General features: G+C 45.4%; 3 protein-coding genes and 1 pseudogene across 3 annotated transcripts; 1 reads left to right on the forward strand and 3 right to left on the reverse strand.

The window, feature by feature from the left end:
* Positions 1-17,687: 17,687 nt before the first annotated feature.
* On the reverse strand, positions 17,688-24,246 carry ITPRIPL2 (ITPRIP like 2). The gene has a single exon (XM_060031826.1). It carries the CDS (start codon positions 23,903-23,905, stop codon positions 22,307-22,309), a length of 1,599 nt encoding a protein of 532 aa, XP_059887809.1. The 5' UTR covers positions 23,906-24,246; the 3' UTR covers positions 17,688-22,306.
* A 26,590-nt stretch (positions 24,247-50,836) lies between these two features.
* On the reverse strand, positions 50,837-60,682 carry COQ7 (coenzyme Q7, hydroxylase). Its single transcript, XM_060033054.1, has 6 exons — positions 60,561-60,682; positions 54,440-54,618; positions 53,169-53,283; positions 52,162-52,301; positions 51,454-51,522; positions 50,837-51,020 (listed from the first exon to the last, which is right to left on the reverse strand). Exons 1-6 carry the CDS (start codon positions 60,631-60,633, stop codon positions 50,943-50,945), a joined length of 654 nt encoding a protein of 217 aa, XP_059889037.1. The 5' UTR covers positions 60,634-60,682; the 3' UTR covers positions 50,837-50,942.
* Positions 60,683-64,107: 3,425 nt separating this feature from the next.
* Positions 64,108-116,695, reverse strand: TMC7 (transmembrane channel like 7). The gene is made up of 17 exons (XM_060033055.1): positions 116,569-116,695; positions 102,510-102,753; positions 101,508-101,656; positions 97,619-97,786; positions 93,955-94,037; positions 90,225-90,370; positions 86,416-86,563; positions 85,093-85,266; positions 83,692-83,849; positions 79,752-79,869; positions 79,350-79,447; positions 77,508-77,694; positions 75,451-75,581; positions 71,876-72,031; positions 69,271-69,349; positions 68,269-68,413; positions 64,108-64,197 (listed from the first exon to the last, which is right to left on the reverse strand). The coding sequence occupies exons 1-16, from the start codon at positions 116,633-116,635 to the stop codon at positions 68,339-68,341; spliced, it is 2,181 nt and encodes a 726-aa protein (XP_059889038.1). The 5' UTR covers positions 116,636-116,695; the 3' UTR covers positions 64,108-64,197; positions 68,269-68,338.
* On the forward strand, positions 81,644-82,320 carry LOC132438782 (mitochondrial fission factor pseudogene; annotated as a pseudogene).
* Positions 116,696-124,586: the final 7,891 nt, after the last annotated feature.

Genomic DNA, 124,586 nt, shown 5'->3' on the forward strand with positions numbered 1-124,586 from the left:
CCACTGAGATTCGGGGATTCACTTATCACCACTACATAACGTAGCCTCACCTGACTAATCTAAAATCTAAACATTTAAACCAGTTACACTGGTGGTGATGGACCTGGGGAGAACAGTAATATACCTCATTTATTTGGTAAATGTTTACAGAGCACAGACTATATGCCATATACAGTGTTGTGGTTCCAAAAATGAGGAAAGGATTGTCTCTGTCCTCATGGAGCTCATGATTTGATCATAATCATAACATTACAGTGTCTGACACATAGTAACTGCTCAGCAAATAATATTACTACTCTAACTGAAGCTCAGATATTCACACCTGCAGTGCGTTCCCAGCAAGATTATTATTCCCCAGAATTCAATCTTTGTGTATAGGTAAAATTCCAAATGGTAGTTCGCACAAAGCTTTAGTAGACCACTTAATGGGTTCTGACAAAGGCACACAGCTTCGCAATCCAAACCCCTATCAAGATACAGAACATCTCCATCACCCCAGAAAGTGCTCTCATGTTCCTGCTTTTCTCATCCATGCTGATCTTCACCTCTGTAAAGATATCTAAAAGGGTAAAATTAAAGGCAAACACACATAATTCTAAAAGAGCAACTCAAAGTTCTGCAAGCCATGGATGGCAAACCAGGGCGGGGGGTGCCACTTACGGAGCACCTTCTGTGACCGAGGCACTGCAGATGCAGCAGTGAACTAAACAGCCCCCCAAATCCCTGCCCTCACTGTGTTTCTATACTGGTGTGGGGAGTGGATGGCAATAAACACAGAAACAAGCAAATATATGGATTTCCAGATAGTGATAAGTGCTACAGAGAAAAATGAAGCAGAAAAGGAAACTAGTGGGTATGAGGCACGGGGACGTGGGGTTGCGATTTTAAAGAGGGTGGTTAGGAAACCTCACTGGGTGACAGTTAAGCAAATACCTGCAAATGGCAAGATGTATAGGAAAGTGTGATGAAGGAATACATGAGCGTATTAGTCTGCCAGGGCTGCCATAACAAAATAACACAGACTGGCGGTCTTAAACAACAAACATTTTTTTCTGAAAAGTTCTGGAAGTCCCAGATCACGGTGTCAGCAGGTTTCTCCTAAGGCCTCTCTCCTTGGCTTGCAGATGGCCACCTTCTCCCTGTGTCCTCACATGGTCGCCTCTCCATTTACGTGTTGTCTGTGTCCTAATCTCTCCCTCTAAGGACACCAGTCATATTGGATGAGGGCCCACCCATCTGACCTCATTTTACATTAATTATCTCTTCAAAGGTCCTATCTCCAAATACAGTCACATTCTGATGTACTGGGCATTAGGACTTGGACACAATGAATTTTGAGGGGAACACAATTCAGTCCATAACAGTGAGTGAATGAATGAATGAACAGATGAACCAGTCTGCTGCTTTGCTTCTGGGTGAGAAAGTGAAGGTAGCCAGAGAAACATGAAGAGAAACAAAGGACAAGGAACAAGCAGCTACATCAGGAGAAAAGCTGAGGATTTGACACGTGTTGTTTTTCAAATCCCTCTTGGCCAGTTCAAAATGTGCTTTTTTCTGGCTCTGGCTCTCAACTATTTCCAGAAGTGGTTTTATTAACTGATGGCTTGCAGCAGGAAGTCGTAGAGGAAAACCCTGATCTTGGAACCAGAAGAGCTGGGTTCTGTATCTACTCTGCTGAGTGACTTTGAAGAAGTCACTTAACCTCTCTGCTTCATCTATAAAATGGAGATGAGAATCCTGCCCCTTCACAGATCTGGAAGAGAAGTGAAGTGAGGTAATCGGCAGGCAGATGAGGGCGTGTAGCAACAGGGCTTAGTAAACAGGGAAATGTAATATAAATAAAAGCGGAAGGTATTACTGTGAAGCTTGCAGTGAAAACTACTGCAGACAGCTCATAGCTGGGGCCTTCCGGCCACTTCAAAGGGAGTTTATTAAACTCTAGTCCCTGTCCTGCTTGTTTCCCCTCAATCCCCAGGGCCATCAGAGAGCTGGGAAGGTGCAGGCTGGGGAGAAGAAAGGCTTATAAAAATGGGAGGAGCGGTTGACACCATCTCAGGCGCAGAACTGGCCATTCCTGCCTCACCAAGGATCCTTTATACACACACATACATATATAAAGCTGTAGATGTTTAATGCATACAACCTGATGTGTTTGGAGATAAGTATATACCCGTGAAACCAACATGACTGTCGATGCCATAAACTTATTCATCACCTTCAAAAGTTCCTCCTGCCCCCTTTGTTTTTGTTTTTTTTCTCTTTTGTGGTAAGAGCACTTAACATAAGATCTATCCTCTTAGTGAATTTTGAAGTCTATAATACAGCACTGTTAGTCATGAGCTCTATGTCATACAGTAGATCTCCAGAGCTTTATTTTGTATGACTGAAACCCTTGGACCACCAGCCCCCAGGCCCTGGCAACCACCATTCTACTCTCTGCTTCTGTGAATTTGATTATGTCTGAGTCCACATATGAGTGAGATCATGCTGTATGTGACTTTCTGTGGTCTGATTTATTACTTAGCATAACGTCCTCCAGGTCCATCCATGTTGCTGCAAGTGGCGGGATTTCCTACTTTTTAAGGCTGAATAATATCCCATCATATGTATATACCACATTTTCTTTATCATCAAGGACTCTTGGTATCGAAAGCTGACAATAATGGGCCCCCTCCTTGCCAGATTTGGTACTAAGCCCTCCCCAGGCATCAATTCACTGAATCCCGACAATACCCTCTGAGTCTGGAGCTATTATCTACCCATTTTTTAGATGAAGAAACTGAGGCTCAATGGAGTTAAATAATTGCCCAGAGTCATGTGGCTATTAAGAGACAGAATTGAGCCCAAATCAGCTTCCACCTACACCCTTTCATAATTACACAAAATGCGCTAAGGTGTGTCTGGCACTAAGCAGGTGCTAAAGCTATTTAAGGCGTCTCAATTCTGTTTGAATCCCCGCTCTGACACTTCCTAGCTGTGTGACTTTGGACACGTTATTTACCTTCTCAGAGGACTACCCTGCCCGCCTGTCACCTCCAGTACTGGCCAAGTGTGAGCTGGGGGTTGTTCTTTAGCCTCTTTGAGCCTCAGTTCCCTTAGCTGTACAATGGAGACAATAACAGCCCATATCCCGAGTGAAAAGCACTTACCCCAGGACCTGGCATCTGTCATTTTGTGACAGCAACAACAGGGCATCTACACCGCACGGGGGCAAGGAAGAAGAGCAGAGATGGAAACACAAACAGAAAGAATAAATTTAAATTTTGTACATTTTGCCCTTTCAGAGCTTAGGATCAAAAAATAATTATCTCAGCTAAAGATGTGTCATTATCCTTTGATTAGAAAACAAGAAACGGTGTGATGTGTTGTGTTTCCCTTTTTGCTTTGGCTACCAGAAAGCTCACAGCTAAATTCCATTCTTATTCATAGTAACTGGATAGAACAGAGTCTAGGCTTAGTCTTCCTTTATGCTATATGCATTTTAAAATTTCTGTTCTATTGACTTTATTGTCCTGTAACATTTAGAGTTAACATAAAAAAATTATTAATCCAGCCTCTTGAAAAGTAGGTAAAAATAGTCAAGACATATTATGTAGTTATATGTCAACTATATATAGGCTAAAGCAGTACATTTGAAATCAAAACATTACCTGTTACTTGAATTTTAGACAAAGATAAAAGGCACTGAGATTACTTTCAAAGTGGATTAGTTCAGATGAAATATTTAGGGGGAAAAAAATGTAAGTGATTCCCAGTGCAGGTCAATCCTACTTGCAGGCAGAGAGGAGGATCAGTTCTGGGCCCCCAGGGTCCACTGGGCTGGCCCTCAGCTTTTCCAGGTCCCAGCTCTAGGAGGAGCAGAGGCCTGCACCGTTTCCCATGCCTTCAGGGGTTTCCTGTTTATCTTTCCAGATCGTGTGTCCACTTGCACAAAGATGTGAATCCGTGGCAGAAGCCAAGATGACAGGAGCTATTTCTGTAAGTCAGTTTGATGTTAAACATGCTGGAGGAAGGAAATTTACATTTAAATTAAATTTTGGTTATATTCCCATTGTACAGAGTCTCCAGAAAGAGTAACTGTGTGTGTGAGAGAGAGTATGTGTGTTTATATCCAAATATGATATTCTCTCAAATTGATGGTTACAAGGGTTCTCATTCTGGTGCTAGTATAATGGCCAAAAGACTGGAAACAATATAAAATTAATCAATGGGACCTGGTAGGATGATATGCCCACAGAATGGAAGAGGACGCAAGGGTTAATAAAGAACGAGGACCCAGCCACTTTGGGAACTAGTCTGGTTAAGATGAACTCACACGTAACCCAGGATTTCCTCAGCCTCCGTCACTCTCAGAAAAAAATCCAAATTCCTCAGCCTGGCCTACACCAGCCTTTCTCACCGTGGGCACTGTTGACGCTTGGGGCCGGATAGTCTATGTAGTGGGGGGCTGTCTCGTGAGTTGTAGGATATGTATGGACGTCCCGGGGTGCCACCCATAAATGCCAGTTGCACCCCTGCCCCCTAAAGTTGTGACAACCAAAACTGTCTCCAGACATTGCCAAAATATTGCTTCATGCAACAGCATGGATAAATCTCACAAACATAAAAACACACACACAAAAAGAGTACATATTGGGAATCCCCTGGCAGTCCGCGCTTCCATTGCAGGGGGCATGGGTTCGATCCCTGGTTGAGCAACAAAGATCCCCCGTGCCGTGGGGCATGGCCAAAAAAACAAAAGAGTACATATTATTTATAAACCCATTTTGTTGGGAGAAAGAAGGCACAGGCAAGGGGCTTCTGGGATGAAAGTAACGGTCTGTTTCCAGATTGAAGTACTGATTACTCAGGTGTTTTTCACTCTGAAAATTCATCCTGTTGTGCACTTTTCCATAATTATGTTATAATTCAGTAAAAATGGTTTTTAAAAAATGAGGCGTATCTACATGGCTTGATATGGAAAAATCTCCAATACACACGGTAAGTGGGGAAAAAAGCAAGCTGAAGAACACAAATGCTGTAAGTCCATTTATAAGGTATTTCCGGAAGCACAGGGGGCGGGGGGGAGGGAAGCACACACACTACTGATGGGAGTGTGAACTGTTAATCACCGCACAGCGTCCTCACTAAAAATGCCAAGGTGGCCCACACCCCACGACTCAGCACCTCTGGACCTCAGGAATGTGCTCTCGAGAAACTCCTGCCCACTGCTCAAGGAGACTCAGACAAGGAATGTTCACCACAATGATGACTGAGGCTCAGAGGAGTTAAGTAACTTGCTGAAGATCACACAGCCTGTGAATCAGAAAGCCAGGATCTGATCTCAGGAGGTTGAGGGCTGCTAGGGGCTCTAACTCTCCAGCACTTCTGCTGGTACTGCATGTGGGTGGAGTGTCCTGTCACAGCTGGCTAAGAGTCCTCCGGCGGAGCTGCAGGTGTTCACAGGACGCAGGCTTCACAGTGTGGAGGTGAGTGCAGCCTCCCTACACATGCTGCCAGCCCATCCCCCCTAGACCTCAGTGTCTCCTTCCCAGCCTTGGGTTACACCACAAAATGCCCCCGTTTTATTGCCTCCTCCTTGGGAGGTACCAGCCTCAGGGAAAAGAGGACACAAAGGAAAAGTCCCTCTCTCCTCTCTACTGTAGGTTAACCTGGAATGGCCCTTCCTCAGAGGGCCTGGCAGCCCTGCCCGTTGCCCCAGCCCAACAGAGGAGTGATGACAGATTAGACCCCACCGCCTTGTGGCAGGAAGCCAAGGGTGGCTCTTGCCTTTGGGAAGGGCAAAGCTGTGAGCTGACTGAAGAGATCAAAGGCAGCTCCATCCTTTTCAGATGAAATGAGCTGCTAACACTTTTAAAGAAAGAGAATAAGTAAACACTGAAACTATCTCAGGGCCGAAAAGAAAAGTAGTCACATCCTAGAAACTCTTGCTAGACTCTGAGCTATTCTGCTTTCTCTTCTTCTGATTTGGGATTATCCACCAAAACGTCCAATTCTTTCCCATATTGATGGTGATGATGGTGACAGTAACAATACCAGAGACTCTCACCACTGAGGCTTGTGTAAGGACTTTACATCTAGTAACTCATCTACTCCTCCCGGTTCGCAAAGAGCCTAAGAAGGAGGTTCAGCTGGTAGCCCAGGCTTGCCACTGAGAAAACTGAGGCCTTGATCAGAGGCAAGTCTCAGCTCCAGGCCAAACCCTTTCCAACTCCGCTGAGGTCAGAATTCTAAGTTGGAAGTCCACATCCTGCCATTGTCCCCGATACGCTGGCCTCAAGGCAGGAGATGATGTCATGGGAACTGATGTTTTTGTCGGAAGGGATGGCAAGGCTGGGGGGAGGGGCGTTCGGAGGGCAGCCCTTCTCTCCCACTCCGGGTCGCTCACAGGGGTGTCCAAAGATCTTTACTTCTTTCTCACATGCTTCTGTGATATTTGCAATTTTTACAGCGAGCATAGATTATTTCTATGATCAAAAACAAACAAGAAAGCTATTTTCATTTTGAAAAAACAATCCAGGGCCAGTTTGCACTTTTCTAGATTCCCAGGGTCAGTTTCCGGCCTATCTGGGTCACTTGCTCCTTGGCCTGGCTCTCTGTGAAAATAACCTAACAGACCGGGAGTCTCTCTCCGGTTCCTTCAAATTCAGACTGCTCTCTCAGGCTCGAAGGGGTCATAGCTGAGGGTTATTCAGCACAGAGCCAAGCACCTAATGAGCACCAACACATGACCCCTCTGTTGTTATTCATGAGTCTTAATTACGTTCTGTGCCGAATACCGCGCTTGCATGCTTGGTTGAGAGAGAGGTTCCCATTTTACGGATGAGGAAAATGAGATTCAGAGAGGCAAAGGGACTTCCCCAAGGATCTAAAGTCAAACCACATTGCATCTTCTGCCTGGCACGTCTTTCCCTCAAGTCTGAATTCAGTCCAATGTCACCTCCCTGCGTGGTCCCTCTCTGAGCTGATTCTCACTTACCTTGCCGAGGGCTCTTTGCCCCTGCCTTCACGTTTGAATCATATGGGGAACGTTAAAAAATCCTGTTTCCTGGCTGCTTCTGTATCAATGACATCAGAATCTCCGAGGGTGTAATAGTAACTTGGGGGTAGGATGGAGGATAATACTGGAGGCCCGGCAACAGTATTTATTAACACTCCCCAGGCGATTTCAACGTGCAGCTAAGATTGAGGTCTGCCTTCACTTTCTCGTAAGAAGGACCAAAGTAGGGTAAATAACTGTCCAGTTTGCCCAGGACCGAGGGTGTTCCAGGGACATGGGACTTTCAGTGATAAAACTTTGAAAGCCCTGGGCAAACTGAGATGTGTTGGTTACCTTGGCCGAAGCCAGGTCCCACTGGCGGCAAAACCAAATGTCTCCAGGTATCAAGCCAGTACCTAAATGTCTGAAGTTGCCCACAATGGGCAGTAGGGGATGGTGTTTGAGAGCAGACAGATGAAGAGAGCGTGTCCCACCTGGGGGTCCAGGTGAAATAAACGTAACAAGCAGTGCTGCACTATCGGACCAGAGCCACTTGTTTTAAACTTCCAACGGGCAACCTTCAACTCCTACTCTAGAGCCACCAGAACAATTGTCTACCTACAGCAGAGTCCAGTGGACCCATCGTTCTCAAGCTTACACTGCAATTACCTGGGGAGCTTTAACAAAATCCTGATACTCAGGCCCGGCCCACAACAATTGACTCATAGTCTCTGAGGGTGGGACTCAGCAGTGGCTATATTTTTTAATCTCCACAGGTTGCTGTAATGTCTGGCTAGGGCTGAAGACAGATGCAGTGGGCGACGAGATGAAGGAGGAAAGGGGGACATTTGTTCTCCAGATCTGGTGTGTCTCTAAAGCAGCCTTGGTGTCTGACTTATAAGCTTTGAAGAGCACTTCTGGTCTACCTGCTCTTTACAGCCACTAATAAAAATCAATTCTAAAGCAACAAAGATGTCCTGCAGTAGTTGGATGAACTGTGGTACATCCAGATGACAGAATATTTTTCAGCACTAAAAAGAAATGAGCTGCCAAGCCATGAAAAGACACGGAGGAACCTTAACTGCGTGTTATTAAGTAAAAGAAGCCAATCGGAAAAAAGGCTACATACTATATGATTCCAACTGTAGGACATTCTGGAAAAGGCAAAACTATGGAGACAGTAAAAAGATCGGGGGGTGGGGGGAGGGGAGAGTGATGAATAGTAGAGCACAGAGGACTTTTAGGGCAGTGGACATACTCTGTATGATACGAGAACGGTGGGTACATGTCACTAGACATTTGTCCTAATCCAAAGAATGTACAACCCAAGAGTGAACCCTGATGTAAACTTTGGGTGATAATGATGTGTCAGTGTAAGTCCATCAGTTGTAACAAATGTACCATCTGGTGAGGGATGTTGATAAGGAGGGAGTGGGGACAGTGGGTACGTGGGAATCTCTATACCTTCCAGTCAATTTCGTTGTGAATCTATAACTGCCTCTAGAAGAATGGAGTCTTTTTGTTGTTTTTTTTAATCAAGACTGAAGAAGTGCTTCCAACTCATTCATTCATCAGGCACCACTGAGCACCCAGTGCCTGACCCAGCTGCATGCTGGGAGATCAGGGTGTGCTGCAGGGGGATGGCTTCTGCTGTGTGACACTGGGCAATACACTTAGCCTTCCTGTGTCTCAGTGATTTCCTCCATGTCAACATCAGCCTGAGGTGCCTGGGTCTCAAGTCCTATGGACATTCCAAGTGGGGCTGGGGATCCAGGGTCCTGGACCCATAGGCCTTGCTGTGGTAGAGAGAGATTTTGCACAATGGTGCTAAGGCAGCAGGGTTTTCTGGCATTAGAACAATACCCTGTGCAAAAGAGGGAGGAAAAGGTCTTCTGAGCCATGGAAATTACTATGGTCAGTGGAGAGGGAGGAAACAGTGTGGGCATATGTGTGTACATGCATGTGAATAGGTGTGATTACATATCTGGGGGGGGTGTCTGTGAGGGCATATATACCAGGAGTGTGTGTATGCGGTGGAGTGTGTATGTGTGAATGCCTGTGTGCGAATATGAATGTGTGTATATATGAATCTGCAGGAGGATTTTGTGTCTATATGAGGACGTAGGTGTACGTATATATGTGAATTGTGGACATACGTGATGGATATATATGTGTAACGGTAATGTGTGACTATGAATGCACAGGCATATTTGTGTGAGTGAGTGTGTATGAGGGTGTGTGCCTGAGGGTGAACTAGGTGCTGGTGGGCAAGTTGTTTAACCTTGCTGTGTCTCAGTTTCCTTATGTCTAAAATGAAGACAAGTACTTACCGTGGTAGGTTAAAAGTGGTCACAAGCTCTTTATACCCCTGCCACTGATAGGTGGAGTCCATGTCGCTTCCTCTTTAACCTGCGCTAGACCTGTGGTTTGTTCTGACCAACAGAATCTGGGCCTTACAAGACCTGCAGTTCTGCATTTGCACACGTGGAACACCTCCCCTGGAAGAGTCCAGTGGCCGAGCCATGAGAAGCTAGAGCCAAACGGTGAGGCCACATGGAGGGAAACTGAGGCACACCAGTCCAGCACCAGCTGAGTTCATAGCCCACAGGACCACCAACTGCCCACTACAGGAGTGAGCCCTCCCGGACAGGCCTGTGGTCCCAGTTGGCATCACAAGGAGCAGAACTGAAACTGAGAAGGACCCTCAGGGCCCTCCTGAGTACAAGCCCCTCGACGTCCCCACTTCTTGTTTGTAGAAAAAGCTTTAGTCTCCTAGGTCTTCCCTGAGTTCCAAAGAGTAGGCTCAACAGTTAATGACCGGAGAAATGAGAACAATAAGGTCACAGGACTCCTGGTTTCCTCCTGAAGGGGTACAGATAACAACCTGATGCACATCTTTGAGTTGTTCTGCAAAAACTAAGACACCCCCCACCAACCGGGTAGAGGATGGTGATACATGCTGACCACAAGCATGTGGACCCAAGACTGGTTGGAACCAGAAGGCTGATGACTGAGATTCCTGAAACACCCCCGTTACCTCCCTACCAACCAATCAGGAGAAAGTCCACAAGCTGATCACACACCCTGCAACCCTCACCCCTAACGTTGTCTTTAAAAACCCTCACCTAGGGGCTTCCCTGGTGGCGCAGTGGCTGAGAGTCTGCCTGCCGATGCAGGGGACATGGGTTCGTGCCCCAGTTTGGGAGGATCCCACATGCCGCAGAGCGACTGGGCCCGTGAGCCATGGCCGCTGAGCCTGTGCATCTGGGGCCTGTGCTCCGCAACAGGAGAGGCCACAACAGTGAGAGGCCCGTGTACCGCAAAACAAAAACAAAAACAAAAACAAAAAAAACCAAAAAACCCTCACCTAAAAGCTATCAGGAAGTTTGGGTCTTTGAGCACAAGCTGCCCATTCTCCTTGCTCGCTGCCCTGCAATAAACACTGCACTTTCCTTCACTGCAAGCTGGTATCAGTCGATTGGCTTTGCTGTGCTGTGGACCTGAGTTCAGTTCCACAGCAGAACTGCCAGCAGAGCTCATTAACACACAGACTCATGAGAGATAATAATGGTGGTGGTTATTTTTGAGCCACTAAATTTTAGGGTGGTTTATGCAGCAATAGATAACTGATACTATATAGAGTTTTTAAGCACTTAGAACATGGGGTCAGCAAAGTTTTCCTGTGAAGGGCCAGATAGTAAATACTTTAGGTTTGGGGGCCATATGGTCACTGTTGAAACTACTTAGTGCTGCCTTTGCGGTGCAAAAGCAGCTAAGACAGTGCATTAATGATGAGGGTGACTGTGTTCCAATAAAACTTTATTTACACAAACAGGCAGCCGCTGGATTTGGCCCACAGGCAGTTGTTGGCCCAGACCTAGAAAACTGCCTGGGACACAGTACATGCTATAGAAGTGTTAGCTATGGGTGCACATGTGTGAGTTCAAGAATGTGTACGTCTGTGAGTCCATCATGTACACACGTGTCTGCATGTGACTGGATGAGTGGAAACGTGTGTGGAATCTGTTTAGTCCTTCTGTAAAAACACAGCAACTAGCCCGTACCAGCTGACGTTTCAAAGCACCTCCGCCCGGGGTTCCTGCTTCTATTCTGAGGAGAAAGCAAAGCATCAGAGAAAATCAAGAGAGGAGAGAGCTGGCCTGTCCCATGGTTTGCATCTGGGCTACTGTAGCGTGACACCCACGCCTTCCTGTCTGCTGGAAGGACGGTGAAGTCAGCTCTCTGGTTGGAGGGGGAGGGGAGGCCATAAAAATGAAAAAGGAACTCTAGAGCTTTTAAGGAGGGGCTTGGGGGGAGGCTCCTGTGTGTGGAGGGGGTGGCGGGGGGTGGCTTTTCTAGGCAACCTGTAAACATCTGCCTGCTGGTTTCGTTTTGTTCTCCCACTGTGGGACTCCAGAGGGGCTACTTCCTGCATGACTAACCGTCTTGGGTCAGTTTGCAGGGGCCAGAAATGCATCAAGTGTTAGCTTGGGAGCCAGTAGATGTGGGTTCGAATCCCTGTCCACACTTGCTTACTAAGTGGCATTGGGCATTCAGCCTCATCTTGCTGAGCCTCAGTTTCCTTACCTGTATCATGGGGATGATATTAGCGCCACCTCCTAGGACTGTTACAACAATCAGATGAAGATACTGTGCATCAAGCCTTTGGTAAGGAGCTTTGCACACAGTAAATGCTCTGCAAGGGGACACTCTGACACAGACCCCGTGGGTTCCTGCGCTGGGCTCCAAGATTTCCAGGAAGTCTTCCCTAACCCCCCGGGGCTGCCTTAAACTCCTTAAACTCCTTGGATTTACAGTGTCATAGAAACCTGTTTCTTTCCTTCAAAGCTTCTACCTCTATTTGTTATTCAGCATTCGTTGGCAGGCTTAAGCCTCTGCCTCCTCCAGCAGATTGAAAGCTGCAGCCAAATGAGATGGTGTCTGTTTTGCTAACCACTCCGTCCCCAGGGCCAGCACAGGGCCTGGCACTCAATGATGAGTTACCGAATGAGTGTGAATGGAGATGGAAAACTTCATAATCTGGACGTTTCTGGGGCTCTAGGGAAGAACATCTCCTCATTTTTAATCAACACATGAATTTGAGAGGCTTCCGATAGGGTCTTCCAAAACAGGGTTAGGATAGGAGCCCTCTTCCGCAGCCTCTTGTATTAGTTAGGTTAGGCTGGGCTACGCTGCTGAAACAAAGAACCCTGACATTTCGTTTCAGAGGCCTAACAGCACACAGGTGGATTTCTAACTCAATCAAAGGCCAGTATGAATCGGGTGACTGGCAAGGGCAGCTCTTCTCGGTTCCATCTTGTGCTGCTGGCATCTTCGTGTGTGGCCTTTACTGCCTCTGCAGGATCATAACCAGTCCCTTCTGCTCCCTGCCTACTGGTCAGACCAGTCAGTCAGCCCTATCAAACTGCAGGGGTGCTGGGAGACAGTGGGTTCCTCGGGGCTACTCGGCAAGTAGCCGAAGAGTCTCTGCCACGTGTAGGAAGGGCTCAGACTTCTTGGCTGGCCACTCACAGGTCTCCCAGGCCCTGGTGTGAGGACTACCAAATGCATTTTGAAGGCTTGGAAAGTGGAGATTCCTACTAATTAGACTGTTCTTTGAAAATCAGGTATTTATCAGAGGAAAAATAACCGATCATCACAAATCCTTTGCCTAAAATACGGAGCAGTGTTTTCAGTGCAGTTTCTTGCCATGCAAGACCCTGAGGGCCCCCCATCTCCAAATGTCAAAAGCATTTTTCTCCATAGTTGAAATACGTTTTAATGGTTTTACTTTGATAAGGATCGACAGCCGCCCATCAGAGGCTGAGCTCCTAATTCAAGGAGACCAATGATTAAATAAACGATAAAGATAAAAATCTTTTGATGACATAAGGTCCTTAAAAGCTCTTGGTTGAGTCTGGCACACAGTGGGATGCCTAGTATTTTTTTTCCTGGTTTCATTGGAAGGTGACCTGATGGACTGTAATTTTTCTTAAGTGCTGGCTTAAAGTCACTGCATCTAAGATGGCAGTGGGGGGAGGGGAGACACTGAGACAAAGCGTGGGAGAAACCACTGAATATTCATGAAAAGCGCCAGCATTTTGTGAACTTAGGCTGTATATGATGTATGTCCTCTCCAGGCTAGATGACAAAAAGAATGAGGGAACTATCACTTCTGTTATAGAGGCTTTTCTTTGCTGAGAAGTTTCAGGGTGACTCTGATGACATTTTTTTAAATTCAAAATTTAAAAAAAAAATGTTTTCATATCCCTGGGGTTGTAGAAAAAGGGAACTGCTAGTGGGATTAAATCCTGCGTCTGCTTAGCAATATTTTGCCTCGTATGCCCCAGCTGAAGAGTTCTGTCCTAGGGTTTTATTCCTACACCACCAACGCCAACCCTTCAGCTGCCTGTCTCTGTCCCAAAGCAAACCTTACACACACCAGCTGGTGGTTCCACAGCACCTGGTGGGGAGATCCCAGTCTCTCTGCTGAAAGGTTCCAGAGAGGCCATCTGACCTAAGTCAGTGGTTCACAACACTGGCTGCATTCTAGAATCGTCCACAGAGCTGTAGCCATGCCTGGGCTGCACCTGGAGAGTTTCTGACATCACTGGGCCAGGGTAGAGTCCTGAGCATGGATAATTTTACAAAGCCCCTTGTATAGCCAGGGCCAGGACTGACAGCTACTAGCCTGAGCTTTCCACCAGGACTCAAATACCATTTGAGAAATGAAGTGGGGAGAAGTCTTAGAAGATGACACAATTCAAAAGAAAGAAAGAGACATAAGGGTGGTCGTTTCTCTCATCGGATGTCCTCCCTCCTGGGAACATGAACAACAAATATTCATAAGTGCAAACTCACTCACAGTCCTGTGGGAAAGGAAGTTTGGTGATGGGCAGGCTCTGAGCAGAGTGCCTGAGGGTGACCCCTACCCCTTAAGATACGGATTCACCTTCCTGTTGTTCCAAAGATGCTGGGGCACCACTCCTAAGATATGGCAACTAACGTTTGGTAGTGCTTCTCAATCCCATGTGCATTACTCTTTGATTCTCCCGATTAGCCTATAGAAGGAGGGATTATCAACCCCATTTTGCAAATGAGGAAACTGATGTCCAGAAGACTTAACGGACTTGCCTAAAAGATTACAGCCAGGGAATGGTAGAGCTGGGACTTCAGTCCTAACATTTATGGAGCATTTACTATATGCTAGGACTCAGGATGGGTATAAATTATATAACTATGCAATTATAAATTCCCCAATTACTTCTCACTTCAGTGACATAATCTTCTGCTATTTGTTTCTAGCATTTCTGTGGCAGAATCTTATTTACTCACTAATACCCATTCTTTTTTCATATTTTGCTCAGGGCTGCTGTGTGCCATGTGCCAGGCTCTCTTTCCAGCTTCCCTTGCAGCTAGGAGTGGTCACGTGACACCATTCTGGCCAATGAGATGTAAGGGAAGTCTACTGCATTCCTTAATCCAGTTTCTCTTCTCCATGGCTGTAGTAGCCATTGTGGGATCTTGATAGGACAAGCATGAAGATAAAGGTGAAAATACCCAGAATGACAGAGCAAAGAGATGCCTGGATCCCTGATTCATCCCTAAACTGCTGGATGCCTACCTCCAGGCTTCCGGATGATGAGAAAAAAGAATTTGTCACTATAGATTAGGTTTTCACAATTTGTGGCCAAATGTCTTCCTAAGTGATACAGTTTCCCACATGCCCTTTATCATTGCTGCTCTTCTCCTTCACAGCTGAACACGCCACCCACCAGCTGAACACCAGCCAGTACCTGACTGAAGCTGAATCTTAGCCAAGAGGGGACACTGAATCAGTGTCTCAACTGTATTACCTTTGAGACCTATGGCATGTTGTCACCTGAATCAGCACTTTCATTTTCCAGCTTCCACTTGCTTTTATGAGATCAGGGCAAATGCAGGAACACAAACAGCCGTGTAAACACGCCCCCCAAAAGATGGCAACACGGCCACAACTCAGCCAACACTGTGCTTCAGCAGATGAGGGAAACCTGGATTCACTGCAGGAAGGTGGGTTGCATCAAAGTCTGGCTGTCTGAACGTCAAATGCACAGAAGTCGAGACTGCCTGTATTTACTCCACCGGCAGCCTCTCCAGATTTCTTCTTTTTTTTTTAAGTTTCCAAATCATTTAGCTACAGCTGAGGTACAAACTACCACTAACTCAGTGGCTTAAAACAATGTGTTCATTTTTGCTTGGAGTCTGTGGGCCAGCTGGGTGGGTCTGCTGATCTGGGCCAGGCTCGGCTGGTCTTGGCCAGGCTCGTTCGAGGGTTTCAATCATTCTGTTGTCTGGTCAGTTGCGGGGGAGAAGGGGAAACGGAGCTGGTCTGGGATGGTCTCGGTCATGTGTCAAAGGCGGCTGTCAGCTCTGGCGACAGGATCACGTGGTCCCTCATCCTCCAGCAAGGCCAGTTATTCACGTGGGGGCAGCAGGCTTCCAAGAGAACAATCAGAGGCAGACAGGCCTAGGCCGGGAACTAGCACAATGCCCCTCCCGCCACAGTCTACTGACTAAAGAAAGTCACAAAGCCATTCCAATTTCAACGTGTAGGTAAAAAGGCTTCCTTCGTGACGGGAGAGACTGCAAAGTCACTTCGCCAGGGGCAGAGGTATAGGAAGCTTTGGAGAACAGGGGCGGCTACTTTTGTAATCAGGCTACACGGTACCCAGAGTAAGAGCTTTTCCTACAGGGGAACACCATGGGCATCAAGGAGCAAGATAAACAAAATCTGGGTAGCAGAGAGATGGTTGGGTGGACAAAAGGGAAACGCACCCTGCAGAGGAGGAAGAATGAGCCCAAAGGGAGCAGAGGAAGAGGTTGGAGACACTGACTAAATGAAAATTCCACCCCGAAAACTGCTTCCACACTGACGCACACTGCGTGCCTAATGTGCGGCAAGTCCTTTGCAGGCACAATCAACTTAATCTCACTCACTCCTATGAGGGAGGTCCTATTATTAATCCCATTTTATAGATGAGGGAATTGAGGTCCAGACAGGATTGGGTAACTTGCAGAGAGACACACAGATGAGAAGCGCAGGATGCAAGACTTGAAGACAGGCCTCTTGGTGTTAAGGTGCTGGCCCTAACATGACACTGGTCTGTCTCCAGAGTAACTTGTGTCTCTGTCCCCACTCCCCTGCCTGGGCCCGGACCACTGCAGCATCTGATGATTTCCAGTCTGATTAAGTCCAGCCAACTTTTCTGTAAAAGGCCAGATAGTAATTCTTTTCAGTGTTGTTTTGCAATTACTCAACCCTGCTAATGGAGAGAGAAAGCAGCCAGAGCAGTATGTAAATGAATGTGTGTGGCTGTGTTCCCATAAAACTTTATTTACAAAAATAGATGAATTGCCACCCCCTGCTCAACCCATTCTCCACCTTGCAGCCAGAGTGGGCCAAACTCAAATGTGACCTTGTCATTCCTTCCTAAGGTGGACTGCCAGTATCTTGGGGACCAGTCCAGACTTTCAGCGTGGTTTACGAACTTGTGATCAAAGAGTGGCCCCTGCATCAGATAATTGCCATTATCTATTAGGAAGGCAGGCTCTCAGGTCACATCCAGACCTGCGGAATCAGAACTTGCATTCGGACGAGACGCCCAAGTGGTTTGCACATTCGAGTTTGAGAAGCTTTGGCTTCCAGAACCCCTGTGCCCTGGTGCCTTCCTACCTCTCCCACCTCATCCTTTGCCCCCGGAGCCTCCTCGCTCCCGCCCACCCCCACTTTCCAGCCAACCTGACTGCTCCTGTCACCTCTGTGTCTGATGCATTCCTCTCCAGCCCAGCTCCCTTCACGCAGCAAACTCCTATCTATCTCTGGATCTCAACTGCGACACTTCTTCCGAGCAGCCCTCCTCCCTGAAACCCCCGACTGCATGAGGTGCCCCTCTTCTGCGCTTCCAGACCCCTCCCCCACCTAGCACCCACCACACTGCACAGAAATGACTTCTTCAACTGCCTGCCCTCTCACAGCAGTTTGTGAGCTCATGAGAGGCCGTATCTGTGGTTGCCTCTGTGTGTCCTCAATGCCTGGGGACAGTAGCCACTCAAGAACTAATTGTTGAAAACTAAACAAAACACAGCCCGCCACACCTTTCCCCTGGGAGAGTGCTCTCCACAGCAGTTTAGCCAGCCAGTGGCTGCAGGTTTCCCCAAACCTCCACCTGGCTCCAAGGCTTTGAAGAGTCCTACGTGGCCTCCAAGATTCCATCTCTCATGAAGCCTGGTGGGTTTTCGTATTAGCAAATGTTTACCATTTGGAGAGGACCTGGGGGCCTAAGAGATTTCTGGGCAGAATTCTTGAGCTATAAATTAGCCACAGGCCAAGACTTGAGTTGTGTTTGGGCTGGTGTGTGAGACCCGAGGGTGGAGGGGGTGGAGGTGGGTGACAGAGGAAGGGCAGGGCCAGAATGTTCTCCATCAGAAAAAGACTTGAAGGCAGGCCCCCGGGTGCCTACAGAGCCATGAACTGGCATCCTTTCCCACCTGTGTACGGTGCCAATTCTGTACAATGATCCCAGCTTTGCTGTGTGGGAAAAAGTCCCATACACCCACTCACTGAAAGCAGGTGGGCCTGTGTAAGGGCTCACAAGCCAGTGTAGCCACAGGCTGCTCTCCAGGAAGACGACAACCCTCCCCAAATCTGACGTTCAGGTCACAGGTTTCTACAAGTTCCTTTATTAATAAAGCAAAGTATGAAAGAACAAGGTCCCCAAATGACCCATACGATTAAAAGTGCAAATTTACTCCAACCTGAAATAGAAAACAAATGGCCGGCCTCGACTATTGGGCCGTGGAAATCTGGTGTGATTAGAAGGCCTTTTAATCACACAACTGTAGCAGCTGAACCATACTTGATTACCTCTTTGGTCTCTGTTATTGGAACAAAACATACACTATGACCACAGCCAACAGACTGCATCATAATACACAGTTTGGGGTCAAAATCCACACTAAAAATAACAGTAAAATAAGAGGAATGTTTTAAAGTCAAGTGACTGAATCAAGGCACTTTTTTTTTAAGCAAAGGGTGCTAAAAATATTCCTGAATATCTGATACTTCAAAAACCAGATTACATATAATTTAGCTGCATGTTTTAGTCTGTTCTCTCTGTACTGATGTTCACATACATCTTCGTCCTCTCCCAGCTTATACTTGCTTCATCCCCACCAAATCATGTGCTATGTAGGTACAGAAAAAATAAACAGTAGTGTCTAAGAAACAGACATGCAATTTTTTATAAAAACTAACAAACGCCACAATGATAACACTGAACTTTTTTCCTTCCCAAGGGATACTGGGAATGTTCACCAGGTTCATTTTTCCCACCACTGGGGAGGGAGGTAATAACCTTCCTCCACGTGGATACGATAAGTCATCGTCACGGTCAAAAGCCACATTTTACGGAAAAGGTGACTTACTCCATGAGGTTAAAGGAGACACTTTGGAAGGCTATTAGATTCATTCCTTCAGAAGGCTAGGATGTCAGTTTTGGTGGGAGCCACGGAGTCAGAAAGGGATAGAAACATATGATCAGAACAGTTCTCTTGGCACTGGGGCTGGTAACAAGCCTAAGAAGCTTGGCTGGGAGACCCAGCACTACTTTGCTGGTGTTCACGGCCACCAACCATCACTGCAAAGGCTAGGAAACTACTAAAAAAAATAATAATTAATTTAAAAATAAAAATAAAATACAAATAAAGAAGAAAACAAGTTATTCTGCAATCCTTCCTGATTACTCACCTGCAGACTCTGACAGTGCCAAGGAATTTGGCCCCAACTCACCAGGAAGGAAATGCCAAGAGCTGGCCCCTAGTGGTCTGATGTCCCACCTGACTCCTACGGGTCCAGGGTGGAGAATCCTTCCGGGAATTGAGAGTTAAGTGTTATCTGTGGCCGTGTTAATTTGGGGGGGTTTGTTTCTACAATAAAGCTTAGCTCTGAGCGATAAAGCAGACTTGAAATATCATGCCCCCCACCATGTATAACAACATCATATCCATAACAATAAATATAACCTTATACATACTTGAGGGGTTACCGTCTAAGGCAGGGGTCGCAAACTGGTGGCCCCCAGGCTCAAGCAAACGTGTTTTTTGGCCCACTTGTGTTTTGGATATTTTTTAATTATGTTGTTTAAAAATCAGAAAGTTTCTTTTTTTTTTTTTTCTATTTCCAGCCCCACCCTACCCTTTTCCCCGCATGGAGCTGAGCCACGTGGCCCCTGAAGACGGCACAGCCCCCCATCACCACCCAACCCTTCTCTTATTTACCTCCCTAACTTGCTTCTGCAGGCTGCTGAGTTTGCGACCCCTGGCTTGAAGTAGCACATATCTAGAAAATGTGTTTCCTAACCCAGATCTCTCTCGCACCCTCATGTGATTTCCACCCCATCTCCCCTTCTGCCCAGCTCTTCGTTTCACGTCCATCTTAAGTCCTCCTTCCTGAAATCTTCGGATTTCTCTTGGTTTGCTCACATTTTCCCTTTTAGCTTCTGTTTCGTTTTGCAAAAACACAGTCTCCTCCTCTCAGCCCACGAGCATTCCGGGATGACTCCCAAGACTGGTCAGTGGGAGTTACTGAAGGGTGTCTTAAGGCAAAATAGCTGAGTCATCTCCCCAAACACTTTCTTCGGACACTGGCTGGACAGTTAATCTTTTCTTAAAAGCACGAACAATTCTGAGCTTTCTTGTATGAGAACATTTGCAATACATGAACCTCCAGTACCAAGTATACACCAAAAATGTATATATTTCAGATCAAGGACATGATGGAGCCCTAATAAAATACAGAATCGAGCTTAATTTAAGTGCCTTGGGCAACCATCACACCTGACTAATATGCCGTATTATTTTCTTTGTACACAGTACATGTTTTGGATTACTAAACATTGATCAAAATTGATCGAAATCTCTACGTTTTTGGTTACCATGTACAGAGAACAATTGCTCAGCATGGCATTTAAATAAAACATTAATATTTTAAAAATTCACAAACACAATGCCCCATTCATTAAAAAAAATAAAATTTAAAAATCTTGAGGATGGATGAGGCTTTGGGTAATTAACCTGAAAAAAAAAAACCCACAAAGAAACTACAAGAACTGTATGTTGTTACCAGATTCAAACTTCAAAATGCTATTCAGATAAAAGAGGAACCTATCCACTCAGCTAGAAATATTTGGAAAATTCAGCTTTTAAAGCTTTATAAACCCTCTAATAGCCTCGCTTTCCCCCACTCCAACTACTGGGGAAATTGTAGCTGAGTATGGAAACATTATAAATATATAGATTTATATAAAGATCTACCTACTCTTGGAATTTATTTTAAAAATAATTTTAAAAAACACTGTGCAGTTTATATCTTCGCAGGAAGTTGGTAGACTGATTCCTGTGCTAAATGCAGTACCTTATGACCTAACACTGACCTCAAAAGCTAGGAATGACTTTGTGGTATCAAGGGGACATGTCCCCAAACAACCTCAAAGACACAGCACAACATTTGCAACTGTTTCTCTTACAGCCCAAGGTTGCAAAGGACATAAGAAATCTCTGTAGCTCTGATGAGAAGGATTCCCTATAAATCATTTATTCACAACGATTTCCCCACAGTGGCCAAGCAGGTCCCCTAAAGAAAGAAAGTTTAAAGAGTTCCCTCAAAATAGCTCAGAAATTAAACAATGGCCCAATTCATGTGGCTACTTCTGTCTTCCAAGTTTTACCTTTAAGAGTCTCTGTTAAAAAAAAAAAAAATCCCAAAGTATATCACTGGGATTGGCTGCATTTTCTATTCAGCAGATGATGGACCATTCTAAACTTCAACTGAGTTTTATGTCGACTGATGCAACTGAGAGCTGTTAGAAATTTGGGAGGACGGTGAGGGATTTCAGAATGCGCTAGTTGCAAAACACGCCCAGCCTGGTGATATTTATGCCCAGAGAGAAGAAAGAACAGACAGCTGACAAAGGATGTCTCCCTCCATCTCCCCCTAACTTGCCCTCCTCTGCTGTCTTTCTCCTCTGTCAGCTGATTGGGAAATAACTGATCTTCAAGCACAGAGCCCAAGATACCGAACCCTAAGTGAAATGCATTGCAAGACCTGTGCTGAATCAACCCCTCCTCAAAGGTGGGCTTCGGGCCAATTAAAGGCCGCTTGGGCAATGAGAGCAAAACTTCCCAAGTACGGAGGATCACTGAGCATTGGCTGAAAGCAGGCATTGCCTCTTCATTATCTCATTAAACTCGGAAAGAAATCTCCATGCAAAGGGGTTTGCCAAAAAGACTTAAAACAAACAAAAAAGGTTTCTGTCTCCAGCCAGCAGCAAGCCCTGCTGAGACATCTTGCTAGGCAAAGAGTGAAATATCAATACATCTTTTTCGAGACCCAACATGTTTCATGCCCTCACCGGTGTTGTCAGAAGCACGTATCCTGTTGCCACTCTGCACTGTGACTGGCTCACAGCAGACGCTCAATGAATCAGCGCTGACTGGTGCACATCCCAGCGCGTGCCTAGAGGGACGTTGAGCAAGCCTGCTCCTCAAGACTGCACCTTTCTTAATAGTCGATGTAACTGGCCTCCCTTTCAGATGCCACACTTGGCACTAGCGATTACCACAAAATGAAAGAACTGATCAAAATAAAGTGCTATTTGCTCTGGAAGTTTCACTAACCAACTCCCGACTGCCTTTCAACACCTGTGACTTAATTCTTCATAATCCTGTCAAACACCTGTGATGGGCCTTTAACAAATACATTAATACCAATTTGAACAGTGGAAGCTACGTTCTTCAGAACATAAGCCTCTAGAATAGAACTACAATTCCAGTTGTAGATCAAGATTCAGATTTTTAAAAAGACAATCAGGAACCCAGGACCTACCAAGTAGTTGTGTCAAAAAACATTAGCTTCTTTAAATTTGGGGGCCAGAGAGATCTGTCTAAACAACCCACAATCCCTTCCTTTCCTGATCCTCCCTAAAAGCTGGATCCTTCTACAGAATCATTCCACACAAACCAACATTTGGACCAACTCTTAGCTGCTAACGTTGAACGTCTTTCCGTAGCTTGCCCAGGACACTCTGGTGGGCGTGAAAAAGATGCCACAGCTATCTGGATTGTGGAGCCAGGGGGTGATGCCGAAGCCACCAAATGTCATCCTCTGAACGTTCCAACACCTTCTGCAGGTCATCTTCCTTGCCTTAAACTGGCTTCACTGCCATCCCCACCCCCACCTGGTGGGTGGGGCTTCAGGAGCACCAGGCCAGGCTGGGGCTCTGGCAGGGTTTATGGTTCATCTTCAGGGAACCCCTGGGGGCGCTGATTCCGGGGTGGGGGACACCTGGCAAGGTAGCGGGGACCCCCATAGGCCCGGAGAAGCTGGGGCAGCCTTCGCCACGTGGACAGCAACCGTGCCGCTGCGAGTTCCCGGGCCTGCCTGTCGAAAGTGGCCAGGAGGTCAACCGGGGTGGCTTCACGCAGTACCTTGGGCAGTGGGCCCACCTCGGCGGCCGCCCCTCCAGGGCCCAGGAGGCAGTGGAAGAGTGTACGGCGTCGCAGCAGGCAATCCCTGAGGAACTGTACTAGCTCTTCCAAGCGCTCGCCCAGGTGCGCCTCGTCCCAGCCTTGTGCGGGAGCCCCCTGGCGTAGCAGCGCCGCCAGCAGCACTGTCTTGAGCACGTATGAGGATAGGATGCGTCCCCACTGGGTGGCGGCCGTCGGGTCCAGCCCGCGGGCGCCCAGGTCTCGCAGAGCTTTAAGCAACTGCAGGCACTTGAGGTAGCAGGCACCTGGAGGGGCCCTTTCCTGCAGCCAGCTCAGCAGCTTCTGCTCCTGGCGCGCCGTGTTCACACCCCACAGTGCGTCGGCGCGCAGGCCTCCCGGGAGCTCCGACAGGGGCCCGACGGGTGAGGGTGGCAGTGGTGGGGCCACCAGGAAGACGCTGTCGCCCAAGTGGACGGCAGGGATGAGACGCACGGCCATGGAAAGGCGGCAGCAGCCGTAATCGGTGCGGCAGGGGAGGACGTGTAGGGTAGGGGGCTGCTCCAGGCCGCCTGGGGTCAGGCTGACCCGACAACGCCCCTCCAGGCTGTAGCGCACGGTGGCCAGGGAGCGCTGCAGGTGCGACTGAAACCAGCGCAGTACCAGCGTAGCCGAGAGATGGCGCCGCCCGCGCACATCCACGCAGAAGCCGTCGGCGAAGGCTTTGCAGTCCCGGAGCCAGTGGCCCCCGGAAGCCCCTGGCGGCGCCTTCAGTGCGCACACGAAGCAGCCGTGGAAGGCTGGGGCCAGCGCGGGCTCCGCGCCCAGGCTCCGCGGCTCCAGCGCCACCAGGGGAGGGAGGCGCAGCGGCACCAACACGTCGAAGCCGTCGGGCCGGCGGATTTTATGCTGCTCGTAGGCACTGCCTACCTGGATGAAATCTCCGCGAAAGGCCAAGGCCAGCGCTCCCCCGGGGATGGGGCCTGGGGACCCTCGGGCGCGGCCAGCCCGCACCAGCTCGCCCACGATCCGGCTCACGTGTGCTTTGCTGTGGCCCAGCACGTGCGGCGACAGGCGCACCTCGTGCTCGTAATAACTCTCCAGCAAGATGTCGAGGCTGGGCTCTCCTAAGTGTCTAGGAGATAAGGCGGAGTGGCCCCCCAGGCGGGGAGACCCCGGCAGGAAGCGCTGCCGGACAGCGTGGCGACAGCGCAGGAGGATGTAGCCGAGGAGCAGCAGGACGGCCACCTTGAGCAGCGGGAAGCCGCCGTCCGCGCCTTCGGGGGGCTCGGTCCGGGCGTCCCCGCTTCCCCGCAGGACATGGTAGAGGCACACGAGGGCGGTGCACAGGCCAGTCACCAGGGGCCAGAAGACGCGCAGATTCAGGGTGTAGTGCACCGACATGCCGGGCGCCCGGGGCAGCGGCGGCCGAACAGCCCAGGGCGCGAGCCCCGGCGGCGTCCCAGGCCCAGCATGCGCGCAGCGCCCGGGCAGCCCCGCTGTCCCGGTTCCCTTCGCCTCCGCGGCGGCGACCCCGTCGCAGGGCCGGGGAAAGCAGCCCTCCAGCTCGGCCTCCTCTCCCAGCTCAAGCGCTCCTTCCAGCAGCGGCCCGCCCTGCACGCTCCAGCTCCCAGCCGCGCCCCGTGCCGACTGCGCGCTGCGTCCGGCCCGCCGGCCCTCCCCGCCCCGCTCCCCGGCGCGCCGCCTTCGGCCAGCTTCTGGTCCCGCTGCGCTCGCCTCCTACCTCGGGCCGCCCTCCCGGCGCCGTGGGTCCCCGGAGTCCCCCGCTGCTCCCCTCCGCTCTTGTTCCCGTTACTCTGCCACGGGAGTTTCCTCTTCCGAGGGGAGGCGAGGCCGCGCCAGCTAGCGGGGAGGAAATGCCGAAGTCTGGAGCCGCGAGGCGAGCGGGCGGGCGGGGTCGACCCCCTCCCGGGCCTCCGCCTTAAAGCGACGCGAGGCGGCGGGAGGGACTTCAGGACGCGCTGGCAACTGGCCTCCCGCGGGCCACCCCTATCCTCCCTCCCCGAAGGCAGAACCAGGAAGGCTCTGATTGCGGGGCGGTAGCCTTGTCCAGGGAGCTTCTGCAGTTGTACTCACACAAAGTTACACTGGGAAGTTGAAAGGAGGGAAAAAGAGCGCACGACGGAACCGTCCATCCCCCGCCCCCCCCCCCCCCCCCCAGCAAGTCGTGGTGGCGTGGTGTTGGTGGCGTGGCAGGCCCTGGAACGGAAGCTGCCCTTGCCAGTGTGCCGCTGTCCTTCATTCAAACCAGTATCTACTGAGTACCTACTATGTGCCAGGCGGGAGACCAGGTGCTGGCGAAATAGCAGTTGACAAAATAGACAAGGCTTCTGCCCTCCATAAAGCTTACTGCCTTTTGAGAAAAGGAAACCGAAAGACAAGGGATCCACAGCAGAAAATGCTCTGAAAGAAGCAAAACTGTGTGAGGGAGTGTGAAGGTAGGGGCTGCCCTGTGGAAGCCTGAGGCTCTCTGTGGGTCTGAGACCTGGATGAGGAGGATCCAGCCTTGAAGTAATAATCACAGCCTTTACAAAGGTCATACTGTGTGCCCGTACTGTGCTGATCACCTTACACATTCGCTCCCCGGTTCATCCTATGAAAGGGACACTATTACTTTCCCCATTTTTCAGATGAGGAAACTGAGGTGCAGGCAGGTTCACCCCTTGCCCAAAGTCACACAGCTTTTAGCAGAGCTGTGCCTTGAACACCTGTCTCCAGAGAAGCTGGGAGGCAGGACTCAGGGAAGGGGACTGGGGAGTCCCTTCCTCAACTGCTGAGAAGTGTCCTTTGTCAGGACCTACCCTGGGACCTCAGTCCAGGAAGCTTTGTTTTGTTTCATAACAGGGAGAGCTCCCTGAAATGATCGGCATTTATTTAATTATCCGAATTTATTTAAACAATTAATTGTACTTATTTACACTTCTTGCACCTTCCTTGCTCCCGGAGAGCAAGGGTAAATAGATTAAAAATGTCAGAACCCACATGCCATCTGGGAATCAGGACTCAGGATGCTCCTGGCTTAAGCACCAAGATGACTCCCAGGAAAGCCTCTCAGAGCTGAGCAGAAATGCTTTCAGATCCGCATTCCCACTACTATTAGCTGTGAGATCACGGTCTATTAGTCAGGATTCTTTGGGTTGCAGGTGACAGAAACACAGCTTAGAAAGCATTTTATTGTCGTATTAACTGAGACGTCCATGGGGCTCCTGCTTCAGTATGGCTGGATCTAGGTACGCTCAATCCACTTCTTAGCTCTGCTTTCTTCTCAGTGGGCTGCACTCTCTGCGAGCCTCTCTCCATAGGCCCCTGGCTGCTCTAGCCTTATGTTTTCCTCAATGAAGAAGAAAAGAGAGCTTCGGTTGCCTGAGAGTTGTAGCAAATGTCATGCCTAGGGATAACGTTGGGTCCTACTCTAAAAGTGACCAAGTAAGAGAATGCACTGATTAGCCTGGCCTAGGGTGGTGTGTGGACTGAAATGTGTCCCCTCAAAATTCATATGTTGAAGCCCTTTTTTTCCCCAAATTAAGTTCATATTCACAGGTTTCAGGGGTTAGGATGTGGGCAAATATTTTTGGGGAGCCACCCTCAGTAAATGATGTACTGTATTACCGTTACTATCTTTTCTGCCTGTAATCAGTTTCCGTAGCTCATTTCCTCCAGAGAGTTCAAGGTACAGACCTCAGAACTTTGCTCTTGGAAAAATCTACTGTATGTTTCAGAGCAAGAACAAATTCATTTATTCATTAATTTATTACCCAACATACCATGTGCCAGGCAGAGGGGGATGTGACGGAAAAGAGGGGGCTCTACACTTATGGACTAAAACGCCACACAGGGTGGATGGAGTCAGAAAACTGCCACTGTTTCATTGACTTTTGATCATTATTTCATTAAAAATCTCCTTTAATGTTTAATAGTTGACAAAGGCCACTCCTGGGTTTTTTTTAACAGCTCAGCAAATATATATACACACCCCTCCCAACATTTCTGATATCCCGGAGGTGTGTCCTGCGGAGGAAGAATGGCAACATTGATGAGGGGAAAAGGGAACGAGGTGGTGACATTTCCCATGGGAGGCCCACGGAAGGCTCCTGGGAGGGAACATCTGATCAGGCTTTGAAGGATGGGAAGGGACAGTGTGTTTGATAGCATGTCTGGTATTTCCACTGCAAACATTTTCATCACATAACTAATTGGCCTTAAGGCAATGTTGCTGTAAAAGATAAAATAATGAAAACCAAAAGAGGGGCATTAAAAAGGACATAATGAAACATGAGAAATGAATAACAAAATTAAAAAGACTTTATTGCAAAATGCAAAAATATCGAGTACATTTAAAATGTGTGTCAATTTGTGGCAACACTGCACAGATAATTGATTTTGTTCTGTAAGTTGTACCTACAATTGCCTTTCAAGTCTTTTGTTTATAGTATTTTAGAGAGATTTTGCTTTTGACTCATCTCCCCATTCAGCTTTGCACTTTTTCTCTAAAATTTCTTCCATCCTTAAGAGGGGCATCAGCTTCCAAATACCAGGATGCATATTTGCACCTGAGCTTTGTATCGAGTTGGGAAAACTGTTTGTTTTTGGCAGGTTGTCACATGTCTACTGATAGACGTTCCAAAGTTCTATGAAAGGTGTAGGTTCAACTCTGTGCCTTCAAATCACTGAAGGATCTGCAAACTGATATGTTATCGTTTTCTGGTTCAGTATGTGCTCTGGCATACTGTCTTACTTCGCACTTCCAGTAACTTTTATCACCATATTTTCTATCAAGTTCACGTATGTAGTTGTTATCCTCCTCTATTTTAAGACCACCACGTCTACTCATCACTGTACAAACCATCATGAGGGCTGAGATTGATGGAATATTAAAATGAGAGTTCTATGTCAGTGGAGAAATAAAACCAAACAGTCAACCAATTGAAAGCAAACTGTCAAACCAAACTGTCATCCAGTTATTTTATCTTTTACAGCAAAATTGCCTCATGACCAATTAGTTACGCAGTGAAAATGCTTGTGGAAATGTCTGTGCAAAGATGCTTGAGGCGTGAGTCCCGGGAGCCCTTTGAGAAATACCGTGTGCCTCCTGGACGCAGCTCTTCCCCTGTGGTGGCTCCTGAAATGCTCAGAACCAGGCCAGTGAGGGAGGTGCTGCCATCAATGCCATTCTACATACGGGCAAAGTGAGGCAGAGAGAGAGCAAGAAACTTACTCAGAGTCACACAGCTGGCAAGGCTGGCTCCGGGGCTGGACTCTGAACCCCTCTGCCTCACTCCCTTTCACACTGTAAAGGGTTTTACAGGCGCATCTCGTTTTACAGCACTTCGCTTTGCTGTGCTTCATGGATGTTGCATTTATAACAAGCAAGGTTTGCGGTCACCCTGTGAGCAAGTCTGTCGGCACCATTTTTTCCAACAGCATTTGCTCACTTCGTGCCTCTGTCACATTTTGGTAATTATCACAATATTTCACGTTTTTTAAAGTTTATTTATTTATTTCTGGCTGTGTTGGGTCTTCATTGCTGTGCGCGGGCTTTCGCTAGTGGTGGTGAGCAGGGGCCACTCTTCGTTGCCGTGCACGGGCTTCATTGTGGTGGCTTCTCTTGTTGTGGAGCACGGGCTCTAGGAGCATGGGCTTCAGTAATTGTGGCTCATGGGCTCTAGGGCACAGGCTTAGTAGTTGTGGCACATGGGCTTAGTTTCTCTGCATCATTTGAGATCTTCCCAGACTAGGGCTTGAACCCATGTTCCCCTGTGTTGGCAGGCGGATTCTTAACAACTGTGCCACCAGGGAAGTCCCTAAACCTTTATTATTATTATTATATTTGTTATGGTGATCTGTGATCTTTTTTTTTTTTTGGCGCGGTACGTGGGCCTCTCACTGTTGTGGCCTGTCCCGCTGCGGAGCACAGGCTCAGCGGCCATGGCTCACGGGCCCAGCCGCTCCGCGGCATGTGGGATCTTCCCGGACCGGGGCACGAACCCGTGTCCCTTGCAACAGCAGGCAGACTCTCAACCACTGCGCCACCAGGGAAGCCCTGATCCGTGATCTTTGATGTTACTTCTTTGACTCACTGAAGGCTCAGATGATGATTAGCATTTCTTAGCAATAAAATATTTTTAAATTAAGGTATGTACATTGTTTTTTTAGACATAATGACGTTGCATACTTAATAGACTACAGTATCATGTAAACATAATGTCTATATGCACTGGGAGATAAAAAAAAATATTCGTGTGACTCACTTTATTGCGATATTCACTTTATTGCAGTGTTCTGGAACTGAACCTGCGGTCTCTCTGGGGTGTGCCCGTATAGGACAGAAAGAGCGCATTCTGGGAAGGCAGGTTAATTTATGTTTGTCTCTAGCTCCCTAACCAAGTGATGAGATTCTTGGGGGCAGGGACATATTCATCTTGGTATCCCCATCAGCCAACATCATGCCCGCTACTTTATAGAGCTGTATGGGAGGAAGGAAGGAAGGAAGGAAGGAAGGAAGGAAGGCAGGAAGGAAGGAAGGGAGGAGGGAAGGGAGGAGGGAAGGGAGGAGATTTTGGCAGGAAGGAAGGAAGGCAGGAAGGAAGGAAGGGAGGAAGGAAGGGAGGAGGGAAGGGAGGAGATTTTGACCAGCAGAAATTCAGGGAGGCCATTCCAGGTAATGGAAACAAAATGTGCAAATGCTCGAGGAGCATGTGACAGCTGGGTGAACAGGATGTCAGTGTTGTTACGAAGTCTGGTGTTTGTGAATGGACACTGTGGCATTCACTGGCCAGCCATTCCAGCCTTCTTCCAACAAGCCTTCCACAGGCAGCAGTGGGGCCAGAGGCAGCAGCTCCCTTGGTGACCCAGTTCTGCTGTGTGGCTTAGGAATCTTTTCTGGAAGTTGGGCTCAGAGCCCTTTCCTGCAGTTTTCCCGGTGGTTCTGAAAGTATCTGTGATAAATGATCTGTTGCCGTTTTTTTAAACTTTCCTGTGTGTTCTACTGTGTTTGGCTACTGCACAGCCAAACTCAGAACACCCACACGGGTCTATCCTCTCTTCAGAGAGATGTGCCCATCAGTCACTTTGGTGAATGCCAAGGCAAGGCCAAGTTGATGCAGATGTGCCTGAACACTTCCTATCAAGTGACTGGATCAGGGCGGCCAGTAACGAGGGGGCCTGACACCCAGCTTTGCCAACAGTGCCATCCAGTACTTGACGGTGACCAAGTGACTCAAACCTATCTTCTGTCTTGGAAAGTCTGAATGGGACACAGAAGCCGTGAGGAAGCAGGGTTCAGAATTAAGCTGAAGCCATATATAAGCAGAAGGATGGAATAGGCGGAGGCCTTGAGGAAACAGAAACCATTGGAGGTCAGGGGAGGGTAGGAAGAAGCCAGGAGAGTAAGCAGCTCACCTGAGAATGGTGAGTGTCAGAGTTGATATTGGGGCACTACAGCTGCCGGTGCCCAGAGAAAATTCCAGGCCCCCTCCTGTTTGATGAGCAGCTGCCTCAGTTCCTGTGGAACCTGATAATAATCCCCACTGGGCTCTGAGATCATATGAATGTGTCTCTTCCCTGCAACCCAGACTCAGGGTTGGGGAGGATTTTTAGCCCGGTTCCCTGGAAAACAGAATCTAAGAGTACAGCTTGTGTATGAATGTGTTATTGGGGGTGCAAGCCCAAGGCAGCAAGAGTGAGAGCAGAGGGGGAGTGAAGCAGGGAAGGAAGGGGAACACATACAATATGTTGCACACAGAGCTGGCCACGCATTGCTGCAAACACAACTGGTTCCCCAGTCACCCAACAGGCTGCACAGAGCCTCTTTATCTCTAAATAGTTAGGGAGGAAAAGGGCAGACAATTGAAGGGATGTCTCCTTCCCATCTCCTGTCCCTCATCTGTCAAAGTATGCCCACGGGGCACTAACTGACCACACTTCCCCACTGTGTCATGGGGCGGCTAGAGCAGCCAGGGTCTCTGTGGGTGTAGCCCAGTCTGAGCACCTGCGGGCAGTCTCTCCTTCTCAGTAGGCACCATGCAAAGGAAGTCCCTGGTCAGTGGCTGTGACAGGAACCGGCTCTTTCCAGCTGTGAGAATGGAGTGAGTGGTGGCTAGGGCCGCTCTGGGCAAGAAGCAAGGCCGAGGCCCGCATATGCAGATGAGGCTGAATGGATCTGGGGAAACTGGGTCTGGTAAGAAGGTTCCCTGGGGGAAGTGTCTGCTGAGCTGATTTTGGAGGATGAATTGATTATTGCCTGATAAAGGGATTGAGAAAGCCGACTGTGCAGAAGTCCCTTCATGTTTGGAATCCTGGAGAAGTGAAAGCATGGTTTCGATTCCAGTAAGTCTGAAGTTTGGGGCTTAGGAGAAAAATGTTGAGAGATGAGACTGGAGAGCTGGTCACAGCCTCGTGCACCAGGCTGTCTGGTTAAAATGCTCTTGGTTATGGTTCATAGAAGACCCCCCAGTTCAGCTGATTCAATTGACAAGGACATGTTACAACCTCACAAACTGAAAGTCTGGAGGTGAGTGGCTCCAGGCTTGCTTAGTTTAATGACTCAACCATGCCATCAGATTCCTTCCATCTTTCTGCTCTACCATCTACAGACTAGCTCTCCTCCTGGTTACAGAATGACTGCCACAGTTCCAAGCATCACATTCAGATACATCCATCAGAAGATGGACCTAACACCCTGCCTGGTACTTTGTAGAGGTGGTTATCTCCCTGGGATCTCTATTTTAGAACAAGGAAATAGTTCACAGAAATTCCCCAGCAGAACTTTTGGCAATTTTCATGGCCTAGAATTGCATCTTGTCTAGGCCCAAACCGGTCACTGGCAAGAGAAATGGATTGCCCTGACTGGTTTATATTAATGAGGATTTACCTCTGAGCTAGAGGTACAGTCACCTTTGTTAAGAGTTGATACTTGAATAAATTTGGGGTTCTTTTAATAAGGAAGGTGGGGACTAGGTGATGGGTAGATGTGTTAATTAGGATAGCAGTCCTGCTGTTGTTACAGAAACCTGACATTATAGCACCTGAAACAAAAGAGCAGTTTTTCTCTCATGAAACAGTCACAGAGTCAGGAGCCCAGGCTCCCTCCAACTCGATCCACTATGCCTAGGTGGTGCCCTGACATTGATACTGCAAGATGGTACACCAGCCCCTGCCTTCCAGCCCACGGGAAGGAGTAAAAGGACAAAGAAAAGGCGTTCTCTTCCTTTTAAGAGTACCACATAAAATTGCACATTCTGCTTCTGCACATTACATTGGCCAGGACTTAGTCGCATGTGTGATATTGTGACTTATAATAAAAAATATATATTTGGTCTTCATCCCTGTTCCTGGCACAGAGCTCCTAAAACCCTTGGAATTTCCTAAGTGATGAGAGCAGCAAAGGTGTCTTGTTTTGTTAGGGAGGTGACTTTTGGAAGCACCTGAGGGTGGGAGCTTGTTGCTAGAACCAACCTCATGATTAGACGGTTGGAACTTTCAGTCCCACCCCCCGACCTCCAGGGAGAGGAGACGGGCTGGGGATTGAGTTCGACCACCAATGGCCAATGATTTAATCAATCGTGTCTATGTATGTAATGAGGTCTCCATAAAAACCCAAAATGATGGGGTTTGGAGAATTTCCAGTTGATGAACCCATGGAGATGCAGAGAGCATGGAGCTCTTGGAGAGGGCATGGAAGCTCCGTGCTCTGTCCCACACACGTTGCCCTGTGCATCCCTTCCATCTGGCGGTCCCTGAGTTATAGCCTTTTATAGTAAACTGATTCTAGCGAGTAAAATGTTTCTCTGAGTTCTGTGAGTCGCTCTAGCAAATTAATTGAACCCAAGGTGGGGATGGGGGGTGTTGGAACCTCTGATCTATAGCTGGTTAGTCAGAAGCACAGGTGACAACCTGGACTTGCAATTGGCATCTGAATGCGGGGCGTGGTGAGGAAACTGAGTCCTTAACCTGTGGGATACGGCACTATCTCCAGGCAGATAATGTCAGAATTGAGTTGAATTGTAGGACACCCGGCTGGTGCCTGAAAATTGCTTGGAGGTGTGGGAAGAAAACTCTCCACACATTGAAATTGGTTCCAGCATTGTACATGGCCACATATAACAGCAAAGGAGGCTGGGAAATGTAGTCGTTATCCTAGATAGCAAGCATCCTGCTAAAAACAAGTGTTTTATTACTGTGGAAAAGAAAGAGAATAAGTGTTAGGAGGCAGTCATCAGCCTTTGGCATAGCAGGCAAACAACATTATCTGCTCTATGGGCTCCATCCTAATTGTGAGGCATTATTCATGTGATTACTAATTACATGTTTGTATTTCTAAATATATCCTGAGGTTTTTTTTGTGAGCAGGTGCTACATCTGTCCAGCGCATGCTCAGTGCTAATTGTTAAATGACTGCCTGAGTAAAGAAACTGAATCTATTTCAGGAGTCCAGCATAGTAGTCCCATGCTGATAAAGAGCGTTTCACTAGAAAATGTTCTTTCCTGATCTCCATTTTCAAAGCCACTGTTTATAAAAGAGTCATGAATAATGAAACCGACATCCGTCAAAGGGAAGCTTCCGTCTGGCAGAGACGAAGGGCTAGGAGAGAGCTAATGGGTCTGTAATGCAATTTGGTGCCAATAAAATGGTGCGATATTAAATTCAAGGCCGTGGGATTTACGTTATAAATCCAACACAATTAGAGAGTAAGAACCCTATCTCCCACGTGCTCAGTTCCTCTGGTTTGAGTCATTTTATGGACACAGACTTCCCACAGACATTGCCTGGTGATGTCATGGTGAGAATTTTGACAGTCATTACATTTCTGGCTGGAGGGCCAGCGGGGCCAAAGAGACTCAGAACTGAGTGGAACATAAAATCACCGGCTTCAGGAGGCACAAAGTTAATGTGCCCCTCATCCCCGCCTCCTGCTGTGAGAGCTGGTGCTAAGGTCAGCCTCTCCTGAGTGTTCCCCACTTAGCAGGCAATGTTCTACTCAGGCACTTTACATGATGTAACCCATTCAGCCCTCACCACACAGAGCAACCTCATGAGGGAGGCCTATCTTTACCCATTGTGTAGCTGGGGAAACTGAGGCCTAGACGCAGGATACATACTTTGCGTGAGGTCAGAGTGCCAGAAAGTGGCAGAGCTGGGATTCAAACCCACGCTTCCTGTACTGATATTTTTAACCACCGCACAAACTGCCTGTAGTCAGTTCTTTCCAAATGGGCATCTGGTGATGTTTTCCGGGGTCTGGGGCAACAGAGCAAAATAAGACACGTGAAAGGCATTTTTCATAAAGCTCAGTTCCCAGGGGGAGTCTCGTCTCGCAGGGTAGGGACATTTCAAAGTCAGCACATAGCAAAACAACATCTAATTTAGTGCAAATTACCCATGATAGAGCGGCTTAGGGGTTCGGATCACACATTTGTCAAAACGCATTGAGCGGTGCACTCCAAACTCAGGCATTTCACCGTATCTAAATTTTCCCTCAAAAAAATTACAAACACATATTGGATTCTAATGAGTGATATGCATGCTGAAGTGTACGGCCTCAGCAGTTGCCTTTGAAATGTATCAGAAAATAAGATGGACTGATTGATGGGTGGAGAGAGGGATGGATGAACAGACAGACAAGAGAGAAAGCAGTCAAGTTAAACATTCATGGTAGAGTTTAAGAGGTGGGTATATCGATGTTCTCAGTACAATTCTTTCGGTTTCTCTGTATATTTGAAAAACGTTTTTAATATAATGTTGAGAGAAAAAAAATACATTTGAAAATCTTTTAGGAAGTTGCTATTGTGGAAACTGATATTCTGTCTCCCATTGGCCATCACAGTCAGAGTTTTCTCCAGCATTGAAACCAAAGTTTCAGCAGCTGAGCCCCTGATGAAGGAGTTGGTTTGAGTTCATGGGCCAAATTGTAGGAATAATATATATCTTTAGCCACCCAGCTTGAAGTAAAGTGATGAACGAGGTTGTCCATGCTATTTAAAGAACTCTCTCCCACACCCCAAAGCATGTTTATGTAGCTGTGAACTAAAATTCATATTTTATGGCAAGACAAGAAAAATTTAAACATAAAACCTTTTTCTCTGCCCTTTTGGCCTCCTCTCTCCCCTCTGCGGTGGTTGTTTATCTGCATTAGGCATCAACCAAACCTCCCCATTGGTAGAAATACCTGTTCAGCCATACAGAGCAGCATTCTCCCAGCATCAACAAGACAATTCCTTAGGAGATAACATTCCTTCTTAATCTTGTAAGGGGTCATGATGACCCAAGACCCACTATTCTGCTACTGCTAAATTGTGAAACTGTCAATAATATGCCATTTAAGGTACAGCGCTCTGTCTCAAAAACTTATATAATTGTGCTTTGACCTCTAACCAAGGGAACAGTTCTCAGCTTTTTGAGAGGCTGTTCCCGGCTTACAGTCCTCAATTTGGATCAAATAAAATTTTCCATTTCTTTCTTAGAACGACTGATTAAATTTTTTCATCAACAACTTAAACTTACATATGATGTGGTTCTAATATAGTCATTTTAAAAGTTTGTCCGTTAAAAGCACATCCTTCCACTCTGTTGCATGTTAAAGTAACCATTTTCTTCTAAGGAGAAATTGATAGTAATGATATTCATGGGATGGTGGTTTCTTTCTTCTTATAAATTTATTTATTTTTGGCTGTGTTGGGTCTTCGTTGCTGCACATGGGCTTTCTCTGGTTGCAGTTAGCGGGGGCTACTCTTTGTTGTGGTGCACGGACTTCTCACTGCGGTGGCTTCTTTTGTTGTGGAGCACGGGATTCAGTAGTTGTGGCACACGGGCTCAGTAGTTGTGACGCACAGGCTTTGTTGCTCCACGGCATGTGGGATCTTCCCAGACCAGGGCTCGAACCCATGTCCCCTGCATTGGAAGGACAGATCCCTAACCACTGCGCCACCAGGGAAGCCCATGGTTTCTTTCTTTAAATGCTAACAGAAAAATGAAAAGTTGGCAATCCTGGGCCACTCGAATGTGGGCAGGGCTTTTATCTGTCTCATGCCCCATTATTTCCCCAATGCCTGGCACTAGAGTCACTCACTGAATAAATATTTGTTGAATTAATTTTACAGGCCTGTGAAATCTGAAGGGTTGGGGAGAAGAAAAGCCTGCACCAAGATGCAAGCAGTCATTACTGAACGCATGGGCTGCTCTGTGGTCGGCCCCGGAGAGACGTCCTGTGATCATCTGTTTGAGGACATAGTCGTCAAGGCATTCCAACCGGCAAGAGCAGAATGGCAGCCTGGCCAGGATGCCCAGTGCAACACACACTCCGTACATTTCACTTGGGATGTCTTTCCCACAAGGAGAGAAAGCATTGCTCTGTGTTGCGCCTCAAAAGCCAAGAGGACCCTGTGTGTTTTGACACCCAAAGGAGGGTCACTGGTGATTTGCATCTCTGTTAGATGAGGAGTAAAAGAGACTCCGAAAAGAAACACAGCAGAGAGGAGCCCGGGACTGCCAAGACTGCAGGGATTTTCAGAAAAGATGCTAAAAGTGTTGTAACATACGAATGTAATGATGAGCGGATCTGGTGGAAACATCTGACCTGGAAAAGGTGCCTGGTTTTGAATATTTGTCACTTTTTTGGTGGTATCTTAATCTCTTCATGGGGATCCAAACCTCTACCATTTACAGTTTTCCTATGAGTCGAACAGAGAAGCCCCATCCCTAAACCGAACCCCACAATGTTTAAAATTTGGCCATTTGTACCTCTAAGGTGGTTCAAAAGAAAGTATTGGGTTGGCCCAAGAATTTGTTCGGGTTTTTCTGTTGACGTCTTACGGAAAACCCCAAATGAACTTTTTTGGCCAACCCCATACTTAGAAACGAAGTTAGAATATATGGAAGTGGATGGAAACTGTTAAGGTCTGGAATACAGTCGGAGCACTTTTCATTTATGTGACTTTTGCAGGGGACCCGCCCATCTACCCTTGGGTCTGGAGCACATGCCTCCTTCTCGGTGAGTGTAAGACAGAAGGTGGAAATCTGCTGTCCCCTCACCCTATCCCACTGCCACCTGCTGGGGGTAACATATTTAAAGCTTGCCATTTCCCTTCAACACGGTCCCAAGAAACAACCCCTTACAGTGCTCAACCAGAGAAATACAGTGATGGGTTCCAGCCTTGGAAAAAAGAAGCTGGGTGTATGGAGGCAGAACCATGCTGTATATTCCAGGAATTTAAGAAACTATTTCAAGGGTATCTTTGCCAATTCGTGCGTTTCACCGCCTCTGCTGACATTGGACCCTCCCCCATTGCATCCCCACACTGTAAAGAGTGGGGAGCATGTTGCTCACTTTCTCTGCAACTGTAGTAACTCTCAGCCTTTGGGGCATTTTGGTCAATTGCAACTTGGAATGCTCTCGCTCCAGGGTCTGACTCTCTTCACCTGACCCGTGTGAACCCATCGCAGATGTAGATGTGATTCCTAAGTCTCTGAGCGCTGGTATCGCCAACGATCTCCGGAGCAGCCTGCCCAAACCTCCTCCCCAGCTCAGCCTGACAGTGGTCCACACTGTCCCTTCTTCGTGTGGCTTTCTTTCTTTTTTAAAAAATAAATTTACTTTATTTATTTTTGGCTGCATTGGGTCTTCGTTGCTGTGCGTGGCCTTTCTCTAGCTGCAGCGAGCGGGGGCTACTCTTCGTAGCGGTGCGCGGGCTTCTCATTGCGGTGGCTTCTTCTGTGGCGGAGCTCGGGCTCTAGGTGCGCGGGCTTTAGTAGTTGTGGCATGTGGGCTCAGTAGTTGTGGCACACGGGCTTAGTTGCTCTGCAGCATGTGGGATCTTCCCGGACCAGGGCTTGAACATGTGTCCCCTGCGTTAGCAGGTGGATTCTTAACTACTGCACCACCAGGGAAGCCCCTTCGTGTGGCTTTCTTAAGGTCCCCTTCCCTCAGATGGGAATAAAGTAAGAGGTATGAAGTGACTCTCAGGACGACGGGCTCTCAGCCTTAGCTGCCACCCAGGACGGGTGTCTTTTTCTCCTCTCTCCCCCTCCCATCTTTCCTATACTTTAGGCTGGGCTTTAATTGACGGCATTAAATTGAAAATTTGCAGATAATTTTCCTTTGGACAATATCTCATCCCCCCAGCAAACACTTAATACTGTTAGTAACATCCTTATCACCTTAAGTAGCTTGGAATTGCAAAATATGCTTTATGTCCCTTTACTTTGATGAATACCAATAACTTTCTATTTCTTAATTTCACATATAGTAACTCTTCAAATACCTCAAATATTTCCATGGTCCTCCTGAACCTTAAGTGAAATCATTACTAAATGTTGTGGCTCTTAAAGGGTGGGGGATGGTGATTTCACTGAGAGCCCTTTCTACCTGCCAAGGAAATGGAGTTGAGAGAAATTCAAGGGGATGAAATTGTAGATCTTAAGAATTATTCCATGTTGAGGGCGAGGCTGAAGACAGAGGCAAGGATGGATTTGGCCTCTAGTTTAGGCAACTGGTAGATCTTTTAATCTCCCACAACTGGCACTTTATCTGGCACAGGGCAGATGTTAAGTACGTATTTGTGAAGGAAAAAGACCCCCCAAACCAGTCACTTCCTTGATTTGATTCCCGTATTTCTGTCCTACGTTCTGATTGTTTTCCTAGTCATTCAGCCTGAAACTCATCATTGACTCATCTTTCTTTTAGGTTCTGTATTAGTCAGGGTTCTCCAGAGAAGGAGAACCAAGAGGAAGTGTAGAGAAAAAGGAAGAGACTCATGTGATGAGGGAGGCTGACAAGGGCCAGGATCTGCAGTCAGCAAGTCAGAGACCTGGGAGAGCCGATGGTGTGGTTCCCGTGTAGAAGCTGGTGGCTTCAGACCCAAGAAGGTCCGATGTTTTCCATTCGAGTCCAAAGGCAGGAAAAGCTTGTGGTCCCAGCTCAGCAGCCAGGCAGGAGGAGTCTTCACTCAGGAGAGTCAGCCGTTTGTTCTATTCAGGCCTTCAGCTGATTGGATGAGGCTCACCCACCTTGGGGAGGGCACCTGCTTCACTCAGTCCACGGAGTCAAATGCTAATCTCGACAAAAAACACCCTCACAGAAACACCCAGAATCATGTTTGACCAAAGGTCTGGGCACCCTGAGACCCAATCAAGTGGACACATAAGATGGACCAGCAGGAGTCCTTTCCTTTGGTCAAGCAGGAGTCCTTGACCAAAGGTCTGGGCACCCCGAGACCCAATCAAGTGGACACATAAGATGGACCAGCAGGAGTCCTTTCCAAGTCCAGCTCTTCTTCTGGAGAGGAGCTGTCTATGCAGTCAGTATCTGGCAGGAGAGAGAGGGACACGCAGTAAGGGGTAACGGAAGGGAGGTGAACGATGGGATTATTCAGAAGCCCCAAGGACCTGGGAAAGCCCGAAGTGCCGGGCACGGCTCAAAGCACTTGCCACACACTACCTTGAAAAACCTCCACGGCTTAATTCACATACCATAGAATTCACAGATATAAAGTGTACAGTTCGATGGCTGTTGGTGTATTCACAGCTGTGCAACTATCACCAGGGTCAGTTTTGGAACATTTTCATTACCCGCCCCACTCCTCCCAGCCCCAGGCAATCACTAATCTACCCTCTGTCTCTATAGATGTGCCTGTTCTGGACATTTCACGTAAGTGGGTCATACGTTGTGTGGCCTTTGCGATCGGCTCCTTCCACTTGGCTTATTGTTTTCGGGTTCATCCATGACAGCCCTGGTGCCATCTTTTTACAAGTGGGGAAATTAAGGCACAGAGAGGTTAGGCGACACCTGGTAAGTGGCAGAGCAAGAATTCAGACCCAGGTGGTGTAGACCATCTTGTTATGCTGCCTGTCAACCCAGAGTCCCCACCCAGGTCGTCATCCAACATCAGGGGAGGCTACAGTAATGTCCCCCCTGGTCTCAGCCTTCCAGCCCATCTGGAACCCACGGCCCCACTTGCATCCACTCAAGTCTTGTCCCATCACGACTTCCTGGGCTCAGGGGATATCAGGCCTTTTGATCTGCCCGACATCTGTTCTCCCTTCTGGTAAGAGGACTCTGGCTTCCTTTGGGGGAACCACCTTACCCCACTCTTGACCCATGTGGCTTGGGTGGAGTTGTCCCCACTCCACCCACTTCAGGAGCAACCATGTAACCAGGCATGGCCAATGAGATTAGTCTCAATCCTCCAGGCCAGGCTGAGGGCCAGGAATGTGATCCAATTGGAGGAAAATGAAGCTAGAGGTGGAGGAGGGCTGTATTTTGGATTCTGGGAAAACAAAATTTTCTCTTTCTTCTGCAGAAGCTAGAGGAAAAGACCCTCATCCTTCTTTTGGATGGAGGAATGTTAGGAGGTGATGTATGGAAATGCTGCATAACAATAATTATGTGGCCATACTTGAAGAGGGACTTGGGGGCCACCATGAGCCTAATATCAACCCTGTGGAAAGCAAAGAGAGGAGAGAGAGAAGCCAAGTGTTTGGTTTGAGCTCCTGGATCAAACCATACCTGAAGAACACCCTATGGATTTTTCATTTAGCAGAACTAACAACTTCCTATTAAAGCAAAGGTGAGATGTTGTGTTGTGTCTCTTCTAAATAATATAAAAAGAGGAATGTGAATTTCATGTCCTAAAATTCCTTTATTCCACAGTACTTAGAATAATATGCTACCTTAAAGCATCCAGATGACTGAGATAATTATTCTTTTTAATGCCCATGTTGTCTTATTTAAGCACACATACAGGAAGTAAGTGCAACAGGTGGCATCTCCACGCAATTTTTTTTTATTGTTTCAGTAAAGCCAGTTGGAAGTTAGGCATGGAAAATACCACACAAAGGCTGCTCGCCCAGCAGTACAGGAAGCACTGCTGTTCACCACTGCTCCCACCTGATGAAGACAACTTGGTCTGGAATATGTTTCCAGCTGTCATGGCACTGAATGGGCTGGAGAAAACTGGAACTACAAGTCACATCTTAGCAGAAGGCAGTGCCGGAGAAGTGGTGCAGCGTGGAAATCTTAAATCAGCCCAGAAAAATAGGATGTAAAGCAGGGGAAAGGCATCCATTTGGAGGCAGGTTTAAAATAAAGTCCTTGTGGAATTATACCATTGATTCTTAACCATGGCTGCACATCAGAGCCGCTGTATGCGTTTTTAAATTATATTCCTACCTTAGGCCCCGCCCAGAAGCTTCTGCTTCACTAGGACTGAGTGGAGCGGGAGCATCTGTAGATTTTTTTTAAATCTCAAGAGTTTATTCCGATGTGCATGCCCAGTTAGGAACTCCAGGAGGAAGCAGTATGAAATTCTGTATAACCTTGGAAATGCTGAGGTTAACAAAAAAAAAAAAAAAGAAAAAAGGAAGAAAGCATCATGAAAAGAAATTCTCAAAAAACAAAACACAGGGCTTCCCTGGTGGCGCAGTGGTTAAGAATCTGCCTGCCAATGCAGGGGACAAGGGTTCGATCCCCGGTCCGGGAAGATCCCACATGCCACGGAGCAACTAAGCCCGTGTGCCACAACTACTGAGCCTGTGCTCTAGAGCCCACGAGCCACAACTACTGAGTCCACGAGCCACAACTACTGAGCCCACGCACCACAACTACTGAATCCCACGTGCCTAGAGCCCGTGTGCCACAACTACTGAGCCTGCGCTCTAGAGCCCATGAGCCACAGCTACTGAGCACGCGCGCCACAACTACTGAATCCCATGCGCCTAGAGCCCATGCTCCACGAGAGAAGCCACCGCAATGAGAGGCCCGCGCACCAAAACAAAGAGTAGCCCCTGCTCGCCGCAACTAGAGAAAGCCCGCGTGCAGCAATGAAGACCCAACGCAGCCAAAAATAAATAAATAAACAAACAAAAACCACAGCAGCAATGAATAAAAAGCGTTTCAAAGGACAAGAGTAGAGACATGGTCATGTGTTAAGTGTTTGCCAGGCTTTGGGGTGCAGATGGGCAAGAGGACTGAAGGGCACTCACAAGGTTGACCCTCCCTCCCCACTTCATACTTACGTCCAGAAGTTTCTAGGTGTGCTCATACTGAGATCAGGAGGATCGTGTTACTACTTGTAATTACTTTTGCTCCATTCTATGAGTCCACGTGATTTTTTAGCGTAGATTAATCAAACGTCAGCTGAGGGCCTGCTAAGCTCCAGGTGTGGGGACAGCCCTTGACTTTGAGAAGCTCGCTGCCAGCTTGGAGAGATGGTAGGAAAGCAGGTAATGACGGGATGCAATACAAATGCAAGAAGCTGAGGGATGGGGGATGGGAGATGCGGTGTGGTTTGACTTCTCCTATGAGCTGGGGGTTTAGAAGGGCAAATAGCCTTCATCAGGCAAAGCGCTGAGCACGTGGGTGGGAGGAAGGCGTGTGTCCAGGAAGCAGCACGACCTAATTAATAAACATTCAGTGAGACTCCTCGGACACTGCTTGACGCTTGAAGCCGGTTTCATCGTGTGGTACCCCTAGAGGGAGACTAATCGACCTCCCCTGTGTTTTCCTCTCCCTTTTCTGAAAAAGAAATTGCGTCCTCCCTGTTAAGGACGCTAAAGTCAGTGGGCCCGCGCAGACAGGAGCAGCCAGGTGAGCCCGCCGCATCTCGCAGTGTGTGAACGAGACGTTCCACTCCCGTCCTACAGCGGAGATCCGGAGGCCGGATTATCAGCGCTCCTAGCAATGACCTGGTCTCGCCCGCCGGGCGTGTCCCCGTGACGTCTGGCAGGGCCTGGCGGGTCGGCGGCCGGCCGCGGACTCGGAATGCCGGCGCAAGGGCGCCCTCTGGTGATGGCGGCGGGCGGGCGCCGGAAAGCCCGAGACCTTCCTCAACCTTGGCGCGCCCGGGAGCAGATCTACCTACAGGATCCGGATCAAAGGCCCGTGGGGTTCAGTCACAGCCCTGCCGGGCTGCCATTTCGGTAACGGGAGTGGGAGGAAGCACGTCCCCGAAGGCAAAAGGAGCCTTTTAAACCTTTGAAAACATATTCAGTAGAAAAGTGCTTTGTGCTCCTGCAGAGCCAGAGAGAGCGATTTTGAGGAAAGGTTTCTTTTGTTCCTCGCGGTTGGGAAAGGTCACGTTTTCTTCTCCCCAAATCACCCGGATCAAGAGACCTTAAGGAGGCCCAGGGGTGACGACCCAGAGCTTTTATTATATGGTCAAAGAAGTCTGGGATCTCCAGAAAGGTTAAAGAGCCCAAGGGGTCCCTCCTCTGGAAATTCCATAGAGACTGTGTTGAGGTGGTCCCTGAAGCATTAGAGGTCCCCCAGTTCTGTGTTAATAACCCCAAATGCCCACCGCTGGGGGTCGAGAGTACGTAAGAGGCGGAGGGGCTTCGTGGTTAAGTTCTAGCTCTCCAGCACCTAGCGTTTCCTCCTGTGCGGCGCGGGGGTCGGGAGAGCTGCGCTGGGTGGGGCGGTGTGGGAGCCGCCGGGTGCAGCTGTAGGGCAGTGCAGGTGGGCCTGTGGGTAGCGCTGGCGCAGGGCCGCGTGACGGAGGTGGCCCTGAGGCAAGGCAGCAGCCAGCCAGCGGGGCAAGGTGGATCGCAGGGGCTGACTTGAAAAGGTGGCCAATATCGGTCACGAAGTGGAAAACGCACGTGTCAAGGCAAGATGCCCAGTATTACTCCGTTTGGGGAACAATACAAACCCAAAACTGTATACGTATGGATAGACTTTTTGAGTCTGGAAATGAACACTGTGACTATTAATAGTGGTTACTTTTAGGGAATAAGTTTGAAAGGGGTGCTTTTTTTTTCTTTTTCTTTTTAATGTACAGGCAGTTTATATTGTTGGTTTTTGGGTTTTGTTCTGTTTTAGTTTATATTGTTTTTGAGGCAAGTGTTACTTTTGGAAGTGAGGGGGAAAGGGAATGTGGCAGATTGCTAATAGTTAATCACAAGGTAAGGCAAGTTGTCTCAGTTTCCTGGTAATCAACAAACAGGGAGATATGCTTGTCACTGTAAATACCCTTTAACTCTTGGAATATTTCACCATGTGCATACATCCACTATTTATTACAAAAATAGTTTTAATTTTTAAAAATACAGGGCAATTTAACCTTGTATTTGGCCCAACAAAAATTCACTGAGTGTCAGGCACTGTGCCAAGCCCTAAAGATAAGGAAATGCCTAAGTGGTCTCTACCTTCCTGGAGTTCATGGTCTAGTTCGGTGCTTCTCAAACTGTAATGTGCTTCCAAATCACCTGGAAGTGTTGTGTATTGGTTATTTCTGTATAACAATTCACCTCAAAACCCAGCAGTTGAAAACAACGAACATTTATCATCTAACGTAGTTGCTGAGAGTCAGGAGCTCAGGAGTGACTCAGCTGGGTGGGTCTGGCTCTGGGTCTTCATAAGGTTGCAGGCTGGCTGCTGGCTGCAGTTATGTCATCTGAAGTCTTGACCAAGGCTGAGGATTCACTTCTGAGATGTTGTGCAACATGATTGTTGGCAGGGGGCCTCAGTTCTTGGCCATGTGACCCTCTCCATAGATTACTGCTTGAGTGTTCTCACCACATGGCAACTCTGGCTTCCCCAAGGAGGAGAGATCCTAGAGAGAGGTCTTTTATGACTTAGCTGCCTTGGAGGTCGCACTCCACCATCTCTGCCTCATGGTTTGTTATAAACAAGTCACTAAGGACAGCCCACACTCAAGATAAGGGGAATTAGGCTCCACCAAACAGAGGAATATCAAGGAGTGTGTGGACATACTTTAAAACCACCACATCTTGTTAAAATGCAGATTCTGATTAGGTAGGTTTGGGGAGAAGCCCCAAATTCTGCATTTCTAACATGCTCCCAGGTGATACCACTGCTATTGGTCTGTGGGCCACTTCTATTTTTTAATTTAATTTAATTTAATTTAATTTTGGCTGCGTTGGGCCTTCGTTGCTGTGCGTGGGCTTTCTCTAGTTGCGGCGAGTCGGGGCTGCTCTTCATTGCGGTGCACGGGCTTCTCATTGCAGTGGCTTCTCTTGTTGCAGAGCACGGGCTCTAGGCGCGTGGGCTTCAGTAGTTGTGGCACGTGGGCTCAGTAGTTGTGGCTCCTGGGCTCTAGAGCGCAGGCTCAGTAGCTGTGGTGCACGGGCTTCATTGCTCTGCGGCATGTGGGATCTTCCTGGACCAGGGCTCGAACCCGTGTCCCCTGCATTGGCAGGTGGATTTTTTTTTTTTTTTTTTTTTTTGCGGTACGCGGGCCTCTCACCGCTGTGGCCTCTCCCGTTGTGGAGCACAGGCTCCGGACGCGCAGGCCCAGCGGCCATGGCCCACAGTTCCAGCCGCTCCGCGGCATGCGGGATCCTCCCGGACCGGGGCACGAACCCGCGTCCCCTACATCGGCAGGCGGACTCCCAACCACTGTGCCACCAGGGAAGCCCGGCAGGTGGATTCTTAACCACTGAGCCACCAGGGAAGCCCTGTGGACCACTTCTGAGTAGAAAGGGAATCAAAAACATGCAAAGAACTATAGCTCAGATCACATCTTTGGAACTGCACTGCTTGCATGAATAATATCCTTTGTCATCCTGGCATGATCTTTGGATGGTGTCCCATTTTAAAATCACATTTCCTCTGAAAGATCAGAGCAGTAAAGTAAGAGAAAGACAAGATTACCTTGTTAATACACGAGGACAAGCTGTAATGGAATTAAAAACAATCAAAGAGGGATTCAGAAAATCTCTCTGGCCTTGTTCTAGAAGATTTCAGAAGCATAAAACATCAGACATCAATTCTGAAGGGGATGCCAAGCACACAGCAGCAAATCTGGGCTTTTAATAAGGGTTGAACAAAGTCCCTTCACAGGACTAAGACTCCTGACTGCAATACTTACAAAATGAGCTTTGATACAGGAAGGCAAGAAACAGCACCAGCACCTCAGAAGATCAAGGCTTCCACATGCTCTGCTGGCTTGAAGGCTGTACGTTAAAGAAATTGTTTCCCCATTCAACAGCCTGGACTGAATTTCCTTTCAAATATAGCATGAAACTACAAATCCTGTATTTTTTTTTTATTGCTATCATTCATACCATTCATACCATAAAATTCACCATTTAAAAGCCTACGTTCCAGTGGTTTTTAGTATACTCACAGGTCCATCACCACCATCTAATTATAGAACATTCATCACCCCAAAAAGAAACCCGAAATCCATTAGCAGTTCCTCCCCATTCCCCCCATCTCTTGAAGTCCTAGGCCACCACTAGTTTATTTTCTGTCTCTGGATTTGCCTGTTCTGGACATTCCATATAAATGGACTCATACAATATATGGCCTTTTGTGTCCAGCTCCCTTCACTTAGCATGTTTTTAAAAAATTATTACTGTAAAATATACACAACATTTACTGTCTTACCATTTTCATGTGTAGAGTTCAGTGGCATTAAGCACATTCACATTGTTGCATAACTATGGCCACCATCCATCTCCAGAACTATTTTCACCTTCCATACTGAAACTTTGTAACCAAACATGTTTTTAAAGTTCCTCAATGTTACAGCATGTATCAGTACTCCCTTCCTTCTTACGGATGAATAATATTCCTCAATGTTACAGCATGTATCAGTACATGCTGATATACTCAGCATATACTCAATGCTACAGCATGTATCAGTACTTCCTTCCTTCTTATGGATGAATATTCCATCATATGAATATACCACATTTAGTTTGTTGATTCATCAGCTAATGGACATTTGGGTTGTTTCTACTTTCTGGCTATTATGAACAATGTTACTGTGAATATTCATGTACCACTACCTATTTGAACACATTTTCATTTCTTTTGAGTTTATACCTAGGAGAGGAGTTAACTGTACCATGGTAATTCTATGTGTAGCTAACTGAGGAAATGCCGGACTATTTTCCAAAGGGGTTGCACCATTTTACATTCCCATCAACAGTGCATGAGAGCTCCAATTTCCCCACGTCCTCACCGACACTTGTTACTTTCCATCTTTTTGACTGTAGCCATCCTAGTGGGTGTAAAGTGGTATCTCATTGTGGTTTTCTGTAATGATGTTGAGCATGTTTTCCAAATGCTTATTGGCCATTTGTGTATCTTCTTTGGAGACATGTCCATTTGCCTATTTTTAATTAGACTATCTGTCTTATTGTTGAGTTGTAAGAGTTCTTTATATATTCTAGATACAAATCCCTTATCAGATATATGATTTGCAAATATCCTCTCCTGTTCTGTTGGTGGTCTTCTCACTTTCATGATAGTGTTCTTCCAAAAACAAAAGTTTTTATTTTGATGAAGTCCACTTTATTTTTTTCTTTCATTGCCTGTGCTTTTGGTGTCATATCTAGAGAACTGTTGCCTAATCCAAGGTCACAAAGATTTACCCTTATGTTTTCGTCTAAGAGCTTTAGAGATTTAGTGGTCTATTTTGAGTTAATTTTTCTATATGCTGTGAAGTACAGCTCTAAATTCATTCTTTTGCACGTGGATTCACATGCAAAACTCCAGCCTCTAATTTTGAAATCATCAGCAGGAAACGTAGAGAATGGCCTTCCTTTGGTTTCCTGGTAGCATTTCCCCCCAACCCCTGGCCCCACCACCCAGCTGAAAGATTCTGTTTTACAGCAAAACAATTTGTACAGACCAGGGGGCCAGGGGCCCAGGTCAGCATCTTCTCAGTAAATCTCCACTGAATTTTGCTGACATGCACACAGGAGTAGTTCTGAATTACTAGTTATCTAAAACTGACTTCTAGTAAGGGAGAGCAATTTCTTCATTCAATCCCATCAACAACTAGTTATTGAGTGCCCATTATGTGTCAGTGATTAAAACAGATTTCTGCCCTACAAAGCTTACATTCTTGTGGGGAGAAACAGACAAAAAAACATAGCAAGTACATTATATAATATGCTAGAAGGCAGTAAGTGCTGTGGGGGAAAAGTGCAGAGCAGAGCAGAGCAAGGGGGATGAGGCATGTGGCGGGGTGGGGTCTGCAATTTTGAAAAAGGGGTCCTTTCAAAAGTGACATTTGAACAAAATATTAGGAGTTAGTGAGGGATTTGACCATGCAGATATCTGGGGGAAAGGATTCCAGGCAGAGGGAACAGCCACTGCAAAGGCCACAAGGCCAAAGCATGCCTTGGCATTTCAAGGAATAGGAAGGGGGCCGGCATGACCAGAGCAGATTGAGGAAGGGGAACTGGTCAGAGAAGGCCAGATCACGTAGGTCTTGTAAACCATTTTAGAGACTGTGACTTTTATTCTGTGGTAACTGGGGAAAGCCACTGGGAGGTTCTAAGCTGAGCAGTATTGTGATCTGACTTACTGTTCAAAGGGTCATTCCGGCTGCTGGGTTGAGAATGGATTGTGGGAGGACAAGGGTAAGAAGAACAGTTAGAGTGCTTCTAAAATAATCTAGGTAAGAGATGGGGTGGGAGGGACCTGAGTGGCAGCAGTTGAGACAGTGAAGAGGATGTGGTAGAACCTGAAGAATGTCCTGGTTGATGGGACTGTAATAGAGGCAGGTGTCAAAGGTGACTGTACAGCTTTTGGCCTGAGGACCAGAAGGATGGAGTTGCCATTCCCTGTGATGGGGAGGCCACTGGGGAAGCAGGACTGGGGGAGGGGAGGCAGGGAGCTCAGCTTGGGGTGTGTGGAGCTTGGGATTCTCTTGACTTCCAAGTGGAGGGATCTTGTAGGCAGATGGATATTTGAAAATGAGAAACCTGGACTGGAGATACAACTGTGAAGGAGTCAGCCACAGGCAGGATGAGATACCAAGAAAAAGATGATGGACAGAACAGAGCCAGGGACCACACTCTGGGAAACTCTGGCACTGAGATCCAGAGGAGAAGAGGAACAGCCATGGAGGCCATTTTCCTACCAGTTTGGTAGCTACTTATGTACGTTTTGTCCCTCCCTCCCTTTAAATGGGTACCTACTATGTACCAGGAACCGGAAAAGATGTTTAGCCCTCAATAAACTCATAGTCTTTACAGGAAAGACATAAAATGCACATTTATAAAATAATGGAGATATAGGCAATAACTGAGTAGGAAACTTGGCTTTTCAGTTGTTAACCAACTACACTAACTATACTACAGACATCTGTTTGTAACCTAGCACAAGAGTTGGGAATTCAGTTGTCTTCAGCGCTTCCCTCCCATGTTTAATTATTATCAGAAGATTGATTCACTTGATCCCATAAGATTAAATTCATGTTCTGTTTAGGAAAAAAGAGGTTGTAGAGGACTAGTCCACACTATCCTGGTGTCACAGTCCTTCAAAACAGGACCCACTGTGGCGAGTTGGCCCATCACGAGGTACTGATTAAACACAGGGCGCTGGGTGGGAGGCAAAGACCCAGTGACGTGATTCTTCTCCACGAGAAGCTGACAATCTAGTCCAGGGGTCCCCAGCCCTGACCCACCCCAGAATCGCCTGGGAGCTTTCGAAACCATTCTGATCCTGGGCCCCACCCTAATTCAGTCAGAATTTTTTCTTCACAACCTGAAAAATTCTAAAATGCTCTTCAGGACATTCTAATGTGCAGCCAGAGAAAAGAATACCACTGATCTAGGTTTTTTCATAAATTTAACAATTTGAAAATCATAGAAGATTTCAACAAAGTATGAAAATTATAGTCCGTTTTGGCCCATTCTTTTGGGAACAGACCTAAAGGAAATGATTATAATTCAACTTCACAAATAATCCACAATTTAGTATATTCTCTGATGGAAGTAACCTGCTCTAAACCCACAATTCACAATAAAAACAATGTCAGTCGACAAAGGATTAATCTCCAAAATTTACAAGCAGCTCATGCAGCTCAATAACAAAAAAACAAACAACCCAATCCAAAAATGGGCAGAAGACCTAAACAGACAATTCTCCAAAGAAGATATAGACTGCCAACAAACACATGAAAGAATGCTCAACATCATTAATCATTAGAGAAATGCAAATCAAAACTACAATGAGATATCATCTCACACCAGTCAGAATGGCCATCATCAAAAAATCTAGAAACAATAAATGCTGGAGAGGGTGTGGAGAAAAGGGAACCCTCTTGCACTGCTGGTGGGAATGTGAATTGGTTCAGCCACTATGGAGAACAGTATGGAGGTTCCTTAAAAAACTACAAATAGAACTACCATATGACCCAGCAATCCCACTACTGGGCATATACCCTGAGAAAACCAAAATTCAAAAAGAGTCATGTACCAAAATGTTCATTGCAGTTCTATTTACAATAGCCCGGAGATGGAAACAACCTAAGTGCCCATCATTGGATGAATGGATAAAGAAGATGTGGCACATATATACAATGGAATATTACTCAGCCATAAAAAGAAATGAAATTGAGCTATTTGTAATGAGGTGGATAGACCTAGAGTCTGTCATACAGAGTGAAGTAAGTCAGAAAGAAAAAGACAAATACTGTATGCTAACACATATATATGGAATTTAAGGAAAAAAAAAAGTCATGAAGAACCTAGGGGCAAGACAGGAATAAAGACACAGACCTACTGGAGAATGGACTTGAGGATATGGGGAAGGGGAAGGGTGAGCTGTGACAGGGCAAGAGAGAGTCATGGACATATATACACTAACAAACGTAAGGTAGATAGCTAGTGGGAAGCAGCCGCATGGCACAGGGATATCGGCTCGGTGCTTTGTGACCGCCTGGAGGGGTGGGATGGGGAGGGTGGGAGGGAGGGAGACGCAGGGCAGGGAAGAGATATGGGAACATGTGTATATGTATAACTGATTCACTTTGTTATAAAGCAGAAACTAACACACCATTGTAAAGCAATTATACCCCAATAAAGATGTTAAAAAAACAAAACAAAACAATGTCAGTCTTCCGCTTACCTGATTGGTTCAGCAGTCTTGCTTGGTCAATCTTAAACATCATTGTGTTTTAAATTACTTTGTGTTACCAGTAAACTCTTTTTTTTTCCTCTTGAAGATTTCTGTTACTTTCTTAATGATTCATTCTTAATGCTTTTTGAAAAAATTAACTACAGACCAAACAAGGACCAGCTTATTTTGCTATAATCTGAATGCACCTGGTGAACTGTCAGCCTTATGGCCATAAAGCAGCACAGAGAAAAATCAACACTGGAGGGGCTTCCCTGGTGGCGCAGTGGTTGAGAGTCCGCCTGCCAATGCAGGGGACACGGGTTCGTGCCCCAGTCCGGGAAGATCCCACATGCTGTGGAGCGGCTGGGCCCGTGAGCCATGGCCGCTGGGCCTGTGCGTTTGGAGCCTGTGCTCCGCAACGGGAAAGGCCACAATGGTGAGAGGCCCGCATACCGCAAAAAAAAATCAACACTGGAGAATTTTATTAACAAAAAAACCTCGCAGTTTATTAACAAATTCACAGAACAGTAACTGTACGTTTCCTTTTCTGCTATTGTCACTTGTTAAATTACTATCATCGTTTATACACAAGGAAAAGTGGACATACTTTACAGTCTTTCTGATAAATATATTGCCACGCTGCATCCAGCCTGGATAACGCTCTTCAGAACAGCGTACGCTGGAGCCTGTTAAAAACAACAACAATAAGCAACCCAAAGAAACCTGCTCTATGTTCACCTTCAGTTGTAAGGTACAGGCCTGGCATGGCAGGGTTGGGACTTCTCTGGATAAGTAATAAGATCTAAGAAACAATTTATTTTAATTGGGGGGAAAAAAAAACCTATTCAAAAGATTGGAATGCCTCTGCTGCATCCAAAACGTTTGACCCAACTGGTTTCTCACCCGAGAGGGAGAAAGTGCTGGGTAAAAGGATAAGGAAGAGAAGCAAGAAATAAGATTCCCAGTTGGGAGAAAGGCATTTGCTGGCTCTCTGTCAAGCAATGTATTGGTTCTCTTTGTCTGACAGCCACTTTGTATCTTTCTGGGAACAGAAACCTTCCCATCCCTCATCCTTCCAAATAAGGTCACCACAAGCAAACAGTAAAGGGGGTTCCCCACCAGTTCTGCGTCGTGTTCGAGGCCTATGTCATGGTGCTCAAGCTCTTCATCCCGAAATTTCCTTATCACCTGATTAAGGAAAAAGAAATGGAAGCAAGTCAGCCTACCAGCTCCCTGCTGTCCTGACTTATTTTGGAGACTAAAGCCTCATATTATCATCTAAGACACAGGTAGGCAAACTTTTCCTACGAAGGGCCAGAGTCAGTACTTCAAGCTTTTGGGGCTGTAAGGTCCCTGTCACAACTCAACTCTTCCATCGTAGAGGGGACAGCAGCCATGGACATGTAGACAGATGGGTGCCGCTGTGTTCCAACAAAACTTTATTTACAGAAACAGGTGGTTGGCCACTGACTTAGCTTCAAAAAAAATTAAACAGTTCCCTTATTTGCTGTAGAAAATTTCTGAGGATATTTATTTATTTAATCTGAAGGGTTTGTACTCATGGCATTTGCTCAGAATCTATCAATGATCCGGAAGCAGAGAGAATACAGGTCTGGGCTCAGGAAACACAGGTTTCAGTCCCAGCTCTGCCCAAGCACGTGACAGGACATACGGCTTCAGCTGCCTCAGTTTGCTTGCTTTTAAAATGAGGTGCTGCCCTAGGTTTCTGAGGCATCGCACTTCCCTAACACTCTATTTTGTTCCTCTTACCAAACTGCATATCTGCCCTTCCCCCCGCAGCAGCCCCTTCCACAGCCAGTCAAATACCTGAAGAAGCTCTTCATACTTTTCAGGCTCCTTCTCCATCAGCATCCTGATCTGGTTGTTGTAGTGGTGTGCTATGGACTCTTCCACAGCAACTGTGCAGGCCATTGCGCCCTCCTTCCCAAGCAGGGCAGTTCCCGCACCTGGAATTGTCAGACCCAGAAGGCAAAGGATGGGGCTGATACCACTGGGGATGGAGATCAGCTGAGGCCAGGGTTTGTCACCTTGGCACCCTGGACTCTGGGGCTGGATAATTCCTTGTTGTGGGGGAATGTCCTGAACACTGTGGGCTGTTTAGCAGCACCCTTCGCCTTTACCCACTAGGTGCCAGTGGCATCCCCAGTTGTGACAACCAAAAATGTCTTTAGATGTTGCCAAGCATCCTCAGGAGCAACCTGCCCCCCTTGAAAACCACGGTTATAGGTGGTACCAGATCACAGTGTTAAACCCTGAATCACATAGTAAGAATGTTCTTTTATCAGTGCTTTTTCTAACCTTCCGATTATGGCAGGAGTGAGTCTTCACTGAGGGTGAGTGTGTTTTGGGTTCCTCTATACCACTGATTCCCCCCACCACCCTTCTTTTTTTGGCCGTGTCTCGTGGCTTGCGGGATCTTAGTTCCCCGACCAGGGATTGAACCCAGGCAGTGAAAGCGCCGAGTCCTAACCACTGGACCGCCAGGGAATTCCCTGACTCCCTTTTTAAGAGTGAGCAGATCTCAGGTTTAGAACCTTCATCGGGGAACACCATCTGGCTACAATTGAATTGCTCTAGCTTTTTTCGTCTCTGTTGTATTTATTTTCACTGTACCCTCTATTTATAAAAGTTCTGATTTTAAGATTCTATCTTAAATAAATGTAAGCAAAAAAAAGTCAATTTAACTTCAGAAAAATATTAAGTAAATTAAAAGGTTGTAAGAGGACACAGCAAGAATTGTAGAAGTGGTTATTTAATGATTCAATCACCCCAGATCCCTAAGCTCACACAGGCTCTTCTGGACAGACACATACCCAGTGCAAAGCCCAGCACATTCCAAAAGGGCATCAGAATGGTTGGCCGCACCCTGAATGCAACCATCAACTCATTGAACTTTTTCAAGTGGTCCTTTTCTTGATCCCACATTTTCTGTAAGAAACATAAAAACAAAGACATGCAAGCATTCCACAGAGACCGCCTGCTATATAGCAAGGAAACTAATGCCCTGTCCACGTGCGGTAAAGGAAGCAAAACCGGCAAAATGATGAGAACTGCTATTTCTCCCATTCCCCTTGAATCGTCGGAGAAAAACCCTAAACATCAGGCTATGGAGAAGAGAGTGACAGCAAACCAAAAGAAGCATCTGTAATCTTAATTCCAGAGAAGCGGACCCCGAACCATGGTGCCAGAAGAAGCTCCTCCGACCCACAACGCGCCTATTCAGGGACAAGAGTGCGCACCCAGGAGAAATGAGATGTGTAGCCCACCTCAAAATCAGAAGGGCAGAATATTACATTTTATATAAGTTCCTTTCAGAGAGCCAGAAATGTATCATTTACATCAAAGAAAAAAGGGAGAATGATTATAAGAGCTAACACTTAAGAGTATGTCCTATAGCCAAGTACTGTCAAATAGCTTTAGATACGTAATTAACTTAATCTGCACAACTGCTTTGTGAAGGACAAACTGTTATTATCCTCACTTTACAGACGAAGAAAGTGAGGCACAGAGAGGTTAAGTAACTTGCCCAAGGGCTCAGAGCAGGCAATTTAACATGTGCTAAGTGTCTATTACATGCCAGGCATGGTATTAGCCGCTCTACACCAGCTCATTTATTCTTCACCAAAACCAAATGAGGTGTTAACAGCTCATTTTGCAGATATGGAAATGGAGAGGTCATGTGACTTCCCCCAGGTCACACCGGGAGAGAGCTGGAATGTGAACCTTTATAGTCTGTGTGACTATAAAGCCCAGGCCCCACCATCTGCCCCTCAATATAAAATATCTCCACTGGTCTCCACTGTGGGCAGGACCACAACGTCTCACAACTGGCGCTTTTACTTAACGCTGACTCTCAGCCCTTTTTTATCGCCCGCACCGCCCCCCACCAAGACATTTTAATACTACAGATATACTGTATGTGTTTATGTACGAAATGTATGTGCTTGATAAAAAAATAATAATATGCTTTTTACTCCTCCATCCCCACCCGCACAACCAATTCTTACTTGCCTGGGGACAACAGTATCTCCCTTGAGAAGGCATGACCCAATGCGATTCATTACTCAGATAAAGAGGCGCCCACCTGAATGACCGGCCCGACGCTCGTCCGACCCAGGATGGCCATCTGCCCTGCGTAGATGCGGTTCGCTCCATATTCACCTGCATGATCCACCCGGATTATTCGATCCACAGCTGCCCGACTGATACCGTCTAAGGTCACTCCCGAACTGCAAAATCTGACACTGCTTCTTCTTCCATAAGCTGCAACGCAAGTGTTTATTCTCCATTACTCTCGGGTAAAACTGAGTTGTTTCCTTCATAGACAGAAGAAAGAGGCACCTTAGAGCAAAGGTCACAAATAAGCTCCCCATAGGTGGGGTACGCCCACGGGTGTATTCTGTTTAACCTGAAATGGTTTTTGTTCTGTTTTTTGAAGTAAATTAGTTACCAATATTTAAAACATAGAAGATTTTAACTAAAGATCTGGACTCTGGCTTCAATCTAAGTGTATGATGATCTAGAAATACTGATCCTGTCTTCTCACCAGGCAGTTAACGTGGTAGCTGCCTCTAGACGGGCATGGTTCTCCAGTCCACCCGCTCGTGCCAGCTTGCTCTGTTCCCAACCCTGGCTGCACAGAACCCCTAGGGAGCTCTCAAAAGCACGGATGCTCCTCCCCCGTTGATCTCTGGGAGGGGACACAGATGTTTTTGAAAAGTTCTGTGCGCAAATCCTCTCTGCAGCCAAGGTTACGAACTGTAGATTTAATTTCTCCTAAAAATATCTGCACCCGTGGGCATCTGACTTTGAGAACTTAGCCTTAGAGCTTAGGTTTCATCTCATTATGGTACTTAATTCAACTGAATCCTTCTTGCTTTCAAAATATAAATTCTTCAGGATAGATTAGATTTTGTCTTTTAAAAAAATCTCCAAACAGTAACACCTTGACTGTAATCTCTGAGGCTTACATTAGGGCATTCCCAAAGTTCTCTCCCCTAAGAGAAGAGTTTTGTAACATGTTTAGATGTATAAGGTGTTATCAACTCATTCTGAAGATATGGAAATAGAGACTCAGAGAGACCATTTAGTTTGGAATGTGAACTTTGACCTGTATTGATATCATCTTGAGATGTGTTTCAAGGCTCTTATGTATGACTACTGTGTGTTTAATAGATACTTCTTTTCATTTAGGCTAACTTGAACACCCACACAATGTGCAGAAAGTTTCATTTTGGATACATCTATAGTTTGTTTGTTTGTTTTTCCATTAAAAAAGGCTTGAGTGCTTTGGACACAGTGATGGGGTAGGCCTGATGAAATATGAGGGGGTTCTGCATTTGAACTTTTCAGGCAGGGGATTTTAAATGACTAAACAAAGGAGCAGTGGATATTAGGGGTCCGAAGCATGGTGACCCAGCTGTGATCCAGTCTTCCACATATAACCTGCTCCATCTCACCGAGCATATCTGACTCAAGAAACTGGATGGAGTCCAAGTTCTGCCAGGTGTAAGGTACCACTCAGATCTGTGCCATCAGACAGTGGGTCACTGTGGTCCGTGGCCATGTTTTTATGTGGAGAATAATTTGAGACATTTGACAAAGTCAAGGTAACCTGTCTCAAGTTTTTGCCTCCAAGTCCAAGGACTGGTGCTTCCATCGATCTGGCCTCCTTATAGAAAGATGGGGCCCAATTAAAATTGAAAACGATGAGATGACTCTATTTTTTAAAGTAATCTTGTTTGCTTGTTCTTTTATTTTGTTATTCCCATCCAGAAACGTGTTAATGGGAAAGAACTTTAAAGACAACTCAATACTCTTTTTTTTGGCCGCTCCCCATGGCTTGCGGGATCTTAGTTCCCCGACCAGGGATTGAACCCAGGCCCTCGGCAGTGAAAGCGCCAAGTCCTAACCATTGGACTATTGGGAAATCCCTCAATACTCATTTTTAAGAAACCACTTACTGAGAAATAGCAAGGGGCTGAGTGCATAGGATGAGGGTGAGTTCAAACGCACATCTGACTTCTGATGGGTAGAATTACATTTCTATTAAAAACATACTTGAATTTTCCCTAGCACTGCAACACTCTTCCAGATTCAGGCACCTAATAAATGCTTTTTGGGAGTATGTGTGGAGGGTGGGGTATTGTAATATTTGCTATTTCTATCTTTTCATAATCTCTGCAAGGTCTCTTTAAAAAGTATGGGATGGATACTCCTGGATTGGAAAAATTAATATTATTTAAATGGCCAAACTACCCAGAACAATCTACAGACTTAATGTGATCCCTATCAAATTACCCACGGCCATTTTCACAGAACTAGAACGAATAATCCTAAAATTTATATGGAACCATAAACGACCCAGAATTGCCAAAGCAATCCTGAGGAAAAAGGACAAAGCTGGTGGCATAACCCTCCCAGACTTCAGACAATATTACAAGGCTACAGTAATCAAAACAGTGTGGTACTGGCACAAAAACAGACATATGGATCAATGGAATAGAATAGAGAGCCCAGAAATAAACCCACACACCTATGGCCAATTAATCTTTGCCAATTAATATACAATGGAGAAAAGGCAGTCTCTTCAGCAAGTGGTGTTGGGAAAGCTGGACAGCCAAATGTAAATCAATGCATTTAGAACACACCCTTACACCATACACAAAAACCAACTCAAACTGGCTTAAAAACTTACATATTAAGACATGACACCATAAAACTCCTAGAAGAGAACATAGGCAAAACATTCTCAGACATAAATCACACCAATGTTTTCTTAGGTCAGTCTCCCAAGGCAACAGAAATAAAAGCAAAAATAAACAATGGGACCTAATCAAACTTATAAGCTTTTGCACAGCAAAGGAAACCATAAACAAAATGAAAAGACAACCTACGGACTGGGAGAAAATATTTGCAAACGATGCAACCCACAACGGCTTAATTTCCAAAATACACAAACAGTTCATACAGCTCAATAACAAAAAAACAAACAACCCAATCAAAAAATGGGCGGAAGACTTAAACAGACATTTCTCCAAAGAAGACAAACAGATGGCCAACAGACACATGAAAAGGTGCTCAACATTGCTAATTAGAAAAATGCAAATCAAAACTACAATGAGGTACCACCTTACACCCGTCAGAATGGCCATTAAAAAGTCTACAAATGGGCTTCCCTGGTGGCGCAGTGGTTGAGAGTCCGCCTGCCGATGCGGGGGACACGGGTTCGTGCCCCGGTCCGGGAAGATCCCACATGCTGCGGAGCGGCTAGGCCTGTGAGCCATGGCTGCTGAGCCTGTGCGTCCGGAGCCTGTGCTCCGCAACAGAAGAGGCCACAACAGTGAGAGGCCCGCGTACCACAAAAAAACAAAAAAAAAGTCTACAAATAACAAATGCTGGAGAGGGTGTGGAGAAAAGGGAACCCTCCTACACTGTTGGTGGGAATGTAAACTGGTGCGGCCACTATGGAGAACAATATGGAGGTTCCTCAAAAAACTAAAAACAGAGTTGCCATATGATCCAGCAATCCCACTCCTGGGCATATATCTGGACAAAACTCTAAATCGAAAAGACACATGCACCCCAATGTTCACAGCAGCACTATTTACAATAGCCAAGACATGGAAGCTACCTAAATGCCCATCGACAGATGAATGGATAAAGAAGATGTGGTCTATCTACCTATATACACACGCACACACACACACACTGGAATACTCTTCAGCCATAAAAGAGTGAAATAATGCCATCTGTAGCAACATGGATGGACCTAGAGATTATCATACTAAGTGATGTAAGACAGAGAAAGACAAATACCATATGATATCACTTATATGTGGAATCTAAAATGTGAAATTATTAAGAAATTAACAAATGAACTTAAGAAACAGACTCACAGACATAGAAAACAAACTTATGGTGACCAAAGGGGAAAGGGGGTGGGGGCGAGATAAATTAGGAGTTTGGGATTAGCAGATACAAACTACTATATATAAAATAAACAACAAGGTCCTACTATATAGCACAAGGAACTATATTCAATATCCTGTAATAAACCATAATGGAAAAGGAAAAAAATGTACAGTATGGATCACAGATTGGCAAAACATTATTTTTAAAAATCTCCTTTACCAATATAGGAGATTTTTCTCTATTTGTAACCACTTTAAATAGTAGAAATTACATTCTGAAATTCACCACATGGTCATTAGTGTTATCTCTAGGTATTGGGGTTGTCATACTAAATTTCTTCCTACTCCTTTTCTCTATTTTTAGTTTTTCTACAGAGAACATTATTGCTATTATTATTTCCACTTTACTGTTAGTGAGAACGTACATTGGTGCAAATTGGTTTCTTAAGGGGAGGGTTGGGAAGGGAAGATTTAGCAACATATTTCTACAGTATGGATCACAGATGGGGCACAGAGCTAGAGCCAGAAAATACATATCCTGTCTCTAACACAGACCTTAGACAATTCAGAATTGCCATTTCTTACATATAAAATTGGGAATGATCAGGTTATTTCCTTTTTAAGGGAAAACACGCAATAATAAAACCTTTCTTAATGAGTTATCATGAAGGTAAAATGAGATACAGGAAGCAAAGTAACTCTTTAAATGAAAAACAATGATTCTTATTCTGATATTGGCTCAACTAAGGAGCATTAAAAATCATGTTCAGGGCTTCCCTGGTGGCGCAGTGGTTGAGAGTCCGCCTGCCGATGCAGGGGACACGGGTTCGTGCCCCGGTCCGGGAGGATCCCACATGCCGCGGAGCGGCTGGGCCCGTGAGCCATGGCCGCTGAGCCTGCGCGTCCGGAGCCTGTGCTCCGCAACGGGAGAGGCCACAACAGTGAGAGGCCCGCATACCGCCAAAAAAAAAAAAAAAAAAAAAAAAAATCATGTTCAACACTCCTCTGAGTTTTGCCTGCACTGTCACATACTTTAAAATAAAACTGAGAAATAATATATAAAATTGAGGCCCAGTGCTAGAAGCTCTCAAATGCATCATTTTATATTCATGTTTTCCCAAAATGTGAAACACATACCTATGATGGTACCTAGGAGGTTTCATGTGGTTTATAGGAAGACCTTAAGTGGCTATGAACATGCATTAAATAACACCCATGTTTTTCGGCAAGAGTTATTCTCTTCCAATTTTTTTGTCTTCATCAAGGAGATGGTCTCAGTTTACAGCTGACACATCTTAAACGTCTTCCTAACACTTGCTAACCTCCCTTTCTTACCAGAAAGAAAGATGATCTTGGGTTCAAGCCTTGGTAGGCAACAGTATCTAACACAATAACTTCTTGTTTTCAGCGTATTTATTTTTTATGATTACTTTTCTTGGGACAGAAGATACTGGTTTTCTGTTTACCGTAAGGATCTAGTTTCCGTGAAATTACTTAATTTAAAATGGGACACGGTTTAGGGAAAAAACCACAAACCTTTAGTAATCAAAATACAAGTGGTACTGCTATAAGGCAAAAGTCGTCAAGGTGGTACACGAATGATTTAACTTTGAGAAAATGACCTCACAATTTTCTGAGGCAGCTCGGATGATATGAGGAAAGGAGGAGCCAGGATCCAGGCCTAAGTCTCCCTACTCCCAATTCGATACTCCTTCTAATACCCTGGTGCCTCTCAAACTTGCAAATGCACACGAATCATTCGAAGGTCTTGTTAAAATACTGACATAGCGATCCAGTAGGTCAGGGGAGGGACCTGAGAATCCGCGTTTCTAACAAGCTCCGGGGTGAGGGGTGGAGGTGTCGGGGGCAAGCGGACGCTGCTGGTCGTAGGACTACCTACAAGGCCCTGAGCAAAGGCTACGAGGACGACACCCCCCACCGCCCCCGTCCCCGGGACACTAAACTTTTAAGGTCGCCAACTGTCCTCAGGCCGGAACGCCGACCACACCTGCAGTGACGTCACGTAACAGGTGCGCAATTAGGTCATCCCCAATGCGCCGACCCGGAACAGGCGCTCCAGACGGTTACTGCGGAAAACCACCCCACTTCCCGCCCAGCGGACCTGCGGCGTACTACTGGCCTAGCCCCGCTTTTCCAGCCGCTCAGTCGCGCTCCGTCGCAGCCCTGTGACGTAGTGAACGTCTTCCCCGTGCCCTCTCCGACCCAAGCCTCAGGAGAAAATTCCCTGGCTCGCCGGCACGGGGCGGGGCCACGGTAATGCTCCCCCTTTACCTGAGAAGGACCTCGGGGCGCCCGTGCGCAGCTGCCACAGACAGCAAGCCGCCGCCGCCCGGGTGCAGCTCATTGCCGCGGCAACAGCGGAACCACTTCTTGAACAGAGCAACCGTGCCCTTGTCGCAGACTGATGACGCACGGCCGACGTAAGGCAGATAAGACCCGCTCTTGCCTCGGTGGAAACGCCCTGGGCCACCTGCTTCCACTCGATTGGTTGGAAACGTCAAATGAAAAGATTCTATTGGATGAGATCACTATCAATCACTCAGACCGACCGGGTAAAGGGTTGCCATGGAGATGAGAATGCTAAATTGTTCTTTCAAAGATCCCGACGGGGTAAAGATTACTCTACTCAGTTCCTGGGAAGGAGGACCATGAAGGAATTGTTTACTGGCATAGCCATTGTGTTTTATGCTTTACCAATATAGGAGATTTTTCTCTATTTGTAACCACTTTAAAATAGTAGAAATTACATTCTGAAATTCACCACATGGTCATTAGTGTTATCTCTAGGAATTGGGGTTGACATACTAAATTTCTTCCTACTCCTTTTCTCTATTTTTAGTTTTTCTACGGAAAACATTTATTATTGCTATTATTATTTCCACTTTACTGTTAGTGAGAACGTACATTCGCGCAAATTGGTTTCTTAAGGGGAGGGTTGGGAAGGGAAGGTTTAGCAACATATTTCTTACTTTTAAGTCTATATCCAATCTGACAATGTAGACTCATCAATTGTAACAAATGTATCACTCTGGTGGGGGATTCGGTGCATGTGTGGAGGCAGGGGGTATATGGGAAATCTCTGTACCTTCCTCAATTTTGCTGTGAACCTAAAACTGCTGTAAAAAAAAATAAAGTCTTAAGAAAAAAAAATTTGGACACTTTAAAAAATGCATATCCACTGATACAACAATCCTACTTCTAGGAATCTATGGAACAGAAATAATTTTTCGAATGTGTAATGTATATGAGGGCAAAAAATCAAAGGTGCATACCTGAAAGGATGTACAGCAAAACGTTTAATAATGGTAACTTCAAGGGGTTGGGATAGTGAGAAGGGGGCTTTCATTTTTTACTTTACACCCTTGGAATATACATACATACATACATATATATATATATATATAATATATATATATATACACCTCTTTATTGGAGTATAATTGCTTCACAATGCTGTGTTAATTTCTGTTGTACAACAAAGTGAATCAGCCATATGCATACATATATCCCCATATCCCCTCCCTCCCACCCTCCCTATTCCACTCTCTAGGTCGTCACAAATCACTGAGCTGATCTCCCTGTGCTATGCAGCTGCTTCCCACTAGCTATCTTACGTTTGGAAGTGTATATGTGTCGACGCTACTCTCACTTCACCCCAGCTTCCCCCTCCCCCAGCCCCCCCCCCCCGTCCCCAAGTCCATTCTCTATGTCTGTGTCTTTATTCCTGCCCTGCCACTAGGTTCATCACCACCATTTTTTTTTAATTCCATACATATGCGTTAGTATACGGTATTTGTTTTTCTTTCTAACTTACTTCACTCTGTATGACAGACTCTAGGTCCATCTACCTCTTACAAATAACTCAATTTTGTTTCTTTTTATGGCTGAGTAATATATGTGTCGCATCTTTATCCATTCATCTGTTGATGGACATTTAGATTACTTCCATGTCCTGGCTATTGTAAATAGTGCTACAGTGAACATTGTGGTACATGTCTCTTTTGGATTTATGGTTTTCTCAGAGTACATGCTCAATAGTGGGATTGCTGGGTCATATGGTAGTTCTATTTTTAGTTTTTTAAGGAACCTCCATACTGTTCTCCATAGTGGTTGTATCAACGTACATCCCCACCAACAGTGCAGGAAAGTTCCCTTTTCACCACACCCTCTCTAGTATTTATTATTTCTAGATTTTTTTTAATATAAATTTTTATTTATTTATTTTTGGCTGTGTTGGGTCTTCGTTTCTGTGCGAGGGCTTTCTCTAGTTGCGGCGAGCAGGGCCCACTCTTCATCGCGGTGCACGGGCCTCTCACTGTCGCGGCCTCTCGTTGAGGAGCACAGGCTCCAGACACGCAGGCTTAGTAGGTGTGGCTCATGGGCCCAGTTGCCCTGTGGCATGTGGGATCTTCCCGGACCAGGGCTCGAACCCGTGTCCCCTGCATTGGCAGGCGGATTCTTAACCACTGCGCCACCAGGGAAGCCCTATTTCTAGATTTTTTGATAATGGCCATTCTGACTGGTGTGAGGTGATACCTCATTGTAGTTTTGATTTGCATTTCTCTAATGATTAGTGATGTTGAGCATCTTTTCATGTGCCTTTTGGCCATCTGTATGTCTTTTTTGGTGAAATGTCTCTTTAGGTCTTCCGCTCATTTTTTAATTGGATTGTTTGTTTTGATATTGAGCTCCATGAGCTGTTTGTATATTTTGGAGATTAATCCTTTGTCCGTTGTTTCATTTGCAAATAGTTTCTCCCATTCTGAGGGTTGTCTTTTCACCTTGTTTATGGTTTCCTTTGCTGTGCAAAAGCTTTTAAGTTTTATTAGGTCCCATTTGTTTATTTTTATTTTCATTACTCGAGGAGGTGGTTCAAAAAAGATCTTGCTGTGGTTTATGTCAAAGAGTGTTTTTCCTATGTTTTCCTCTAAGAATTTTACAATGTCCTGTCTTACATTTAGGTCTTTAATCCATTTTGAGTTTATTTTTGTGTATGGTGTTAGGGAGTGTTCTGATTTCATTCTTTTACATGTAGCTGTCCTATTTTCCCAGCACCACTTACTGAAGAGGCTATCTTTGCTCCATTGTATGTTCTTGCCTCCTTTGTCATAAATTAGGTGACCATATGTGTGTGGGTTTATCTCTGGGCTTTCTATCCTGTACCATTGATCTATATTTCTGTATTTGTGCCAGCACCATACAGTCTTGATTACTGTAGCTTTGTAGTATAGTTTGAAGTCAGGGACCCTGATTCCTCCAACTCCGTTTTTCTTTCTCAAGATTTCTTTGGCTATGGGCTTCCCTGGTGGCGCAGTGGTTAAGAATCCTCCTACCAATGCAGGGGACACGGGTTCAAGCCCTGATCTGGGAAGATCTCACATGCCACGGAGCAACTAAGCCCATGCGCCACAACTACTGAGCCTGCGCTCTAGAGCCTGCAAGCCACAACTACTGAGCCCGCGCGCTGCAACTACTGAAGCCCACACGCCTAGAGCCTGTGCTCCACAACGAGAAGCCAACGCAATGAGAAGCCCGCGCACTGCAGCAAAGAGTAGCCGCCACTCACCACAACTAGAGAAAGCCCACGCACAGCAACGAAGGCCCAACGCAGCCATAAATAAATAAATAAATAAAAAGATTGCTTTGGCTATTCAGGGTCTTTTGTGTTTCAATTACCCGTTACTATAAAATATTTAAGATACACTGCCATTGTAAAAATAATGTTGCTAATTGTTTTCAAATTAACACACTGCAATAATTTAAAATTATGATTGACTATTACATACCTTTTTAAATCCAAATAGTTGGTGAAAGTGAGGGTGTTGTAACATTCTCATGTAAAGCTGCTGAGTATAAATCTAGCTCTCAAAAGCCTTAAAATCTTGGCCGTAATCCCATTTCCAGGTCTCTGTCTCAAAAGAAAAAAATATATATATATTGACAAAGATTTCTGTGTCTCATTTATTGTCAGGGACATTTGAAAACAAAATGTTAAGCAGCAAGGGAATGTTAAAAAAAATGTGGGGGGCTTCCCAGGTGGCGCAGTGGTTGAGAGTCCGCCTGCTGATGCAGGGGACACGGGTTCGTGCCCTGGTCCGGGAAGATCCCACATGCCGTGGAGCGGCTGGGCCCGTGAGCCATGGCTGCTGAGCCTGAGCGTCCAGAGCCTGTGCTCCGCAATGGGAGAGGCCACAACAGTGAGAGGCCCACGTACCGCAAAAAAAAAAAAAAAAAAAATGTGGGGACTTCCCCAGTGGCCCAGTGGTAAGACTCTGCCTTCCAATGCAGGAGGTGTGGGTTCGATCCCTGGTCGGGGAACTAAGATCCCACATGCCGTGGGGTGCGGCCAAAAACTTTTAAAAAAATTGTGATCCATCTGTATGATGTTATGTAACCTACTGAAATGCTTATAAAGAACTTTGGATAAAATGAGAAAACACTTATGAAAAAGAAATGAGAATACCAATTTTTTTCTTTCTCTTCTTTTCATCCTCCCTCCCTCACTCTGTTCTTTCTACCTTAAAGGGAATTTGACAAGACTAACAGTGGATGTCCACACATATTGCTCATACATGATTTTTACTTTTGTTTTCTCTGTAGCTTTCAACGTTCCCTTTATTTTCTATAATAAACAAGTATTTTTGTAATGAGAATACAAGATTTCATAAAGAAAAGGCTTATTATTCCCTAATTCAATCCTCAAAAATAGAAGTGAATGTCTATATTATTTTTCCTTCTTTTTTTTTTTTTTTGCGGTACGCAGGCCTCTCACTGTTGTGGCCTCTCCTGTTGCGGAGCACGGGCTCCAGACGCGCAGGCTCAGCGGCCATGGCTCACGGGCCCAGCCGCTCCGCGGCATGTGGGATCTTCGCAGACCGGGGCACGAACCCGTGTCCCCTGCATCGGCAGGCGGACTCTCAACCACTGCGCCACCAGGGAAGCCCTATTTTTCCATTTTAAAGATAAGGGATCTTTATCTCACAGTGGTAAAGACACCTGTACAAAATTACACAAAGTACAAAGCCATTCTATGTCCCCAGCACATCCCATGCATTGGAAAGACAATACACCAAATGGAATTTACTAATAAAGCAACACCCTATATAAAGAAGACACATTCAGAAGTTCTATCTTCCTAGGGATCAGACCTTGCAGTGCCATCCCAGGAAATTAATTCCTTTCTTCTCCAATACTTACTCAAGTGGGTATCTACAATCAGATATGTAGCTGCAAGAATTTACTTTGCTAACTTAAGAGTTAATGCAAACTAAAGACTTGCCAAACTGGATTCTTCTCTTTGCTGGAATTAGAATATTTTGTGATTGCAAGAAAGTGCAAGGCCACCTTGATAAAGAACAAGAACCTGAAGCCAATGGGATAGAACAGAGAAAAGAGAAATGTTTGCATGTACTTTCAAAATTCCAGCTCCGAGTACTTGTAATGAGGTGTGTGTGGGGTCCGGGGCAGGGGGATGGGAGGAGGGAGTGACTGAAAACTAAGTATCCAGTATTGGTGAATGATTATGAAAGTATACACTGACACAATGGAAGAATACCATGTAGTCATTAAAAAGAATGAGTAGCTACTCTCCATATAAAGATCTTCAAGATGTTATTAAGGAGAAAAAATGGAAAAGCTCATAAATAAATAAATATCACACATACAACTACAGATACATATCTGCTTGAATATATAATTTTCTGGGAGAATAAAATAAGCATTATTAGCAGTGTTTCCCTCTGGGAGGTGGGATGGGGAGTCTTGAAATAACTTTATGTCTTTTAAGTTTAAAACACACACACACACACACACACACACACACACACACACACACACATCCCTCCTTGGCTTAAAAGCAAGTCTTAAAAGCACTCATTTGATGATTTTCTATAATTGAACACTTCTTTCTTCTGATTCTAGGAAAAGGTAAAGAGCAACTTTACAAACTGTTACAGCTTTCATGATCACTTGACTGCTAACAAGACGCCTCCAAGAATTCAAATACACAGAATCACATTTTAAAACCTTCAAGACATAGTTTAATCAGTAGTTGTAATGCACATTTGTTAGCGAGAGCTGCACTTTAACAATTATACAGACGTCATCTGCAGTTATTAAAGTTATCAAAATATATAAAAACATTCAAGTAAGAAGTATGCAAATTAGCAGCATTTAACTAAAATGAATATATTAGCATATTTCAGTATAATAATAGGGAAAGAAAACAGAGCTTCCATCTCACACACACACACACACACACACACACACACACACACACACCCCACAGAAAACTTGACTGTTTTCAGAAGCATGGTGAAGGCAAGAATGTTATACATATAAATTCTCTAGGCAAAAATGCCAACAATTTAGAATTTTTTAAACGTGAGGATGGAATGAACTTCCGTTTGCTCAAAATTCCATGATACTAGTTATTAGACTTAAAAATTCACAAACCTTAACAAGATAAGAAAAGAAAACCTCATCAGTTTTATAGGTATAAAAATATCCCGTGTTAATACTACCTGTAGAAGAGCAGGAAAAAAAAACTTTGGCAAAGGGACAAGTACACAGAAGTATGTTAACTATGGTGAGCTTGTTTTGCTTCTCAGAGCAAGGAGTCAATCATTTTTGAGTAATGGGGGGAGGGGGGGAAATATACTTCACAGCAGCAGCTTTCTAAAACCTGCACCCTCCTTTAAATTCCAGGCTACCCCCAGGAAAGGTTTAGAGCCAGTGAAAGGAAGGAAAACCATAGAAGGAAGGTACACACGGTCGTTACAAAACTACAGTACTTTGAAAAAGATTCTGAAGGTATTAGAATGAAAACTGCTTACATTAAACCATAATCTAAAAAAAAAAAAAAAACCATAATCTAGGCTTATATTAAAAGGTTTAAAGCTATCAGTTTCAGTGATGAGGTATTTATCGCAGATGGTTTTTATGGTAACAGAAATCTGAAGAGATACTCTGCATGTTTTGTAAAATAAAATTAAAAATTTTAAGCACAAGAGAAACAACAGCCCTTACAAATATGAATACGTACATTTAAGACGCCAGCATTCAGTCTAGTTTGGTACACCGGCACAGGCTGGCCTGATGCTGCAACCCACATGCCGAAACACTCAAAGACTCAACGGTCCTTTCCAGCCTGGCTCCGAACCATGAAGTGTGATTGAGAGACCTCAGTGCAGGAAGGGAAACGGCTTTTGGAAGACTGAGAGACAAACTTTGCCTCTCCATATGGATGGCACTCTGCCAAGTCCCCAAACTCAGGACTAGAGGGACGGAAGTTTTGTGGCTATCCAGGCCCTTAAAGGCAGTTTGCCCTGAGTAACAAAGCTGTGGCAAAATGCCCAGGAAGCTACGAAATCCTGGCTGCCATCCTGCCGCTGTTCCCCTCCTCATAGGGCTCAATCCAGGGCACTCGGGGCCTTGTTCATTCGCACAGCAGGAAGGGCTTTTCTCTCCTAGAATATTATTCTCATATTACATATTCTCATGTAGCTGAAATTACATAACCATCCTCTTCATGCTCCCACCATCTGGTCCAAACATCACAATTCAAGGGTTTCTCCATTTCAAAAAAATCGAGTCTCCATTCTAAGTCTACAGAACCATCCTAGAGAGTCACTACTTCTTAAGGAACACCTCTCAGCCTAAACCCCCAGAACCTGGCTCCAAAGAACTAACCCAGGCTCATGGATAGATGACCTCTACAGTTAACTTTAAAAGACAATACAAATAAGCTTGTAGAACTATAAATGGTCTCTCCGCAATTTTGGTTGAAAACCTTCAATGGCTTCAGTGTTTTGGTTGAGCCTGAGCTGCTGGGCCTCAGGCAAACCTACTTTTCTAAGTCCCTAAAGCATTAAACAGGGGCTGGGTTATGTAAACACAGGCACTGGAGCTGCACGTATGGAACCACTTGCAGGAAAGGCCCAAATTCCAGAAAAATATATTTAAAAATTTCTGCTAAAACCTCAGGTAGATGGTGTAGGCTGGCAGGTCACCAGGCCAGCCTGTAAACCGCACACTGCAGCATCTCCCCGTCAGTCTAGCCGGTTCCTCATATCCCTCTGGGCTTCTGTTAGTTTCTGGATTAGATAACGCTTGTCACGACTTTCCTAAAAACACAGACAGGTTCAAGAGCACATTCAATATATTTGGAAACAAATATCATTATTTCGACCTAAGAAATTACCTATCAGACTGGGTTAGGTAATAACCACTGGACCATGGCAATGACCTCCAAATTGCCTCTTTCACTCTTCCTCCCTCCCCAGCCCCTGGTCCACAAAGCGGCCTTGTAAAAATGTTCCTTTAAAAATGAACATCAGACTTTTACTTACCACCCTCCAATGGCTTCCCATCACACTCAGAATTAAACCCAAACTTCCCACCAGAGCCCTCAGGTGATGCTGTGACCCCAGCTATGCTGTGACTCTAGCATCGCCTTGCCTCTCCCCATCATCCTGCACCCTCCAGCCACACCGCCCTTCCCCCTGGGCCCAGCAGTGCCCAGCTCACTCCTCAATGCACCCTCTGCCTGTTACTCTCATGCCCAAGACCTCCCATAATTGGCGCCTCTCATCATTCGAGTCTCAGCTCCACCATCGCCGCCTCCAAAGAGGCCTTCCGTGGCCACCATCTCAGCAGCAGACGGTCCACCCGCCACTCTAACTACCTCTCTGTATCATCGTCATACCAGTTATCGCAATTGGAATTTATCTCTTTTCTTTAACTACTAAGCAGCCTTGTCTCTCTTCTTCACCTGTGTATCCCAGCACAGTATGAGGATACAAATGTTGAGGGAATGGATGAGTCAGGGAATGAATGGGGCTGGAGGAGGCCGAGCCTGAAGGCAGGGTTCTGGGGGAGTGGTGATGGGAAATCCCACCCTCTCCCTGGGAAGAGCTCCCCATTCCTTTCAGTGTCCTGGGTAAATGTCCCAGCCTTGTCCCTGGGACCGGTGCTTCCTTACCAGGGACAGCTGCTCTCGGAGCTGGACAACCACCCGCTTGTGCGCTCCTGCTAGGGCGATGAAGTAGAACATGACGAGACTGCAACAAAAGGCGAGAGGTCACTAGGGAGTTTGTACCATCTGAAGGCCACTGGAAAACAACCCGACACACTTCGCCTGGAACAGTTTTACTTTTGTTAGAAAAAAAGAAAGAAAACCCTCACGTCTCCCAAGCAGAGGGCATCAGACACAGCCAGAGGTATACATCTGAAACTAGCACAACATTGTAAACCAACTATACTCCAACAAAAAGAAAAGAAAAGAAAAAATGAAACAGGCAGAGGGGTTTTATTGGGCAGTGGCAGCAGAGACTGATTCCTGCCTTGCTTTCTAGAGTTAATATTAAACGCTGCTGAGGCTCCCCTGGCACACACATGAGAGGGGAGAGAGGAGGAGATGGGCCAGAAGGCCAGCTCAGCACAGAAAGAACTGGCTGTGGGTGATCGCTGTGGAACCTCCCTGGCCTCAGTTTCCTCATCTATAAAATGGGGATAATAGAGGAAAATCCAGTGATAACAAGCCTAAGATAATACAATTTTGAATAAAAGCGACTGGCAATTGGTTCCTGTTTTCTGTGCAGGGGAGGTGGCTGCCTGTCCAGTCTCCCCAGAGAGGGCTGAGGGCCATGGGAATCAGTGATGTCAGTCTTCTCTTCTGGAAGTCCTCATGGCCAAGGACAAGAATGACCCCCAAAGATGTGGAAGCCAGATCAGGTAACCACCACCAGACGGTGCCGGCCAAACCACAGCTGGGGTGAATCGATTAGGATGGAACCGCTGGACTCTGAGATCCTTGCAATTCCAGGCTAACTGGCTGCAACCCCACATCATTTTATGAATATCAAAGGTATCCTGCCTTTAACAAGTGAATTCTTTAACCCCTTTCTTGCATTATGGTGGGGTTTTCCTCTAATAATATCTATATCGTAGGATAACTGTGCTGATTGCATGAGTTAATACATGTAAGCTACAATCAATTCCAGTGATTTGTGGTACTTCTCTTCTGTTCTATAGTCTCCAGGAACACTGAACCAGTGCCCCGGGGGGAAATACAGAATAGGTTCCTTTATGCCCCTGGTCACAACATTTTTGTCAACTGATCAATACTGTGTTTTATGTTTCTTGAGAGAGAAGGTTATTAATACATAATCCTGTTTCTGTTTCAAGACACCTTATTTAATATCACTGAACTCACAGCCAACAGCACCATGACACGTGCCTGAATGAAGCTTATCTAACACACATATGTTCTTCATAAAACCCATCCCAGCCTTCTTGCACTTAGGAACCCTGGACAGCACTTCAGCTCTATGCGTGAACAGTGAAATCACCAACCAAAAGCACAAAATGCAAGAAACATCGCACTAAATGGATCACAAAAAGGACACTTAAGTTACAGTCTGAGCTATGGTTTGAATATTTGTGTCCCCCTCAAATTCATATGTTGCAAAATCCTAATCCCAAGGTGATGGTATTAGAACGTGGGGCCTTTGGGAGGTGATTAGGTCATGAGGAGCCCTCACAAATGGGATTAGTGCCCTTATAAAAGGGACTCCAGAGAGCACCCTAGTCCCTTCTGCCATATGAGAATACAAGAAGTCTGTAAGCAGGACGAGGCTCTTCATCCGACCATGCTGGCACTTTGATCTTGGACTTCCAGCCTCCAGAACCGTAAGAAATAAACTTCTGTTGTTGGGCCACCCAGTCTATGATATTTCACTATGGCAGCCCAAAGGCACTGAGACACTGTGCATCAGGCAACTCAAATTTTTTACTACTCTATGCATGTCTACAAATAATCACCAAAAACAACACCATTAGTACTGATTTTGGGGTTACAAAAATATTTTAGCTAGTAAGCACATTTGCAATACAGAAAAAAATTACGGAATTTATGAATAATGAGAATGGGCTGTAATCAGAACAATGCCTAGTACAAAGTAAGTCCTCAACAGATATTTGTGATTAGAATTACACTCAAAGTGAATCACTGCACAAAATCCCTCGTCGCCCCTGCACCCAACACTTGTCATTTATCGAGCCTTCACTAAAGGCCAGGTCCTCTGCTAAGCACTTCACCATGTGTCCTTCTTCTCACAGCCCTACGAGGTGTGTGCCATTCTTATTCCCATTTTCCAGGTGAGGAAATCGAGGCTCAGAGAGGGTATGTGATGACCTGAGGCCACACAGCTTGTAAGTGGTAGAGCCAGGGTTCAAGTGCATGCTTCTAGTCTGGTGCTCTTCTCTCAGCCCAGTTACCAGTTCCTTTTCCAAAGAGCAACTAATTTTGTGAATAATCAGTAATATAATAATAGGCAACATTTCTTGGGTTATATTTTATAACTCAGGCTTCTGGCTAATTACAAGTGGGATCTCCCTGAACCTGCTCAGTGACCCTCTGAAAGAATTACTACTGGTCTTATTTTGACATCTTAGAGATGGAAAAGTGTGGCTCAGAGAGGTTTGGTACCATATCAAGAGGCGCGGGTGAGCTCCATTTTCCAGCGGAGAGGAGCCCACCAGCCACAGTGGAAAATACCTGCAGAATCCAGGTGGTTCTCACTCACCAGAGGATCATGAAGAAAGGCACTGCAAAGGCTTCCGACGTGATGCCATGGACCAGAGACTGCAGCGAGCTGGGGAAGGTGCTCACCATCTTGGGGACCACCTCCCAGGTGGTGTTGAAGTTGGTGAAGGGCCCACAGGCTTTGGAGGAAGGGATGCTACCAGGACACAGAGCACGGGGCTCAGGGCCAGGCCTGCAGCACAGGCTGAGCATCCCTCCTCTGCGTACCCACAAAGCTTTGTTAACAGTGACCCACAAGGATCCGCCTGACCTCATGGGCCTTCTGGAATATTCTGGTCAAAAATGCTTACCCTGAAATCTCATCAAGTCTCTAGACCTGACTTCCAGTTTATAGGAAATTCAGGACAGAAGGTCAAGTTTAAAAATAAGAGTTACCATATGATCCTGCAATCCCACTCCTGGGCATATACCTGGAGCAAACTCTAATTCAAAAAGATACATGCATACCCATGTCCATAGCAGTACTATTTACAGTAGCCAGGACGTGGAAGCAATCTAAGTATACATCAACAGATGAATGGATAGGAAGCGCGCGCACACACACACACACACACACACACACACACACACACACACACACAGTGGAATATTACTCAGCCATAAAAAAGAATGAAATAATGCGATTTGCAGCAACATGGATGGACCTAGAGATTAGCATACTAAGTGAAGTAAGCCAGACAGAGAAAGACAAATATCATATGATATTGCTTATATGTGGAATCTAAAAAAAAGATACAAATGAACTTATTTACAATATAGAAATAGACCCACAGACATAGAAAACTAACTTATGGTTACCAAAGGCGAAGGCCGGTGGGTAGGGATAAATTAGGAGTTTGGGATACACACTACTATATGTAAAACAGATAACCAACAAAGACCTACTGTATAGCACAGGGAACTATACTCAATATTTTGTAATAACCTAAAAGGGAAAAGAATGTGAAAAGAAAAAGCCATATATATACGGCTGAATCACTTTGCTGTACACCTGAAACTAACACAACATCGTAAATCAACTATACTTCAAAAAGAAAAAAGAACCTGTTACTTGAAGATAGCTACTCTGGTGATATTTTAGAACAACAATAAATTGAGCACCAGAAATTTAAAAAAGAAGAAGGTGGTCAAGTTAAATGACACTGTGAGAAAGCAATCAGACAACTCCAGAATGTGGGGAGTCTGCCCTTCAGTCTCTTAATTTAGTGGTGAGGAAACTGAAGAATCAAAGACTAAGGAGACATCGCAACCAAAAGTAATGAGCAAAACTTGAAAGATCTTCATTTAAAAAATAAAGCTATAAAAGACTATCTTGGGACTGGAGAAATTTGAAAATGGCAGGAATATGATATTGGCATTAATTTTCTTAGGTGTGATAATGTTATTGTGGATATGTAGAACGGAGAATGTCCTTATTTTTAGGAACTGCATGTTCAAGTATTTAGGAATGAAATGTCATGATGCCTACAGCTTAATTTCAAATGGTTCATCATCACACACACAAAAAATGTATGTATATACAGAGAGAAAACAAACGTAGCAGAATGTTAACAGCTGGGACAGCCAGGAAAAGGGTATATAAATTTTCATTGTTGCTTTTTTCAACTTTTCTATAGATTAAAATTTTTCAAAATAAAAAGCAGGGAAAAATAAAATTACAATGGAAAAAATTAAATTAAGGCTTACAGGAATTGCCTACTTTCTTATCATAAAGTTCTGTGTAGGAAATATTCCACTGCAGCTCTATTTTAGGGATAAAAATAGATTCCTGGAAACAACCTAAACGTTGTTTAAGGAAATGGATGAACAATTTATGATCCATTCATACAACAGAATAAAGAACCACTGAGAGAGAGACAAACACATACAGATATGACTGTCTTAGACAGAAACTAAGTAGTTAGGAAATAGAATTGGAGAATGAACTTCCGCCATATACTCCTTTATACTTTTTTTTTTTTATTTGGTACGCGGGCCTCTCACTGGTGTGGCCTCTCCCGTTGCGGAGCACAGGCTCCGGACGTGCAGGCTCAGCGGCCGTGGCTCACGGGCCCAGCCGCTCCGCGGCATGTGGGATCTTCCCGGACCGGGGCACGAACCCGTGTCCCCTGCATCGGCGGGCGGATTCTCAACCACTGCGCCACCAGGGAAGCCCTCTTTTGTACTTTTTGAGTTCTGTTCCATGTGAATGTATTTCTCATTAAAAAAATCAAAGCTAAAAATTACTTTAAAAGAGTGAGAGCTCTCTATGTGCTGGCCTGGAAAAGGGCACAATATAAACTGAAAAAAAGAATTAAGCTGCCAAACAGTATTATTCCAGATGCATTAAAGATACATTTTTCATAATAACTTTCTGGAAGGGTTCATAAAATGTTAACAGTGGTCACCTCTTAGAGTAGGACTAAGAGGTGGGAATGGGGAGCAGTATTTTCTCTTTAATTTATACCCTTTTCTGTACTGCTTGAATTTTTCAATATATGTAACATACCACTATTACAATAAAAATATATAGACTCAGTTTAGTTTAAAAAATAATAAAACCTGAGAGAGGAATTCAAAGTTCTAGACTTTTCATTTAAAGATGAAGAAATGGAAAAAAATAAGATAAAATACAATAAAGATGAAGAAATGGAATTCCATGAGACTGTAAGTCAAGGGTTGGCAAACTATAGCCCACAGGCCAAATCTGGCCCACAGCCTATTTTTGGTTTTTTCTTCATATTTATTTAGTTGCACCTGGTCTTTGTTGCCACACGTGGGCTCCTTAGCTGAGGCATGCATGTGGGATCTAGTTCCCTGACCAGGGATTGCACCTGGGCCCCTTGCATTGGGCGTGCAGAGTCTTACCCACTGCACCACCAGGGAAGTCCCAAGCCTAATTTTTATAAATGAAGTTTTACTGGAACACAGTCATGCCTGTTAGTTTATATATCATCTGTGGCTGCAACACAGATGATATGTAAACAGTTGAGCTGAATAGTTGCTATAGAAACCATATGGCCCAGAAAACCTAAATCATTTACTCTCTTTCCAGCCTCTGGTATAAATGGTTAGAACACTAGGGGGTGGCATCACTGGGATTTGAACCCTCAACTTCCCATCCTCAGGACTGAGCATTTCTGCTTTTTCCAAATTCCACACTAGACACTACATTCCTTGTGCCATGTCTGAATTGTCTTTATACCCCTAGCAGCTAGCACAGTGCTTGGCAACAGAAGACACTCCAAGTCTTCTCAGTGACCATGTATTAACTTCATAATCAGAAACAAAGAAACAATCCCAAAGGGGACGAGAAGAGAGATACTAGGAAAAGGGATCTGGGTAGAATAGAGCCAACCGACACTCTCAAACACAGTGAGAACCCTGCAAGCCCAAGCTCAGAAGTGACCCAAGATATTCCGAAACAAAGGTGGGCCTGGCTGAGCCAGGAGTGACTTACTGACCTCTGCGGGTGGAGCACTACGAGGAAAGCCAATAAAGAATGCAATGAAGCCTTTAACATAAAAGACGGACATGTCAAGGAGGGAATGTTCTAGAAGACAAAGTCATATTTACCGTGCAATGCTGATTGTCAGAGGTATTATTGCCAAGCACAGCCCAATCAGTAACACCAACAGGAAGAAGAAATTAGAATTAGATGCTCTGAACTGCCTCGGAGAGGGTCTGCAGGTGTAAAGAAGACTTATCTAAGGGGAGAGGAAGAAAGAGGAAAAATTAAGAGCACAGCTTCCTTGAGGATAAATGAGCACAGTCATGTATTATAGGATGTAAATCGGTATAATCTTTCTAGAGTAGTCAGCAGTATAGACCAAAATTTTAAAAATGGGTCAAAAAATAAGTATATGGATATTTACTGCTACAGTTGTTAATAACAGGGAATAACTGAAAGCAACCTAAGTAGCTACCCAAGGGGTTCCTTAAAGGTTAAAGTGCATCTACACAATGGAAAATCACATAGCCCTTAGAAAAGCTTTATATCCCACACGGCACTGTGAAATGAAAAGGGTAGATTCCAAAACTCTGTACTGTATGATCTTGTTTAAGTTTTTTTTTTAGTATTTTTTTAAACATTTTACTGTAAATTTCTTTCTTTTTTTAGATTTACTGAGGTATAATTGACAAATAAAATGGTAAGATACTTAAGAGCGTACAATGTGATGATCTGAAAGAATTCGAAAAGTATTTATTCTCTACAGGGGTTTAAACAGGTACTGAATATATACACACCACAACAGGAGATGTTTGCTTGAATTGTACAAGCATATGTATTTTTCCTATATATTAAAAATAAATATTTCCATTGAGGGAAAAAAGACCTGAAGGAGAAATCAGGTGGGGACGGGGAGAGGGGTACAGTAACAGGCATCCTCCTTAACATTCTAGAAAGCTACAGCCTCGGGAAGGGGCATCAAGTTCCTGTGACTGCAGCAGCTGGAACATCTTGTGAGCCGAGGGCACTGAGCACCAGGGACACTTGGTGTCCTGTTAGGGTGTCTGGGGGCAGGTGGCCAGTCAGACGGGGGTGTCAGAACTCAGTCCAGTACCTGTGACCCATTCCATTACCCCTACGCTGTCTTTACTGGGCTATACGCTAGGAAACCACTGCCTAACCTATTTTCTGGAAGAAGAACAAGCTCCTCTGAGCTTTCTCGCATCCACCTCTCCCTTGGTGACTTCAGCCGATTTAAGTTTCCAAATGAAAGCATCAGAACATTCTTCAAAGGCCAAAACACCCAGGTAGAAAGCATGACCCAATTCAAGGCCCTGCCTACTGGATTAAGAGCTTAGGCTCTGGAGTGAGGTAAACCTGGGTTCAAATCCCAGGAGTCATTTATAAGCTGTGTGAGCTTGGACCAGTTACTTAACCTCTCTAAACTTCAGCTTCCTAATTTATAAAATATGGTTACTAGCAGTGCCTACTTCAAAGGGTGTATCGTTGTTATTGTTATTACTACGATTATTACTTCCATTTATGAATCCTCAGGGCTTGGCATAATAGGTGATCAATAATGTCAGGGGTTATTAACAGACGCTACCTCTGGAAGAAGGGATGGAATACATATCTGTATTGTTTAAATGTTTAATAGTGAACATATATTGCCTCTACAATAAAGAAAAAGTTTGGTTAATAAGCCCAGATAAGTTAGTCCTCTATAGAGCTACTTCACCCATTAAGCACTTAGTTCAGGTACAATGCCTAGGGCCTGTGAGCCGTTTGAGGAGCTACACAAATAATTGAGAACTGAAAATAAATGCACCAGCTCCAAAATCCAAACAGAAAACTACAAAACTTTAGTTAATAAACCTTTTGTTAAACATCACCAAAATGAACCACCGTCAACTGATTGATCAACTGCAACGCAACTCGTAGTTACATACAAAAAACATTTTTTAAAATCACAGGAGCAAAATCATTCTTAACAAAACTCTCAAAATGACAAAAATGCGAAAATCCATTAGCCTTTTTTCCAGAATAAAAATATGTATCAAATAAGGGATGCAATTTTGATACATCTAATGGGATGTGGGTGGGCTCCAAGCATGTGTGCCGAAGGTCTTGCAAGGTCAAGGATGGTCTCAGTTACTGACCCCTCAACCCCACCTCTCCTTACCTCTTTCACGTAAAAGATGATAATGAACTTCAAGGTTGCAACTGCAGGAAGAAGGGGTGAGAAGAAGGCTCCAATCCAGCAAATGGTTTGCCCATAAACGATCCCTAGAACATTATCAGGGATAGCAAACTCCTGCTGTCCCCAGCACTGAAACAGCTTCCAAGAGGAACAGTAGGTCACCAGGATCCTGGAAACAAACAGGACCATTTATCACCTGGACTACAGTGTCTGCCAAGGCCACAGAACCACATCCACAAAATCAGGGCTGTTTCCACACATACTTCTTATGGAAACTGCTTAGTCATATGTCTAGAAGATGCAGAATGCAGTGAACTCTGGAATCATTAACACCAGGGTCCAAGTCTCAGATCTACAGCTTATCGGCCAAATAACGTTAGATAAGGCTCATTCTTCTCATCTGGAATGTGAGGGCATTATAACGCAGCCTACTTCACTGCGTTGCAGTTGACAGTAAATGACACGGGCAGTCTCTGTGCTCTAGTTTGCCACTCAACCCAAAAAGTATTGAGCTACTGTGCATCCGCACAGAAAGTGGCTTATGGGGACCTACCAGCCTGCACGCTACTCCCTGGAATCCTAGAAGCTCTCTACAAAAACCCTAGGACCAGGGGCCTGAGATAAACACACATAGCTGTTCACTGTAGCATGACCACATATTAGCAAAACTACTGGAAACAACCTAAAGGCCCAGCAGTAGGGGCTGCATCGACAAATCAGAAGCCATGGGTACAGTGGAATAACATACAGTCCTTAAAGCGAGAGAGGAAAATCCACGTGCCTTGACAGGGAAAGTTGTTCACGGTAGTTTGTTTGTATGGGGGAGAAAAAGCAAGCTGCGGACCCATGTGGATGTACCACGATCCCATCTGTGGGGTGAAAAAGAACACTTCCAGCAAGACTGTGTGTTTACTTACACATGTATCTATACAAATGTGTGTCTTTAGTTTTAAGGACTGCTGGATCTACCCCAAAGTGTGAACAAGGGTCACCTCCGTGGAGTGGGGTGGGATTGGGAAGTAGGGGTAAGGTAACAAAAGACAATTCTCACTATTCTCTGGATCTCTGTATTTATTTAAGTTTAAATATTAAAAAAACTTTAATAGGCACATGTTCACTTCATATTTGTGTAATTTTTTAAAAGGACAGTTTCTTTTTTAATGTTGACTTTTAAGGGCTTCCTGGACTTCTGGCATATACCAGGAGAATTTGTACATGTGGGTATAAAAGGGACTAAGTGAACAGGGTTTCACTTAAGGCTCAAAGAGATGCTGAGAATAATTTTCTTTTTTAATGACAGCATAGTAATGACAATCCTGATGGTGATAGTTAATGTTTTGTTGAGTTCTGTGGCATGGAGTGTTCTTAGTACTTTTATCTGCATTTTGTCATTTAATCCTCACAACAGTGCTATGAGGTGGGCACTGCTACTATTCCCATTTCACAGGTAGGAAAACAGGCACAGAGCTTAAATAACTTGCCCTCAGTCACATGACTAGGAAGCGGCAGTGCTGGGTCTTGAACCCAGACTAGGAAATGTGGCATCCACTGCAGCCCGGAGGGGCCGGCAAGACGTCACCCCGCGGCAGCCCCGCGGAAAGCAGCACCGTTTCTGCTTCGTGCTGCCTTTCCATGGGGCACATCATGGACCAGGGGGAGGTGATGGCCTGGAGCTTTTCAAAGTCACCAATGGCTGTCAGTGGTTCCCAGGATGCGGAACCATCCAGCACTTAGTGAAGAGCAGCTGTGATGGGAACCTGTGGTGGGGATGAGGGAAAGGGTGAGGGGGTAGGGGGAGATAAGAGGGGGACCCCTCACACTTACTTTCTAGGAAAGTCCACAAAAAGGGTCACAGCCAAGATGATGATGAGGTCAAAGATCATCAGCTTGTACATTTCCTGCCCAACTTGGGTCTCCCAGCACTGAAACCCAGAGAGAAACGAGCCTGACTTGGAGCAGAAAAAGCCAGGTTCTCCCAATGCCATTTCCAGCCCCCGATCCTGCTGCCTCTGGGAGGCATCAGCGGATGCTCCTCTGAGCTCCAGCACAGACTTTGGTTTTCCAGCCCTTAGAATTAGAAGCGCCTGGCATGCCAGACTCTGCTACACAGCAAGAATGAGGATCGACTGGGATTCAAACCCTTGGCTTCACGGGCTGTTCTCTCGACCCTAATGCTACCACCCCCAAATGACCCACCGAGCAGGAGGCCCATCCCCGCAGCCTCACCGGGTAGAGTTTCTGGTTGTAGCCACAGAGCTCACACGGGTAGTTATCGCAGGATGTAATCTTGGAGTCCAGAGTGAACACCAACACACAGATGGTGGCCAGCCGCATAAAAACACACCTGCAGGGAAGACGGTAGGAGAGAGGATGGGAAGAGGAGGGCTCAGGGCAGGCGGGCCCCTTGGAACAGGGCTGGGGTGCAGAGAAGCTGCCTTTCTTAACAGCAAACCTACAAATGGGCACAGAGTTTCTGTTTGGGATGATGAGCAAATTCTGGAACCAAACAGTGGCAATGGTGGCACGACACTGAGCATGTACTTGACGCCACTGAATCATACACTTAAAAGTGGCGAAGATGGTAAATTTCATGTTATATGTATTTTACCACAATAATTTTTAAATGGCAGAGGAAAAAACAGATCAGAAAGCTGGGAACTCCTGAATCCAAGATGACGTAGCCACGCTGAGAACAATTCCTGGAAAGAACTAATTGAATCTTCTAAGTATCAGCCTTGAGAGATGGCTGATATACTGAGAAGTGAAAAAACTACACTGCAGAGTTTCACGTAGATACAATCCTATTTTTAAAAGAAAACAAAACATGTGAACGTTGGCATGAACAATAGGAACCGTGAAGATGAGGGCTGCTGGGGGAAAATGGATTCAAGAGAGGAGGGCAGAGGGCTCATTTTTTTTTTTTTTAAAGATGCTTCATCTATTGTTTGGTTTGTAATAAAAAAAAGAAATGATATAGAAACATTAAAAAGTGTGTGGGTAGGGGAGCAAACCCACCCATCCACCTGACATGCTGTGCCTCCCTCGGGCGGACGTGAGTACCTATCACCACCAAAGAGGTTTCCATAACTAAAAACTGAAACGGAATCTAATAAAAAGTCTGAATCTACATTTGAGGAGGGATACAGGAAAACAAAAGACACCATGACGAAGCAACGAACTAAATCCAAAGTAGAGAACATTCTATAGGACAAACACCTCAGCTTCTCCCACAAATCAATAGCATAATACAATGGGGGAATTCTTGAAAGAATAAAGGGGACTTAAGAGACATAACAACCCAACACAGCATGCTGCCTTTCTTTGGGTCTTGGTTTGAATAAACCAACCATAGAAAGCCCTCTGCAACTCCATCAGGGGACTGACTTAATTCTGTGAGGTGTGATGACGATTATGTTTAAAAAGAAAAGTTCTTGTCACTTAGAGATATACTGAGCTGTTTACAGGTGAAATGACATGTTGCCTGAGATTTGCTGAAAATAATCCAGCAGAGTGGGGGGGACCGCATGAAACAAGACTAGCAAAACGTTGGTAAATAGTTGAAACTAAGTGATGGGTACACATGGGGGTTCATTATACTGTCCTGTTTGAAAATTTCCAAAATAAAAAGATTTGTTTAAACAAAGATGCAAATGCCATCTGAGGCATTTGAGAAGCAGACAGAAAACATTCCAGTGTCACACACTCCCCACCTGGTCCTCCTTAACTCATGTGTGTTAACTCCCTGGGCCCAGCTTTACACCTGCCATTTCTTTATTTTTTATTTTATTTTTTTAGGAAACTGAATATTTGTTTAGTATGAGAAGAGACATTACAACAAATTATAAAGAGTCAGCGGTAGCCCGCTGCGGGCCTCTCAGGCCGGTGATTTGCCCTTGCGCCTCCATGAGCTTGGCCCACGGCCTCTGACGGCGCCCACGCGAGGGCCCCGGGAGCCGGCGGGCAGCAGTCCTCGCCGGGGACCCTCCAGCAGGCCCAGGGGGACAAGCATGGCTCATAATCCAGCACGTGCACATTGAAGCAAGTGAAAGGATTTAATATGAAGCACAGAAGCAGATAATGCCGAAAAGCAAGCAGTAGTTGGGACACATTTAGTGAGTGGGGCAGCATTTCCTTCTCCCACTGCTGCTAAGATGGCGGAAATCAGTCGAGCTCAGGATGAAATGGAATACACCGAAGGTATTATTAGTCAGAGAATGAGGGTCTCGGAAAAATTAAAGGGGGCACCACCAAGTGCTGACCTGGAACAAGGATTCCAAGAAGGAGTTTCAAATGTTAGTGTGATTATGCAGGTGCCAGAGAGAAATAATGGAGACATTCCATTTTCAAGACCAGCAGATCCTGACCTTATACAGTCAACTCCCTTCAAACCTCTGGCACTAAAAACACCCCCTCGTGTGCTTACGCTAAGTGAAAGACCACTAGATTTTCTGGATTTAGAAAGACTTCCTCCAACCCTTCAAAATGAAGAAATCCATGCAGTTGGCAGGCTAAAAAGAGAGCGCTCTATGAGTGAAAATGCTGTTCGCCTAAACGGACAGCTGGTCAGGACTGACTCCACGTACGGCATTTCAAATACAGATACAACGATTGAAGGAACCTCAGATGACATGACCGTTGTAGATGCAGCTTCATTAAGATGAAAGATAATCAAACTAAATAGACGTCTACAACTTCTGGAAGAGGGGAACAAAGAACGTGCTAAAAGAGAAATGGTCATGTATTCAATTACTGTAGCATTCTGCCTGCCAATAGCTGGCTCTGGTTTCACCGCTAGAGGTAACCCCAACTCTCAAAAATACTGTTTCAACAGCTGGAAATAAAAAGAATTTGCAAACTTCTCTGTTTCTGTCTTTGCATTGTATGCCGTTTTACAGTCCATGCCCTGAAAATGTATTTCTCCCAGAAAGGAGGTGGGGAAAGATTTATATTTGCAGAAGTAAAGGTATATTCTGTCCCTTGACTGTATATAGTTTTAACCAGTTTTGCCATAACACCTACTTAAAATTCTCCCTTTGCATGTTTTGTAAATAGGATCTAGTTCGTTTCGGTTTTATTGAAGGAATTTTTTTTGCCTCATCAATCTGCAGAGCTAATTCTATGAATGGGAGAGAAAAAAGTGTATAGGAATTGGATTTAGAGAAGTGTCTGTAAAGGAAAAATAATGCTTTATTTTGTCCTGTTTCTCAAACACTGTTAGATTAAACAGTTTAGTTAATAGACATTTTTGCATCCACATTTCAACATTAACACTACTGAAGTCATGGTCTGGTGTCAGATTTACTAAACTCAAGCCGCCTCATGTTTCATGATCACCTTCAATAAAATAATTCCTAATATTTTCAGCAGTTTATCTAAGATGTGAGCAAAATGTGCATTTTTATTTTAGTTTTGCAGATGGTTTTCTATAAAGTACATTTTTACTAAGTCCATGTGTGAATGACTTAAAAAACTACAGAATAAGGTACAAATGTAGTGTATTTAATAAACTGTCAACCAAAAAAAAAAGAGTCAATGGTAGCACACACAGTCGGTGACTGGGCCACATTTTTCTCAGCACTCACTCCAGCAAAAGTCTCAGGTTTCTACTGCAAGTTCCTACTGTAACTCTCGTCCCAAGGCCACGCATGGGCCTAGTGGGGTAGAAGCGTGAGGGAGTTAATGCCCCTGGGAGCCAGCCAACCTTAGGCAGGGGAGGTCAAATACTTGCTGGAGGACAAACACTCCTGCATAGGAAAAGTCTAAGATATTTTCCACGCAAACTCCCAGAGATGTCCCATAGGACTGAGCCCCAGTTGCAACTTGCCGAATAACATACCCTTCATAAGGTGCCTTCCCTTCTCTCTCTCACTTCCTCACTCTCCTGCTGGTATACACTTGTCTTTCTAACATCTTAAGAGCAACATTTCTTCCAAAGGCCCCACCCTATGCCCTCAGCTGTCGATGTGCTAATACATGAAAACAATATAGACGCTCAAGTCAAAGAGATTTCCCTGCATATGCAAACTCTGATTCATTCATGGGGGCTGTCTGAAGGCTGAAGAGGATTCTTGGCTCAGCAGGGAAAGGTACCACAATGGATTAGCAATGTCTGCCGTGGGCAGGGGAGGGGACAAGTGGTGACGTGCTTGGCATGTCTAGGCATTACCTAAGGATTGTCAGCCGGATCTCAAAGCCTGGGGAATAATCCTCATAGTGGATGATCTTGGCAAAGATTATTGGGGTGATAAAATTGGCCAGCGTGATCACAATAGAAGGCAGGTACAGTATCAGGAGGTTCTCTCCAAAAACCATCTTGTCAATTTCCTATGAAGATAACAGAACTGGTCAGGAGTATAATAATTTGCATCACAAATGAACTGACCTTAAAAGAACTCAACTGTATGTATGTCAAGTCATATGCTGAACACCTTAAATTTATACAGTATTGTATGTCAATTATATTTCATTAGAACTGTAAGGGAGAAAAAAAAACCCAAACATGTTTAGCAAACAAAACCAAACATTTGTTTCATTCAACATGGCACCTAAAACTAAGCCATCTCCGTCCTTGGGTGTTCAAACGGAGGAACCATGATCTAGTACCATACTAGAAGAAAACTGAGCTCTACTGGATTTATTAAGGTGAAGTAGAAAAAATCCATGTATTCTGTATCAATGGGCAACTGAAAGCATTTTCAAGGCTGAACTAATTGACTTGGAACAGCCATTCTTTCCTCCTTTCATAATAACAGATTATTTAGTCACATATATGGCTATCTGAGATAAAACTAAATTTCCTACGTAATTTGACTGTCTTCCTAGGTAAATGGCTCTCTGACTAAATTCTGGCCAAAGGGATATAAGAGGAAGTGTTAAGTGCAACCTCCAGGTCCTGCCCTTGAAGGGAAGGGGTGTGCTCTCATCCCCTTCACTTCCTTCCCATTGGCTAGAATGTGAATGTGGTGAGCTACCCGGTACCATACAGAAGAAGACCACATTCTAAGGGTGGCAGAGCTACAAGATGGAAGGAACTTGGGCCCCTGATGATTGATTTCATGAAGCAGAGCCACTAGACCAACCTGGATTTTTATTTATTTATTTGTTTGTTTGTTTCGGCTGTGCTGCAGGACGCGGGATCTTAATACCCCAACCAGGGACCGAATCCGTGCCCTCTACAGTGGAAGCGTGGAATCTCAACCACTGGTCTGCCAGGGAAGTCCCCAACTTGGATTTTTAAAACCACTGTTATTTTAGGTAAACTGAGGCCCCAGATAGTAAGCTGTGCAGTTGGGGGTTAGATCCAGGCAGTCCAGCCTGGATTTGAACATTGTAAACTCCAGGAGGAGGAGGAACCCCAAACACTCTATTCTGGATGTTTTTTTCTTTTTTCTATTGCAAGTGGAAACTAGTCACTCTGATTTTAGGTTCTCTGTCATATCAGCCAAACTTATATCCCCATATGTAAAACAGAATGATGATAGTATCCACCTGAGAGGTTTGCGATACACTTAGCATACATAACGTCCAACGGGACTAAAAGTTAAATTGACTTTCACGGAGCACTTACTTTTTTCATGTGTTCTTGAGAGAATATAGTCGCTCTATAGATTGCATAAAAGCATGCCGCTAAAACGGCCAGCACGATGCAGTTCAAAAACAGTCTCAAAGAGTAAATCCGTATCGTTTCTTCTGAGGTCCTTTCTGCTATTTTCTGCCGTATTCTTTCTTCCTCCAGATCTGCCTGAGAACAAAAGAAAGCTCATTTGTGAGCACTGCGATGAAGGGATATTTAGGGGTGGAAACTGGGACTCACCGTCATACTCTCCCTCTCGATCTTTAAAGTTTCCTAAATATTCATCTCCCCCAGGGATACCCTCGTGGACCAAGCCCAACCAGTTTCCATGTCTCCTAAATGAAGGCAGACCTTCTATTTAAGATTGAAATTAAACTCCACAATAACTGTGAAAACAGAACTCTAACCTATTCAGGACATTACCTATATGTTACTATTACCTATATGTTATTTCTTTAAACAAATAATACACTTCATTTGATTCCTTCCATCTCACTTCATTAAACTTTTGATATCATTGTCTCCTCCTTTTTTCGGTGGGTTTGATCAAGATGCTATCTGTTACTCCTTTTCTCCTGATTAATCTGGAAATTCCGCTTTTTCATATTCTCTCCACTCCACCTTATTACCATAGCATTCTTAGTCCTATTTCTTCTGGTTTAAGAGATGTTTATGACAGGTTCTCATCAAGCAGAAAAATAACCGTACAAACCAACAAGGATCTACTGTATAGGACAGGGAACTCTACTCAATATTCTGTGATAACCTGTATGAGAAAAGAATCTAAAAAAGAATGAATATATGTATATGTACAACTGAATCACTTTGCCACACACCTGAAACTAACACAATATGGTAAATCAACTATACTCCAGTAAAATTTAAAAAAAAAAGAATAACAGTTTTCTTCAACTAGGATTAAAATAAGTTTTCTAAATTAAAATTTAGAAATTTTAGAAATTTAGAAATTAAAATTTCTAATTTTAGAAATTAAAGAAATTTTAGAAATTAAAATTTAGAAATTTTAGAAATTTAAAATTTCTAAATTTTGTTTTAATTTTCTAAATTAAAACAAAAACAAAAAATAGTACAAGGTGATGGGGGAGAAGGGAAGATACTACATCTTTTCCCAGCCCCAGTTCACCAGCTTCATGCTTGGGGCTCAGGTGATCAACCCCAGGAAGTGGTTCTCTGCAAAAAGCTCTTGAAAACTACATAGGGCTACACAGCTAAGCACTGGGGACAGCCTGGCCCCCACCAGCTCCTTTGCAAGCTGTAACCCCACCTCCCGCCAAGAGAAAACTGAGTGGCACTCACGCGGAGCTCGTAGCGCAGGCTGCTGTGCTTCAGGTCCGCCACGCTGCGGCTGGTGATGCAGAAGTCCCAGCCCGCAAAGATCTTGTTGCAGTAACTCTGGAAGTGCTCCTCGCTCCGGATCAGATTGCTTTTGAACCCTTCCACCGACCTGACCCCAAAACACGTTTATCGTTCTTATAAGAACAACAAAATACAGGCCCATGGATATGCTTTGTCTAAAATTAAAAAGTTACACATAGCTGCATCTGCCACCCATTTTGACATGCTTGGTCAAGTTTTGGATCGTTCTAAATATGTGGCAGCTAACCAGGCATCTCACTGTTGAAAATCACTTCCTTTCATCCATTCAGTGGCTTCTTTCACAGCTGGAATAAAATCCAAACTCTTTTAATACACCCTAGGGGTCCTGCACGGCGCCATCTTTCCTCCCATAGGGCCACTCTGCTGCAATGACAAAGGCTTTTTTCCTATCCATAAACACAGGAACCTCTCCTCCAGCCTCAGGGTCTTTGCACTTGCAGTTCCCTCTGCCCTCTCCTCTTCCCATGGCTGCTTCCTTCTTATCCCTCAGGTTTCACTCACATATCCCCTCCACAGATTCCCCACCATCCCATCTAAAGTTGTGACTCCTGCTTCCAGTCAGTCTCTTTAATTTCCTTCACAGCAATAACCTAATCTCCAATCATCTCATTTATGTGTTTACTGCTTGTAGCCCCTTACCCTGACTCAATTTTAAACTCCTTGAGGGCAGGTACCCTGGCTGTCTTCCCACCTTTATATCCGGAATGCCTGGATATAAATATGGCCACTGTCCATGGATACTGGATACATGGATACATGCATGAATAAATGACTTAAATAGTAAAACAACCAAATCTTTAGCGAGCGCCTGTTTTGGTCAGATGCCACTCTGTTGCACAAGTTCATAATCATTACTCATTCAAATGCTTTCCTGGAAAAAAATACACTCTGGCACTTGACATAAAAACGTCAAATGCCACACACTCTGTAGACAAGCCAGGGTATTTTTAGGATTTGCTACTGAGTTGTGAAGACAATAGAAATGAAAGGAGTTATAGCAATCAGTTGTTCTGCCAAAGGTTCACAGCAAAGAATTTATGTCAGAACCAGCTGGGGTGCTTTTCCAAAATGCAGACTCCCGGGTGATTTCATATCCTGAGATTTTTAATTCAGTAGGTCTCATGGGGGGGGGGGTCCAGAAATATGCTATTTATAAAGCTCCATGGTGATTCTGAGGTCTCACCCCAATTGAATGGTCTGATTTAGACCAAACCTCCATTTACAGGTGAGAAAGCTAAGGTCTAGAGAAGGGAAAAAGTATTTCCCTAGATCCAAAGAGCTAGTGGCAGAACTGGGGCTAGTACAATGATGATGATGACGATGATGATTTTAATTTAATAAACGTCTAAGTGCCCGGCCCAGTACTAAGTTCTTCACCTGCCTTGTTTCAGTTAATCCTCCCAACAACCCTTCTAGGTGTGTGCATTTCACAGACAAAGAAAATGAGGTTCACCGAGGTCAAGCCACATTTGAACCTTGGTCTCTTGACCCCTAAGTCCACCCCATTGCCACCCTGTAGCACTTCCTCCTCTCCGGGTAGGCCGCTCCCCATTACTTCACAGCCACCCTCCCTGCAGGCTTCCCCATGAAGCAGTCAAGGCCCGGAGGTGCAGAAGCTTGAGCAGGACCCGGAGGCGGCTTCACTGTTCAGCTGATAAAGCTTCTTCTTCAGGGCCCCTTCCAAGGGCCCCTTCCAAGGCCCCCGGAGCGCCTCTAGCAATGTGTTCCTATGGTCTTGTTTTGATTTTTTATCATTTACAAAAGATACTTTCATGTTCTTTGTCTTACAGACGGCCCCTCCATACGGTCTACACTGCCGGTCCATAAAACTTGGATCTGCCCTTGCCGTGAGCACACAACAGCAAAGCCAGAACCCCAATCAACCAACAGTTCTTTACCGAGCATCTCTCGGCCCTCAAAATGAGCCACTGCTCCTCCTTGCCAGTATGCTGCCCGTTTCTGTGGGGGATGGACACACACCAGTTCATTTTCGTCTCACAGATCCTGACTCAGGATACGAGTGCCCAGCTGGGCTCTGGGGTTTTCTCTGTGGTGGTGAACCCTGGTCTCCGTGGAGAACAGACTCAGACGCCAAAACCCTGGTCTCTTCTACACCTGTGATAAGGAGCTTCACAGCCCCATGGCTTATAGCACTGCCCGGCTCTCACAGGCACAATGAAGTGGGTAAGAGAGGGGCCCATCCAAGCATTCCCCTTGGGGCAGAGACAGTGAGCCGTCCATCAGGAATGGGTGGTTCTCCTTTCATAGTGTAGCGCTAGTGCTGGGAAGCGGCTGCCAGCCAAGGACAACATTTCCCAGCCGCCCTTTCAGTGAGCCGTGGTCACATGACTAAGCTATAGCTGATGGAATGTGAGTGACGTCCATCACTCTCAGGCTGAGCCCAGAAACACTTACACGTGATCCTCCTCCAAGGTCGTTTTCCCTTCCAGCCCTCAAGAGGAACAGCTTAAAAAGCCACATGCTGATGGCTGAGCTGTAGTCAACCTGAGTCCCAGCAGGACTGAGAAGGAGTCTTCCGCACTAACCTGCGGCCCACTAAGAACTCCATGGGAGAAAGATGTACAACTTCTATCGTGTTGGGCCACTGTACTTTAGGGGATAGTTGTTTGTTAAAGTAATTTAAAGCAATTAATAATCCTCACTTTTCTTGGGAATTGGCACCTCCCACTAAAATGTCTGTCTACCACGTGAAATGCCACGTTCTCATATGACCCTAACCCACTGGCCACAACTGAAGGGTCAGAATTGGGTACCTGAATGAAGCAGAGCCAGCAAGTCTCTTCAAAGGATTTCTGAGCCTGTGACCCTGGGAGTACACATAAGGAAGCTGCCACCAGAAGAATCAGAGATGCAGGAGCCCTTGCTTTGGGTTGTTTTGAATCCATTCCTATATCCTTGTCCTTCCTGTAATTTGGAGTTTCCTCCCTTCCTTGGTTCTCTCAGCCACTCAATTCCCCTTTAGCCCAGTTAGTCAGAGCTGGGTTTCTGCCACTCGCAACCCAGTAGAGACCTGGTTAGCATATATACCAGATCAAAGATAAGGTTGGTGGGACTTCCCTGGTGGTGCAGTGGTTGAGAGTCCGCTTGCCAATGCAGGGGACACGGGTTTGAGCCCTGGTCCGGGAAGATCCCACATGCCGCGGAGCAGCTGGGCCCGTGTGCCACAACTACTGAGCCTGTGCTCTAGAGTCCACGAGCCACAACTACTGAGCCCACGTGCCACAACTACTGAAGCCCACGCACCTAGAGCCTGTGCTCCGCAACAGGAGAAGCCACCACAATGGGAAGCCCACGCACTGCAACGAAGAGTAGCCCCCACTCGCCGCAACTAGAGAAAGCCTGTGCACAGCAACTAAGACCCAACGCAGCCAAATATAAATAAATAAATAATAAATTTTAAAAAATAAAGGGCTTAGGCTTGATAGATTTAAAAAGAAAAAACAAAGATAAGGTCGGCAGAATGGTACTGGCAAATGTGTTCACTGATGATTGACTGAAGACTCTGGGCTGCTACTCCAGCTCCCAGATGCTGGCCCCATCCTCCAGGTGTCCACAGCCTCCAACACACTCACAAACCTTTCTCCACAGAGCTCAGCCCTGCACTCTGCTCAGCCTTTGGGCAATGGCTCTTGGAGTCCATGGACCTCCACGAGACTCCAGCCATCAGGAATAATTCAAAGAGAACACAATGACAAGATAAACTTTACCTTTTCACTATCCAAAGAAGGCTCAGGGCCAGGTAGGCAACTGTGCTTAACACATAAGCCAGAGGCAGATCATAGATGAAGTTCTGAAATTTCACCCCGTCAATGGTGTAATGTCCATAAAAGAGGCAGGTGTCCTCCAGGAAACCCTGAAACAAAGCCAAGGGCATGAGGTCAGATTAGTGAGTTGACTGCAGGGAACCAGGAAACCAGTCTCTGCCTCAAGGAACTCACATTCCAGTGTCACTGTTCATCCCTGAATTCCCCAGAGGCTGGAAAAATTCCAGATTTGCAGCAACATGGATACAACTAGAGATTATCATGCTAAGTGAAGTCAGACAAAGATAAATACCACATGATATCACATATGTGACATCTAAAATATGACACAAATGAACCTATTTATGAAACAGAAATAGAGTCGTGGACATAGAGAACAGACTGGTGGTTGCCAAGGAGGAGGGGGTTGGGAGAGGGACGGAGTGGAAGGCTGGGTTAGCAGATGCAAACTATTACGTATAGAATAGATAAACAACAAGGTCCTACTGTATAGCACAGAGAACTATATTCAATATCCTATGAAAAACCATAATGGAAAAGAATATTAAAAAAAAGGGCATATACGTGTGTGTGTGTATATATATGTGTATATATATCTGAATCACTTTGCCCTACAGCAGTAATTAACACAGCACTGTAAATCAACTATACTTCAATTTAAAAAAATAAATTAATTTTAAAAATAATTTAGCCTAATTTTAAAAAATGAAAAAAAAATCCATAGATATATGAGGTGCTCAACTAGAGTTTGGGGAATAAAGCACAGATAAAGACTGAGCATTAAAAATACACAGGGGGGGCTTCCCTGGTGGCGCAGCAGTGCCCTCTGTCCCACATGCCGCGGAGCGGCTGGGCCCGTGAGCCATGGCCGCTGAGCCTGTGTGTCTGGAGCCTGTGCTCTGCAACGGGAGAGGCCACAACAGTGAGAGGCCCACGTACCGCAAAAAAAAAAAAAAAAAGAAGTCCATATAAGTGCACAAGAAAGGTTGAGAAAGATATGAACCATGGTGTTAAAGGATTGGTGGTCTCTGGGAAGAGGTAATTTTATTTTTTACTCTATAAGTCTTATATTTTTATGATAACCCTGTATTCTTATACTGAGTACTTAAGTAAATTTTTAATAGAAAAACAAACATGTAGAAACAGAAGACTCCATCTTTTCTTTAACCCTCCTGAAGCTGGGGCACACAGGCCATAAAACTTGCCCAACTGTACAAAACATGTTTTTATTGCCCCAGGTTGGTGTCAGGACTGTCATCAATCTCTCCTACAAAATAAAGTTACATTACAGGACAAAGGTCCACTGGGCCTGGAAAATAATTTCTCTGATACGATCATGAGCTTGCCTCAATTGTTTTCAGCAAAGACAAGCCACTGCTTAATCTCTCTGGCCAGCTCCCTCTTGGGCCTATCATTAAAATTTATATGTGACATGATAAAGGTTATTAGCTAAAACTACTATAGTAATCATATTACAATACATAAAGGTATCAAACCAACATGTACATCCTCAAATGTATACAGTGTTATATGTCAATCACATCTCAACTTAATAAAAAAACACACATGTAAAAGATGTAAGAATGCTACTTACTTGCTATGCTGAGGACTGTTTTTCAGTGCATAAATGTGATACGCATACTGTAATGCATTAGTGAAGATTTTAAAAACAGGAGAAAAGATGGTTGTAAAAGTGCTACTTGCTCAATATGTTCAGAATACTTTTATTTTAGTCAAGGCATGGGATGTCGATTCTGTAATGTGTGTAGAAAAGTTTTTAAAATTCAGTGTGAGAGAGAAGTTGTAAGACTGCTACAGACTTGCAACCCACATGGAGAACAGAACCCTGCTATTTCCATGAATGGATGTGACAGTCATTTTGTAATACATATAGAAATGTTTAAAAACACTTGTAAGACATATGCTGAAGTGGTATTTGCTTACTACATAGAAAACCCTGTTCAGCGAGTGGCTGTTTTGTTCATCTATAAACATGAACAGAAGTGTTTAAAAACACATGAAAAATATGTGTAAGGCTGCTACTTGCTTGCATGGGTGAGAACAGTGATATTACAGGGAATGTACATGATGGCCATTCTGTAATGCATGTAGAATGGTTTTAAAAACACATAATGAAAACAAATAAATTGAAATTAACAACAATTAAATTAAATTAAAATTCAGTTTCTTGGTCACATTAGCCACATTTCAAGTGCTTAAGAGCTAGTGGCTGTCGAACTTCATAGCACAGATCCAGAACATTTTTATCACTGGAGAAAATTCATTCTTTGGGGCAGGGCTGTTTTTTATCATGCATAGTTTATTGAACATTTATGATCAAGTGCATCTAAGTCTCCTGTGAAATCTTTCCTATAACGAAGAAGATCATGGTGTGTGGTGACCTACAACAAGGAACTTCTCTCATGGGATGTGACCTAAAGAAATGGGGCTAACAGCAGTTCTGGGATTTGATCTCACTAGCATGTGACCTTGGGTGAGTCACTGGCTTTCTTTTCTCCTTGCATAGTTTGCAAGCTTCAGTTTTTTCATTTGTATAGTGGACATTTTAACACCCACCTGACGATTCCTCTCAGTTGTTCTGAGGAAAACATGAGATCAGAGATGTAAAATCCACTTTTTCAAAACCAAATGCAGTGGACAAATTCGATGCTTTCTATCTATCGATTCAGAAATGTTCAATAGCATGGCATTTTAATACCAGTAACTTTCAGAAAGGTATTTTTATATACTTGTATTTTTTAAAACATCTAAAGGAGGGGTTCTCAACCTGGGATAATTTTGTTCCCCAGGAAACATCTGGCATGTCTGGAGACATGTTTGCTTGTCACAGCAGTGGGGCTGCTACTGGCATCTAGTGGATGGAGGCCAGGGATGCTGTAAACACCCTCCAGTGCACAGGGCAGGCCCACAGCAAAGGAGTGTCGGGTCCAAGGTTGAAAAACCCTAGTCTAGAAGGCAGAGACACCACTTTTCATAGCTGCAATCTTATTTGCTGAAAAAAAGTGGGATTAAAAAAATGAAAGCACACACACAAAAACATTTTTTAGAATAAAGAAGAATTTAAAACGTTTGGAACTACTATAGGAAGGATGAGATTAATTCTACTTTAGAGCAGCAGGGTTAACCTGGGATTAATAGACTTTTAAGGGATTTCAGGGACTGCGTATGTGTGTGCACAAGTACGGTGTGTGCATGTGCACATGTAAGGGCATGTATGCACGTGTGTACCACGCACACCTGTGTGTGTAATTGCTGGGAAGAGGAGTCACAGCTTTCATCCAGGTGGTCTAAGATTACAATATGTTAAGGTCTTTCAATGTCAGAGAAGTTAAATAAATTCTATCTGGGTTTATTTTCACGGAAACTTCTTTCTCCAGGGGAACTCAGATCTTGTTGCAGGTCAATACAAAGGTGGCAGGAATCAGGAAAAGGCCAAGGGCTGAAAGTGACAAAATACATTTCCTGTATATCTTAGCAGGGGTAGATGAACATTATCCTTGCCGATAAGGTCACTGCAAATCCTGTTTTCTTTCACTGGTACCTGTGTCAACACTCGTGTTTGATTCTCACTGCAGACATTCAGGAACCTGGTCTTTAAATTAACCTATTTCAGTATTGAGGGTCCAAATCCAGAATTATGTTAAATACTTACAGTGCCAGAAAGCAAGTCTATGATATAACTGTAAAAGTAAATGAGTCCAGAACTACTTATTGGATACACTGTGCATTGAATATCTGTAAAAAACAAAAACAAGCACGTCAGTAGAAATAGCTTCAGTCTCTATAACTTGTCTATCATAATTTGTGTATATATGCTTGTATATGTATATACATTTAGATGTCATATACAATTATATATGGATATGTTTGTGAATCTGTGATTTTCTATTTGCAATCTAAACGCCAGTGCACCAAGTACAGTACCATTTTCCCCTTTCACTATTCTCTAAATACCTGGGATATATGTTTTTTCTATACGTTTCGTACATGGGTCTAATAACAGCACAGGCTTTCTGATTGTATTAGTATTTTACGTTTTGGGGTTCATGTTTGCACATGTTTTGGAAGATGTGGTCGATATAATTATTATTCCATTTTAAGCAATCCAGTTTTAAAAGATCTCTACATGTGTGTAAATTAACAAGCAGTTTCACTTAAAAAAAAACCATATGTTTACCTACATATAATTGACCAAGAAAATTTTTGAACAGCAATTTTAGTGACACTACATTATGCTAGAACAACTAATTCACTTCCTCTGTATCAGTCAGCTATTGCTGTGTAACAACCTTAAAGTCTCAAATTATTTAACCTCCAAACATTTATTTTCTCCTTCATGGATCTACAGTTTGAGTTCACTCAGCTGATTCAGGCTAAGCCAGGATGGACACCAGGCTCCCAGTTGGGCTGAGGTCTGCTCTACATGATTTCACTCTGGGACCAGACTGAAGAGGCAGTGGCTCCCTGGGGGGGATGCTCTCCTCATGGCTCTTCTCATAAGGCAGGCCAACCACATAAAGCCATTTCAAACTAATACTCCACTAGACAAAAGAAGTCACATGGCCCAGAGCAATATCAATGGGGGCAGAAAGTATTCTCTGCTCACAGTGGGAAGCTTTGCAAAGTTACAATTACAGGGAGTGACAAACTGGGGAAAATAATCCAATGTACTACCCCTTCTCTGGACCTTAGTTTCCCCTTTGTTAAAATAAGAGAGTTGAACCAGTTCCTCCAAGGCCAATTCCAGCTCTGCCATTTTATAATCCTAACATGTGTGTTCACTTATTCATTCAACAAACACTTCTTAATTACTATGCACCAGGTACATGCTGGAGATAAAATGATGAGTAAGAAATAGTTCCTGCCTTTGAAAAGCTCACCATCAAGTGGTAGAAAGGATAAGTAGAAGTTAGGTGTATATAAGGTGCTCAAATGGTTGTATGAACACAGTATTAGAAGTAAAGAGGAGGGAGACAGTCACTATTTGGAGCAGAGTCAGGAAGATGGAAAGAGACAGCTGCCACTCTGCTCCTCACTCACTGTCCTCAAGCCTAGAGGTCGGCAAACTATGGTCCTTGTGCCACATCTGGCCAGCTGCCTTTTTTTGTTAATACCGTGTTATCGGAACACAGCTATGCCCATTTGGGATGTTTCTCCGTGGTCACTTTTGTGCCACAACGGCAGTACTGAATAGTTGCAACAGAGACCATATGGCCTGCCAAGCCTAAAATATTGACTATCTGGCCCTTTCCAGGAACGTGTCCACCAGCCACACCTGGCTTTTCATTTTTCTAATATGCTGAGTTATTCCCAGCTCTGAACCTTTGCAGATGCTGTTCCTCTGCATGAAGAAGCTTCCCCGAGCTCTCCAACAGCTGCCTTCTCCTTGTCCTCCTGGGCTCACCTGACATATCCCTGCCTTCACAGAGGGCTTGGGGCACCCCTCAGCCTCCAGTGTCCTGGTGTCTGACCTCTCAGCACCTTATCCTTTCCCCTCCCCCAGAGGCAAATTCATAGCTTATATACCTCTTCGTGTGGTCCCTTCCTAACGTCCATCCTCTGCTATAGTGCAGGACCCTGTGGCGGTCCCTGCTGTAGCCCCAGGGCCTGGCTCAGGGCCCAGCACACAGCAGGTGCTCAATAAACACTTGCTGAAGGAACGGAGAAGGGAAGTGAGAAGAGGAAGAAAGGGACTTCTGACCCTTATCTTAAGGGACAAAGTTTACTAGGTAAGTCGAAAAAAAAAGCATGTGCAGGAGGACGATGCAGTCAGAGGAAATAATGAGGAAAAAGAAGAGATGCGTGGTGTCCACGCTCAGAGTCCAGCTTCATTTCCTCCAAGAGCGTGGCCTCCCTCCACCCAAGGCCCTGCTCACGGCTAAAGGGAGAACTGAACAGGCAGTGGTGTCTAGTGAGACAGAATAGCATTCAGTTCTTCTAGAAAGAAATAATACTAAAAAAAAAAAAAAAAAAAAAAAGAGAGCTGCATTTATTGAGCACTTTCCATGGGCAAAGCACTGTATTATCTTAGTTAATATTCATTTAAAAATTATGAGTATTGCTTAATCATTACTTATACTTAAGTTTTCTGTATTAAATAATATAGAATTTATATTATTGTTTTCAATTATTTGTACTTTAAATAATAAGTATTTATTATCTTTTAATGAGCTAAGTATTAAATAGTGTAGTACAACATTATTTGAATAATGAAACAATTGTCTCACTAGTTAAATCATCACCTTCATTCTACGGATAAGGAAAATGAGGCTCACAAAATCTAATCAACTAACAGAGCTGGGCCTTGAAACCGAACCCAGGGGTTTTCACACAGCAGCAGGAGATATTTATCTGTGACATGGACATATTAGAAATGAGAATGCAGCATCGGGCAGGCAGTAGGCACTCAAAAAGTCAGCGTTTCCACGTTATTCTTATTTGATTTTTAAGTGTAATAGAATTAAAACAAAAACAAATATGATGAGGAGGAATGTTTAGAGCCACAGAAGTGACTGCAGACGGGGCATTCTTCTGGGGAGAGGAGTCATGTGATAGAAGCAGGAGGTTTCCACTTCCAGCTCCCAGCACAGAGCCTGGTACTAGAGGGTGGTAAATAAACATCTCTGGAATGACAGAAATTATCCCCATCTGAAAAAACAGGATGCCCAGACCTGACTCACACTGAGAATTCAGTAAGAAAACACAGGTCCATTACCTGCCATAGGGTCTGGCAGATGACTGATGTTTAATAAACAGCAGCCTGAGCAACACCATTATCGGAGATAAAAGCCTTGAAATAAAAGCTTGAAATGAAGTCACTGGAGTCGACTGTATTATGTTTACTGAATAGTCCACTTCCCCACCCCCCACTGCTCCTCCCAAACGCCTTGCTGGACCCAGGAGTGGCGAGTGACTGGCACTGGCTAGTAAGGTGTGGCGGAAAGGAGGTGCGTCATCTCCAGGCAGAAGCATTAGAAGCCAGCATGTGTTTGCCATGGCTCTTTTTCCTTTGGACATCGTGACTATCAATGGTGCAGAGAGAGGCTGCTCCCTCAGCTTGGGCTCCAGAGTGAAGACAACATGGAACAAAGCCACCACCAAACACTGATGGACATACAGTGTGAGCAAGAAAGAAACGTTTGTGGTTACTGGGTGCTGAGTTACGGGGTCATTTGTTTCTGCAGCATAACCTAGCCTATCCTGACTAATACAGTCACCCAAGACTTAGATTATAAAGATTGCTAGAGAAAGAAGCATTGTAGCTAGGTACACAATGAAAAGAACACTCCTCATGGCAAATCAGGCCTTACACTCACCCGCGCCTTTGGATGGAATGAGCACAAAGCTGCTGTTGGTGATCTTGTATCTGGTGAGCAAGACTGGGAGCAAAACCAGCATAAAGATGATCAGAAATATCACCAAATTCAGCAATACCAGAAACCGTAAGAAGGAGAAGTAGGACTGAATTCCAGTGCCAAATTTCCCTGGAAAAAAGGAATCCAGACATCACTGACCAGGAGTATTGATACAGTACCCACTGTAGGTTCAATCAGCCACAGAGGGCTGAACTGAAATTGGAGGCTCTTAGTGGGGGAGGGAGGAAGAATAATTTCAAGGCTCTGCTTGAAATTATTAAGTTTAAACTTTCACATGTAAATCTACAATCACTCTTAAATCAATAATTTGAGATGGTGTGAGAGAGGGCTCAATATTTTCTCATAGGAATATCTAATGGACTATATCTAATGGACTATCTAATGGACTCAGCGCCATTTATTGAAATATCTAATGGACTCAGCGCCATTTATTGAAAAGGCTATCCTTTCCCTAGTTAATTGCAATAGTGCTTTTGTAATTGACTATATATTTATGGACGTGTTTCTGAATTCCCTCTTCTGTTCTATGGGTCTATTTGTCTATCTTTGCACCAATACCAGAACTGTCTCATTATTGCAGATACAATAATACTTGATATATGGTGCTCTAAGTCTTTAGGCTTTCTTCTTCCTCAGGCACCCTTGGTCCTCTGCATTTCTATATAAATTTTAGAATCAGCATATTCATTTTCACACATACACACATGCATGCATGTGCAAAATGTGCTGAGATTTGGACTGGGATTACATGGAATATATAGGTCAGTTTGAGAACAAGTGACATCTTTACAATATTGAGTCTCTGATCCGTGAACATGGTATATTTAGGTTCTTTAATTTCTCTCAACAATATTTTATAGTTTTCTGTGCAGAATTATTTCACATAGTTCTTTAGATGTATTCCTAGGTGCAATGATACTACAGTATAACTTATTTTTTAAATGTTTGTTGCTGGTATATAGAAATACAGTTGGTTATATATAGAGATCTTATATCTAGCAACCTTGCCAAAGTTGCCTCAATTCTAATAGTTTGTCTTTTTTGTTTTCTACAAATAAATCAAGTCATCTGCAAAAAAAAAGAGACAACTTATGTCTTCCTTTCTGGTCATTGACCCTTTTTTTCCCATCATTGTACATTGGCTAGGACTTCCAGGACAATGCTGAATAGAATCTGTGATAATTAGAAGTCTTTTCCTCATTCTCAATCTTAGAAGAAAAGCTTCAATATTTCACCATTAAGTATGATGTGTACTATACAATGTTTATAGATATTTTTTCCCAGATTAAGAAAGCTCCTGGGAATTCCCTGGCGGTCCAGTGGTTAGGACTTAGCTCTTTCACATTGTGGTGGCCTGGGTTCAATCCCTGGTTGGGGAACTAAGATCCCACAAGCCACACAGTGCGGCCAAAAAAACAAAAAACAAAACAAAAAACAACAACAAAAAAAAGAAGGCTCCCATCGATTTCTTATTTGCTGAGAATGAGAACTGAATTTCACCAATGCTTTTTCTGCATCAGTTGGGTTAATCATATAATTTTTTTCCTTTATTCTGTTAAGGCAGTGAATTACATTCATCGATTTTTCAAATAGAAAACAAACCTTCCACCAAATAATGATTAAATTACTAAGGACAGACAGAAAGCACTCAAAGAATAAGGATGTCTGCTTGTTCTTGGTGCGGGCAAAGAACTTATATTCTGAGACTGAAGATGTGAGACCCACAATCTTTTCTTCTCTCCTTGACGGAGGTAAGGAGCTTAACTATCAATCCTTCACTTCCTGCCAGATGAGTACCTAGTCAGCCAAGAAATCACAGGATTGGAGTCACTGAAGAGAAAATCAAGGGCCCAGTTCCATGGGGAGAAACTACCTTCCAACACATAAGCCACTTTATGAATGAATATCTCCATAAAAGCCACCACTTAACAAGAGACGAATCTGGGCATGGTGGCTAAAACCTTGGGTTCTGAAGCTTGACTGCCTGGGTTCAAATTCTGGGTCTGCCTTGTTCTAGCCAATGAACTTGGGCAAGTGTTTTAATCTCTCTGAACCACGCAAATGATAAATGCCTATGTGAAAAATGGGTTCTTGTGAGGGTCAACGGAGATCATATGAGTAAGATGTTGAACACAATGCCCAGTTCACAGTGAAGGCTCAATAAAGGTTAGCTTTTATTATTTTTTGCTCCAAAGATGATGTTCACTTAAACTTCTAAAGTGGATGGTTGAAGTTCTAAGTTTCTAATGAATCCCCCCCCGGAAATAAGTTTACATTCTCCCAATAAAACAACTAAAAAAGTTCATTGAATAGATTACCACTGGTATTTTATAGGTTTTAAAATAGTAATAATGGGGGCAATAAATTTTTTCACATATCCTGCCATGGTCCTTACAAACATCACAAAATTTCCATTTCAGCAGTTTTGAGGAGAAGCTTGTAAATTGTTTTGCTTTCTAGTAGAAACCGGGTAATCCTAAAAGGTATTTTCCCCCTGGCTCAGTTATGTCCCCCAAATGTTTAATTTTTTTTTTCTGATTTTACACTTTGTCATAACTTCCAATTTTTGTATACCTGCTGTGGACTGAATTGTACATTGTTCCCCCCACCCCCTGCAAATTTATATGTTGGAACTCAAACCCTCAGTGTGATGGTATCTGGAAACAGGCCTTGGGGAGGTAACACGGCTAAGTAAGGTCAGGAAAGTGGGGCCCTCATGATGGGTTAGTCCCCTTAGAAGAAAAAGCAACAAAGCGTGCTCTCTCTCCCTAAGCACACACAAAGAGGAGGTCATTTGAGGACAGAGTGACAAGGTGGCCGGATATCAAACTTCCAGTCTCCAGGACTGTAAGAAAATAAATTTCTATTCTTTAAGTCACCCAGTCTATGGATTTTGTTATGACAGGCATACCTTTTATTGTGCTTTGCTTTATTGTGCTTTACAGATATTTTGTTTTTCATACATTGAAGGTTTGTGGCAACCCTGCATCAAGCAAGTCCATCAGCACCATTTTTCCAGAGCATTTGCTCACTTCCTGTCTCTGTGTCGCATTTTGGTAATTCTCGCAATACTTCAAACCCTCCACCAGCAAAAAGATTACAACTCACTGAAGGCTCAGATGATGGTTAGCATTTTTTAGCAATAAAGTACTTTTTAATTAAGTTATGTACACTACTTTTTAGACATAATGCTATTGCACACTTAATAGACTACGGTATCGTGCAAACACAACTTTTATACGCACTGGAAAACCAAAAAATTCACGTGACTCGCTTTATTGCGGTAGTCTGGAACCAAACCCTCAATATCTCCTAGGTCTGCCTGTACTTCATCCCAATTCTCACCATTGCGGGAAAGTAGGATTATTAATATTTTCAGGGCGATGGGTGTCTTTGGCAGTCTGATGAGGCTTATTGAGCCCCATCTTGGAATAACATTTTTAAACGCACAAAATACAAATGGTCGTATGATGATCAAAACATTATTGTATAAACTAAATTTGTGATAGATTAATACATGAGCATTTTCATTAACGTATTAAATAACAAGGTCTAGTGGCAGATCTAATCACTGCTGTAATTTCAAAGTCGTGATGAGCACAGATGCTATTCCCAGTCAACTACAACAACTGGAAGGAACAGGAAGACATCTGTGATGTTCCTGGTGACGAAGACACAGGCTCTATTAATCCTAACTGTGGCTAGTTGCTCGCGTTCATCATGGAAGGAAATGCTACATTTCAGCTGGGGGGTGAGTGAAAACAAAGCTGTCCTTTCCTCAGGCGCAGGAGACTTCTACGGAGGAGCACGTGCAGTGTGGGGTGTGTACCTTCTATGCTGCGAATGTCCTTCCGCCACAGCTCCAGGTGGGTTGTCATCTCGCGAGCCTTCTCTATGAACCTCTCCCAAGACTTGCTGCTATACCGTTTCCACTGGTCCCACTCAGATAAGTACCTCATTTGGGTCTCCTGAATGTCCCTGCATTGAGAAACAAGCATGACAATGACAAGGCAGGGTCATCAACCTCAGCACCAAATAAAACCCCAGCCGAGAGGATGTGGAAAACCTGGAGCCCTCATGCACTCCTGGTGGGAATGGAAAATGGTGTGGCCACTAGGAAGAAGTTCAGCAGTTCCTCAGAAAGTTAAACGCAGAATTACCATATGACCCGGCAATTCCACTCGTAGGTAGATACTCCAAAAGAATTGAAAACAGGGTCTCAAACAAAAACTTGTACACAAATGTTCAACGCAGCATTAAACACAATAGGCAAAATGTGTCAACAACCCAGATCTCCATCAAAGGATAAATAAACTGTGCTCTATCCACACAGTAGAATGTTATTCAGCCACAAAAAGGAAGGAAGTACTGATACATTCTACAACTTACATGAACCTTGAAAACATGAAGTTAAGTGAAAGAAGTCAGACACATGGATGATTCCATGTACATGAAATGTCCAGAATGGCAAATCTATAGAGACGGAGAGTAGACTAATGGTGGGCAGGTGCTGGGGGGAAGGGGAACAGAGTGACTACACACAACGATGAGGCTTTGGGGGTTGCAGAGCCACAAGATGGAAGCAGCCTGGGCCCCTGAGTGACTGCAACGTTCCCCCTTGACCTCAACCCAGGACTTTTATGTGAGCAAGAAATGAACTTCTAATACACTGAGATTTTACCTGTGTGCGTATCTTTGTCACAGCAGCTTAGCTTATCCTAAGTAATAAACTTTTAATTATGTGAACTCTTCAGGAAATGCATTCCATGCATAAAAAGCACCTCTTCCCAAAACATACACCATATGCCTTCCAGATGGCTGCTGGACAAACCTTAGTCTCCGCTTCTCAGAGATGTTCAGTGCGTATTTCCGAATGGATTGGTTGTCAAGGTTTTCAGTGATTTCTCCCTCCAACTGGGAGCTGTAAGAGTCTGTTGGCTTCAGCAAAGTGCCACTTTGCTTGTCCCGGGGAAGGATGGTCGTCCTCTTACGAGCAATAGACCGGTAGCTTGGCAATTCTTGAAGGAAAGTCACAGGTGGAGAAGAAAAGCAACTGGAGTCCAAAGAGAGGCTCTCTGGATAAGAAGGAAGAAAACCACCATTCACCCCAGTGAACTTGGGGACCAAAACCCAAAACTTATGTAGGAGACTTAGATTTCAGAGACCCTAACGAAACCTCACAGTCAGGAGCCTGGGCCACTGACAGAAGTATCTGTATCTTAATTATTTCATTTACCAGGATGGTGCTCAGGACAATGAAATCATCTGCAAAAGGGTTCATTTCCAGCAGGTGTGTTTTAAGTTACATGATGCCTGCATTCTAGTGTCTGGCTGCAGCCACTTGCTAGGTGTGTGGCTTTGAGTAATCTAACCTCTGTTTTTCATTTGGCAAATAGGGCTAGTGACATTTGCCCCAACTATCCTCACACAGTGTAGGGTATCCACTGTATGGGATAAAGCTCTGAAAAGCATAAACTGCTTTGCAAATGCATAGCGATAACAACATCATCAACGACAATAATAATAATGCCGTTTACGGAGCACTTCCTTTGCACCAGGCACTCTGTTAAGAGCTTCATGACCACTCATGGGATGTGGGCTGGCCTTATGATCTGCTTGGACCAACAGAATGCAACAGAAGTGATGCTGTGCCAGTTCTAAGCCTAGCCTCAGGTCTTGCCAGCTTCTGCTGTTCTTTGCACGCCAGCTGCTGCCTTGTGAACAAGCCCAAGCTAACCTGCTGGAGGATGAGACCAGGTAGAGCAGGGATGATCACCCCAACCGAGACCATGCCAGGCCAGCCTACAGCCAGCTGTTGCCCAACTGACCACAGATGCTCACATGTACTGAGGTAGGTACTATTATCATCCCCATTTTACAGATGAGAAAATAAAGTCATTCATGGGTTCTCCAACCCCTTGCCCAAGCCCTCGAAGCCCTGCATGATCTGACTCCTGCCCGCCTCTCCAGCTCCTCAGGCTCTCTGACCTCCAACCTACATTTCTTAGGATCCTTCATATACTAAAATGGGCCTGTGTTCCCTCCTCCTCAGAGCCTTTGCGTTGCTGTTCCCTCTGCCTGGAGTGAACTTCTTAGCTCCTACTTGAATGCCACTTCCTCAAGGAAACCAACCCTGCCTCACTGCACTATTGTAGGTGTCTTTTTTTTTTTTTTTTTTTGCGGTACGCGGGTCTCTCACTGTTGTGGCCTCTCCCGCTGCAGAGCACAGGCTCCGGACGTGCAGGCCCAGCAGCCATGGCTCACAGGCCCAGCCGCTCCACGGCATGTGGGATCTTCCCGGACCAGGGCACGAACCCATGTCCCCTGCATTGGCAGGCAGACTCTCAACCACTGCGCCACCAGGGAAGCCCTGTAGGTGTCTTGTTACTCATTTTCCCCCACACAGTAAGTCCTTCACAGTACTTATCACAATCTATAACCTTATATTTCTTTGCGTGACCATGTGAGTATGTCTGTCTTACCCAGTGGACTGTAAGTTCTCGGAGGGCAGGGACTGTGAAGATTTCCTCACCATTGCAACCCAGAACACAGCAGCATCCCTGGCTCAGAGTAGTTCAATAAATACTTATTGGATAGATGGATGAGTGGATGACATTCGTAACTTGCCCGTGCTTAGAGAGCCTGGGGGTGGGGGCATTGGAAACAGAGCCAGGTCTGCCTACTCAAGAATCTCTATTAACTATACTTCAATAAAAATAAAAATAAAAATAAAGAATATTCACTCTGCTACATCAGACCACAGCTGGAGGCCAAGTTTTGCTGTGCCTTGTGCAGAGGTCCGAGGAGGGAGAGCTTTCTGTTGAAGGTGAGGAACGAATGCCACTTTCAGGATGTATTTTATACCTGATCCGATTTTAGTTTGGGAAGACCATCCTGAGTGGAGACAGGACATGGAAGGAGGAGGTAGGAGGCAGCTGTGATAACCTAAGCAATTACCCCTCCAGGGAGCAAAGCTTGCTTGGGTTTGAATCTGGGGTCTGTCGATTACTAGCTGTGTGTCTTTGGGGAAATTACTTAACTTCTCTGAGCTTCAGTTTCCTCATCTCAAAAACTCATTCATTCACCAAATATACCTATCATGTGTCAGATCTGGAGCTAGGGATACTACAGTGAACAAAGTAAATACCGTACTCACATGGCACTGAGGCTAAATAGAGGGGGTGTGTGAGCCCTGTGGATATTTGGGGAAGGGCATCCTGGGAGACGGAAACAGCAAGTACAAAGGCCCTGAGGCAGGGGCATGCACAGCATGCTTGAAGAAGAGCATGGAGGCCTAGGTGAGTGGGGAAGAGTGAATGAATGGGAGCCTCGAAGGCTCTTTTGTTGGTGGCCCCCAAAGAGCCACACCAGCCCTCTGTGGTCTCCTCCCCTTGAATCCCGGCTGGACCCATGACTTGTTTTTAAACAAAGGTCGCGAGAGAACTGATACTCTGCCAGTTCCAGATTCAAGCCTTAAAAGGGCCAGGAAGCTTCTACTCTGTGCTGTTGGGAGCCTGGGGCTGCTGTGTTAGAAGTCCAGCGATGCTGCTGACACAACCACGTGGAGAGAAAGAGGCCCCAAGGCTCCAAGGAGGACAACCAAGGAACTGGCTGACAGTAAGGATCAAGGTCCCGGCTTATGACCCCAGCAGGCCGTTGCAGCCGGTCCCCAGCCACACTGCTCATCCTCGCCAGGCCCCACCATGGGCACGAAAAGGCCACTGGATGCTCAGACCCAGCAGATAGGACACAGAGCTGAGCAAACCATCTCCTCTGTAGCCTGCTCATTTCCTGATGCACAGGATCAGCAGAAACAATAAAATGGCTTAAGCCATCACATTCGGAGCAATCGATCAAGCAGCAACAGGGAGCTGGGACAGGAAGAATGGAAAGCAGGGATCAGAGAGGTGGCCAGGACAAACCAGGTCAGACTCTGTGGGCTGTGCTATGACCCTTCAATGTGGCAGACGGGCAGCCACCCGGGGCTCTGGGCCAGAGCATGTCGTGATCTGAGCACGTTTCAAAGGATCACTCTGTAGGCTTCAGGGCTAAGGACGAGATCCATCACAGGAGTGCCAGCTTGCGAGAATCAAAGGCGATCATGCAGGCAGAAACACTGAGCACAGCCCTGCACGCAGTGGGCTCTGTAAATGTACTTATAGCTAACAGCGAGGGAGCGCTGGGGGGAGGGGACCGGCCAAGGCCTTGATCCGAGCTGGAGTCTGATGGTGCAGGACAGTAATCCTTGCCTCTCCGATGGGCAAGTTCATATCGCAGAACAGCTGTCCCACTGCTGATGACACGGACACGCGTCTGGAGCCCTGCCAGTCACCAAGCGCAAGCCGACAAACCCGGCTCAACCTTTACTCCCGGCCCCAGCCCCCCCCCGCCCCGCCCCGAGGGCATGACACACTTCCATTAGTAACATGGCTCCCTAAGCAAACACGGGGGTCCGGGGTTGGGGTGGAGGCTGAAGGCTAGAGGCTCGAAGCCCACCGCTCCTCCCTCTGGCCAGCAACAAAGGGCTGTTATGAACCAGAACAAAGGCCTTTGAATATGGAGCGGCACTGACCCACTGAATATTCAGCAACTGCGGGACCCAGGGCCGGAGCTGGAGACGGGCTGGCTTGTCACCCACTAGCCAGGCCACCCCAGGAGAAACAAAGACCGTCTCTGAGTCACACGTTTCTCATCTCAGGAACAGTGGATATAATACCATGACCTCAGCAGCGTGATCATGAGGACAAATGTACCAACAACATAAATAATACTGGCTGGGAATTTGGGAGCACACCTTGCGCCAGGCTATTTGCAGTACACGATATGCATCACCACACTCAATTCTCTGAGCTACTCAGTGAACAGAATTATCCCATTTTACAGATGAAGAAAGTGAGGCTCGGAGAGGTTGGGTGCTTTGCCCACTCACACAGCTAGGAAGTGCTGGAACTAGGAACCTATCACAGGTCTGTCAGATGCCAAAGCTATAGTCTTTACTATGAGACCACTCGGTGGGCCATGGATTTGCAAGTGCTTTGTAAACAATAAAATGCCACGCGAACTAATCATCTGATTGTTCTTGCAGCCACACCACAGGAAGGATACATCCTATTCACATTTCCCAGCAACAGCCTCTGATGGAAAACTCTATTTTCAAAACGGCCATCACTGAAGAGGAATGCTTTTTCCTTTTCAGACATCCTTGGGAAGTTCTGCATCTTCAAGTTAAAAGAAAAATCACAACTATACCCTTGAACACAAGCACCATTATTTTTGTAGCTGGTACACTTCCAACCCTTTGCATATAGGACCACACACTTTTCAAAGCATGACATCACCGAATTTCTCACACCACCCTGCTGGGAAGGCTTTGCTGCCCTGGCTTTTCAACAGGGAACCTGAGGTCTGGAGAGACGGCGGCTTGCCCAAGGCTTTGATGTCAAGACAGACTCCTGGTTCTACCGATTCTTAGAAAGGCAGGTGGCATCACCTCTCCTAGCCTTGGTTTTCTCATCCTGAGAGGATAAGAATGGCTCACTAGTTACTGTCGGACGTTCTCCTGAGGTGATCATTTAAGCCTGTGGTGTGTAGGCTGCTTCATGACCATGTGCATGGGAGGCTGGAGCAGGTCTCAGATACTGGGCTGCCTCCACCTAGGAAGGCCTAGAATCTGTTGGCCACTGGAGTCAGATTTCAGCAAGCAGGAGGTTACTTAGGTGGGAGGATGACTGGGTAATTATTACAGGAGATATGGGGACAGGGGCAGGGGTAACTGCTTCTTCTGGTATCTGCTGTTCTTCCAGGTTAAGGACAAAGTTAGTCTCTCTGAGGCTTAGAGCGGTGCCTTGCTCACAGAAACCTCTCCATCTGGAGAATGAATGAATGGATGAACGAATGGGCAGAGGCAGGCACATCTGGAGAGCATCCTGACGTCCCAACTTGCTGGGCAGCTCTTTCCACAGGACACCAAATCCTACCAATGAGCACAAACATTCCCAGAATGTGGGCACAGGCCAACTGTGACCTAAATGGCACCAAAACCACTGCCAGCCTCCCTCAGGGGCTTGCCGAGAACCTAGCCTGACCGTATTTGGTGCCGGCTTCACTTCAGGGTTTTTCTTCCCACTCACAGAATCATGGAAACTCTGGAGAAGAAGGGACCTTCTGGGTCATCTGGTCCAGGCAACCGGCCAGCTGCTGTTACAATGAGTTCTGTTTGATACCTTGCATGGAGTCCCTCTCTGTGTGGGACTCTGGGCTGGGGGCAGGGGCTCTGGAGACGATGAAGGTTTACAGACTTGCTTCCCGCCTCGAAGAGTTTCCCCCCGCCTCGTCCAACCAGCACTTATCTCCCAAGTGCCCAGCCCACTGCATCCCTGTCATTAGCCCATCCTCCTCCCTATGTGTTTACCTGCGTATTGACTCTGACCGTCTCCCTCCCCCATTAGACTGTGACCTCCATGAGGAAAGGGACCCCATCTCTCTCCTTCACCACGGAGTCCTCAGGCTGTAAGACAGAGCCTGACACATGGCGGATGCTTAATAAAAACCTGTTAAGTGAATGAACACATGCATGAATGAATTGTGAATAAATGAATTTGGTGCTAAGGATACAGGCAACATTGGCTCACCCACCAGGTAGACCAAGGTACATGTTTAGCACACCAGCAAAAGAGGGGCACCAAAAAAACGAGAAGAAGATGTGAGGAATTTAAGCATTTAATATTATTCTTTTCTTTAGGGGTGACTTTTTATTTCACAATTGAAAAAGCTGGCACAAAAATATTGATTGGGATGTTGACTGTATATTACAGCCTTTCTACTTCAGGTACTTTACACAAGGCAGCCCTATTAGACACATGCATGCACACCCAGTTTGATGCTACCAGTAAGACAATGTAGACATCGATTTCAGAGCTTCTTAGACTTCTTTCCACTCACGTCTGCGTGTGTGACATTGTTTTGATTTTGGATGCTAACTGGAGCTGGGGCACCTGAATAATTTCTGCTCACAGCTGCCAAAGGGTCTTAACCAAGGAGCTCCCAGTGCAGGGGATCTGGTTAAAGCTTCTATGACATTTCTACCAAGTGCTCAAAAACCTCTGAGGCCAGGGGACTCATCAAGGCCCTACTCCTGGCAGGACCACCCAACCACCCATCCATTCATTCACTCATTCACTTGAAAAGATTTACTGAGCAACTGCTACGTGCCATGCACTGTTCTAGGACTGGGACGCAGCCTTGAATACGACACACAAACTCCCCCTGCCTCTGGAGGAGACAGACAATAGACAAGTAAGAACAATATATTTCAAATGGTGATAGATGTCCGGAGAAAAATAAAGCAGGGGTGTATTTGAGCAAAGCCTGAGGGGAGGGAGGGAAAGAGCCACGTGGTTATCTGGAGGAAGAGCATCCAACAGAAGATAGAGACGAGCAAGGTAGAGACAGAGAAGAGCAAGTGCAAAGGCCCTGAGGCAGGACCGTGCCAGGTCAGTTCGAGGAACAAGAAGGCCCGTGTGGCTGAAGGAGAGTCAGCAGGGTAGGAGGTCGGGGAGAAACAGGCCAGGCCACGTGGGGCCTGTGGGCCATGTTGTTACCTTACTCGGGTAAGGTGGGAACCACGGGGGTTCTCAGCAGAGAACGATCTGACTCAGATTTAACAGGATCTCTCTGGGCAGCCATGTGGCAATTTCTGTCCTTGAGCTACGCAGGTCGGCATGGCTACAGCCCATGGCAGGGCATCACGTGTCGAGGGGCACCATCCTGCAATGACGGAAACGTTCTATAATGGTACTATTTAACATGGTGACCACTAGCCACTTGTGGCTACTGGGTTACTGAAATGTGGCTGGTAAGACTAAGGAAATGAATTTTTAATTTTATCAGACTTTATTCAATTTACACCTTACAGCCACGGGTGGCTAGTGGCTACTGTACTGGACAACACAGAGGGGCCTTTTTCACAGGAACCCAGAACCTAGTCTGAGAGGGGAGGAGCCGGGGCCTTGGGAGCCTCCTCCATCTGCCAGACTTCAGAATCGCAGGGCTGGGGGGACCTGCGTGAGTCACACCACCTGGCACCTGGGTGGGGCCTGGGGAACGGCTGGGTCCCAAGGCTTTATGACCAGACAAGCAAACAGCCGTCAGGAGCAGTGACTAACTGCGCAATCAGATCCATGCTGAGCCCAGAACCCAGGCCTCCTGGTTTCGAAGCCAGTAGAGCATCCGGTGGACTGTCCATGGAGCTGTTACGGTGCTTCTGTCTGTCTGAGGAGGTGACATGACACGTGGTTAAGAGCACTGGCTCCAAAGCCCGCTGCCTGGATCCTAACCCCGGCTCCACTTGCTACCCGTGTGACCTGGCAAGTTTCTTGACCATTCTGTGCCTCAGTTTTCCCACCTGTAAAATAGGGGTAGTGGTTCCCACCTCGCACAGCCATCCTAAGGCTATTAGATGGCTACTGTATGTCAAGTGCTTAGAAAAGAGGGCAGCAAAGCTTTTCTGTAAAGAGCCAGATAGTAAATACTATTTACCACACGGTCTCTGTCACAACTATTCAACCTGCCACTGCAGTAGGAAAGCAGCCATAATGCATGACTGTTTCCTAATGAAACTTTATAGAAATACGTGGTGGCCCAGATTTGGCCCATGGGCTGTAGTTTGCAGACCCCTGGCTTAGGGCAGTGCCTGGCACATCGTGCTACCTACTTGAAGCCAGGACTCTGATTATTTATTGATGAACTTAATGTACATGAAGATTTAAATCTGCAGTGGCAAGGGGGAGGAGGGGGTGTCCTCTCGCTAAGGACCAAGCTACTCCCTATGTGGAGTGTTTATCTTCCTTGGCTAGGACCTCTCCAAAAAAGGCTTCCAACTTTCCTGGAAGTGACAATAACCAAAAATTCGCCTTTACTGAGCCTTTACCGTGTGCCATGATGATGTCAAATCCTTTACCTAGCTATCTCCTGTGAGCCTCAGGATGGGCCCTTCTTATGTATTGCCCTTATTTTGCAATATGGAAAGTTCAGAGAAGACAGGACCTTTTTCCAAGGTCAAGCTAAGGTCTGAACCATGAGGGCAATGACCTCAGCATGTCTTACTCACTCTTACACCCCTAGTGATTAGCATGGGGCTGGCACATAACAGGGACTCAAAAAACATGTCAAACTAATACACGGACACGGTAGCTCTATTCACAACATGAACATCCTTCTGTTGCAGCAGCTTGTCAAGTAACATCTCAGGGCCTTAGTTTCCAGGGGGATAAAATGGGCAAATAACACCTACCACACTGAGTGGTACCACTTGAGTCCCAAATCAAATTGCTGACGGAGCCTTCTGACCCTCAGGGACCGGCTCCTGCTAGCTGACCTCGTCCCATCTCCTCTCCAAGCTCCAGCCCAAGGCCTCCTCAGATACACGGAGGCCATTCCCACCTCTGCCCTTTGCTCTTCCTGTAGCCCCTCCGAACACTCTTCCCACCGGGGCTTCCCATTCACCTGCGCTGGCTCCTCTACATCCCTGGGCCTCGGCTCAGCGGTCCCCTCCTGGAAGGGCTGTCCAGGCGGGCCGCTCCCCCTCTCTATCTCATCACCTGCTTATCTCCTTCTCAGCACCTATGCTTAGCTGTCTCTGACCCATTTCCCTCCACCTGTTTAGGGTCTCCCCTGCTGGACTAGAAGCTTCGTGAAAGCACGTCCCTTGCCTGCCTCTTTGGTCCCTAGGCCCCTCGCCTGGTGCATGCTTTTGGCCCAGGATCAGTTCCCCACCTTCTCCTGGTGGGAGTGGGAAAACACAGAAGGGCTGGGTGGTCCCACAGCCAAACAATGCTCTTTTACAAAGCAGCCAGATTGCAACAAAGTTAACAACACTGAAAAGTCATTTCCCCCTTTTATCCCTTAAATTCTTCACTTCCTGAAGAAAAAACCAAACAAAAAAAGCCACTCACGGCCTCTGGCCTTTGGGCCTAATCCGGTCCTGAACTGCTGGGCAGACAGAGCTCGGCCTCTTCCAGACAGAGGGGAAAAAAATAACTCAGGTCAGAAGGCTGGCTCACTGTGGCCTGTGTCCAGGCCTGCACAACAGCCCTCCCCCCCAGGACAGCTTTGATGAGTAACCTGGATGAATGGACTTAGCAGATAAAGTTAAAAAAAAAACAAAACACTGCAGGTCAAACGGTTACTTGTCTTCAAATTTCCTAAAATCGGTCAGACTAAAATAGCCCACGGAATAGTTGTTTAACTACATAAGTATCTAACAGATACCTTCAGAGAGTATAGGCACAGAGCACATGCAGTCATCAAACCTGATAATACTGGGGCTAGAAAAGGCCCTAATAATCATAATCATAATAATACCAAGAGCTACCATTCAAGTGCACAGCGCCTGCCCACAAGGTGCTGCTTATCTCATTAAATCCTTTCAGTGACCCTAGCAGATGGGGGTATGTGAAAATATTTTGGAACTAGGTAGAGGGGATGGTTGTACCATATTGTGAACGCACTAAATGCTGTACACTTTAAAATGGTTGATTTTGTTATGCGAATTATGCCTCGATCTCCGCCCCCAAAAAAGTCACTGCATGCATGCTAGCCGAAGGACTCCCGACAGGAATGAGCATGTAGTTATACTACACATCCTGTACACATACATTTACTGGCTGGTATGAAGTACTGACAGACTGGAATATGGTAAATATTTGACAAAGGGAAAAAATCATGCAGAGTCACTCCATTCAATAAACACAGAACATGCCAGGTACGATGGGGCTGAGGGGCAAAAAGCCCTGGAAGAGGGCAAAATGCCTCATGGTCAGGGGGTGGGGAGGCGTTGCCTCTTGGGAGGAGGGGACATTCCAGCTGAGAGCAGAAGTGTGAGGAGCTGGCCCTGGGAAGAGCAGGGGGAAGGGTGTGCCGGCTAGAGGGAACAGAGGCTGCGAAGACCTGGAGGGAAGCGCTGGGGCCTGGGAGGGGTGGGGAGCAGGTGGAGAGGCCCTGGAACAAGGCGGTCCTCCGGCTTCCATTCCTATCAGAATCTCCACTTTATAGATGAGGAAACGGAAGCTCAGAAAGGGCAGTAACTTGCTCAAGGCTACACAGTTTATAAGAGGCCAAGTCGGTGTCTGAACCTGGGTCTGCTTAATTCCAAAATCCCTGCCCTTAAAAATGATACAACTCAAGAGAAGTGAGAATACAGTTCAAGGGATACTTTGACAGGGTGAGGCTAGCGGGCTCTGTGGGTACAGAGACGAGACATAGTCTAGCCTGTGGGAGGGGAGGTAGTCAGGGAAGGCTTCCAGGAGGAAGTGACACCAGACTGAAAGATGAGAAAAATAGTATGCCTTAAAAGGAAGTAAAGTAATAGCCTCATGGTAGAGGGAACAGCAGAAGCTTCTCAGGCTCAAAAAGTGGCATGGGAACCGTCAGGTGGGGGTGGGGGGTGTGTGTGGAGATGGGAGCTAAGATGGGGACCAAATCACTAAGGGCATCCTTTCAACTAGTGTTTATTGAAGGCCTCCTATACACCAAGCACTGGGCTAAGCAGGGGGATGCCATGGTGAGCCAAACAGGCCCAGGCCCTGCCCTGCTGGAGCTTACCATCTAGTAGGAGAGCAGAGACATCATAACAACAGTTAACACTTACATGGGCCATGGCAGCCACTCCCCAGGATGGCCCCCTGTGACCCTCCCCTCCTAATATTCACGCCTCTATACAGGCCCCATCCACATTGAACAGGGCTGACCCGTGTGAACAATAAAAACAACACAGTGTGATTTCTAAGACCAGCTCATAAAAGACACTACAGCTTCCGCCTTGCTCTCTCTTGGATCATCTGCTCTGAGAGAAGCCAGCCACCACGTCTCGAGGACACTTAAGCAGCCCTCTGGGAAGTCCACATGGAGAGGAACTGAGGCTTCCTGTCAACAGCCAGTGTCAACTCGCCATCCATCTGAGCGAGTCATCTTGGAAGGGATCCTCCAGCTCCAGGCAAGCCTTTGAATGACTGCATGGCTGGGCAATTTTGTAAGACAGACTGAGCCAGAAAAGCCTAGATAGGTCACTCCCCAATTCCTGACCCACAGAAACCTTGAGGTAAGTGGGTTCTAAGCCTCTAAATTTTGGGATAATTTGTTCCAAGGTACAGATAACTAACTTAAGCATTTACTTATTTATATAAGTAAGTTATGAGTTTATTTATATAAGTAAGTAATTTATATAAATTATCTGAATCCTCATAATGACCTCCTGAAGTAGGTACTTTCGTTATTTAATACATAAGGAAACTGAGGCACCAGGCACTTAACTGCCTTTCCCAAAGACAAAACCAGTGAATGGGAAAGAGGACTGGCATCTGAGAATCCAGAGTCTAGACTTGAAACCACTACACTATAGCTGCCAGCATGGCTGTGGGCATACTCCATCATTCATTCAGTCATCACAGGTTTAGTACCCACCACGTGCCGGACACTGTTCTAGGTCCTAGGGGAACAAGAAAAAGCCCCTGATTTTCATGGCACCCACATTCTAGAAGGAGAGATAGCTAATAAACCAGGAAATGATCACACCACATGGCTTCAGATGGTGCTAAGTGCTTTGAAGGAATAAGCAAGGTCAGGGTAAGAGATAGGGGGGTACTTCTCCAAACAAGATGACTCCAGAGGTCTGCCTCTCTGAAGTGACATTTGAGCAGAGACCTGACAGGAGCAGAAAGAGGCTGCCATAGGAAGATCAAAGAGAAATGCACTCCAGGCAAGGAGAACAGCAGATGCAAAGGCCCTGAGGCAGAAATGACCTTGATATGTTGGAGGAATGAGAAGGCAGTCAGTGTAGCTGGAGCAGCATGGGCTAAGGTAAGGCTGTAGGTGATGAGAGCCTGCAGAGATGGGCTGGGGTCCTTGCTGGCCTTGTTGGAGGCCCGGAGCTTGTTCTCAGAGCAGTGGGAAGCCACTGAAAAGTTTTAATTAAGAAGGCAATTATTGTCTATTCAGCCATAAAAACAAATGAAATAGTGCTATTTGCAGCAACATGTATGGACCTTGAGATTATCACACTAAGTGAAGTAAGTCAGAAAGAGAAAGACAAATACCATACGCTGTCACTTACCTGTGGAATCTAAAATATGACACAAGTGAACTTATCTGCGAAACCGAAACAGATTCACAGATACAGAGAACAGACTTGTGGTTGCCAAGGGGAACGGGGGTTGAGGGAGGGATGGATTGGGAGTTTGGGACTAGCAGATGCAAACCATTATATACAGAATGAATAAACAACAAGGTCCTACTGTATAGCACAGGGAACTATATTCAATATCCTGTAATAAACCATCATGGAAAAGAAAAAAAAAAAAAAGAAGGCAAATGTTGTGATCTGTTTTATCATTAAGAAGGATACACATTTCCCAATTCTGTAAACTAGACGCCCTGTGTCTCCTGACCCCCTCCAGCTGTCCTCCCAAGATGCTCATACAGTGCGTCATGGTTTACAAACTGCTGCAAAGTTATAAACACAGTCCCTTCTGAGCCTTCCACTCATGCTGGTGGGTACAAGGTCATAAAATATCATCTGTCCAAGGGACAGGGAGAACCTTTTGATTAGAGGCGCTAGTTACAATACTCATAAAAAGATGCTTAGAGATCCCCTTGAACACCCAGCAAAGATCCAAGGAAGAGGAGTCTCCTTGCCTTCTGTATGGGAAACCAGGGTTGGCATCTTAAATGTGATGAAGTGTGATTAAATAAGAGAAAGATAAAAAATCATGTGGAAGATATTTGAATAGCTATTACTGAAAGGCTGAAATTGAGCTGATGCCAGCACTAGTAATACTGCATTAGAAAATAATTAGCATCAAACCCAGTCTTTTTTCTGATTCCCGAGCACGTTCCCGGAGTTTGAGTCACTCTAGATGTTTTTCTCTTTCTTCTTCTAGATGTTGAGATCAATCCAATCAGAGGGGCCCAATGCCCAAATCTACACTCATGCTTTACTGTAGATCCTTGTAACAAAATCTCTATTCTCAAATTGAAATAGAAAAAACGCTGCAGATAAAACTCACAGTGGGGAAGTTGAAGCCAAGGTACTAGGTATTGGAAGCATTGTCCACACACACACACACACACACACACACACAAAACCTCACGGTGGGGTCTTGTGTTTTCTTAAGGGCAAATATAAGATATGAATGCTGCAAGGAAGCCTGCCTGGGTACTGGCAACTTTTCTATCTTGACTGAGTAGCGGTTGTACACATTTATGTTAAAATTCACAGAGCTGTACACTTCACTCTTAAGTTTTACCCAATAAAAAAAGGGAAAAGCATATACTTGTCTGGCTACCACTGATAGTGCCTTTTCTGTATCAAGCACTGTGCTAGGCACTTCACACATTTTTCTCTCAACTAATCCCACCAACATCTTATTCCCATTTTACTGCTGAAGAACCTAAGGTTCAGAGAGGGCAAGTCACTTACCAAAGATCACATAGCAATAAATAGCCGAGGCAGAATTCAGTTCTAAGTCCATCTAATTGTAAAGCCTCGTATGTTTGGGAGGCAGCCACCTGGTATCAGAATGTTAGGGCTGACAGGGATCTCACAATCTTTTCATTTAACATCTAAGATTATTTTGAGACTTGCCCGGGATCCCTCGACCAGCTTTGGGAAGGCAAACTCACCACTGTCGAGACTCCCATTCTAGTGCTCCTTTTGGTAGGGCATGGGCTCTCTGAATTGGGTGAGGGTGGGTTGGAGGAGGGAGACCAGCAATAAGAAAGATCCGCTTTCCCCCAAGCCGGGAGGTGGGGAGGGGGCCGGGCCCGCGCCGAGCTCCCAGCACCTCGCGGCCGCTTGCACCCGCCGGCCGCCTGGAGCCGGGTCCGCGCCGCCCTACCTTGGTGGATGAAGGCCTGCCTGCTCGGCCTGCCGGGCGGGAGCGTACTGGCACTGGACTCGCTCATGGCTGCGCCGCGCGCCCCCGAAATGCCGCCGGAGACCCGCTCCGGCCGCCGCCGCCTCCCGGCCTTCCCTCGCGGAGCCGGGATTCCAGATTCCGGGGCTGACGTCACAGAGGCGGGGGCGGGGGCGGGGCGTCCCGGTGGCCCTTCCCACGCCCGACCCCGCTGGACCACCCGAGCAGCCCTGCGCTGGGAGGCGAGGTGTAGCCGGGAGGCAGTGGGAGGGTGCGGCTCCGCCGCGTCGGGGACCCATGAGGCGCGGCTGGAGAGCCGGAGAGACCCGGGACAGCTCCGTCCAGCGGCCGCGAGGAGGGGAGACCTCCCAGATTTTAAAAAGTGTAATAAAAATAACCAAGACGCCGAACAAGTGTATCTAGTAGGTTACCATTTGGGTACCAAAAGGAAAAAAAAAGAGGGGGGGAATATATTTGTACATGTTTGTAAATGCATAAGATATCTGTCGAGTGGGGAGCTGGGAGGCCTGGATGAGAAAGGTACGAGGGATAGTTTTTCACTACGTGCCGTGTTTGTCTTTTAAAATTTGCACCTTATCCACGTTTCATCTCTGCCTCTATCCAGGTACAGCTTAAAAGATAGAATGAAAAGGAATTAGCAAATATAAATAAGTGCCAAATAATTAAAGAAATGTAATTGTATATACATTTGTATACAAGTAACTTCCAAATTAAATAAATGGGAAGTGTAGATAAATCGCCTATGCAGAAAAATTCTAAATAATTTATACAGCTACTTCAAGGAGGTGGAGCCTGACTCCCCAGTCTTTAAGTGCGGGCTGCACACAGTGACTTCCCTCTGAAGAGGACAGTGCGGAAAGGGAGGGCGGGGCACGGCAAGTAACTACCTGAATAATACCTGACAAACACTTGCTCAGACAGATGATCCAGGTCGACATCAACAGTGATGTCATGTTGATGGTATGTAAGCACCCTTGATATGATGTGATGGGAATGACACTCTACCTGTGTGGGTCTTTCTCCCCCAAACCCATAGCCAAATCATAAGAAAAACATCAGATAAACCCCAGTCAAGGGACGTCCTACAGAAGACCTGAATAGCTACACAAGACTGTCAAGGTCATCAGAAACAGGGAAAGTCAGAAACTGTCACAGTGAAGAGGAGCCTAAGGGGACATGACCGCTTAAATGACCACTTAAGTGTAATATGGTCATCAGGATGGGAATGTGTAACAGGAAAAGTAACAACTAAGCAAATCCGAATAAAGTATGGACTTTAGATAATAATACTGTGTCAATATTGGCTCATCTGCTACTGATGTAAGATAGTAATAATCACAGAAACTGAGTCTAAGGTGTATGGAAATTCTCTGTGATATTCTCAAATTTTTCTGTAACTCTAAAACTATTCCAAGATAGAAAGTTTTTTTTTTAAGAAGTAATTGCCTGGATCAAAATAAATGCTAGTAATAAATGTAGTAAAGGGTTGGGTCACTGAGTTTCCAATTGGAAACTGGTTTCTAATTATTCCCTGAGTGAGGTTGGCCATGTGACTCAACCTCTCTGAGACTCTGTTTTCTCACCTGTAGAAAGGGTTGTAGTGAGAATAATCCCCTGAAGTGCCTGGCAGAGCATCTGGGGGAAAAAAACCCAAACAAACCTAATCTGATGCCAACCTCACACAAAAGAAAATCCAAAGATATAAATGTAAAAAATAAAACCATGAAAGTGCTTTGTAAAAAAGTGTTTTTGTTTTGTTTGGGGTTCGGTTTTGTTCATTTATTCAAACTACATAAAATTTTAAAATTCTGCAAGGCAAGCAATGACATTTCTATGAGGCTATTCCTTGCAATGTTGTTTATACTAGCAAAAGAAAGAAGCGGCCTAAATCAATATAGATACAAGGCTGGTTGAATACATTTTGACGCATACATCCAGCGATCAAATAGCTGTATATAGAAAGTTCTACATATAGAAAGTTCTATGTGTGGAAATATACACTTAAGTGAAAAAAGCAAGGTGCAGAAGAAGTGTATTAGGTAAGCTACCATTTGGGTAAAGAAAATACAAGAATATGTATGTGCTTGGAAATGCATAGTAAATTTCAGGACAAGTTGGGGGTATTTACTGATAATCCTTTTCTTCTGTATTGCACAGCTATATTACCTATATATGCTTGAAGTTTTAAAAAATTACCTCTAAAGTCTGTGGCACAAAGCAGTGTCAAGAAATGATGGCTGTTTCTGTCGTGAGACAGTGCCTCCTTCTTCCCTTCCTCACCAGAGGCCACCTCCCAGCCCTGATCCCAGCCCACAGATCTGGAAGGAGATGGATGGAGCCTGCCAGTGCTCATCTCCCTCCTACTGGTCTCACGCGGCACCTGGCACCTGGCCCTGGCTTGGTCTGCATCCCAAGCCAGGAGAGGCCTTGGGTTCTCTCTGGGGCAGGGGAATGAGCCCAGAACCCTGAAGGAAACTCCTTCCTCCCAGGAGATGACTGATTTTACAGGAATAGAAATAGGGTAGTTCTTTGGGAAAAGGTCTCAAAAATCTGTTGGAAGGAAATAGAAGGGGAAAGAAGGCTGGTAGCGGACAAACAGAAATTCAGACAGAAGGATGGCGAGTAGGACAGAAAGCAGAATCAAACATGGAATTCTTGATTCCATTTAGGTATTGCTTTATTTCAAGGGGAGGCGCATGTCTTTCCACAGCGCCCCCTATCAGCTTTATCTATCCTAGCACTTTACTTTTACTACTTGGTTTGTCTGTTTCCCGCACTGGAATACAGTATGAGGAAAGCTATGGTGGGGTCTCTCTTTTACTATTAGGATAATAATAATAGCTGCCACTTATTGAGGACTTACTCTGTACCAAATCCATATCATGCATTACCTCATTTAACTTTCATCATCTCTAAGAAGACAGTAGGAACCTTCAATCCCCATTTTAGAGAAAAAAGAACCAGGGTGCAGAGGGACAGGGTGGAATCAGCCCTCTGCTCTCCTTCGCCACCAGCGATCACCTGACCCAAAGCACCACCACCTCTGCCGAGGCGAGGACTGCCTCCTGCCTGTCTCCCTGCCTTGTCCAAACCTTGTCCACCAGCAGAACCAACTTCTCAGAAAGGAAATTGATCTTGTAATTTTCCTGCTAAACATCCCCTCCTCCTCTGGTTTCCTCTTGCCACTTAGAATACACCCTCGCTCTCCTTATCATGTGTGGAGCAGGCTTTGGGGGATCTGTCCAGCCCCATCTCCTACCATCACCACTGTGGCTGGCTTCCTTTCTCCTCCTATCTGAACACACCTATCTGTTCCTGCCTACGAGTTCATGTTTGCTGTTTCCCTCTTCCCAGAGCCTGCACCTCACACTTGCCCCTGATTTTGTCTGCTTCTCCCTTCACATGGCAAAATATGGCCACATTGCAGCCCCAAGTTGATATAAACTCTGAAAAGACTGATTAGAGGTCTGAGTCACAATTCCCAGATCCTGGGAGGGAGAGTCTGATGTATTGTATTTGACTTAAATAAAGAGTAAAGGACTTCCCTGGTGGTGCAGCGGTTAAAAATCTGCCTGCCAATGCAGGGAACACGGGTTTGATCCCTGGTCAGGGAAGGTCCCACATGCCGCTGAGCAACAAACCCATGTGCCACAACTACTGAGCCTGCGCTCTAGAGCCGGCGAGCTACAGCTACAGAGCCCACACGCCCCAACTACTGAAGCCTGTGCGCCGCCAACTACTGAAGCCCACGTACCTAGATCCCGAGCTCTACAACAAGAGAAGCCACTGCAATGAGGAGCCTGCGCACTGCAACAAAGAGTAGCCCCCGCTCACCACAACTAGAGAAAGCCTGCGCACAGCAACAAAGACCCAATGCAGCCAAAAAAAAAAAAAAGTAAATTCCTGGCCCCATTGACCACGTTCTTAATGTAGATTGTCCTGGTGCATCCTATTGCCTTTCCCCTTCTTTCCACCCCCAACAACTGTCATTCCACAAGTGATCTACAACAGAAATGCTTTGTAAACTGCAAATGTCTAAATAAATGTTAATATAGTAGCTGTGGCTGTGTAAGACATAACTATGGGGTTGCAAAATGGGACAAAAAAGGGGACATTTTATATACCACAGATGCATGCAAATAAAGTTCATCATCTTAGTTCATTTATAGCCAGAGAATTAGCCAGTAACCTTTGCTACTCTGAATTTTAGTGGAGAGTTTGAGTTTGCTGTTGGTTTGTTTGCTTTTCTTTACTCATTTGGCTGATTTGCCTAAAAGCTTTTAGAACAATATTTTCCTCACCTTCTGACATGTTCCCTGACTTACACCAAAGTTCTGACACCTGCTGATTGTAAAGATCGCAGCTCTTTTATTTCTCAGCAGTGATAACCCAGTCTGATTCTCTTAAGGGATAATGAGAATTTATTAGAAGGTTGCTGGGTAAGACACAGCTGAGCCTCAGAAAGGATGGAAACCGAGGACTGGAGGGAAACCAGGAAGATGATTCTCTCTCCCCTTTTCTCATTTTGGCTCGTCTCTGAGGCTGCTTGTTCCTTCTCACACTATGTCCCAGCTTTCCACCAGTACAGGTGGCAGAAAATGACCGGCGGTAGCTGGTGCAGCCAACAGATCTTCGTCGTTGCTCTGTGTCTCTACCTGTACTTTTCTGAGTAATTTCCAAATCTGTTATTAAGCGCGACACCAGCCTCATTTTAAATCAAGTTTGGGAGACCTTTTCATGCAGGACTGTAGAATTTTCCCACATATATCACCTCACGAGGAGGAGACAGCTGTGGGTGCAAGTATTACCACGGAAAGAAGAGGGAAGCATCTTCTGTGGGTTGCTAGGCCTTGGTCCTACCAGGTGTCTTCCTCTAAGAAAGGCCGGAACAGAGCAGTAAGTTTTGAAGTGTTGTTGCATAGGTTTGAGTCAGGGATTTGTTTTTTTCTTCTTTGTAAGAAAAGAGTGTTCAGTAATTGCAAAAAAAATTTTTTAATAAAAAAATAAAAATGGGTGTAAATTATTCTAAGGCGCTTGTATCAGGAATGCTTTCATTTGTAAGTAACAGAATGCCCAGCTTAACCCTTCAGGGCATTTTTATTTATTTAGTAAGCTATCTCAAGATGAGTTTGGCAGCTCATCAATGCCATCAAGGACTTAGGTTCTGTCTTTCCGCTTTGCCATCCATAGCATGTTGGCTTTTTGTCTTCATGGCCACAAGATGGCTGCCACATCTCCAGACATTACATCCATGTTGAAGGTACTAAAGAGGGATAAAAGACAAAGCCAGCAGAATTTGGCATTATGACCACCCTTAGCTGCTAGGAGGGTTGGGGAAGTGAGGATCTGGTTCTCTAGCTTATAGAATAGGGTTAGGAATGACTACTGGGTGGTCCAGCCAACATTGTCTGCTCTAGCTCTTCTTCAATAACAAATAATACAAATGTTCATAAAAGACGGGTGATTGCATTAAACCAGTTCTGCCTTGACTCCTCTTTTCATTCCCCTCACCTCCTTCTCCTAGAGGAGATGGGAAATCCTGGCATGGAGCAGAGAAGTTTCCCTGGGCTGCAAGCCCTCTCACGCTGACTGTGCTTTCGTCTGAGGTCACTGTCTCTAGGACATGCTGGGAACAGAGCTTCCACAATCCCACTACCATTTGCATTGCTCCTTCTTTTCCTTCCTGTGGGATCTTGAAGATGTTCTGGGGTGGTGAACGTAGAGTTCCAGAATGAACAACCTTGGTGCTGTTCATGAACATCCGTGTCTAATAAAACAGATGCCAGGCTAACGTGGAAGAACATGATCTCAAAAATGTGTCTCCAGGACACACAGATCACTCACAGCGGTCCCTGCAGGAAAAGTCAACTCACTAGCTTGTAAGAATTATAATAATGAACCTCCATTGCTGATCAGATTATCATAGAATATCAAAAATCCTATCTGGGGACTTCCCTGGTGGCGCAGTGGTTGAGAATCCACCTGCCAGTGCAGGGGACACGGGTTCGAGCCCTGGTCCAGGAAGATCCCACATGCCACAGAGCAACTAAGCCCGTGTGCCACAGCTACTGAGCCTGTGCTCTACAGCCTGTGAGCCACAACTACTGAGCCCACGTGCCTGGAGCCTGTGCTCCACAGCAAAGAGAAGCCACCACAGTAAGAAGCCCGCACACCGCAACAAGGAGTAGCCCCCACTCGCCGCAACTAGAGAAAAGCCCACACACAGCAACAAAGACCCAACGCAGCCAAAAAATAAATTCATTAATTAATTTTTAAAAATCCTATCTGTTAGCCTGGTCACTTTATTTTTAGGAATTTACCTTAGGAAAATGTAACACATAGGCACAAAGGGTTACAGTGAAACTAATGATGGTGGCAATGATGACAGTGAAGCCACATTGAGTGACTACTTTCTGAAGGCCGGACACCGTTGTATGTACTTTATGTGGATTAATCCATTTAATCCTTACAATAGTCCAGTGAGGTAGGGACTACCATAACCCCATTTCACAGATGAGAAAAATGAGCTCCAGAGAGTTAAATATCCTCTCCAAGGTCCTGTAGAGAAGTGACAGAGTTGAGCTTGGGTCTCAGGAAGTCTGAACCCAGAGTGCACATAGTCAACCACTGTGTTTTTATGATGATCCTATTTCAAATATAAAACAAGGAATTCCCTGGCAGTCCAGTGGTTAGGACTCTGTGCTTTCAATGCCAAGGGCCCGGGTTCAATATCTGGTTGAAGAACTAAGAACCCAAAGCCACACGGTGCAGCCAATATGTGTGTGTGTGTGTGTGTGTGTGTGTGTGTGTATGTATAAAACAAACCAACAAAAAAAGAATGTCCGACAATAAGAGGTCAGTTGGGTAAATTATCCATTGAATGGAATGCTAACTAATCCTTAACAACGATGTTTTAAAAGAACTCACATAATGACATGAAAAAAATTTTCACAACATTTGTTAAAGTGAAAAAAAATTGAAACAGAATACAAAAAATATAAAGAATATATAGGATATAATCCTATTTTAGTAAAAATGTATGTGTGGGGCTTCCCTGGTGGCACAGTGGTTGAGAGTCCACCTGCCAATGCGGGGGACACAGGTTCGTGCCCCGGTCCGGGAAGATCCCACATGCCGCGGAGCGGCTGGGCCCGTGAGCCATGGCCACTGAGCCTGTGCGTCCGGAGCCTGTGCTCCACAATGGGAGAGGCCACAACAGTGAGAGGCCCGCATACGGCAAAACAACAACAACAACAACAAAATGCCAATGTCTTGAATGAACACACACCCCCAAATCGGACAAATTAAAGATTAAAGGATTAAAGGATAATAAAGAGGCTTGAAGATAAATGCAGTTCCTCCCCAGGTGGGCTTCTCTGTAGGGCTGCTTGAGTGTCCTTACGACACGCTAGCTGGCTTCTCCCAGAGCGGGTGATACAAGAGAGAATAAAAGGTCTTTTATGACTTCGCCATTGAGGTAACATACTGTCATTTCCACGACATTCTACTGGTCTCAGAAATTGGCCCTGTTCAGAGCTGGAGGAGAACACACAGGGATGTGAGCACCGCAGGATTAGGACCATTGATGGCCATCGTGGAGGCTGGCTATCACAGCACCTACCTCACAGGGCTGTCGCGGGGATTAAATGCATGACCATACGGAAAGGATTCCAGACCAACGCTCTGTATACTGTAAGGGCTCATAAATGTTACCTTTTGTTATTATTGGCCCAGGGAGAACCAGTTTCACTTTCTTCAGCTACTTCACTGTTATTGTAACCGAAAGTGGGTCCAGCTGCTCCTCACTCAAAAACCAATAAAGAGGCAAGGTTGGTGGCAAGGAAAGTTTGCTTTATTTTGGATGCCAGCAACCAGGGGTTTGGGGGAGAAGGTGGACTCCTGTCCAAAGGCTGACTCCCCCTCGCTGAGAATCAGTGGGCAAGAGCTTTTATAGATGGAGGGAGGGGGCTCCATGCAGT

This window comes from Delphinus delphis, chromosome 15, assembly GCF_949987515.2.
Source record: "Delphinus delphis chromosome 15, mDelDel1.2, whole genome shotgun sequence".
NCBI lineage: Eukaryota > Metazoa > Chordata > Mammalia > Artiodactyla > Delphinidae > Delphinus > Delphinus delphis.

Bases quoted from the DNA above. Each gene is read 5' to 3' on its own strand.
- ITPRIPL2 (XM_060031826.1), bottom strand. From the start codon at position 23,905: ATGTCGGTGCACTACACCCTGAATCTGCGCGTCTTCTGGCCCCTGGTG.
- TMC7 (XM_060033055.1), bottom strand. From the start codon at position 116,635: ATGAGCGAGTCCAGTGCCAGTACGCTCCCGCCCGGCAGGCCGAGCAGG. The intron at 85,267-86,415 runs GTGAGTGCCACT...TTTTGTTCTCAG, and splicing joins GCCTGCGCTACGAGCTCCGC to GCAGATCTGGAGGAAGAAAG. The intron at 68,414-69,270 runs GTAAGGAAGCAC...CTGTGTTTTTAG, and splicing joins TCCGAGAGCAGCTGTCCCTG to GAAAGTCGTGACAAGCGTTA.
- COQ7 (XM_060033054.1), bottom strand. From the start codon at position 60,633: ATGAGCTGCACCCGGGCGGCGGCGGCTTGCTGTCTGTGGCAGCTGCGC. The intron at 52,302-53,168 runs GTATGTGTCTGT...TGACAATTCCAG, and splicing joins TGTGCTGGGCTTTGCACTGG to GTGCGGGAACTGCCCTGCTT. The intron at 51,021-51,453 runs GTGGGGAACCCC...TGTTTTTAACAG, and splicing joins TCGAACACGACGCAGAACTG to GCTCCAGCGTACGCTGTTCT.